The 115,875-nt window shown below is 39.8% G+C and overlaps 5 protein-coding genes across 9 annotated transcripts in view; 2 read left to right on the top strand and 3 right to left on the bottom strand.

Moving 5' to 3' along the window:
- The first annotated feature begins 4,730 nt into the window (after window positions 1–4,730).
- pyyb (peptide YYb) lies at window positions 4,731–7,952 on the top strand. Its single transcript, XM_077205791.1, has 3 exons — window positions 4,731–4,918; window positions 7,418–7,519; window positions 7,782–7,952. The coding sequence occupies exons 1-3, from the start codon at window positions 4,731–4,733 to the stop codon at window positions 7,801–7,803; spliced, it is 312 nt and encodes a 103-aa protein (XP_077061906.1). The 3' UTR covers window positions 7,804–7,952.
- A 1,251-nt stretch (window positions 7,953–9,203) lies between these two features.
- On the top strand, window positions 9,204–72,665 carry mpp2b (MAGUK p55 scaffold protein 2b). Of its 4 annotated transcripts, none has more exons than XM_077205965.1 (13): window positions 9,204–9,547; window positions 26,016–26,089; window positions 55,719–55,819; window positions 56,052–56,204; window positions 56,296–56,451; window positions 57,879–58,106; window positions 61,773–61,904; window positions 62,079–62,181; window positions 64,064–64,117; window positions 64,434–64,595; window positions 65,388–65,590; window positions 65,713–65,841; window positions 71,709–72,665. In XM_077205965.1, the coding sequence occupies exons 2-13, from the start codon at window positions 26,059–26,061 to the stop codon at window positions 71,883–71,885; spliced, it is 1,629 nt and encodes a 542-aa protein (XP_077062080.1). In that variant the 5' UTR covers window positions 9,204–9,547; window positions 26,016–26,058; the 3' UTR covers window positions 71,886–72,665. The 4 variants fall into 4 exon arrangements, with proteins under 4 accessions (XP_077062080.1, XP_077062079.1, XP_077062077.1 ...); XM_077205964.1 differs by having other exon boundaries at window positions 9,209–9,547; window positions 64,049–64,117; XM_077205962.1 differs by lacking the exons at window positions 9,204–9,547; window positions 26,016–26,089 and adding an exon at window positions 48,854–49,313.
- Window positions 72,666–87,244: 14,579 nt separating this feature from the next.
- LOC143714696 (uncharacterized) lies at window positions 87,245–90,564 on the bottom strand. The gene is made up of 4 exons (XM_077205988.1): window positions 90,472–90,564; window positions 89,170–89,216; window positions 88,847–89,090; window positions 87,245–87,500 (listed from the first exon to the last, which is right to left on the bottom strand). The coding sequence occupies exons 2-4, from the start codon at window positions 89,196–89,198 to the stop codon at window positions 87,378–87,380; spliced, it is 396 nt and encodes a 131-aa protein (XP_077062103.1). The 5' UTR covers window positions 89,199–89,216; window positions 90,472–90,564; the 3' UTR covers window positions 87,245–87,377.
- A 1,544-nt stretch (window positions 90,565–92,108) lies between these two features.
- On the bottom strand, window positions 92,109–102,919 carry psmc5 (proteasome 26S subunit, ATPase 5). Its single transcript, XM_077205947.1, has 12 exons — window positions 102,771–102,919; window positions 101,997–102,068; window positions 101,388–101,457; window positions 101,165–101,262; window positions 101,022–101,078; window positions 99,199–99,429; window positions 98,954–99,080; window positions 93,735–93,925; window positions 93,165–93,263; window positions 92,569–92,679; window positions 92,390–92,476; window positions 92,109–92,260 (listed from the first exon to the last, which is right to left on the bottom strand). Exons 1-12 carry the CDS (start codon window positions 102,801–102,803, stop codon window positions 92,207–92,209), a joined length of 1,230 nt encoding a protein of 409 aa, XP_077062062.1. The 5' UTR covers window positions 102,804–102,919; the 3' UTR covers window positions 92,109–92,206.
- Window positions 102,920–104,251: 1,332 nt separating this feature from the next.
- smarcd2 (SWI/SNF related BAF chromatin remodeling complex subunit D2) overlaps window positions 104,252–115,875 on the bottom strand; it is a 13,981-nt gene continuing 2,357 nt past the window's right edge. The window contains exons 3-14 of one of the 2 annotated variants that reach the window (XR_013195586.1): window positions 113,579–113,621; window positions 113,368–113,490; window positions 112,862–112,981; window positions 112,136–112,231; window positions 111,890–111,991; window positions 108,074–108,235; window positions 107,069–107,166; window positions 106,500–106,635; window positions 106,276–106,398; window positions 106,067–106,168; window positions 104,741–105,942; window positions 104,252–104,532 (exon numbers count right to left, since the gene is read on the bottom strand). Coding sequence is in view for 1 of the 2 variants with exons in the window: in XM_077205946.1 (XP_077062061.1) it covers window positions 105,889–105,942; window positions 106,067–106,168; window positions 106,276–106,398; window positions 106,500–106,635; window positions 107,069–107,166; window positions 108,074–108,235; window positions 111,890–111,991; window positions 112,136–112,231; window positions 112,862–112,981; window positions 113,368–113,490; window positions 113,579–113,621 (1,159 nt within the window). In the remaining variant the exon portion in view is untranslated. Of the gene's footprint in view, window positions 105,943–106,066; window positions 106,169–106,275; window positions 106,399–106,499; window positions 106,636–107,068; window positions 107,167–108,073; window positions 108,236–111,889; window positions 111,992–112,135; window positions 112,232–112,861; window positions 112,982–113,367; window positions 113,491–113,578; window positions 113,622–115,875 lie in introns of both variants that reach the window. The other variant, XM_077205946.1, reaches the window with a different exon arrangement.

Below are 115,875 nucleotides of genomic sequence, written 5' to 3'. Positions count from 1 at the left end.
CGAGCACCCTTTCATCCGCACAACAATCACTGCGTCAGAGGATATTATTTGTAGAGTTATCATAGCGTAAACACGCAGCCAATCAGTTTGTGCTTGTATTATCTGGCGTGGCTTTCTCAGTGTTTATTCATACTGATAAGCTGAAGTGTGAGCATCAATATCTACTGCGTGTTGTTTTTCCTCATTGACTTTTATGGTTGCACTTGCTGGGCGACTCCAACCACCGATACAATCCTAAATTTTTTACAACAGAAGCCATGGGAAATGTTCCTGTAAATTGTATGCGTAATATAAACAGAGGAACAAGCAATCGGTATCAATCTTATACATTGTAGGCTGATATCATATTTATATTTGCTGAAGAAAATGTCCTCAAGAAAACATGTACGGACCATGCACCACTGAGATTTACACAATTTCTATACGCCTTCATGATCGGCCATGACATGAGGATTTATACTTTAATCTATTCCTGCATTTATGGGAGCTCAGAGAGAAAGTGCCCATGTGCCTTTACACACCTGCAAAAGACGCATTCATGTGTTAGAAGAATGTGATATGTAATCTCATGGCAAGTTAGAAGATTAATTACTCAGTTGCTGAATGAAGAATACGAGTAGATTTATTAGTTGAGTAGAATTAATTAGCCCTTAGTATTCAGCAGAGGTGGAATTATATTTAACAATACTACTTAATATTTAACATTATTGATCTCTGACCATAGGCCTACTGATGCTATTTGGTAACTGAACTGAGCTGGACAATGCCATCATTTTTTTGTAGAACTGCTTTATGGAATGAACTAATTTAATAATTGATGATCTTTACAATGGAACTGAAATAACTCTGAAATGACTTTAACTGAACAACAGCCGAAATGCGTAATTTTTCTGTTTTCACTGTAAAGCTGCTTTGATACAAAAAAATCGCTATATAAATAAAGGTGACTTGACCTGAGGTGGAAGAGTAAAGACAAAATAGAAAAGCTATTCATGAGAAGAATACAGATTCATTTGTATGACTGTCAGATAATTAATGGCTTCATAATAAGCAATAGAGTGCTGCATGGATGAAGTAGCCTATTTTTGTCGGCCAAAACCCTGAAATGAATTAGCATTTTAACACTTCTGATTCCATCGTCCTGAAGTCAATGGGTTTTTTGAATGGGTTTATGAAACAATCTCAAGATATTTCTTCATTAAATATATGACATAAAATATATCAGTAATATACCTACCCCCTTGTGATTTTTTTAGCTTTTACTTGTCTTGAAAAAGGTGGTTGCTAACAAGTGGCTAAATGAAGAGAAAAATGTTTTAAAAATAAACACTGAAGTTGTCGGAAGCTTATAGTGATGGTGACGTAGAAGTCACACGACTGGTGTGGGTTTGTTTATAGAATACTTTTAGCTTTTTACTTCTGCCGACTGTATTTGCCTCATTTCTAAAAAAATCATAAAGATTGTGTTCATTTGTGAAGATTCTCATAATGAACAAAAGAACTCTGCAGAGCTTTACAATAATAAAAAAGCCAATGGAAAAATCCTATCGAGGGAACTGGCCTATAAATATGTAATTACTGCAGCACTCTATTAGCATGTAATCTGGGAATAAATTACAAAAATATAAACTTCAACTCAATCTCATGAGAAATATGTAACTATTTTAATTATGTCATTGATCTCATCATTTGAATTTGTACAAAAAAATGTAAGCATGAAGAAGGTCCATCCCTGACCTTAACCATCAGTAAGGCATAAAAGCAGATCATGAGAAAACATATGAATGATATCATACAAATTGAAATTCATATGAATTAGATATATTTACTCAGACACAAAATATAGCTTTTCAAAGAAAGTTTGTTGGATTTGTCTGTTCATTCATATTATTAGCATATTATTACACTTCCCAAATTTAATTCTGGACACTTACGCTTAAACATAATCGAGTTGTTAGTCAATATTTGTAATTTGAGCGCTCTGATAGTTGTCTCATTAAAACACTTGAAGATTAATTCCACTGGCTAGTTAAGTGATCGAGATCAAGATGACTATTGATTAAACACCCATGCCTTCTTTACAAATCAATGACGTGTATAATTAACATTTCCAGCTCTCATTTTCTTCCAGAGTCTTTATTCTAAATGAATGTCTATCATTTAGAGATTTGAGAGGAATTCTTTGTATGAAAAGCGCCATCGTCACAGTTGTGTCAGTGCGAGAGAACACGCGCACACAGCGGAACAGGAAGGCGCCGCCATTTCCACACAATTTGTTTTATCACTTCTTTTGTACCACGCGTTACAAATGTCTGGGTGAATCGTGATGCTAAGACAATAGTGTACAAAGATTTTTTTTTAAATTTTTTTTACTTTTCACTTGTAGTTGGACGCAATCTGGATTAACGAAGGTCAAAACATGAGTTCCGAGTTTCATAAAAGGCCTAAGTGTCTGCTCTGCACGCATTCAGCGCTCAACTAGTGGATTTACAGAAGCATTTTAAAGTATTATTTTAGCGGACACTTTATCAAACACAACTCATGAATATTATTCGCACTACAAAATACTAACCTTCAAAAATACCTTATTCAATGGATGCTATACTTTTCGAAGGGGTTTTAGCTTAGGCCTATAGGCTTCCTGAGTGTTAATCATTTATCTGACACAACAATGACAACACATCTTTCAGAAAAATGTCCTAGAGACAAAAAGTTACGGGAAACGTGTTTTAAATCAAATTAGATATTATATTAGGAAATTAAGACAGTAAGGTCATCAAAGCCCCCTTTTCATTCACAAAAATATTATGTAGAATGAAAAAGATCCATAAGCCACTAAAAGCTGTATGCTGATTTTACCACATCAGGGGTGTAAGTTTCAGTCAGTGTAAAGCAATTTGATAAAATTACAGTATAATAATAATAATAATAATAATAATAATAATAATAAAAACCACCAATGATTAATTTTGTATTTCTAATAATAACCTTGAACAACTAAATTCAAACACTAGCTGTTTTTGTTTCCCTATTGCAAATTTGTAGGCATACGTTATTGTAAAATTCAACTGATGTGCACTACAGTTGTGTGTATGGACTATTTTACAATAGCTTCAAACACAAACACAGTTAATCCAATCAGAATTTGGAGTCTGAACTATTCAAGGAATAGTTTAATTCGAAATGAAAATTCTGTCATCATTTACTCACCCTCAAGTTATTTCAAACCTGTATGAATTTCTTTCTTCTGCTGAACACAAAGGAAGATATTTTGAAGAATATCTGTAACCAGACAGTTGATGGACTCCATTGACATCCATAGTTGAAAAAAAAAAAAAAACATTGACGTCAACGGGGTACATCAAATGTTTGGTTATACGGACATTCTTCAAAATATTGGCCTTTATTATTTTTATTATACATTTTTATTGCATATTTTTATTTTATTATTAACTTATTATAAAGGCTTTTTAACTGTTGCATCCTACTGAGTGCCTGGACTTGGATTTTCCCCAATTCTTTTTTATGAACAATTAACCCTTCCAAGAGTACCAGAGGATACAAGGATACCAGCAGTGCTCCAGCTCCCCTTTGTCTATTCTTCAAAATATCTTCTATTCTGTTCAGCTGAAGAAAGAAATTCATACAGGTTTGAAACAACTTGAGGGTGAGTAAATGAGTAATTTTTCTTTTGAAGTGAACTATTCCTTTAAATAGGCCTACATCATTCCATTCAAGTCGAAATACAGTTGTACAGAACTGCACAGAAACTATTGACAACTGTTATCCTTAGTTTGTGGGAGAATGCCAAATGATTTTGCTTAATAAAAAAAATGTTTTAATGAAAATGTATGCCCTTAATATTTTTGTTTTGCAGCAACAATGTTATAAAGACAATAAGGCACTAGAGGCTGTGCTGTATTGTGAATATACCCCTGCTTGTTATGCTTAACGCATTATATTCACAATATACTTAATTGCTGAATTATGTAACAGCATAAAATTATGGAACCTTGCTCCGCCATGGAATAAAAAGTAAAAAAGGTAATTGCTTTTTTTCTTGCAGTTGCAAATATATATCTCGCATTTCAGACGTTATAACGCGCAATTGCAAGTTTATTTCTCACAAGTCAGCAAGTTATAAACTCGCAATTGCGAGAAAGTCAGAATTGTGAGATGAAAAGTCTCAATTACCTTTTTATTCTGTGGCGATAACAAGCTTCCATATGAAATATACAGCTAAGAAGTTGTTCAGAGTCTCATAGAAATTGAGATCACAGGGTTGGATGGCTTGAGCCAATGACTCATTAGTTCATTATTAACACTGGTTGTGTGTAAGTGCTGGGTGGGGTTTGGACCTCCCTCTGGGGTCTCTTGAGCTATAAAAGCATCATGGTCTTGTGAGAGAGGAGCAGATCATCGCCAACAATCAACATCACACAATCCTTCTAGGACTGAACATCTATTGCAGAGTAAGTATCATTTTGCTTCTTTCACTCTTAAGGTGATGATAACTTTAACATAACGGGATCAGAATCAGGACCATGGATAGCTCTGTGACAAAATACATCAGTGAGTGAAATTGACAAATCCGTTCAGCATAGAAAAAGAGTTGAAAATCTATAGGAAATGTTTAAATGTTCTGTAGAATTGCTCTATACAGTCTATCTGGATCAAAAGTGCATCCTACTTTGTATGACTCCCAAAGGTTTTCTCTCTGTGTCTATCAGATGGCAAGTGCACTGAGATCCTGGACTGTGCCGCTGGCTCTTGTGCTGTGTGTCATTGCGTGTCTCAGCAGCCTGGCCGAAGCTTACCCGCCCAAACCTGAACCTCCAGCGGGAGATGTGGGTCCAGAGGAGATGGCCAAGTACCACACGGCTCTAAGACACTACATCAACCTCATCACACGACAGAGGTACGGCTTCAATTACCTGTGCATTACCTGCGTATAATTACATGGGTAACACGTTACAATAAGGTTATTTGTTAACATGAACTAACAATGCTAAATACATGTATTGATCTCAGTTAATGGTTTTTTCTACCTTTAATAATAAATTATTCAAATCAAACGTTGCATCTGTTAATATTACTTAATGGACCTATATTAACACGAACTTTTTATTAACAAATGTTAAGAGATATTAATAAATAGCCTACTACAATTAATGTTTTGCTCATTGTTAGTTAATATTAACTACGTTAACTAATGATACCTTATTGTACAGTGTAACCATTACATGTGTCAGTGCAGATTTAAACATATAAATCAGGATTATATGTTAATAGTAGCACTGATTAGTTATTAGTAACAGTTAATAATAACTTTCCTTAATAATTGTCAGAAGATGATTTATGCAGAATTTAAAACTGTGCATTAACTAAATGGAAATGTCATGAAACATTTTATTTCATATATTTTAAACATTTGGTAACAGTATTTCATTTCATTTATCATGATTATTACATTAGTCATCATTAACAGATAATGAACAAAACTTTTACAGCATTTATAAAAGTAGAATAATTCTAAAATCTGCATATACTAATTTGTACATTTGAAATTAACATTAATCTATTATGAATGAACATCGAATGCACATTGAACAATGGGCCTATATTCATTAATTAACATTAGCCTATAGATTATTAATGTTTGTTATTAATTGGAAGTTAGGTGTTACAATTGCAAAGTCTATTGTCTTAGAGACTATCATAATTCATGAAACAGTAGAAGAAATTCTGTGTAAATAGTTTGAAATGCGTCTAAATGGTAACACTGGACTGAATGCAACAATATGTTTAAGAATTATTTTACAAACAATTTATACAGATTTTTTTTTTCTGTTCGTAATTCATGATAAAAGCCCATTGTACGGATGCAACAGAAGCTGAGTAAGATCAGAAGAGTCTTGAAATATGATTATGTGGAGAAAAAAAAAGCAGAAAACAGCTAATGGCCCAACAAAGATTTTCAGATGATAATGGAGATGATGCCGACATTAATGGAATCATTTCTAACACTCTCTCTCTTGCTCTCATCATAATGACGTAATTTACTGTGAACCAGTGTTTTTTTTTTCACATCACAGAATTTTCCAGTCAATGGGTTACTCTCAAGCCTTTATTAAATTTGTTTGAATATCCCTTACAAAAAGTATATAGCAGGTACAGTTATGGTATTAAATATTGAGAATATCGTACTTTGATATATAGGCCTAAATATCATTTTCATATTCCTGTAGAATGATATTTAGGAACTCAAGAGTGCTTAAGGTATACTGTGGTAAAAGTTTTTTGATTTTGATTCAGCTAGTTCTCCTTTTCTATAGTTTAACTTGATGAAATTATATATATATATGTGTATATATACACACACACACACACACACACACACACACACACACACACACACACACACACACACACACACACACACACACACACACACACACACACACACACACACACACACACACAATAGTATGTTAATGTTAGTCCCTAGGGTTCTCAAGCTTTCTTTTGTTTGTAAATCTCTATTGTTTGTAAAGCTCATTTGAGCAATGCGGTGTGTGAAAAGCACTAAACAAATAAATTAAATTAATTTGAATCCAGTACCACTTAGCAATGCAAGAGGGTTCATAGGAGAATAAACCAAATCTATTTTACAGTTTAAACAAAACCTCTTTTTTGTGTGTGTTCATGGTTTTACCAAATTGTGCGTTGCTATGTTTTTATCTGAACACTCACATATGTGCGAGGGATGGGCTGAGTTGCCAGATATCATTCAACCTGTACGTAACCCCTCATTATTGTGCTGTGCGCTAAGATAGATTGTTATTAAGTGGGATTAACATGTCTGGTAGCGTCTCTGATGATGCATGCTAGAGATCTACCCTGATATTTTCTGCAACACGTTTAACCTTAAAAGGCCACAATTAAATGACGTTCATGTGTTATTTTGGTTCGGTTTCTTGTTGGTTTCCTTATTTCTCTGAATTGATCTACATTTATCTTCAGTTAAATCAGGATGTTGGATTGTAATCCTTTTTGGTGCTTGTTTGTTCATCACTGCTGTTGCTCACAATAGGGTAATGGAATTTGAACAAACTTCTGACACAATTACTAAGCACATACACTGTAAACAAAAGTTGGTGCCTTACATTTTTAAGTACAATCAACTTGGATGCTTAAGTCATTTAAACTTAAATTAAAAACATGAGTTGATTCTTGTATGACATTAAAATTTTTAAATTGCTTAACTGATTTGGATGAGTTAAAGCAATGTAAAAGCATATGTTGTCAACTTATTGATCATACAATTTATTTTAGTGTAACTTGTGCTTCAGGCTTGAATGGCAGCTCAATCATGCATAATTCATTCTCTTACATCTTGCATTTTTTCATTCTTCAGATATGGGAAGCGATCCACCCCGGAGGACGGGAAGCGATCCACCCCGGAGGACGCTGTGGCTGAACTGCTGTTCGGTGCGGATGAACAGGACGTCAGGCCCCGGTGAGCAGTGAGGGAACATGCTGGAATATCTTGCTTACTCTTAGCTTTGTCCCAGACAGCAACATAGTGTCGGCCCAGATCCGGCCCACATGTGGTACATGTGGTTTCCACGCGTAACAGATGTGGGCTGGATCTGGGCCGACACTATGTCGCTGTCTGGGGTGTTCCTGCATGTTATTTAATCACAGTCACAGTCAGTCCAGGGATATCCAGACAAACCCGTGGTGGAGATGTGAAAATGAATGATTTTGTTTTTGTGCAGGATGGAAGACTTGTTATGGTGATGCGACTTCTCTCTCCTCCTCTGTGACTGGTGCAGTGGTTTTCTTCATCTATCCATCTCCATGATAATAAATGAACAGCAGAAACCAGCATGAGCCAAACTCTCATCAAAACGAGGCTCCAAAAACACCTCATGATCTGTACATGTCTATCAGCCTCTTTCTCTTTTCTCTTTCTATGATTTAATTTACGCTTTGTGAAAGACAATTGTAAATAATTTATTATTCACTGACAAAATTGACAATAATAAAAAATAACTGAATGTTGAACTCTTGATTCCTCTCTTTATTTATGCATAAATATGTATTTATTTATTTACCTTTAATTTTTTACCTTTTTACCTTTACCTCTAAAGATTGTGTCTGAACTAGGACATATGCACACCACTAGATGGAGGAACTCAACAATATTTCTACATTTTGAACATTTGCCAGTATCATTGTTTCATAATCATAGTTTAGAAGTTTTGTTTTTTATTGTTATAAGGTAAATAAAAAATACCATAAATATTCACATTGCACTGAACAAAAACTGGACATTCTTTAACGTTATATGTGACCCTGGATCACAAAACCAGTCACAAGTAGCACGGGTATATTTGTGGCAATAGCCAACATTGTATTAGTCAAAATTATCGATTTTTCTTTTATGTCAAAAATCATTAGATCATGTTCCATGAAGATATATAAATATATAAAACAATTATTTATGTGAGTGAATGCAGCACAATCGCGAACATAAATGGACAACTTTAAAGGCGATTTTCTCAATGTTTCGATTTTTTTGCACCCTAAGATTCCAGATTTTCAAATAGTTGTATCTCGGCCAAATAGTGTCCTATCATAATAAACCACATCAATTGAAAGCTTATTTATTCAGCTTTCGTGTGATGTATAAATCTCAATTTCAAAAAATTGACCCATGTGACTTGTTTTGTGGTCCAGTACACATATGATACGTATTGGGCTATAAAAAACTGGACTACAAATATTTATATTTATCTAATGATTTATATTTCTGTCTTTCAAGTGATAATAAATAAATACCATGAATAGAAATAATCTAAGGTATTACCATATTTTTGGACATGTAGCATGATAATACCACCTTTTTATTTTAAAGTGACTGATTCAGTATATTTTCAGGATACTTTGGAGAAACAACCAAGCATAATGATGGTAGCCTACAGCCTAGTGTAGTCTATTTGGTAGGCTAGTCTATAGTTTTAATTAATAGAAAATATAAATAATTTAATAGTAGGCCTATGTAAGGACAGAGAGGCTGCGGTATTAGGTGAATTGTTCTTAAAACTGTAAAGGTTTGAGTGATTTAATACGAAGTAGAGGGGGTGATGTTGTGGGGTCCGCAGAGAGGCGTGGAGTGTGTTGCCCCTTTAAGACTCACAGCATCTCAATAAAACAAAAGCGCATCGCCGCCGGTCAGATAGTCTACGTGATGTAAAGCAGTTACACAGATTGTTTAAATCTTCGTTTAGTTATCAGGTGACAAGAGGTTGATTGAGCAGATAATCTAGTTTAAAGTGTTCGTGTGATAATATTGCTGTATGTGAGACTCACTGGTTGCTGTGTTATCAGGTGTATGTGTGTGGTAAGCTAAATAAGACGCGAAATTCTTAATGATTCGAAAGCCGATGGATTATACGCGTTATACCATCATCATGACCGCCGTCTGCAAAAAGTGAAAGACGTGCACTGCTGGTTTATTTCACCCTGTCAGACATCACAGGTGAGTCAAAGGCGTTCATGACAGATAGTGAAACAGCTCATTACACTCCTTTCTGCACAGCGAGCTACTCGACGCGATAAACAAGTAGTAGTTTGATCTGAACTGAAATTGAGGCTTTTTCACTTATGTCAGTGTTTATCTAAGTTACTCGCGCAAACAATACAATGGTATTATTACATTGCATATTCTAGACATCTGGTTTAATGGTAGGCTAATATGGGATTCTTTGGGGAGGCTATCATGTAAAATAACACGGGATAAGAAAATGGTAATCAGTAGCTACCATTGAATATAGGCTATATGCGTACCATGCTTTACCATCTGATACCGTGTTCAGGCTGTATTTAAAATGAAAACTATGCATTTTTTTAATAGATCATCATCATCATCATCATCATTTTTTTTCTCCAGTTAATTAACAGTTCGGATAATTTACAATGACGTCACCCATCATGAAGATTTTGCAAGATAAATTTTATCACAATGCTTTTATGAGATATTTTAGTTGTCTCCACTTCATAAATAATATGGAAACGATAGATGCTTTAATTATGATTATAATGGATATACTTTATGATACATGATATGAGTGAAAACAACAGCTTCACTGCATGATGCTTTGGAGTTTTTCCCCCTCTGCAAATATAGTAGGTAATTATTATTAATATGATGTGTGTGTGTGTGTGTGTGTGTGTGTGTGTGTGTGTGTGTGTGTGTGTGTATTTAAATTCCTATTACCATATTTCTATTGTTATTGAATTTATTCTTCTTTCAAAGTTTTTTTTTTTGTCTGTTCTTTTAACATGTGTTTGCTGGCTTGTGTGGGAAAGTCGACACCTCTTCAACTCCTACATTCTTTTCTTAGTCTCATTCATAAACATGACATGACCTCTCTGCTTCTGTTCCACTCTGTGTGTGACAGCTTTACCCACGTGCAGCTCCAGGGACGGTTTCCATGAAAACCGGTGATGTAGTCAGTGCACTCAGTAAAAACAAGTGACATTGCAAGAAGGGGTATATGACTTCGAAGGTCTAAGATGTTTCATATTTCAGATTTGATTGATTTTGTTTTGATTTTAAAATTGTTATTGGCTATAAGGTCATTTACATGTCTTCGACTGAATAATATATACTGTGAGACACCAACATGCCATGGAAAGAGGTTTTCAGTCACTTGTTTGGCACATTATTCTACACCAGGTGGCAGAACAGCTGCCAAAGAGGGAAATGTGCTTATTAAATTATCAGTGTGTAGACACACAAAGATAGTTCTAAAAGCTGACCACTGATTGTCCTGAAACTTGAAACCAGCCAGCAGTTACTTGAATGATGTAAATCACAATCTCGTAATAAAGATCATCAATTAACAATTTCTAAATTACATGCCTAAACACAGAACAGCTCTAGATATACTCTCCAATTTTCCAGCTCTTTTGCTCCATTCAAATACCCTACTGTAGAGGCTCTTGGGATTTCATGTGTTGCCAGGCAACCGTTGCTGCAGCTGCGCAGCCGTAGAGTTAATGCTATACAGTACTGTTAGTGCTGACCTCCCACTGTCATCTGCTGCCCTGACTGCCTTTGGTTAATTGAGCTTATGTGTGTAACTGTGTGAGTGTTTAAAACGGCTGTATCTGCGTAATTCAGAAGCACTAAAATCTAGCAAAAAAATATTTTTGGTGAACAAACTTGGGCAAATTTGCTTGTGCAAATTCACAAGTGGATGACCGAGACTCATTGCTGTTTGCACCCGTTATTAACATATTTCATATGTGTCAGGTGGAAACAGGGCCCAGGGTATTCTGGTCTCTTGATATTTTTAGTCCCTTCTTCAGTAAAAGTCAATAAAGTCAGGCAAAAAAGTCTTATCAGGCTACATTCACATGGTGAAGCTTAGTGCTCAATTCCGATTTATTGCTCAGATCCAAATTTTTGGTATAGGCCTAGCTGTTTATATTGTTGTTTTAAATGTGGCCAATGTCAGATTCCAGTGTGAACAGATCATGGTCCTGGACTGACCCGTGTGCGTAAAAGCACGAGAAAGGACGTCACGCTACAATTGAAGGTTTATTATAGTGTGATCTTCCCCCGAAGCCAGCAAATTTATGCACAGGCAATATAAAAAAAACTAAGATGAGGATGCGAAAAAAGTTTTTAAACATTTATGATACGAGCCCTCGTGTTTTTCTTGTATATAGAGCTGTGACTGTAATACTTATAAGCTCTGACACATCACTGTCCTACCACTGAGTAACTTTCGCAACTGTCTTGATCACTTCAGGTATGTAAAATCTTTGAAGTGACTCCCATAAGTGCAGAATTGTGGCGAATGTTACTCTAGAGTGACATAAAAGCCGCATGAATTCCGATATGACTGTTCAGACTGAGGTTGCGTTGCAAAACATCTGACCTGTATCGGATTTCGGACCACATATGGAAGTGGCACAAATTGGAATAGAAAAGATCAGATTCCATGTGGTTTGTGCTGTTTACACTTTCATGAGAACAAATCTGACAAGTGAGAAAAAATCTGACAAGTGAGCAAAAATAAATAGTATATAGTACAAATGATGCAGGATGAGTTACTGAAATTTAAGTTCATTATGGCTTTGTTAAAATCCTGCACTACAGTCGTGATTAAATTCACAATAAAAAGCTGTTGTGCAGTGGGGTCCTTCATATAATGAGAAATTATAAATACTGCTCTGCCTTCACCAACAATAGCTGCTTCCAAATGAACTCTGGTGTAGTTTGACAGAGCAGCGGGTTTGGTTTACACTCTGGTAGACCTGAGGGTTACAGTGGGAGTGCTTCCGCTCCTATATCGTGCCATGTGCCGCCAAGCTGCTGGATGATGGCGCGGGTCCTTCTCGTGGGGGACCCAGCATGGCTTTGGGTCAACTGGGAGAAGAGCAAGTTCTCCCCTGTGCAGAGCATCTCTTTTCTCGGTATGGAGTTGGAGTTGGTCAATATGACCGCACGTCTCACCAACAAGCGTTGGCATGGCGCCGCGGCACACTCTATGTGACCACACAGATCTGTCGACGAACATTCAGCCCTTGGACCTATTGCTGCTTGTGACAGCCCTCCCTGGCGGATTCCCCTGACCGTGTTTCTATGGGCTGGAGTGTCAGGCTGTTGTTGAAAATAAGAACTTGTTCTTAAGTGACTTGCCTGGTTAAATAAAGATTAATAACAAATGTCCAGACATGTTGTTGTTACAACAGATACCTCCAGAACAGGCTGTGACGCTGTGTGCAATGGGCATGCAGCTTGGGGCTCCTGGACGCGACCTAGAATTTAGTGGCATGTCAATTGCTGACGGTTACATACATTAACCACCAAGGCGAGGTACTTGCCTGCCATCTCCTCTTCTGGAGTCAGTAGCGGCTCAGGTCGCTCTGCGCCATTCACATTCCAGACGAGCTCAAATGTGTGGCCGATGTGCTCTCACGACAGTTCTACACTCTTCCAGGAGAATGGAGACTCCATCCCCAGGTGGTCCAGCTGATCTGGAGTCGATTTGGGGATGCACAGGTCAAGCTGTTTGCTTCCCAGGAGTCCTCCCACTTCCCACTCTTTTACTTCCTGACGAGGAACCCCTCAGCACAGAAACTTTGGCACATTTGGCCCTGGGGGCCTACACAAATATACGTTTTTTCTACCAGTAAGCCTGTCTTACTGGCCCACCTTGCGACAGCCCCTTCCTGGCGGATTCACCTGTTATCTCTCTGTGGTCCTTTATGGTCTGCAGAAAGCTCCCTTTGAGCCGCCGGAGTTAGTTGAGCTTAAGGTCCTGTCTCTAAAGACAGTGCTCCTGATCACGCTCGCTTCCATTAAGAGGGTGGGTCAGCGAGTCATGCCTTGAGTTCGGGCTGGCCTCTTTAAGAAAAACAAGAAAAAATGTTGGGCCGTACTAAATTTTGTTCATCGGGAATTGATTGGATTGTTGGATCGTTGTCATTTAATATTGGTGTGATTTCATGTGAGTGAAAAGTTGTTCCACCCTCACACCAGTAAACATTTCATCACAGAGGAGATGTTGCTGCAAGGAGATGTATTATGATAAATTTACAAGTAATTTTGATTAAAGTTTAATCAGGACACATGAATAAAAAATAATAATGATGTGCACAAATAAATAATTAATAAATATTCCTTAAAAAATAAGAATTGTCAATTTTGATTTCATAGTTATTTTAATAAAACAACATTTTTTATGAAATTTTGTGTCTTTAATATTTTACTTTAGTAGTAACCATATAATAAAATGTATTTGAGGTTGTGTTAAATTGTCAATCGTTTTTTATATGCTTTTCATAGTAACTAGTAACTTATTTCTTTGTAAACATACCCACATCCTTTGCTCAAAAACCACTACTTGGTGTAGATTGTAATTGCTATTTAATGTAGTCTGTGTCATTGCCGTGGTGAACCGGCACAAAGGAGAAAAAGAATAAATAGAAGCTGCGCGTGCTAGGAGAGCTTATGGTTGTCTTGGCTACAACCATTCTTCCATGTAAAGTAATGAGAAGCCCAACTTGAGGGAGCGGAAAGGGGCTATTTTTAGTCAATTTTCACCAGGACCTGTGGATTTGTGCCTTTTTTGAACATTTGTTTGTTAGAGTTGTGTTCTTACGTTGAGCTTAAAGGGGTCATGAACTGAGAAATCAAATTTTCTTTGAGCTTTTTACATATAAGAGGTCATCATACTATAAGAATATCCTGTAAGTTTCAGAACTGAAAACTTCCTTGTTATTCCAAAAACAACTTTAATTGTCACCAATCCAGCGAACGACTCATCCTGGAATGTGCCTCTTAATGATGTAATAGAGTGGTGAAAGACCGCCTCTGCAGAAGAAAATCAACACCTACTTCACCTTTGCAACTTTGGCCCGCCCACTGGCGTGTTGAGATGACGAGAAGAGAGCTATACAGGATGAACCACAATATATTATCTTCCAAAAGATCCCAATACTAGTGTGACTATGTTCGGCTGGATTGCCCTCGAGTGTCACTAGAGGGTGCTCCACCCCTGCACTGCCTTCCCTGGGACTGATCATGCAGACACTATGAACTGATTTCACACACACCTGTTTCCACTGATCACTCTCACACCTGCATCGAGTTCCTCACGCAGCTCCGCACTCATTTATACTCCACTCTAACTATCACTCATTGCTAAGTCTTGTTTTACTGTTGTGGACATCACCAAGCTTTTCCTAGTCTAGTCCTGTCTGTGTATCTGACCCATCGCCTGTTTCCTGGATTCCGTCTTGTCTGCCGCCTGCCTCTGTCTTCCCGCCTGGTTATCGGACTCTGAGTATTGCCTTGTCTCCTATGCTGTGTTTGCTGTCTGTGACCCTTGCCTGTCTGACTACCCTCTAATAAACTCACGCTGCGTTTGGATCTACCTGTGTCTGGTTGTATCAGGACAGAAGACTTAGCCACTACTGATCCAGCGGCTGAGAGGAACACGGACCTCGTTATGGATCCCACAGCGCAGATCGTAAGCCTCCGTCAAGAAGAACGTCCTCTCAAGGTTTTTGCGACAGATTTTTTGAAGCTCTCTCGTCAGTCCTACTTAGATGATTTCTGTTTAATTATGTTCTTTCGGGGAGGACCTTCTGAACCGCTCTGCTCTGCTATACCGTTTCCGAGTTCAAACTGGACTCTAACCCAATATATTGACCTGGCCCTTTCCATTAGCGGTTCGCTTTTTACTGTGGAGTTTTTGGAACTTTTGCTTCACAGAAGACCCGACGATTCGCCATTTTACAAGGTACCAACTGAATCCACGCATCAAGTGTAGGGCTGTCACTTTTGTGAAAAAATCCTGTTCGATTTTTGAGACATATGTGTTCATTGAATCGATTGTAAAATCGATTTTTCCATGTCTAAAGACGTTTCCATTTTCAACACCAAATATTGGCAAATCCACGGACAACTATAAAAGGCATTAGGACGAACGTAAAGAGGGCGCTTGAGACGCGCACAAGTCTTATAAATATTTCTGATGATTTATTGGCGTGAAGTTTTTTGCACAATGACAAACAGGGATTGAAATTAACACCCGCCAAATTCGGATAAAAATGAACTTTGGCGGGTTACGCTGTCATATCACGAGTCAATTTGGCGTGTTTCTATGTTTACTCACTTTGCTGGGGAAGTTCGTGTGAGCCAAATCTGCGTGGATTTAGCGCAAATACGCAACTCGTGAGTCCTCATGATATATTAAATACAGCGTATTGCGCAGAATCTGCGCATTTCTGGCTTGCTTGAACACACACGTCACTAAGCAACAAATAACGGCGCGCTTGTTCACTTGCACTGAGGTAATAGCAAATATTAAAAAGCATTTGGTTAACAGAACAGACATTGTTATTTTCCAACATCCTACATGTTCTGTGTACTGTATTAATCTGTCTACCTAAAACACATTTTTGGTTAAAAAAAAAGGCAGTTAAAATCGATTCCCTATTTTCGTTTTCGAAACTTGTGTTGGTTGGTCCGATCGATTGTGCAATCGATTTTCGAACGTAAAGTGACAGCCCTAAACAAGTGTCTCCCGGTGAACCAGGGCTTCACGTCAGCCTCGACGAACCTGAGCTTCACGTCAGCCTCGACGAGCCAGAGCTTCGCGTCAGCCTCGACGAGCCAGAGCTTCGCTTCAGCCTCGACGAGCCAGAGCTTCGCGTCAGCCTCGACGAGCCAGAGCTTCGCGTCAGCCTCGACGAGCCAGAGCTTCGCGTCAGCCTCGACGAGCCAGAGCTTCGCGTCAGCCTAGACGAGCCAGAGCTTCGCGTCAGCCTAGACGAACCTGAGCTTCGCGTCAGCCTAGACGAACCTGAGCTTCGCGTCAGCCTAGACGAACCTGAGCTTCGCGTCAGCCTAGACGAACCTGAGCTTCGCGTCAGCCTCGACGAACCAGAGCTTCGCATCAGCCTTGATGAACCTGAGTTTAACGTCTGCCTTGACGAACCTGCCCTTCACGTCAGCCTAGACGAGCCAGAGCTTCACGTCAGCCTCGACGAGCCAGAGCTTCACGTCAGCCTCGATGACCCAGAGCTTCACGTCAGCCATGACAAGCTTGAGTTTCACGTCTGCCTAGCTGAACCAGAGCCTGCTACCGAACTGCCAGAGCCGCCTGCAGCCGAACCTCCGAAACCTTTAGTGAAGCCTGCAGCCGAACCCCCGAAGCCTCCAGTTCCAATCTATGTCCCCGTAGGTTCCCCCAAGTATTTTTTGGAGGGGGGCAGTAGAGGCCACGAAGGGAAAATGAGGGGCGTGCCACCGTGGTCTCCTGAGCGGTCGTCTCTGCCGTGGCTGCCCGTGAGGTCTTCACACCCAGGGAGGCCTGAGGGGGCCCCACCCTGGCCATTGGTCCATCCTGTTCCACCCTGGCCTTTGGCCCATCCTGCTCCGCCCTGGCCGCCATCACGTCCTGCTCCGCCCTGGCCGCCATCACGTCCTGCTCCGCCCTGGCCGCCATCACGTCCTGCTCCGCCCTGGCCGCCATCACGTCCTGCTCCGCCCTGGCCGCCATCACGTCCTGCTCCGCCCTGGTCGCCCACGCTCTGCGGCCCAGGCCCGCCTTGGCTACCTCCTTGTCCCATTCCCCTGCACGGGCCTGGCCCTCCGTCCCTCCCCCAGGATCGTCTTCACTCTGCCCCCCACCTGGATATTCTTTGGAGCGTCTGGAAGCCGCTCCTTAAAGGGGGGGTTATGTGACGATGTTCGGCTGGATTGCCCTCGAGTGTCACTAGAGGGTGCTCCACCCCTGCACTGCCTTCCCTGGGACTGATCATGCACACACCCTGAACTGATTTCACACACACCTGTTTCCACTGATCACTCTCACACCTGCATCGTGTTCCTCACGCAGCTCCGCACTCATTTATACTCCACTCTAACTATCACTCTTCCTAGTCTAGTCCTGTCTGTGTATCTGACCCATCGCCTGTTTCCTGGATTCCGTCTTGTCTGCCGCCTGCCTCTGTCTTCCCGCCTGGTTATCGGACTCTGAGTATTGCCTTGTCTCCTATGCTGTGTTTGCTGTCTGTGACCCTTGCCTGTCTGACTACCCTCTAATAAACTCACGCTGCGTTACGATCTACCTGTGTCTGGTTGTATCATGACAACTAGTAATATGGTTATTTTATTTATTTTCAACAATATAAATGTCTCACTTGAGCATTATTTATTTGAATGCGGTACATTTCACTGTGGATTCTTTAGTAAAACGGTTGCAATTTTGGCACAGGCTTTGCAAACAGACTTTTACGATATGGATTCTACAGTAATGCAAAAACATGTAAGTAACTTAATTCTAATGCCTGATCAGTGACCAGTGATTTCTGATTTGTAAAGATTCATGTACAGTCAGATCTTCTTTGTCTATGTGCCAGTAAATCAAACCAGTGAGTGACTTAAAGCTACAATATGTAATTTTTTCGCCTCTAGGGGTCGCTAACCTCTTACAATAACAAAGGCGAAGGTTGATGACACATAATTCCAGCAGAATTATGGAACTTGTCGTCAAGCTGATGGATCTAATAATGTTTATGGATGAGTGAATACATTGATGTTTTTAACATGACTGTGGTATGAAGCAGGGCGCGATTGCTAATAAGAGACAGATATCAGCGCCACACGCGAGTCCCCCGGATATAAAGGAATATGGACATTTCTACCGAACTACCCGCAAGTGCTGTATTAATACTCACACAGGTCAGTTTATTAGACGAATGAAACTTGTGAGGTAACGCAGTGCTGTTTCACTTGGTCTACACTATCACACTGCATTTGAGTGTGTTGAAAGTTATAATGTTATTCTATGTGTTGTATGATGTATTTTATGTGGCTGTATTGACTAGCAGTAAGCTACATTCAAAATTAGAATAACATACATATCATATTCTACCATTTCATCATGTTGAATTATATAACATTGATTAGTTGTATGTATATTTGCTCACCTTTCTAATAAAGTACATGCAAGAGCTCTGTCAAGTTGAATTTTGTAAAGGACGTGTAGCTCTCGGCATCTCGAAAACTGGCATCTGATATTGATCCTAGTTTTAGTTCTCCTTTTGTCCCAAAGTCTGCTTGCTTTTGTCCATAATGTTTGAACGAAACAACAACAATAACAGCGTGAGCGTGTCGCTAGACGTAACACTGCTGTCCAGCTCTTTCGCCATGGTTACTATGGCAGTACGAGCGGAAACCAGGGAATACGCGGATATTACGCCATTTACAGGCGACAAGTGAACAGGGAGTCCGGGACGAGCCATTTTTTAAAATTGGAATTTCTCTGAAATTAAAAAACTTTGGGAACTTTTTGGATATTGTAAGTAGGCTACACAACTGCAGGAAATATATCACTGTGCAAGTGATTTTTGAATTATGAATTATTTTTAATATAAAAATCATTTTACATAACCCTAACATTAAATGCACCACAGGAAACATTATAAAACAATAAAACAATGCAGTTCATGACCCCTTTAAACTGGTATTTTGTCCATGTTAAATTTAATGTGCAGACACTACTTTAAGTAATTTGTATGTTGTCATCCTTGTCAATTTCGAACAGAGGACCGGTTTGAGTAACCTGTTTGAGATTCTCAGTTGAAGCTCTATGTTAATCTACTTCTGGTCTTGCAGTTTCCTGAGGAGAAATTGGAACGGAAACATTTGACTGGAGGTCTTGAATCCTAGATTATCTATATCACCGCACCTTTATACTCACTAATAGGATTCAGTTTGTATTGTCAAATACACTGAAAAGCCAAAACATTATGACTGCCTGCCTAAAATGCTGTTGGTCCTTCGCGTGTTGCCAAAACAGTGGCAGCTTACCGAGGATGGCACTCTACAAGACCCAAAAGGTGTCCTGTGGTTTCTGGCACCAAGACATTAGCAGCAGATCCTTCAAGTTCTGTTTGTGAAGTGGAGCCACCGTGGATCAAACTTGTTGGTCCAGCACATCCCACAGATGCTCAATTGGATTGAGATCTGGGGAATTTGGAGGCCAGGGCAACACCTCAAACTCTTTACCATGTTCCTCAAACCATTCATAAACAATGTGTGCATTTTGGCACTGTGCATTATCTTGCTGAAAGAGGCCATTTCCACCAGGAAACACTGCTGTCATGAAGGGGTGTACCTTTTCTGCAACAATGGTTGGGCAAATTTACTTCCACATGAATGTCCGGACCTAGTGTTTCCTGGCAGGACGTTGCCCAGAGCATCACTTTCCCTCCACTGGCTTGTTATCGTCCCACAGTGCATCCTGGTGCATCACTTCCCCAGGTAAACAGCGCACACATGGCCATACATGTGATGTAAAAGGAAATGGGACTCATCGGACCAGCTGACCTTCTTCCAATCCTACTCCTACAAGGTCTAGTTCCGACGCTCGCGTGCCCATTGTAGGCACATTCGACGGAGGACATGGGTCATCATATGGCACTCTGATTAGTCTGCTGCTACGCAACCCCATATGCAGCAGATTGCGATGCACTGTGTGTTGTGACACATTCATTCATAACCATCATTAACATTTTCTGTTGGCTCTGACCAGACGGGTAGCCTTTGTTGCTCTTGTGGATCGATGAGCCTTGGGTGCCCAACACCCTTTCACCGTTTTTTGGTTTGTCCCTAAAACAGGAAAATTATTCAATGATGCAAACAGATTATTTCACTTGTACAGCAGCTCTAAAAGAATATATTGCCATTGTTCAGCTGAAGTCAATTCAGTGTTGAAACAGTTCCATTGTAAATGCCATCAATTATTAAATTAGTTAATTTAATCTATAAAGCAGTTCTGCAGAAAAACAGTAATGTCGTCATCCTGCTCAGTTCAGTTCTCATCCAACAGTGTCAGACAGTGCAGTCAAATCAATAATATTGTTGAATATGAATTCACACTGATGTCACCTAATGTTTCGGTTTAATTTGAACGAATAGTCAAATTGGTTTAGCCAATCAAGCCATTGTTTTAGCAATCTAGGTCCATTCTTGTTTTAAGTGCATAAACTGAAATACCACCACCTTTTTTACTATTTCATTTGTAACATTACACGAATGAACATTACATAAAAAGTGTTTTGAATGGCAATTCAAATTTTTAATATTGTGTGAAAAAAACATTTCAGGATTCCAGATCAACTTTATGGCTCCATACACTGAAGAATCGTTTATTCCTATATCATCCACATGAGAAGTGAAAACAAAGCATCTATCATTAATACTATTCACTATTATTATATTAATGTAGATTTGCCAGTGTATTGACTAACTGCTCTCTAAAACACCCCCCTCCAAACACGTCAGCAAATACAAACACTACATATGATTGCCAGGCTCTAAGTGCTTGCTAGTTTTCTGACTCGCTCACATGGTGGGCTGCCGTCAGATTCGTTCTTACATGTATATTTACACTTTATATATTAGAATTTATACTATCTAGAATATGTTAGATCTAGAATATAAAATTAAATTTATACATATTCTTTTGCAATGATGACATTTACAATTACAATATTTTACCAGGGTGTAACAGTGACAACAACATTAAAAGAAATTGGAAAAAAATGTAGTGCTAATAGAAATATTGGAAATTATAATTAAAAGGCAAAATATCTATTTGATTTTGGCAGGGTTTGCTCTCAAACATCACATTTTACTCATACACAGCTGAACAGACATTAAGCTTAGATGAACTACTCAGATATCAGCTTTTCATTTTTTTAAACTCACAGCTACAGATGTTCCAAATCTTTTAGCATTATGAGAAAAATATGTCTGTTTGTGAAATGCAGTTTCTTTCCTTGACCAGTAGAGATGGTCCATTTCATGTAATGCATGATAAGTGAGAAATCTGAGATTTTAGGAGGAGGAAAGTCCATTAGGTTAAAATCTATTCAAATGGTGCTATAGCTCTCTTCCAGATAAAAAGGATGCATGTGGCTCCAGCATTTGGACTTATTTTTCTTAGTTCTCTGCAAGTTATTAACCTCTATCTCACTCTTTCTCTCCAGATCTGTTTCTCATTACGTTCTCTCCCTTTATTTATTTATTTTTTTTAATTACAGAAAGACTAAACAGTACACAGGATACAAACAGACAGATCTGCAAATCGATCTGTATACATATGACAGACACTTACATTGTACATGATCGTAACATACATTATTACAGGTAGTTAGAGGTCTACAATAAAGTGGACCAGTAGTGCACAACACAATGAAATTTAAAGGGTAACTAAACACTAAAACAACTTTTTTTAGTTAATTATCTGTAAGAATGGAGCTTCATAAATGCTGTTCATTGATTCGAGTACATTTTTTGACATTTGGGTAAAAAGTGTTTTAATTTTCAAATATATGGTGTACAAACGTCTGAGTGCTGCCCTCTTCAGGATTAAACGGAAAGCTCCTGCAGTAGGGGTACTCTCTGATGGACTAGGAGGTCTCTGCGGGACAAAAGTGGGCGTTTATAAATTTGTGGGTGTTTTCACACTGGTGGGTGTTTATAAATCATGCAATGAAAATGATGCCCTTCTCCCGACCCCACCCCTAAGACCTACCCAAACTGTGACGTTGGCAAATCAGGTAACGCGGTTGAAACGCCCCTCTGTTTATGGCCTCGCCCCCTGATTTGGTAACTCCTATTACCGTCTGCAGAGACCTCTATTTGCTCTGATGTAGAATAATCTCTGACGTCACTCTGTCACGCCCTTGGTGCGAGCTCACCACGCCCTTGGCAGCCCCTGGTATAAAAGCATCTGGTGCCGTCAAAACTACTGTAGCGAGTCAGGAGTTGGAATTATGATCGTATTGAAAACGATCAGGATAGATATATATTAGCATCTAGTTAGCATAGCATTTATATAGTTATTTAGATTATTTCGTGTAGCCTAGGTAGTTAATCTCACCTATTGCTCCAGTGTGCAACCTGCATTTTACGTGGGATTGCTTCTCCAACGCAATGGAGGTGGAAATGGGCTTCTCCACACACCTCGCGCTGTCAAACGCTCCTCTTCATACCTCTTCCTGCATGAACTCCACCACCGCAGCGGCGTCATGATGTGAGTGAGCATATATTTTTAATCACAATTTATGTTCCTTCTTATTAGGCTAAAGTTAATCCTCTGGTGTCGACAAACACGCCGGCGCGATTTGCTGATTATTTTTTTCACATAGCAGCAAAATATAATGAACGTAATAGTAATAATAATCCTGGAAAAAAATTACCTCAAAATGACTGAATATAAGAATAATCGGATGCCGATCGCGATGCGGGAGTTAAGACCGCAGTTTGAGCTGGTGTCCACAGACAATTCACCCTCCTCCACTTCAGATGAAGGTGGGGGAGAAAAGTTCTCGACTTCAAATGACCGCTCTGTTGCAAGCTACTTGCGAAACTCCATTTTAGCTAGTTTGACAGCAGCTGTCACTGCGGGTCTCAGGTGACTACAGGTGACTACAGACAGGTGTCATAGAAAAGTGAAAGTTAATTTTAGTTAAGTGCAAATATACATAAAAAAAATAAAAAAAATCGCAGAGACAGGTGGGATTTCTTATGAGACTTGATATTTGACAGATTGTCAGGACATTTTCTGAGTGACATTCCTGTTTTAATTGTGGTTATTTTGGTAAGTTAAACTAAATTTAAATTGTTGCCTTGGCAACTAGCTGAAAAAAGTTTAAGTAAAATTTTACAAACCCTGCATCATCCAACCCGATCTCATGAGAAAACAACTATTTTAAAAGGCAATTACAAGAATTTGTAATGTGATACTGGTACAGAAACAAGTAAACCCTAACCCCATCCCTAAACCTAACTGTCAGTGGAGCGTAAGCAGATTATATGATGGTTTAAACAAGGGAGATTGAATAACCTGTTTTTTTGTTTTTGTGCAAAAAATATATTTAATTTTTATTGTTAACTATAGACTATCATCAAAATTCATTAAGGCTCATTAACAACAACAATAATAATAATACATTTTGTAAATAATATTTTTATATGTAAAATGTCATATTTAATTTCATTTTTAAGTTGTAAAACCATATTTTTTGTATATATTATTGGAACTTCACAACGTTAATTACGGAAAATACTTTAAACTCTGAAGGTATTTATTCCTGTTACTGAAGCAGGATTATGGATTCATAAATTGTATTATAAATGGTTTTGAATAAATAAGGTGTTTAGTTATATTCTTGCATGTTGTTAACTGTAGGTGGGGAGTGACACTGATTTTGCTGTTGAAAATTATCTTCTTTGTCTTGTGAACTAAAGGGAAACTTCTTGATTTATGTTTTGATATGTTACCATTAATATTAAACCCTGCTCAAAGTCTTTAGAAACCCTGTATAACAATGTTAGTAGTTCTCCATGCTTAAACACTGTTGTGTTTCTGTGCTGAGTGAAAGAGTTTGGTTTTGACATTAATCTAAGGAGAATGTTTAAGAGCACTGGAGCGTAATACACACACACTGACACAATCTCTCTCTCACATGCACATTCAGCTGGGTTATGCAAAGTCTTGCTGAAGTGCACAGGCAGAGTTTAACAGCTTCAGTGAGAGCTATATTTAACATGGTGCGTGTGTAGTAGATGTCACACCGAAAGATAGCGCCTTTAAACTACCCTAAACTACTGTAATAAAGTGCCGTTTAGCTGTGTGTGTATCCAGGTGGGCAGCTCAAAACTGTGTAAACCCTAACGCTCAAAATAATTAATTGGTTTGAGTAGGACAAACTTAAATTAAACTAATTAGTTCAGTCAAATTAACTGCACTTTCCTTCAAGTTCACAGAATGGATATATTTTAAGTAAACTGAACTGTTTCATTGTTTTGAGTTTTATCAAATTATTTCTTTTAATTTAGACGAACTTAAGTTTAACTGAAACGGCTGGGATGTCTATTTCTCAGCATGCTTTGCCGTCGCCAATGCCACTCGAAAGGGAGAGTAAATGCTGAAATTAAGTGTAATATATTGTTTTTTTGTGCAAGATTAATGTTAAGTGGGTGATTTAGTAAAGATTAATGTTTTGTTATGCTAATTTAGAAGAATCTCTGTTAATGTTGGTTTTAGGATAGTTACCATCATGGTGACAAGTGGTGCATGCAGTTTGATGAAACCTTTATATTGCTGCAAGTTCTACTGTATAACATACTGTTGTTAACATGTTAACAAATTAGTATGTTAGCAAACTAGCTTGTTAAAGCTAGCTAAGTTTATACTAATAAAAGTGTTCACATTGAGATAACATGAAATTTTAAATTAAATGTATGAATTAGTGTACTCAAAAATGTCCAGTTAAGAACAATTAAAATGTGTACAAAATAAAAATCTGCCAGTTCTGCTTACTTAAACTTGGAATTTCTTAACTTAAAAAATTTGTGGCAATTGATTGCCTTTAATTTCTCTGAGTTTTACCAACTTATACGGGTTTACAGTGTGTGTGAAAGAGTTGTAAAATTTTCCCATGGCTTCACACATTCACACTAGGACAGTGTAACGTGATTCCTTCTCAGGAAAGAAAAAGTGACTAAATGTTGCAATAATTTCTGTTTATGTCAAATGTAGAAAGTCTTGGAAAAGCATTTGTTTGCTTACCTGAAAATTGGATGGTTAAAAAAAAAGATTTTAAAAAGTAAAACAGTAATTTATTTAGAGTTGGGTAACTGATTATAAGTAATCCGAATTTGTAATCAGAATCCAAAAATTAAGTACTTGTAATTTGATTATATTTCATTTTAAAATGCCTATAATCAGATTAGTTACTTTTTTATGGATGGCATGATTACATATTATTAACATTATTTTGACCTAAAATATAAGATTTTAAGTTAATATTTAAATAATTTGACAACACATTCGCATACGCATGTGTTCTCTAATGTTGTTTAATGGTCACACTGGTATGCAGGTTAAAAAAAAATCTGATTTTAGAGTCCAAGTATTTTTATTTTGAATGTATCTATTTTTTCTTTAAATTCACATTTTTATGATTCAATTCATTCTGTTTTCATCATCTCTCAAACTCATTGAAGTTACTTACAACCCCCAGTTTGGGAAACCCTGTAATTTAAGGCCTCATGTTGCTGATAATAAAGAATGGAATACATTTAGTTCTCCTTGTATTTTTACATCAAGGTACAGAATAATCTTAATAAAATCTATGTGATAAACGTGTTGGGTCAAAAGGAAACCAAACAGTAATCAGAATACATTACCTAAAATGTTTAATCTAATAGATTACGTTACTAACTACAATTTTTTGTAATATAATTTGTATTCAGTAATGGACTACAATTTGTAAAAAAGTACTCTTTCCAGAACTGATTGTGTTATAGCTCTGTGCAGAGAGGGGGGATTTGGGGTAAATACTTTGACTGACCATGTGATAAAGTTGCTTTTCATACAGAAACTCTCTCTCTCCCTCTTTAGTTGGACAAATTTGATAAGCGGACAGACACAAACGAAAACGAAAATGCCAGTGGCGTCTGCCAGCTCTGACTCAGGTATGATGCTTTATTTTAACAATTATCTGAACTTAGAGTTTGTTACCATTCCAAAATCTTGTTAGTCCACAAAAGGGTTTTGTGAAATAATGAGGAGGGAAAGTGAGTGACAACCTTAACAAGCCAGTCAGCCATTTCTGGCTGGAACACCACAATAAACTGGGATTAAATGCTAGTGCTTCACTGAGCATCCACACATCCACCAAGCTTTCACTGGAGAGACACTTGAGTCAATATTATTGCATTTCTTTGGACAGCTACAGAATGAAATCAATGCATTGTTCTGTTATGATGTTCTTTTGTTGAAAGAAAGACAAAAACAGAGAGATGATCACATGGTGTTGAGAAGGGATGAAATCAGTGGTGATGAGACAAGTAACATAAGATAAGTAATTAGAATTTATAGCTGGTACAAATTTTTAAAGAATAAAGATTATGTAGAAGCAAAATGTGCATGAAAGTAGAAACTAAAACCAAATATTACAGTTTATATCTAGATCGCTTGTCCATAGGTATTCATCAATTTAATTTTTTTAAATTGTACCTCATGGCACCATGATATAATTAAAGGAGAAGTGTGCAATTTTTGTAGTTTTTTTCTAAACAATGGAAGATGGATAGTGTTTGAAACATGTTTGAAAACATTTTTGTACCTCTTTGTACCTCTAATGGTGCAGAAATTACTCATGTCACATTTATTATTTTTTCGCCATTCAATAACTCAGAGTATTTTAAAATGTCAAGTGAAAAAGTAATTAAAAGTAATTTTCATTTAATTAGCAGGACTTTACAATAAGGTTCAATTTGTTAGAATTCGGTTACTAACATAAACTCGGTTCCTGAGATAGACGGGAACGAACACTGCTTCAATAGATGATGCTATGGGGAAATCCCTTTCTCCGAAAATGCCGAAGCCTGATTGAATCGCATCTGTGCAACTGCACAGACCAATGACGTTTCAGCGTGCCCAAATGGGTGGACTCATTTACCTATATAAACTGCCTCTGTGTGCCATTTCTTCAGAATATTTCAACTGAGGAAGCAGGCAAGTGACTGCTAACAGTGCAAGCATAATAACATGGCAAGCTTATGCAATGTTTGTTACTGACTATCTAAGGGAACGTCTACGGTTACGTATGTAACCCTCGTTCCCTGAGTAGGGAACGGAGACGTTACGTCGGATGACGACGAATGGGGTTTCGCTTAGAAAGCCTATCAACTTCGAGTATTACAAAACGAGCCAATGGCAAAGAAATGCCATGGGTCTGCGGAATTTGCATGGCGTAACTCCGCCCCACCTCGTGGGTATAAAAGGAGGAAGCCGGCAGCAAGCAGATATGTTTCTTCGCTGAGGAGCCAAGACTGAGCTCAGGCGATCCCCGCGGTACAGCGGAAAGTGGCAGGCAGACGTAACGTCTCCGTTCCCTACTCAGGGAACGAGGGTTACATACGTAACCGTAGACGTTCCCTTTCGTTGTCACTCCGAGTTACGTCGGATGACGACGAATGGGGTTACCAGTCTAATCACGCCACCTTCTCAGCTGTCTTCCAGTGCCCTGCGTAAATCGAGATCCCTGTCAGCCTGGACAAAGGACTCCATATAACACAGGAATACCAAGGTACACTGGGAAGCATATCCCAACCTTAGGGGAAGTATGCAATTAATGCCAGCCCGGAGGGGGGGGACTTAGAGAATACACATATGACCCGAAGGAAGCATATGGAAAACACTGGGGTGTCCAGCCGCAGGTGGAGTATTTCAACCCCAGGGGTGGGAAGGTGGCTTGCCAAGGGAAAGACACACGCTCAGAGAGGCTTACAGTGTAAATACACATGTGGGGGTCGCTCAGAGGAGGGACCATGCACACGGGAGGCACCTAGCCGACGCACAGGCAATAGACACTGGCGCCGACGTCAGGAGTGCTGGAGGAGCTCAGGGCTTTCGGAGAAGCTCACCTGAGGAAAGTATCGCACGTATCCAGTCCGTGGAGTGGAATGGCGAGCAAGCGAAGACACCTGAGCGGGTCCGGTACTAGCTGGTTGAAGCGAGTACACGAGAGGACACAGGCTCCACTCGGAGATTATAGAATCTGGCGAATGTGTTAGGTGTCGCCCAGCCTGCAGCTCTGCAGATGTCTGTTAGCGAGGCGCCATGCGCTAGAGCCCAAGAGGACGCCACACTCCGGGTGGAGTGGGCAGTCACACCAAGGGGGCACGGTCGACCTTGCTGCTGGTAAGCCAAAGCAATGGTGTCCACTATCCAGTGAGACAACCTTTGCTTGGAGAGAGCCTTTCCCTTCAGCTTCCCACCATAACAGACAAAGAGCTGGTATGAGGTACTGAAACACTGCGTTCTGTCTACATAGGCGCGGAGAGCGCGTACTGGACAGAGCAGTGCCAAGGCTGGGTCTGCCTCCTCCGAGGGCAGCGCTTGCAGGTTCACCACCTGGTCCCGAAAGGGAGTGGTAGGAACCTTGGGCACATATCCAGGCCGGGGTCTCAGGATCACGTGAGAGGAAGCCGGCCCAAATTCCAGGCACGCTTCGTCAACGGAGAATGCGTGCAGGTCCCCAACCCTCTTGATGGAGGCCAGTGCAACCAGGAGCGCTGTCTTCATAGACAGGAACTTAAGCTCGACTGATTGCAGGGGCTCAAAGGGAGCACTCTTCAGGGCAGTTAGAACCACTGAGAGGTCCCAAGAGGGAACGAGAGGAGGACGAGGAGGATTTAGTCTCCTCGCTCCTCTCAGGAACCTGATGATCAGGTCGTGCTTCCCTACCGACTTACCTTCGATGAGGTCATGATGTGCGGCAATGGCGGCAACATAGACCTTCAGGGTGGAGGGAGACAGCCTTCGCTCCAGCCCCTGTTGAAGGAAGGAAAGCAAAACACTGATCGAGCATCTCCGGGGGTCCTCTCGGTGAGAAGAGCACCAGTTGACGAAGAGGTTCCACTTCAACGCCTAGACGTGTCTCGTGGACGACGCTCTAGCGGAAGTGATGGTAGCCACCACCGCTGGTGGTAGGGTACTCAAACCTGCCTCGTCCCATCCAGGAGCCACACGTGGAGGTTCCAAAGATCGGGACGAGGGTGCCATAGGGTGCCCCGTCCCTGAGAAAGAAGGTTCTTCCTCAGAGGGATCGGCCAGGGAGGTGCTGTCGCGAGGAGTACTAGTTCGGGGAACCAGGTCCGGTTGGGCCAGTAAGGGGCAACCAGAATGACCTGCTCCTCGTCCTCCCTGACCTTGCGCAAAGTGTGCGCAAGAAGGCTCACTGGGGGAAACGCATACTTGCGGCCCTGCGGCCAGCTGTGCGCCAGAGCATCCGTGCCGAGCTTTCTTTTTTTGTTTTGCCCTCGGTCAGGGAATAGAACTGGGCGCAATGGGTCGAGTCGTGAGAGGCAAACAGATCTATCTGCGCGTCCCCGAACTGGTCCCAAATCAGCTGAACCGACTGGGGATGGAGTCGCCATTCTCCAGGGAGGGGCTGAAGCCGTGAGAGCTCGTCGGCTGCACAGTTCAGCGCTCCAGGAATGAAGATGGCTCGAAGCGACCTCAGATGCTTCTGACTCCATAGGAGGAGGTGGCGAGCGAGTTGTGACATACGGCGGGAGCGTAGACCACCTTGATGGTTGATGTACGCTACAGTGGCGGTATTGTCTGAGCGGACTAGTACGTGTTGACCCCTGAGCAACGCCCGGAAGCGGTGCAGGGCAAGGCGTACTGCCAACAACTCGAGGCAATTGACATGCCACAGCCGCTGGGGTCCTGTCCAGGAGCCCGCAGCAGCATGTCCATTGCACATGGCGCCCCAGCCCGTGGTGGAGGCATCTGTTGAGACAACAACATGCCGGGAAGCTCGTGCCAGGGGGACACCGGCCCTGAGAAAACCGAGGTTCGACCACGGGGTGAAGAACTGACGGCAGGTCGGAGTAACTGGTACTCGGAACGTGCCGTGTTGCCATGCCCACCTCGGGACTCGGTCGCGAAGCCAAAGCTGAAGCGGTCTCATATGAAGCAATCCGAGCGGCGTGACCGCGGCTGCAGATGCCATATGCCCCAGGAGCCTCTGAAAAAGTTTCAGTGGAACCGCACTCTTGCCCTCGAATTGTCTTAGGCAAGTCAGCAGTGACTGCGCGCGCTCGCTCGTAAGCTGCGCGGACATGGCGACCGAGTCGATGTCCATACCGAGAAAAGAGATCCTCTGCACGGGGCAAAGTTTGCTCTTCTCCCAGTTGACCCGAAGGCCCAGACGGGCTAGGTGCCGGAGCACTAGGTCCCTGTGTTCGCAAACCTGATCTCGAGAGTGAGCTAGGATCAGCCAGTCGTCGATATAACTCAGGATGCGAACCCCTTGCTCTCGAAGGGGAACAAGGGCCGCCTCGACGACCTTCGTGAAGATGCGAGGAGACAGGGCTAGCCCGAAAGGGAGAACCGCGTACTGGTATGCCTGCCCCTCGAAAGCAAACCGGAGGAACGGTCTGTGTCGAGGAAAAATGGAGACATGAAAGTAGGCGTCCTTCAGGTCGATCGCTGCAAACCAATCCTGGGGCCGTATGCATTCGAAAACGCGTTTGGCGGTGAGCATCTTGAACGGCATCCGGTGAAGGGAGCGGTTCAGCACGCGCAAGTCCAGGATTGGCCGTAACCCACCGGTTTTCTTGGGGACAATGAAGTAGGGGCTGTAGAAGCCGGACCTCATCTCGGCTGGAGGGACAGTCTCGATTGCACCCTTCGCCAGCAGGGTGGCAATCTCTGCTCTCATGATAGGGGCATTGCCACCAACCAAAGTGGAGCGGACTCCCCTGAAGCGGGGAGGAGACCGTGCGAACTGAATCGCATAGCCGAGCCTGACGGTACGCACGATCCAGTGGAACAGACGGGGAAGCTCTAGCCAGGCTCCCAGGAACTGAACCAACGGGATCATGCGAGCCACAGGCGTCCCCCCGGAGGGGCAGCGAAGCGGAGTAACTGGCCCAGATGTGGACGGCATAGCGGCCCGGAGAGGGGGCACAGTTAGCAACCGCGCCCTGGCAGAGGGGGCCAGGGGAGGACCAGGCTGGTCGTCCCGCGGGGGCCTGCTCTGCCAGGGGTCTGGCGACAGAGGGGGACAGCGGCGAAGCGGTCCGTGGACGGCACGCCATGTCAACCACCTCTGGGACAGAGGGGGACCAGGAGAGCACGGCTTGTGGGCGGCGCTCTGTGACGTCCGAGAACTCTGTGCTCAGAGACGGGAGAATCAGCTCTTTGGAGAATAAGGATTCTTCCCCGGCCCTCCCCGGGGAAAGGAGTGGTCCTGCTACCAACTCCTGGAAAGAAATGAGTCCCATCTCTGAGGAGCCCAACTCAAGAGCGCCGCTTAACCCGGCGTGTAGCGGGGTGTGGGGCTGGAGAGGACTGTGGCGTCCGACCGCGGCCTCCAGAGCCGACCCGGGTGAACGGGCGGGGTGGGAGCCGCGGGGGGGCGCCCTCGGCAGTGGGCAGACCGAGGGATCTGAGCGGACGGCGGGGCCGTCGGGACAGAATCAACCTCAGTCTGCTCCATCGCCGAGGTGCCCGTCTCACGAGCGCCGCTTAACCCGGCGTGTAGCGGGGGGCGGGGCTGGAGAGGGCTGTGGCGTCCGCCCGCGGCCCCCAGAGCCGGCCCGTGAACGGGCGGGGTGGGAGCCGCGGGAGGGCGCCTTCGGCGGTGGGCAGACGAGGGATCTGAGCGGACGGCGGGGCCGTCGGGACAGAATCAACCTCACTCTGCTCATAGGCGGCTGAGAGCTGTTGGGCAAGCCCTCAACCGCACCGCCGAAGAGGCCGACCTGGGATATGGGAATGTCGGACAGACGGGTCCGCGCGACATCCAGCACATCAGACAGGTTCAGCCACAGACTGGTGAGCATCACCTGACCCAGGGAGCGTACGGCCACTTTCGTCGCTCAGAGAGCAAGGTCAGTGGCGGCGCGCAGCTCAGTGAAGAGCCCTGGGTCAGTCCCGCCCTCGTGCAGGTCCATGAGCATCTGGGTCAGGTGGACCAGCAGAATGACCATGGCATGCAGTGAGGCGGCTGCCAGTCCCGTGGCGCTATAGGATCTCGCCACCAGCGTAGACGAAAAACTACAGGCCACGGGCGGGTGCTTAGGATTGCGCCGAGAAGAAGCACTCTGAGGACACACAGCATCGCAACAGAGCGTTCAGCCGGGGGAACCCCAGTGTACCCATGGGCAGCGGCCCCATCGAGGGGAGGAAAGGCGGATGAGATCAGCGAGCGGTCCCGAGAAGACAAGGGGGTCTTCTTGGACTTCGAGATCTCATCATGCACGTCCGGGAAGAGAGGTATTGGGGTTTGCCGTGGACGAGGGTCGGCGGCCTTACCCAAAACCCATCGTCCCAGGAAAGCATGGTCGTCATCTCCGGATCAGACTCAGGCACAGCCGTATGCACACCGGAAGGTGGCAGCTGTGACGAGCCCTCACTTCCAGAAGACTCAAACCCACCTAGTGATGCTGCAACAGACATGGCATCTTCCTCTGTAGCTTCAACTGAAACACGCGGGCCACCAGAGGGTAGACTCGCGGGAATCAGCAGTTCACTAGCGGGCACCGTCATTGAAGAGGGGGGCTGGGGACACGGACACATAGTCGGCGCCTAGATCCAGACCGTAACCCTCAGGTCACCCTGGCCACCAGCCGAAGATCGGGGGGTGGATGAGGGGACTCTCACTCTTGCGAGTTCACCGAGTCTCGACCTATATATGACGCGATGATCACGTTCCCAGCGAGAACATGAGTCACCCACGAGCGCTGTTCAAGCATGATCAAAGCCCAAACACACTAGACAGCGCTCGTGCCCATCAGAGTCCGATACCAGTCCGCTGCAACCAGAAATGCACGGGCGAGCCGTCTTTAAAAAGACGTGCCACGTGTAAGCTCTTTTAGTGAGAGAAAACTCAAGTGTTGAAGCACCCGGGGAGAAACGCACCGACTGGCAGACCACTGCAACAGATCAGCAGGAAGCACGCTCTCGCCGTAGATCGCCGTCACACCAACACTCGAGGTACTCGTTTGTAAAGCTGACAATTCAGAGATGGCTTGTGGAGAGAAGAATACACTTGGCTCCGAAGCGAAAACATATCTGCTTGCTGCCGGCTTCCTCCTTTTATACCCACGAGGTGGGGCGGAGTTACGCCATGCAAATTCCGCAGACCCATGGCATTTCTTTGCCATTGGCTCGTTTTGTAATACTCGAAGTTGATAGGCTTTCTAAGCGAAACCCCATTCGTCGTCATCCGACGTAACTCGGAGTGACAACGAAAGGGAACCAAGGTTACGTCAGTAACCAAAACATTCCCTTTCGATAACAGTTCATTTACATTACATCGATAGCTGATGCTATGGGGAACGCCAAAGGGCTGTGCTTCGTCACCAGCAGCCCTCTGGTGTAGTCTCTGAAGCACACAAAAAGCTGTTCTGATAGCCAGAAGTGGCTGGAGTGCAGAATATACACTCTAATGGCTCGTTTCCACTGAGCAGTACGGTACGGTACAGTACGGTTCGGGTCGGGTCGGGTCAGTAAACCATGATCCAGCTAGCGTTTCCACCGCCAACAGTACCCTACTTGATAGGCGTGGTGTTTGCCGGAAGGAAGCGATCAACGTGATTTTCGCGCGAAGAAGAAAGCGACAAAGTAAACACCAGTGGATGGCATACAGCAGATCTTGTCCTTGCTTCTCGTCATGTTTGTCACAAGAAGACAAGCGCCGACATTAGGCATTTCTCAATACCAAGTATGTAAAGTTCTCAGCAGAGGGACTCCCGAGGACGCGAGTCCGGTAATTCACCACATGGAACAGCGCGTTCTTGAAAGCGTCACTCAGCTCGCTCTGCATGTACATTTTAGGCAACAATAAAACGAAATATGTTATAAAACACCACTCTGCCTCTTTTCGTTTTCATTTAAATAAATTTTAAACATTATAGGCACACAAATGTGGTTCAGGCAATGTATAGACCTGATTATATACATGTTTAACGTTAGCCTATTTATAACAAAACGAAATATAAAACACAACCCTGCATCTTTTCGTTTAAATTTAAAAAAATATTAAACATATTCCAGGCAATATGTGCATTTGTACAAATGTTGCAATAAACAACATTACAGTGATAATCTTGTAATAAAAAATGACAAAACTCAACCCTATTTCTTTTTGTTAAATTTCAGTTCTATCAATAATAGCCATTATAAAAGTATAAGTAAAAGGTAACGTTACAAGAAGCTATACAATAAGAAATAAAGCAAACAATTCAGTCAAATATACAAATTCAGCGCTAGTCTAACGTTAACTTTACAACGGAAAAGTTATAGCCTAAATATATGAAACTTCACTTAGCCCGCAGCCAAAACGATTGGCCAGGGAACGAATTATCGATTCACGAGACCAAAGATCACCCGTTAGATATACACAAGACGAATTACCACTAGCTGCTACAGAGTCAGCGGCAAACGTCAGAACGACTAGCCGAGGAAAGGCTGTTCCAGGTGGGGAACATGAGCGCCGAGCGCCCGGTGATCGCCTAGAATGGATCAAATTATCATAAATCATTATAAATAAACGGCAGATTTGAGCTTTAAACAACTACATTCTCGCCTCAAAAACTCTTAAAACTACATTTCGTGAAAGAATAACCGTAGTATTATATTCCAACTGTGTATTAAAAAATGGCGCTTCTTATGTTGCCATTCCCCTCGCGCAAGTGACGATCTCTGTCAACCAATCAGCGTTTTGCAGTGAGTCTAGCTCCACCCTTTAGTACCGTACCACTGTGCTAGGTACCCCAACGGAAGTGTACCCAAAAAGTGGTACGGTACGGTTCGGCTTTTTGGTACCATTCACAACTTTTGACAGTGGAAACGCAAATAATTGCGTACCGTACCGAACTGTACCGTACCGTACCGCTCAGTGGAAACGAGCCATAAGTGCCCGAACCGGGCACAGCAGGTGCAAAAACTGCTCGTCCACAGAGTCAGGGAGAGCCAACAGGGTTACGACCAGGGCAAAGTTCCGGAAAAGTACGATACAGCTTGTAAACACTGTAGCGTCTGGACCAATCACACACACACAAATTATTCATTATATTTAATGAATAGTCCGGCAAATTCACTCTCCCTACAAAGATCTGTGTAACTTCCCCCAAAGCTAACACCACTGGCAGAACTCAGACACTCACAGTGTCCTGTTACATTGATAAGAATTTTTACGATCCATAAAAGGGAATTCCTGAGAGATGTGACACTCACTTAATTCTTCTGAGAAGGAGAAATAAACCCTGTTAATCCTATGTATATATATATATATATATATATATATATATATATATATATATATATATATATATATATATATATATAACCACTTGAGAAATGTATAAACATGTATCTAATTATCCCATCTCATGGTTTTCCTGTTATGTTGTTTTGGCCTATGTTTTCTTGTAAACTCTAATGGGTTATTGTTTTAGACTTTGCATACTATGGTTAACCAAAATCATATGTGCTGCATGTTTGGTCTCTATAAACTCCAATCTTCGTTCCCCATTTGTTAATTTACATTACATTTTGATAATTTCGTGACGCATGGGTATTGTAAGAATCTTGAAGATTCTTTTTCTTGAACACCCAATGGAATTACAGATTCATACGCCTTGCTCGAACACAAAGGGTTGTAAAATCTCCCTCCAAAGGGACAACTTATTGTCTCACATACCTCCAGAGGGTGTGACATCTTCACACTTTAAATCCACTGAACACAAGATCAGCTCTCTCTTGACTCTCTTTGCTCTTCGCGCTCTTAGCTTCTCTTAGCTCTCTCTTAGCTCTCTCTTTCTCTTGGTCCTTCCTGAGAAGTCTTGATGTGAAGATGATGCTAAAATAGAAGTTTTCTAAGGACCCCAAGCTTGTGCCAGGCTGCGGCCTTGTCTTTCCATTCACCAAAGATCCTCTGACTTCAACTGGTTCTCTCTCATCAAAACAACATCAGCAAAGATCAACTGGAGCCTCAACAAATTGCATCAGGACAGTTTAATTCAAATGGGCAAGACATGCAAGTATCAAACTTAGTCTCATTATTTGATACATTAAGTATCCTTACACCTTTTAAAGGACGTGTTTGCTCAAACATGGTTTGCTCAAGGCTGTTGATCTGCTGAATTTCAAACAATGCTATAACTTCTTGCTTTCCTATATTCTTCTTCTGCTCTCTTTCCTTTGGTAAACTGTATATATGTGAATGTTAGAGTAGTTTAAATGTTTAGTCTAGTTAATAAAGTCTTGTTCATATCACACGTAAAGTTGTCCGCGCCTCAAGCTCATATCCAGAGTCACTAATCATATCGATCTTAACTACTTGCTCTTAGTAGTACTTAGTAAGAAAGACATTTCCCATTTCCCAGAAATATACATTTCTATTAATTAATTAATAACCAATAATGAGGGTTCACAGAATGAACCGAGTAATTGGTTGTAATGTTAATGTAGCTACATCAAGTTAACCTGATTAACTGACACAAATATTCATAATCAATTATAACAAGTTATGATTGGTTATTAATATTTCATAGAGCTAATTCGCGACAACACATTTGTACTACCTTTGGTCCATGGCTATTACATAATAGGTAGGTGTGCACGGAGACTCCACCTTCTTTCACATGGAAATCTTTTCCAGTTCATTTCTCCTGTTTAGTCTGTCAAGGTCAGATGTGACCTACAAGTGAAAACATGAACACACTGGAGAGCTGCTTAGAAGAAAATTAAGTTTTACTTAATTAATATGGTAAAGCTGCTTGATTTTAAGCAATCTATTGTATAAAGTGATATATATACTGTATAAATAAAGGTGACATGACTTTACTAGAGTGCCGAATTGCCAAACATCCACATCCAGATGTTTTTCTTATGCTTTATTAAAATGCTTGATGTTTTGTCAATTTTGTTGTTTTATTTTGTTATTTAGAGGAAAGCGCGCAGCACATATTTACATATTCTTCTAACCGTCGCTCTCAGCAGAGTGGCCGGTGTCTGATGTTTGCGAACAGTGTACCGCTGGTCATATATTTCAAGCTTCATTTTACCCCTAAATGAAGATCGAAAAAGAACTTCACCGTGAGTATATCGGGGCCTTTAGGCACATAACCATGCCTTGGCTTAAGGATGAACTTACAGCCATTTGGCCCAAACTCAAACAGGATGTGCCAATAGAAGGTGCCTACAGGTTACCAACTCTCTTAACCAGCACTAGCAAAAGAGCGATTTTAAGCGAGAGTGCCCATAATCTGGCCGACTGTATCAGCTCAAACAGGGACCTTGGACCTGAGGACGGCGGACAGGTCCCAAGTCAGAACCTTATGGGGGTGAGACGGGTTTAGTCTTTGGGCTCCCTTAAAAGTACAATATGCAAGAATTTTCGCCACCAGGGGTCGCTAACCTCTTACAATAACAAAGGCGTATAATGATGACGTGTATTCCGCATTAAGCGTAAGTATGGATCTTGTCGTCAAGCTGATGGATCTTTTATGGATGAGTGAATACATTGATGTTTTTAACATGACGTTGGTGTGAAGCAGGGCGCGATTGCTAGACGTATACCAGCGCCACACACAACGCGAGTCCCGCCGATATAAAGGAATAAGGACATTTCATTCTACCGAACTACACTACACGCAAGTGCTGAATTAATACTCACACAGGTCAGTTTATTAGACGAATTAAACTTGAGGTAACGCAGCGCTGTTTCACTTGCTCTAACAGTTACACGATCCCACTTAACGGCATTTGAGTGTGTTGAATGTTGTTAGTTAGGTTGTGTGTTGGCTCTATGAGACTAAGTACGTTAAGCTAGATCAACATTAGAATAACATACAGATCATATTCTAACATAAAACATACAGATCATATTCTAACATAAAACACTCGCATCTCTGTCAAGTCGAAGTTAGTCGCGGACGTGGAGCTCTCGGCATCTCGAAAGATGTTGATCTTCGTTTTAGCCCTCTTTTTGTCTCCAAGTCTGCTTGCCATGGTCCATAATGTTTAAACAAAACAACAACAGTGTGAGCGTCTTGCTAGGCATAACGGCAATAACCCGGTTGTCCACGTCTGTCGCCATGGTTACTATCACAGTGCGAGCGCAAACCTGGCAAACCGAGACTAACACCGATATGACGCCATTGACTGGCGACTCCTCACCCCTGTTCAAACGCCCCGTTTCCTTGGTTAAAATCGCAATTTTCTCACGATTTAGAAATAGTTGGAAACATTTGGGATATTGTAAGTAATCAACAAAACAAAATATATAACATTGGCCTAGTGATTTTTGGAAATTTTACTGCAAAAATCCTGCATATTGTACCTTTAAGGAATTTAATGACCAGATCGGTCCTACCCAATGACTGGCCAGCAATGGGGGCGTGGTACGGCAAAATAGACCTTAAACGTGGATGGGGTTCAACCGTCATCCAGCTGCTTGTGTAGAAAGGAAAGGATTAATACCACATCACAAGTTACAGGGTCGTGATTCTGGGCTGCGCACCAGTTGGAAAAGAGAGACCACTATAGGGCATAATGGCACCTTGTAGATGGGGCTTTCGTCTCCGCAATGTTGTTTAGCACACTCTGCGATAGGGGCTAAGGCCCCTGTCGATGGACCACACATGAAGGCTCCACGACTCCGGTTGGGAGTGCCAAATTGTGCCTGCCGCTTGAGAGAGGAGATCGCACTCTGGTTCAGCCTGACCGGCACATGAGCAGAGGTTGTGCTCTGCCCACAGGAGAAGTCGTCCAAGTAGTGGAAGTAGTGGGTTTTGGTGCTGGCAATGGAGTCCTTATAACATAAGATGTGGTTATTGTACATTTCTTTGTGAATAGTGAGACCAGTTGTTCTATGAAGACGTTTAAGTTGCCGATCTTTGGCTTTCAAGAGACGAAGATCAGGAGTGAACCAAGGGGCGGAGACGGAAAAAGAAACAAATCTGTTTTTTTAACCGAGAAAGGGAATAATTAAGATTATTATGGAGTCAAGTATTGTAATGAGAGACCAGATCATCAGGGTTGGATAGATTGTGAGTATCAAGGAGGCAGGAAGAGTGGATACTTGAAGTGAGAGTAACAGGGTTGATATTCTTTATATTGCAAAATTAAATAAAACATGGTATTTTAGAGATAGAGAGAGTGAGTTTCACGATAAATGAGACGAGAAAGTGGTCAGTTATGGAGAGTTCAATAGCTGTAAGGTCAGAAGGGGTGACACCAGAGCAACAGATTAAGTCTTACGATCGGAGATGAAGTCCTGGATAAGATGTCCCTTGCCTGTCAGTTAGCGGATGTTGAGTAGAGCGAAGTTGAGTGAGGTGTTGTCACAGCTGGTGGTGGTACTAGCCAACCAAGCTAGGTGGGTAAAGACGCTGTGGTCGACAATCCGGTTGGTAGAGCGTGGAGGGAGACAAGAGCTGGACCAGATGGACTTTATTGCTGTTGAGCTGTTGTGGCTGAAATTCCGGTGGGATCCTCAGTGGATTTATCTCCGATGGGGCTGGAAGGTGATGTCTGGATGAAGGTGGTAAGCCTCTGGCACAGGTCCAGGCAGGTAACATAGCAGCCGGAGTAGGTTAATGGCCGAGTACTGAAGCAAACCCATCACTAGCAGGTGAACAGGCAATAGAAAGAGCCAGACACAGAATAACAAGATATATGCCCTACCAGCCCACATTGTGGATGAGGATTTAGGCAACATCGATGGCCACTGAAAACGCAAGGTGAGGCTCAAACCGGAACAGGGCAGGCGAGCTAACAGTGAAGACTGTAGTGCCAGCTGATCATAGAAATATGCCAAATGAAGGCAATTACACTGTCCGATTAGGTCATAAAACCATAAAGTGAGTCTGGATAGTCTAGAGAGTTTAAAGTATAAAATGGGTACCGGCGAGCAGCGGCAGCAAGTTGCGCCAGCGTTCACTCATCGACCTTTTGCATTGGGTATAAATATTATTACCTTATATGGTGATTAGAATTCACATCGGATCACAAACAGAAGGCATTCAAACATGAAAGTGAGTTTTGAGGTAAATTATTTAATAATGCTGACTTTATAATGCTGACAGAATCATCCGACGCTGCCGTCTCCAGACTCAGTGTCATGGACCAAACAGTCCGGCAATGAGGAGAACTGAAGTTTTTTGTTGAAAAATAGATTTTTTTTATTTACTCCAAAAATACTGAACAAAAGTAACCAACAAGTTAGCAACTAGGCCTATAAAAGAGGTCAACAAAATATAACTATACTCAAAACAGCATACCACAAAACAGGATATGAACTGAAGAAACCGACCCTCCTAAATGAAGCACAAGGGAACATATATAGTGGCTTGGCCAAACCAATTTACACATAAGGGGAAAACAAAATGGACGACAAAGTAATGAACTACAAAGTAAAACAAAGTAAACCCAAAATCCCCCTCCAACATGGCAGCACATGGTATGGTATGGCTTGATTGGCAGGCCACAGGATATCACAGTCCTCCACCCTTGGGCACGCTTTTCTTCCCCCAGGACAGACCTCTCTCCAACATGGTAACAGAGAAACAATGATTAAAAGGACAGAAAATGTTTACATAACCCTACAATGTGAAAATGTGTGCACTCCATTTAAACAGTGTATGGCTAAAGCAAATAAATGTATATTATACCTGAAATAAACTATATGATCTGTGTTTTGAAATCATGACATGTTTGGGGTGTGGCTAACTGCAAAAATAAATTAACCTGTGTACTTAAAACATGGCTTGTGTGCTGGTAGGCTTGTATGCGGTATTACCATTGCTGGCTGTTACCCTGCCTTGCCGGTTGTTCATCCTGTGTGGCTTGAGCCATCACACCCCCCCCCCCCCCCCCCCTTCAGGACTCTTGCGCGTACTGCGAGAAAGGTAGTCCGCGGTAACGTTCTCTTTGCCAGGGATGTGCTGGATGATGAAGCAGAAAGGTTGTAATGCCAGATACCAACAAGAAATCCGGCCATTAGTGTCCTTCATTCGTTCCATCCACTGAAGAGCTTAGTGGTCTGTCTCAAGGGTGAATTCTCTGCCCAGGAGCTCATAACGGAAGGAGTCGAGAGCCCACTTTATAGCCAGCGCCTCCTTTTCCACCGTTGAATACCTCACCTCTCGGGGGAACATTTTCCGGCTGATGTAGGCAGCTGGATAGCGGTCATCTGGTGGTCCCTGGAGAAGCACCACCCCCAGACCCCTATCGGTAGTATTTGTTTACAGAATAAAGTCGTCATCAAAGTTTGGACTATACAGAACTGGTTCCTTACTTAGTGATTGCTGGATGTCCTGTAAAGCTGCCACTGCCTCCACTGTCCACCGGATCTGGTTGGGACACCGAGATCCTGTCATGTCTGCGAGAAGAGCTGCTCTGGTGGAGACCTGTAAGATGAAGCGGTGATAGAAGCCTGCCATGCCCAAGAAAGACCGAAGTTGCTTCCTTGTGTGTGGCAACGGACATGACTCTATGGCCTGGATCTTATTGACCTGTGGCCTTATCACCCCATTTCCAATTATGTGACCAAGGTACTCTGTCTCTGCAGCAGCGAAGACACACTTTGATGCATTTATGGTCAGCCCGGCAGAATGGAGACGATCCAAGACAGCATGCAGATGTTCCAAGTGCTCCTGCTAGGTGGTACTGTAAATGACAATGCCATCCAGATATGCAGTTGCAAAATCAGTGAAACCACACAGTACCTGGTCCATGAGCCTCTGGTAGGTGGCTGGAGCCCGATGCAAACCAAATGGCATGACGGTAAACTGGAAGAGACCCCATGGAGTCCTGGAGGTTGTCAACTCCCTGGACCGCTCAGTGAGTGGAACCTGCCAGTAACCCTTACACAGATCTATTGTGGACAAGTACTTTTCCTTCCCCAATCGTTCCAACATTTCATCAATTCTCGGTGTGGGATATGAATCAAACTGAGAATTGGAATTCAGGTACCTGAAGTTGATGCAGAACCTCATGCTTCCGTCCTTCTTTGGCACCAGGACCACTAGGTTACACCACTTACTTCTTGAAGACTCAATGATCCCCAGGGACAGCATTAGGCTTATCTCCTTCTTCAGCAGACGTTCAGGAATCCTGTAACTAAGTCATCTCACTGAAGCACCCTCTTTAATAACGTCATGTTCAACAATATCGGTCCTCCCAGGATTCTCCTGGAATACTTCATAATAACAGATTTCTCTCACCTGAAGCTGCTTTTCTTCTGAGAAGTTGTTGAGGTTGTGATCCCCTGGAACCCCAGCTGAAGGCAAGTACTGTTCGTCCACTTCCTCCTCCTCTTGCACACCTCTGATAAGCATCACTTCTTTTTGTTCAGGTCGCTGCACCCACTCCTTCAAGAGATTTATGTGAAGTGTCCTGCTTGACCGCGGCCCCACTGAGGTTGCTACCTGGTATGTGGTGGGCCCAAGTTTCTTTAAAACCGTGAACGGCCCTTGCCACTTTTCCAGGAGTTTGTTATCGTCACTTGAGAGGAGCACTAGCACCTTCTGTCCCAGGTTGAAAGATATCTGCCGGGCTGAACGGTCATACCAGGACTTCTGCTGTTGCTGGCCTCCACCATATGTGATTGGGCGAGTTCTCTCATCCTTTCCAGCCGCTCTCTCATCTGAACAACATGGGAAATTATATTAATTGATTCCCCTTTCCCTTTGCCTCCCTCCCAAATCCTTCTCAGCAGCGAGAGAGGACCTCGTACTCCATGCCCATACAAAAGTTCAAAGGGAGAAAAAACAGTGGAGGCTTGGGGCACTTCCCTGTAGGCAAAGAGGAGATAAGGCAGCCACTGATCCCAATCTGTACCACTGTCGTTGACAAATTTCCGGAGCATCTGCTTCAGGGTCTGGTGAAAGCGCTCTGTCAGTCCGTCTGTTTGGGGGTGATACGGCGTGGTTCTCAGGCTCCTTATACCAAGTAAATGGTACACTTTTTTTTAGCAGTGTAGACATAAAGTTAGTTCCTTGATCAGTTAGTATTTCAGAAGGGAGACCCACTCTGGAAAAAAACTGCACCAAACAGAAAGCCACTGATTTTGCTTTTATAGACTTAAGTGGAAAAACTTCAGGGTATTTTGTAGCATAGTCTGTTATGACCAGCATGTACCGGTTCCCTGATCTACTCCTCTCAACAGGACCCACAATATCCATTCCCAGGCACTCAAATGGGGTGCCAATGATGGGTAAGGGTCGGAGGGGAGCTTTGGAGGGAGTTTTAGCCAATTTTATTTGGCACTGAGGGCAGCTTCTACAGAATTCAGCTACCTCTCTGCTTAAGCCAGGCCAGTGAAAATGGCGTTTGATGCGTTCTGTAGTTTTGTGCTTACCCAGGTGGCCAGCCCAGGGAATAGAGTGCCCCATGGTGAGTATCGTATGTCTAGTTGCTTGGGGAGCCACTAACTGCAACACTGACCCCTGTTGACGATAGTGCATGCCATTTTGCAGAATATACTCATCTCTGTTGGAGTCTTGCCCAGCTCCTGGCTCCTTCCCCTCTACTTTCTGAAAGAGAGACACTAAAGATGGATCAGCTCTCTGCATTTCGATTAGGTTCTCTGGCATTTGAAATCCTAAGGGTAACTCTGGTTCAGGATGGGTTGGTGGTTTCACCACTGTACGTTCGAACTTCTCCTGCTGTCTCTGTCTGTGAGTTTTCCGAGACTTCCCGGGTGCTGTCTCCGACTCCTCATTGTAGAAATGCAGGGTACATAGAGTCTCAGAGTAGTCATTGTATTTTGTTGCCTGTGCTCTGGCAACAACGGCATTACATTTTCGGCGTTGGTCTGACTCCAATAAATCAAACAGCACTGGAAGGTCTCTCCCTAGCACAGCAGGAAAATGTAAGCTATCGACAACCCCAATATTCAACAGGTAAGTTTTCCCATCTACTTTTATGTACATGTCAGCTGTTGAATAGCTCTTTACATCCCCATGTACACAACAGATAGGTATGGTGTCTTCCGTGCTAATTATATTGGGAGGTACAAACTTCCCGTGCACAAGAGTCTGATCACTTCCGTAATCAAGCAGAGCCTTGAGCATAATCCCATTAAATTCAATGTTTTTCATTTTAATAGACTGGACCTTCTTGAGCTCAGGTTCCTCCTGAGTTCGCGGTACAAAGCACATCTGAGTCATGTTAACTGAGTTTTTAGGGCACATGGGTTTCGAATGGCCTTCTACTCCACAAAGATAACAGATGGCTTCCTCCCTAAGGATTTTACTGGTCTGTTAGCTGGTTGGCTTTCCCACATGGGAAACTTACCCACCCCGGTGCCTGGATGGTGTGTTGGTTTGCGATTGTCCTTCGTAGTTCTCCATGAGTTATAGCTCCATGGTTGTCCCTTCTTTCAGGCAGCCACAAAAACCTCAGCTAGTCTAGCAGCCTCCATGGCTGAATCTGGGTCGTGCTCTAGGACCCAGACCTGCAACTCAGGAGACAGCATTCTCAGATACTGTTGTAGTATTATCACTTAATCAATTTCCTGGATGGTTTTACCTTTAAGCTGGATCCACTTTCCATAAAGCTCTTTGAGCCTTGCATACAACTCCTTGGGGCTCTCGTCAGGGTCTACCTCTAGGGAGCGGAATCTTTGCCTGTAGGTCTCAGGGTTAATGTCATATTTAGCAAGAATGGCAGATTTTACCTGATCATAGTCAAGGGAGTCATCAATGTCCATATGCACATATGCACTTCTAGCTTTGCCAGTTAGTAATGGAATTAACTGTAAAATTCAATCAGCTTTCTACCACCTGCATGCTACAGCAATGCATTCAAATGTAACGATGTCATCATTATCAATGTCATCATTATCAATTAATTTTTCAAACCTGGGCTTATGTTGTGAGCAAGACTGACCTACAGAGGCCCCTTTTTGAGTGGTCATCATGGGCTCAGCTTGGTCTGGCAGAGGGTGCATAGTGGATGATTGAACCTCCCTATCTGGAGGATCAGAGTCCTCTGAAAGAGGATTTGGCGCCACAGATGTTCGGGCCTGAACTTCTAACTGCAAAAGCTGAAAGTGGTGTTGAAGAGCTTTAAAATGTTGTTCTTGTCTTCCAGTTACCTCATTCTGATTTGCCTCTCGAGCCTCCTGCTACCCCATGTGCGCCTGAAAAATGGCCATCAAGTCAGACAGAGTTGGCTCCTTACCCTCTGTGTCCTCAGCCCCTCCTGATGCTCCACCTTCTTCCTCTTCACTGGCTTGCTTCTCCTGGGCCACTGTAGACCCATCAATTATTTTTCCACCTTTTCCCTTTATAATCTTTCTTCAGTGTTGGGGGATCAGCAACCAAAGAATCCAAAAAAAAAACTGGAAAAGGGAAGAAAAATTATGTTTCTTCAACTGGATAATCCAACCGTTGCCACCAATTGTCACAGACCAAAGAGCCCGGCAATGAGGAGAACAGAAGTTTTTTGTTGAAAAATAGTTTTTTTTATTTACCCCAAAAATACTGAACAATGGAAACCAACAAGTTAACAACTAGGCCTATAAAAGAGGTCAACAAAATATAACTATACTCAAAACAGCATACAACAAAACAGGAAATGAACTGAATAAACCGACCCTCCTAAATGAGACACAAGGGAACATATATAATGGCTTGGCCAACCCAGAGACAATTTATATAGAGACATGCCACTTACTCAATCCTCAATACAACTATATAGGGAAAACCTGTAACACCAAAGATGGCGGTTGTATGCACATGTCTCTCCCCTCCCGCTGGAAAGCCAATCGTCTGCTTTTAACAGTCAAGCCGGGAAACATTTAAGCCTATCGTCTGGTTCCACTGATGCATGCGCATAGTTGAGGTTTGCGACAGGGAAAAATACGTTACTGTTTGAAAAGGCGGCAGATTTGATATGCAGTGTATGTGTGCGTTGTGTAAATATCAGACATCCCAAGTGTCTACCGCATATTGATACTGTCTAATTTATCTAATTTATTAACAATACATTACTATATAGTATACCTTAACCGTAAAAAGCAATTCATATAATGCTTGAATACACCTTATCTGTGGTTAGCTTTTTTACATTTCTGAATTAAACATTATTTAAATATTATTTGGATGTTTTAAGGGCATACAGTAAAAAATGTCAGGGTGAACTGTCCAATGAAAAAAAAATCTTAAAAAGAAAACCTTATCAAGCATTTTGCATTTTTAATTATAATTTCCTAGAATAATTTCCTCCACTGATAACTGATCATTTGATATTTTATGACATGTTTCAGGTTGTAAACTAGCATTCAGTGTGAAGTTAAGTTAAGCTTTATTTAGAAACGTTTATACTGTTGTAAATGCAATATAGTAATAGAGTCTTCTATTATAAAGTTTATTGTATTCAAATCATTTTCTGCTAATAATACCAGGTATATGAATGAATGAGGTATTTATATAGCGCATTTCATATCAGGGGGTCTCAACCTCAACCATCAGCAGTATACAGCATCAACTATGTTCATGTTTAATATTTAATACAAATAATTTATATAAAATATATTTTGTGTTATGCAGTAGACACATTATAATGATTTCTATATTTTTTCAATCCTGCCTGAAATAAAGATTAGAGATAAAATCCAAAGTAACAATTAATTTACATACATATTTCCTAAAAACTTATTCTGTGGAACTAATATGGTGTGAATTGGGTGGTTTTAAATCAAAGTTCTGGCTGTCAGTATTTATATAGTGGGCTGTACTTTATAATGCTGCTCAGGTTTTAAACATGTAGCGTTACCAGTCTCTAGTATCCAGCATGCTTTTCTGCATTGTGCTGAGGGAGCAATGCTATTTCAGCAGATTCTAAGCACCTAAACATGCTGATCCAGAAGGCCAGCACGATTACTCACTGAATGAAGTGCATGGCAAAATGGTTCTTGGACAGACTGCCTTTAGCTGATAGGTTCTAAGGTGGGTTAGGACAAGATTGTCAAAGGTCTTCATTAAAAGGGATGTCAGAACTTCTAGTTTTTGTTGCCTGTTGTTTGCACTAGCAAGGCTTTTTTTTCTTTTTCTAAGCACTGGAAAGAACCCAATCAACCTTCCACTTAGCTTATGAGCACTTGTGAGCATCACATCCTCTTCCTTCATCCGATCAACTAAAGAAACTGCTTTCATTGCCATTACTGATGTGTCAGTGTCAACCAGAGTCCTCGTTTAGCTCTAGATATATCACCTCAGTTGATACTTGTCATAGTGAGGTCCAGTTTGCCACAAACACTAGCTGCCAACATTGTGACAGCTAACTGATTATACAGCGTGACTCCTTCAGCCAGTTATTAGAAATGTTTTTTTTTTGTATTTACTCCTCATTGCAAGGTTTAGATTTACTGTTTTCAAGATTATGTTTACAGTAACAATACACTAAAACATTTGCATGAATTGGGGTATTTATTAGAAACTAGTTCTTACTTGTACAATCATTTTTTACAACAGTAACATGCACTGTAAGCTGTTGACCAATCACAACAGACTGGGCCATCTGACCAATCAGAGCTGAGTATGCTCTCAGAAAGGAGGGGTTTAGAGGGACAGGATCCTTTATCAAACCATTTCTGACACTGTGAGAAAAGATGTGATGTGCAATGTATATTTTGAGGAAATTAAAGGTTTTTTTTTTTAACCTTGTATGAATTGTTATAAAACTAGGAGACCTACAAAAGAAAAGTAGTGTTAGATTTTGCTGTATTTGGCCGAGCAGTGGTTTGGGTGGCTCGCCAATGTATTCGATTTCTCCAATACATAAAATAAGTTAGCTTGACCAGAGTTCTTGTGGGGAGAAGAATTTATTGAAGGTTTGTAGTGTAGCAGTCCTTCAGCAGTGATGTTCGCATGTCGCCCTTCAACGATCTTAACCCAAAGTTCTGTTTTTGAGACATAACTTTATACATGAAGACATAGCCTATGGGCTACAAACAATAGAAACCTGTTAGGACCTTCCACAGGAGATCGATCTAACCTGCTAATCTACTCTGAGTAATGCTGTTTTTTTGTCATTCAAACCAATCAGTTTCTGTGGGCCGTACACAGATAGAGTTGATTACATCTGAGGCACAGTAACAATGTAAATGCATCTGACTAAAGTTAACTGAAAATACACATAATCTTTCAGTAGGAACACTAAAATAGAAAAATAGCAGCGCTTCTACTTAGTTATTAGGATTTAAATTTTGTCTATAAAATTATCTTGAAACATCTGAATGAAAAACTTGTTTGAGTAATTTTACTTGTTTTTCAGTGTGGATATGAGAGCTCAGATCACATTGGAGGTACCTCACAAGAAATGTTTCATTGAAAAGTTAATATTGAGATCTCTGATTGCAGACGCATATTGGCAGTGTTTGAGATGTTGTTGAGAGCTTGTCTGAAAATCTACAGCATCTGAGATCTAAGAGACTTAAATAAAAGACTCCATTTACTCTTAATGTAATTTCATAGGAGAAACATTTAAGGAGATTAGCTTTTACAGAGATCTCTAAGTAATTCTTCTTTCCTACTGAGATTTTCCACTTCACTCTTAGTTCACAATCGCATTAGCCATTTTGTCTGCCTCTGTTCTTATATATTCTGTCTTTCCCTCTTTGTCTCCTCTTATTAGGTCTCTACGTTTAGTTTTGAGCTTTCTCAGTGGGTACATCAGGCATTGAGACAGACACAGTCTTCAGCTGTTGAGAGGGAGTGATGGGGAGGAGGCTGAAATTTTCTGCCAACCTGTATATTTGGAAACAGTGCTGTTAGAGTCAGATAGAAGCAAATTAAGAGGCAGGATTCAAAGACGCCCAGTTGTGTATGCTGCCTCAAACTACCTTTAATAGGGAGGGGCGTGACGAGAGAAGACTAAAACGGGAAAAACAAGGAAGCCTGAGGTGTTTCCAGACAGGGAGGGAACAGTCAAGAAATTAAATATCTGAAGGGACAAGCAAGAGAAAGAATGAGAGGTTGGGGGGCTTTCTGGTAACTGATGCTGACGTCAAGGAGATGAAAAAAAAGGGAAGCAACAGAAAATAGGGAAGGAGCGCATGTAAATTAAAGGCAGGAAAAGAGGTTTGAACTATGGCTGGAAGTCTCTATAGATTGTCCCTGGAGGAGATTGGATCGATCAGATCTCTTGAGGGTTCAGGAGGTAAGACACAGACAACAAAAGATCAGCTTAGCTCTTCAAAAGCATGCGGTGTCACTGGATAAATTGGGACTTTCGTTTTTGTTGTGTTTTTGCAGTTATAACTGTACATGCAACTATATGAATTGATTGAAATGCCCATGAAATGTTGGTATCGAGAGTTGTCATATTCTCATTGTAGATGATAACATGATCAAGTCATACCACTTTTGGTGTTAAATTAAAATGTTTAAAAGTTAGATGAATCATAATCATTAGGCATTATTTGTGCACTATAAACATCTTTTCATAATTGCTATCATAGTGATTCTATTTTCCTATTCATGGTATTATTCTATCATGTCAAATTAATTGTTCGTTTGATTACAGAAACCTCTCCGCAAGTTACGTACATTTAATAGGGTAAATGGTAGCGCTTTTTATTGCTGTATATATTTTGTGTTTTAAAGGCATTCCCAATGCAATGCAAAATATACCAGTATACCATACAATACATAATGCAATTTATTATATTTTTTCCATATCTTCTGATAATACATAATTATTTAATAAATGCCAATAAGGTAAAAAGACAAGATGCAAAAGCTTATTTAAGCAGTTGTTTAGTAAAGGACTAACACATTAAATTAAGTGAGGATGTCAACTTGAAATCAATTTTGATAATTGATACACAGTGGGTTGTTTTAGAATGAAATAAACCAGCTAATACTACAAAAAGCCAAAGAAATAATCAAATCATTGTTGATTTCCCTACGAAAATGAAATCATGATGTCTTTAGTCCTTATTTAGCAACATGGCTCAATGTGTCAAAGTTCACATGGGATATAATTGTGTGTAATTTATCTTGTAGAACCAGTATGTCCAATAAAAAATAACTAATATGATTTCTGATCTTTTACATTTGCATGTTTATCCAAAACATCAATACTGGATATGAACATGAAAATGTACTAAGGTTATAAAGAATGTAACATTATACATGTTTGGCATCATGTTAACCGTAATCAACAGCACATTTCATGTTTTTTATAGTGCTATAATGCATGACACTATTGAAGTGTTAAATCTAAGACCTTATGAATTAATTATTAATACCATTATTCATACAGGCTTCATATAAAATGTATACATTTTTTCATTCCAGACTGTGTGTGTGTGTGTGGAGAGGAGAGACAGGGAGGGGTGCATTGAAAGAGTGCATTCCTGTGTTTGTTATAGCTGCCTTTATTTCCAATTTATTCCCCCCCCCCCCCCCCCCCCCCCTCTCTCTCTCTCTCTCTCTCTCTGGTTCAAAATACATTCATTCATAAGTGGAATACATTCCATTGCATCTTTTCACAAAAAAATCCAGTTTTCTCATATTTATACGGACAGTTTCCTTGGTTATAAAGCAGTATTATTAGACTCAACTTTTTATTCTGAATTAAACTTCTAGTGACACTTGAGATGGTTGACAACATATTGACAACGTGTCCTTCCCGAACACAGTAAGCAGCGTCAGCCTCATGAATATTCAATCTGCCTGTTGAATTATGCATGATTACATTCAATCACGTGCTTACACTATACTATAATTACTATAATTTTTTTTTGAAAGACCAACAAGATGAGCCTTTTAATATTCTAGGTGTGATGTGTCAAGCTGTTGAGAAATCAGTGGGAATTATGGGTGTAATAATGACAGATTGCTTCTAGGTACTCAAAGATTCAAATTCACAACAGTGGGATAGCAGATGGAGCGAAGGAGATTTAATCAGTTGTTCTTGGGATGATATGTGATTTCACATTAGATGATATTCTACAGGATTTGAAGTGTGTGTTGTGTTCTTTAACGGACTTTGGAAACAAAGCCGCTGTGACGCCAAACCCACTCATAGAAGAAAAGAGACGTTGTGTTTACAACTGTGACAATATTTATCAGGATGAACTAAACTGGATTTTCAAATAAGCATGCCAGTCTGTTATCGTAGGGACAACTTTACATTTTCACGCCCCTAAACATGATGTGGAACAAAATGAACTGTGATGAATTGCTTTACATGACGGTCAGACGTCCTCTTGGCCAATGAATACCTGCCGTCAGTCCGAAGGTATGACTACGCAAGACTAGCGTGAACTGGGCATTGCTTTACATTTTTTCATTTCGCCCATGCTTTTATGCATAACAAAAACTCTTTTAAATGTCAAAAATAACAGCATTAAACACTAAAAGGTCTTTCCCTTCACTAAAAAAACACATCAATTATTTTTAACACTGACTTGAAGGTTGCCAGTTCAATTCTCAATATCAGCAGGAAACATGTAGGTGGAGGGGTGAATGAACAGTGCTCTCTTCCACCCTCATACCCACCACTGAGGTGCCCTTTAGCAACTAAGATAACCCCGAGTATGGGTTACCATACTTGGCCTTTATGTCACGTCACTTTAACAAGAAATTCACTGCCCATTTTCCCAAGTTATCAAGACAATTCCATTAAGTCACTAAAACTAAGGGTGGGTTAAAGGGTCAACTCTGTATTTATTGATGTAAATACAGAAACCAATTACAGATTTGTTATTACATGCAGGTATTTTTAAATATAAGTACAATGTAAAAACATGTATGCAATAAGTGCCTTGTATTAAATGTTAAATTTAAATGTTAGAACAGTTGGATTGATATAAAGTTGGACTGAAATATTTTCACTGTTATTGTAGATATTTAGCCAGTGATCCTTTTTGGAGGGCTGTTAAAAGTGTAAAATATACTTTTCAGTTATGTCAGGGCCCTAATTTTGTCTTTTAGTATTAGTAAATACATTTTTGGGAGACTTTTAATTGTAAGAGGTTTTTTTTTTTAAGTATAGCCACTGCTTTGAGTGAATGTGTACAGTACCAAATGCACAAACCAATATAAGATAATTAGTAAAAGATAAAACGAAAAGCATTAAAGCTAAGAAATTATCAAGATTAAAGCCCAGAAGATTTGAAGAAGATCTATTAAACCCCATGAGAGGTTTGAAAATATGTAATTAGAAATTAGGTTGAATGTGTTTTATTCAAGTAAATGAGAAGAGGAATAAACGTGAGTAATAATTTGGGCTCTAGGGAATGAACAGATTGCATTTAATAGATCACTTGCAGAAATGAGTAGGAGGTTTAAGTGACTTTTTATACACAAACATTTATTTAAAAAAAATCATTAATACAATTGTTGATAGGCTGCTATAACTATATATAACTATAACTATATATAGAACTATAAAAAAATATATTTATTTTATATATATATAAAATATCTAATTATGAAAATTATGTTTGATTACTTATGCAATATTAAATAGATGAGCTAATTTACCTTGTGTTTATGCTAGGAAATGAATTGATTGTTACTGTGCTGGTTGAATATTATTAGGAGAAACAATCAGTCTCTCAAGTTTGAGATCCACGTTAGAACATGTCCCTCTAAACGAAAGCAAAAATAGGCATAAAGTAAAAACAGTGGCAACATTTGATATTTGAAAGTCATGGGATGATTCATTTAAATGAAGAAACAGAATTTGATGGCACAGTATGGCAAATTGTAACCTGATTTGTTTTGTCAGCCAGGCTTCATGCAGTATGAGTGTAAAGGAAGGTTAATAGTTCCAGGAAATGACTGTTGTACTGGTGTGGAAACTAAATACTACAGGCTTTCTCCATTTCTGAAGGAGTGGTGGAATGGAAATGAGTCAGAAGCCAAACGCTGAGCCCTGAGTTGGGAAAATAAACAGCAGTAATGCAGCTCTTACATATAGATAAGCACTGCAGAATTTCAGAGACCTGAATGTAACCAGTGCTGCAGTGTGAGAAAGGCATAATGTAGACAGTATACAGTGACAGATTCTTGTTGAACATCTAGGCATGTCCTACAGGTAAATTTGCAAAAGTTAGTCACGTATACGTTCCATACACCTCTCCATAAGCATGTTTTAGAATTCTAATCAATCATAGCTTACAAGTCTCAGGGCTCAGACTCAATAAATGTGTGTATTTCTTTGATGTGTCCTTTCAGCTTAAATCTCAGTAAGTCTCGGCAGGATGTCGACATTAAGCTAGTAATGAGCTCGACCCTTCTCCTCAGAGACACACCAGTAGGATGTGTTTCCATAGAGATATACATTACAGATCTGTGGTATTAATTATAGCAAAGAGGGCTATAATACTTCGAGAGGGATGTCCTTTAGCATACGCATTGATCTCAGTGGTTGTTGTTTGGCTGGCGAAGGACTCTCTCAGAAGTATGCAACCTAATCCTCTTTGCTCATGGACAACATCATCATCATCATCATCAACAACAACAACAACAACAACAAAAGAATCTAAAAGAGAAATGAGTGATATAGAGTTTTAGCAAAACTTCTTTACCTGCTTTGGATTTCTATCTCATTTGAACCCAATCACAAACTCTGTTCCAAACACAAGTCATTTGCTGTGAAAAAAAAGGACATTTTAGCATACTTTTAAAAAGAGCACTTAGTAGGGAAAGGATATAATTTAACCAGAGTATACTCAATGCAAACTGAATGTAATGTTTTCAGACACTTCATTGCATGTTAACTGCAAATAAATGAAATGTATTATAGTTTAGTTTTATATGAAATGCAGTTAGATGAACTTTAGAGAGCTTTTTTTTTTACCCATTACATGTTGTATTCAAGTACATCTTTATATGTAATTTGACATTATTATTTGTTTCATTAGTATTAAAAAATCTACTTTCAAGATTTTATTTTATACCATGTAGGTATATATTATACCAAGGACCCAAATATGATAATCCCCTTGTGAGGAACGCCACCCATAAATTGTATAAAGACTCATTTATACTGTTATGACTAAAGCGTGATATTATAAAGACATTAAAAGTAGGCTTTTATACCCCAATTCCAGAAAAGATGGGACATTTTGTAAAACGCAATAAAATATAGAATCTGTGATTTGTTAATTCTCTTAAACCTCTTGACAAAAATACAAAGAATTTTCTAAAAATGTTTTCACTGACCAAATTAATTGTATTTTTGTAAATAAAAAACAAATTTTGATTTTGATGGCTCCAACACACTCCAAAAACGTTTGGACAGAGGCAAAATAAAAGTGAATATCCGAGTTAAACTGTTGAGAAACAGTCCACAATTAGCAGGTGAACAGGGAATAGGTGATCGTCGTAATTTGGTATAATAGTACCTTCCACCATTGGCTCAGTGTTTGCAAGCAGCGACAGGTACAAAAGCAAACATCTGTCTTGGTATGGGGGTGCTTCAGTCCAAACAGCATGGGTGACTTGCATATGTGTGAAGGGACCATTGATGTGGAGGGTTATATTAGGATTGTACAGAAACATATACTGACATATATCAAGATGGCATCTTTCCTGGTAAGCAAGACAATGCCAGGCCTCATTCTCCACATGCTACAACAGAGAGGTTTCTAGACACTCCACACTGTCGAAGAAATGTGCTTGACTAGCTTGCTTGCAGTCCAGCTCTGTTTCTTATTGCAAAAGGATGGTGCAGATCGATCATGAGGGTCTCGTGGATCTCTCTAGAAACTTTTTTTTTTCATTGAAATAAACTCTGTTTGAGGATGAGGAGATTCAGCTTTGATGGTTCTCCACTACATTGATCTTCTCTCATGGCTGTTCCAGTGCTTCTCAAGTATATAAAATAAACATGTCATTTTTTTTTAGTATCTTAGGTATGTACAAACAAGGACTTCAATGGACAAATAGGCTTAATTATAGCTATTCAAGCTGTCTCTCTGATCTGCCCTGGAACATGTTGTTAGATGCTTTTAATGAGGCTTGTTTAAATAATGAGTTGCGCACTGAAGAGAAAGAACTTTGTCTTTGATCAGTGGGAAATACATCTATTTCCCATTGACATTTTTCTCATTTTAACAGTGTATAGGGGAGTTATTCTGAAATAAATATAATTATCTCAATATCATGTTTTATTCATCCATTTTTTGTTTGCTACAATTTTTGTCTCCAGAAGTGCTTGTCATTTGTGTGCACAATCCTAAAGTCGGCAAGAAACGAAAGTTGCAATAGTCTTTTCTTCGCTGTGGTAACTTATATCCGAGTGAAACGGTTTCTCAAACAAGAAGAAATGTATTAGTGTACTAATTAATAATTTATAATAATAAGTACTTGAATATTCCATAAGAAATCAAGAATTGTCCATTTGTATTTTATGGTGACTTTAAACTGTAGTTTGAGTGTCATCTCATGCTGTGGTTCAAACTTAATCCAGATTTATGTACAAACAGGCAGCATTTGTAGCAGACTTTATCAGCCTGAACCTTAGACACAAATGGGGCAATGGTTCTAATAAACCAATGAAACAGTTGTGAAATGACCTGAATCATTTTGTCTTTTTTGTCCTCAGCAATGCTGAGTCTTCTGGACACCTTGAGTGACAGCACCAGTTCCACCACAGCCAATGACCTGGACCTCATCTTTCTGAAAGGAATCATGGAGAGTCCAGTGGTGAGCCACCCACTTTCTTAACTTGATGTCCATTTGTCAAAATGAGGCTTTTCTTTAAATAAGAGTTTAAGAGAGGAATTATTATTTCATGCAATTTTGAATTATTTTTTCAAAATTCTGAGATGTAAACTTGCAATTCTGAGAAACAAGTCAGTATTTTTATAACTCGTTTAAAACAGACTCGTAATTGCAAGTTTATATCTCACAAAGTTTATATCAAAAATCTTTGTAGTCTCGAGAGCACTATGAAGAGCCAAAGCTGGAGGCGGTGAGGGACAATAATTTGGAGTTAGTGCAGGACATCCTGAGAGACCTCACCACCCTCACATCTCACAGTCAGGCGGCACACGAGCTTGTCTGCATCCTCAAAGAGCCTCACTTTCAGGTACAGAGATTCAGTCTAGAGCAATATCTTCAATTGTGTTTCCTAAAGATTTTTAATGTGGTTTCTCTCAATACCTTTTTTTTGTCTACAGTCTTTGCTTGAAACACATGACTCTGTAGCTTCCAAAAGCTACGAGACTCCGCCTCCCAGCCCCTGTGCGTTCATGGACCCTGCGTTCATCAGCCAGCCTGTTCCCCCTGATGCTGTCAGGATGGTGGGCATCCGCAAAGTGTCTGGAGAACACCTGGTGAGACCTGACAATCTGCAGTAACCTCACAAACTGTGTGCTGTTATTTGTTGTTATATGCTTCTTTTGGAGCTGTAGGTAATGTGAGCACTGTGCAAATAAAACTGAAACTGAATTTAAATAAGCGCGACATGACTTTGCTTTCATAAAACTGAAATGGAGCATTGTAATGTGAGCTGTTCATTAAAGATGAAGTGTGTTATTTCTTTGCCACGAATAGAACAAAAACAAATGTCAAAAACAACGACTGTTTCTAAAAAGAGCCCTTTCACATTTCCAGATTTGGAACATGGACTGTAGCTGTGTAGCACTTTTAGTCTTCTGTAGCAGTACATGGACCAGGGTTGTTATTGTTAAAATAAAACTAAAAATAATACAAAATATTTTTGATAATTGAAATAATGCTGAAAAAAAGTAGTTAAATATTGCATTGCATTGGCAACGAATTGAAAAAAGTTAAAGGTGAAGCACTAAAACTAATAACTGGAAATAAAAAAAATTAACTGAAACTGAACTAAAACTGAAACTAAAATAAATAAAAAACTGAAAGGTAAATAGTCATATTTAAAAAGAATAAAAACTAATAAAACACAAAATCACATAGCTAACAAAACTAACAAAATCACATAACAAACTTACAAAAATTATGAAGGAACAATACATATAAAAGCAAAATATTAATAAAAAATATAATAGTGTATATTATTATTTTTTTTTTAAATATAATTATTATAATTAATAACATTTATATAATTATTGTATAAATGATTATGGATTTCCCAATTATAATTTATTATTATAATTTATAATATAATATAATATAATTACAATATAATATAATAACATTACATTACATTACACATTTTTTTGTATTACCATTTGGTCCAACAGCTCAAGAAAAAAATACACTATTGCATTTCCAGGACGTTCGAGAGATTGATTACGACATTTAGAAAAGTTTTACATTTCAAATTTATCGTCACTCCCTCATTAGCTCCATCAGAATCACCCTTGCAGTGTTGACTAGTTGTTTGTAATTGCCACGGTAAAATAACAAAGTATTATGTTATAAATGTACATTTCATTTTTTTTTTTAAATGAAAATACTGTGTATATATAAAAAACATGTGATAGATTTACAGAGTATGCATTATCACAGTCCCTGAAAAGGGTCCAATGGATAGAAGTATTTAATAAAAATTATGCATTTCATCTGGAAATTAGCCATAACTTTTTTGATGAATTATGTTTTTTCTTTCATATTTGGCTTTATTCTGCACTCTCACTTCTACCCGAGTGATCGATAAATGTAAATTAGTCGAATACAGTTGATATTGTAATTTAAGAAGCACTCAACAAAAAAAAATAATTGTTTTTTTTTAAGTAGTGTCACTTTTGTTAGAATTACATCCTGTTTTGTCTGCCAGGGTGTGACATTTCGGGTGGAGGGCGGAGAGCTGGTGATTGCTCGGATTCTGCACGGGGGCATGATAGATCAGCAGGGCCTGCTGCATGTGGGTGACATCATCAAAGAGGTGAACGGAAAAGAGGTCGGGAGTGACCCGAAGGTTCTTCAGAATATGCTGAAGGAGTCCAACGGGAGCGTGGTCCTCAAAATCCTTCCCAGTTACCAAGAACCACACACACCTCGACAGGTGGGCAACATTCAGTTATTTAGCAGAATTGTTATCCTTTTTTGAGTAATAATTGTAAATGTATGTAGACTATCCCTTCAATGAAAGGAATCACATAGTGGTCACAGAGACACATTTGAGACATGCTACTGTACTACTAGGTGTAAAGAATGTGTTTTGCCTGTTTGCTAGTAATTTATTTAATCACTCCCACCGCTTTTATGTCACAAAATTTTACTGTTCAGGGTCTCTGGAGGCCCCAAACATCCTGAGTGTACACCTTTCGCGAACAGCGAATAAGGTTTAAGGTAAAAATAAGTGGTGTTAACTCTAGCTAGCTATTTCAAATTAGTGAATCTTACTAGTATCATCTTACTACTATGCAATTAGATAAATGACGTGACAAAAGCAAATAGAATCCATTATATTCATTGAAGCTGTCTATAGTGGATGCGGCGCGGTACGACACGGCGAATTCCAGGCGATAAATAATCCCCCGTTCTATTTCTGATTTACTCCAAACACTTGCTGGGCAGGGGAATATTGATGTGTCGGTCCACAATGTAGTTGTTTTTGTGGAGATTTTCACTTTTTTTTTAATATTTTAAATTAATAGTATTCAAATAGTAGGGTACAATGGGACTAAAGACCCTAAGAAAAATGCTTTTCACTACTCCCATAGTGTGTGATGCAGATAGTTTTTTTTATGGAGCAAATTTTGTGTGAAGATAAATCATAAAAGTGGTTTGTTTGTTTAAAAATCATATAAATGTACGAGGTGGTAAGGTGGGCCATTTACTCCACACACGGGCAATAAGGCTCGTCAGCTTGGGCGCTTTTCACCCCAAATACCATACTTTTACATATTCTTCCGTTATTGAAAAACTGTTGCTTTTTATTTACCTTGAATTAAATTGAAAATCGTTAACAAGACCTTTGTCTCAAAATATAGACATTCATTTTAGCGATTCTTTTTGCTACACAAATGTGCCACATTTTAAAAACATTAAATATAAGATCAAATTAGCGCAGAATCAACTTGCTGTGCTGTCCACGATCGTGTCGAGGTATGTACAAACTAGTGATTTAGATCTAGATCTAGTCGTTTAAAAGAAAATATGTGAAAATGTCAAATGTGCCCTTTACCCCAGTGCGACTTTAGCCCTATTGTACCCTGTTAGTAAAATAAAAAAACACTCATTTGGGCGCCCCTGTGGATGAGCTGCTCCCCTAGCATTTGGCAATTCTGCCTTTGCGCCTGGCCGGCCGCTGGGCATTCCAAATAAATGAACATGAGTGGAGAAAATTCTCTCTCTTCTGCAGTGTGATCTTTCTCTAGGCACATCCTCCTAGCAGAAACTATAACAGCATTTCAAGTCCAAAATGGGTGAAGGTCTGTAAATAATGACGCAAATACCAGTAAAGCAATAGTAAACATTTATCTTAAGTAAATCTAGACAGTGATTTTTAACACCAAAAGAGGGTTTGTTTGGTGCAAGCTGTTCGTAAAGCTGTTCTAGTCCATAGTATCCAAATTACATGTGACATAACCACACCCTTTTACCATAGTCAAATTAATTTGCCAAAAAAGGATGTTTGAATGTGTCTGACAGTTCAGTAAGCTTGAAAGCTCGACAGACAATTGACTATTTGAGCAGTCAGTCATTATTATCTGTTGTAAGGTCAACTGGATCACCCCGGTGGCTGTTAATACCAGATGTAAATGACCGAAATGCTCTGGTACTCGCATTCTGACACAAAAATGCAAACACACATGTAACTAATATCTACTGTAATAACCTTGGTTCAACATTCCTCTAAATTGACATTTTTGAGTTCAAACTTTGGTTAGCCCTGCCAGGTTTGAGCACCTGTCTGCACTCCAGAGCATGCTGGGAGATTAGTGTATTATGCCAAAGCCCTCCCTGTTTTTGACACTGCGCCAACCCCACAGATTGAGATGAGACATCGACAGTCTTCAAGTCTGCCCTTATTCACTTTCAACGGTTCTTACCCGCGTTCTGCATGTCAGAGATCTTCATCTTTGCTGTTTATTAAATGAGAATTAAATGAGTAAAGTTCTGTTTGTCTGCCCATATGGCGCCATATTCACAGCGTCCCATCTGTGCCTGTCTTCATTTGATCCCAAAATAAACGAACAGCTTCCTGTGCCTGCTGCTAATATGGGACTGGACATCACAGTGTGTCATGTTACTAATGTGATTCACGCTTACATGGTGGGAATATTCATGTTTTTAGGTGTTTGTGATGGCAGATGGTATTGTTGGCATGTGTCGTGTTGTTGTGTTGTGTGTGGAGTATGCTTGTTGTTAACTGTTTGAATGATGTAATCCAGGCATATTTTCTGTGACATTGAGGTTCCAGAACCTAATAGCAACATTCCACTGGACTGCAGGTAACTACAGTTGCCATGACAACAGGGTTTTGGCTCTTACACTAACATTCGACTTAAAGGGATGGTTCGACCAAAAATTTAAATCCAGTCATCATTTACTTACCTTCATTTTATAAATGCTTTAAAAGGCACCGTGTGAATACTTTTGTGTTGTAAGGCTAGTTTTCTTAAGTGTGCTTAATTGAATTGAATGTGCACTTGTTCTCTACTTTAAATCTTAAAAGTTTTTTTTTTTTAACAAAAGTTGCATTTAAGTTAAACACAAATAATATTTCACACTTAATTTACATTTTACAGCTTGATTGCGAATGATGCCAAATATTTTGTACTATTGAAACACACACACACACACACACATTTCATAAACACACACACATTTCATATTTCATCTCAAGCTGACACTGACACGCTTGCCTATTAAGTAAAACAAAAATGTTTGGAAAAAAACTTAATTGGAACAACATTGTTGACTGTGAAGGAAATGATGGCACAACTGAGGGAGAGGTGTAATTTGAGTAAACCATCGTTCTTTTGTTCATATTTCATCATTTTTGAACAAGTAGTCATTATAAATAAATTTTGAACATGTAGTCATTATAAATTATTAACTATTAATGAGTAATAATTAGTATTAAATTGTAATCAGTATTATATTATAGAATTGTCAAATAATTAGTATCAATTCATATTTTGATCATGTTTTTTTCTTTTTTAAGATTGAAAACAAGTCTAGGGTAAAACTATAAAATCTACAAATAAATGACATTTGACAAGTAGAAAAAGTTTAAGTTTTTTTCTGTCCTTCATGTGACAAAAAGTAGTAAAATCAACCTAACATAAAAATTAAATTAATATAAAAGTGCCTGAAGTTGATCATGAGTGAGTGTATGTTTACGTATGTTAAAAGAATAAGGAATCATTAGAGATACAGATAAGGCCAGAACTCTGCAGTCAGCCAGTGATAACAGTAAAGAACAGCTAACTGTGGAAGTTCCACTAAAGTTTTCAACAGGGTGACAATATGACACTCTGATGGACGGCCATATTCAGTAATAAGAACAATGTTTTTCTGTGTTTTTACTGTATGTCTCTCTCTCTCTCATCTCTCTCTCTCTCTCTCTCTCTCTCTCTCTCTCTCTCTCTCTCTCTCTCTCTCTCTCTCTCTCTCTCTCTCTCTCTCTCTCTCTCTCTCTCTCTCTCTCTCTCTCTCTCTCTCTCTCTCTCTCTCTCTCTCTCTCTATCTCACTCTCTCTCTCTCTCTCTCTCTGCAGGCCTTTGTAAAATGTCACTTTGACTATGACCCCAGTCATGACAACCTGATCCCCTGTAAAGAAGCTGGACTTAAATTCAGCAGTGGACACATACTTCAGATCTTCAACCAGGAGGACCCTAACTGGTGGCAGGTGTGTGTGTGTGTGTGTGTGTGTGTGTGTGTGTGTGTGTGTGTGTGTGTGTGTGTGTGTGTGTGTGTGTGTGTGTGTGTGTGTGTGTGTGTGTGTGTGTGTGTGTGTGTGTGTGTGTGTGTGTGTGTGAATATATGACCCTTAAGCTTACCTTGAGTGTGGTCTCACCTGTAGGCGTGTCATCTGGAAGGAGGCAGTGCAGGCCTGATCCCCAGTCAGCTGCTTGAGGAAAAGAGAAAAGCTTTTGTCAAGAGAGACCTGGAGCTCACTAGCACAGGTAGGACACAGGCCACTACAGAGTATGGATATGTAGTGGAATATTTATTGTGTGGAAGTGTGGAAGTTTAATGATTTCTGAAGGATCATGTGACACAGAAGATTATAGTAATGATGACAAGTAAAGACTAGTAGAGAGTAATGATGCTGAAAATTGGCATCACATAAATAAATTACATTTTAAAATATATTCAAATAGAATACAGTTATTTTCATTTGTAATTATATTTCACTATGTTGCTCTTTTTTATAATATATATTATCACATTCAGCTTATGACTTATGTGTCATGATTCTGCCCTCGTGTCCTTGATTTTCAAATTGTCTTGTGGCAGGATCATGACAGAATCATGTTTTTTGTGCAAGCACATGGTCTTGTTTTGAGCCATGTGCTTGTGTTGTCTCGTTACGTTACCCCGCCCCCTTGTTATCCTCGTCTCGTCATTATTGTCTAGTCAGCTTCACCTGTCTTTGTCATTAGTGTCTCCCTATTTTATCCCCTTGTGTTTGCTGTCTTGGGTCGGTTCATTGCCAAACGTTACTTGTGAGTATCCTGTGAAAGTCTTGTCATTGAAGGTCTAGTCATTGTTAGTATCTCTCGAAGTGTTGTTTGTTTTCTAGTATTTTGTCAGTGTCGTTGTCTAGTTAGTCACCCAAGTCCTGTCTTGTTTTGCCTCCTCGTGGGCTTTGTTTTCCCCTTTTTGTCTTCAATAAATTGTGTGAAGAGCATTCAGTCTGCTTTTGGGTTCGTCAATCTGCATCCACGTAACATTATGATTGTTTGACGTGTATTTTTACATAAATGTAGCTGCCAAAAAATGTCCAATGACTCAATCATGGTTTGTTAACCCTATAAAGCCTACTGTATCATATTTAATACATGAATTTCTAAAACCGGTTGTACACAATCTTTTTCATGCCTTCTGTCATCTGACTGATATAGTTGTACCTTTTTTTGTGCGTGTGTGTGCAAATAATAGACCTTTTATTGTAATTATAAAAATCCCCACCTTTAGGTTGTGGTACACATGTGTTTTTGATGTGAAACCTTTAATGATTTTTATAAAGTAAATGCAAGATTAACTTTTATATTGTTATTATATACTTTAAGATGAACATTTACTGGACTGAAGCAACTTAAGTTCACTTGAATATCCATGCAGAATTTTTAGAAAAATAGTGTTAAAATGGAATCATCATTGTTTTGCATTGCATTATATGTTTTGCCCCCCACAATTAAAACTACAAAGCTTTGATCATAAAACTAAGCATTTAAAAATAATCTTAGAAAGGACATTTTTGCAAGATATTGAGTGACAACTAATATTTATATGCATTGTGTGTACATAGTCTGCAAAACTATTATAAAGATCTAATTAATACAAGCTAAAGCTGTAAGAATTTCATATTAGATTATATCTCCATATAAATAACATCTGCACCAACATTCTCAGTTTGGACCTAAGAATAAAAGGTGTTTTTTTCCTCGATCGTGAGCTCCATATTTTCATGATATCATACATTATGAAAAAGTAGGACAATAATATTTTTCCATAGACTGCCCCTAACATGGCTTCAAAAGTAAAGACTTTAAATCATCTGCTAACAGCCTGAGATGACACTAAACTGAGGTAAAGATCAACAGCAGAATGCTCTGGTGATGATTATATTAAGTGGCCATTATTTATCATCCACATTTCATTCCAAAACTGTATTCTTTTATTTTTCTGTTTGCACTTGGTTATCACATTGAACGAACTGAAAGGTTTGATAAGTATTGCCTGAGGTTAAATGTGTTCGACTCCTGCAGTTGACAGGAGTCATGCTGTGTGTGTCTATACTACCAGGATGTGTGCTGATGTCCGCAGGGGCTCTGTGTGCAGGGATGGGGGGTAAGAAGAAGAAGAAGATGATGTACTTGACCACCAAGAACGCTGGTAAAGACGACTGCTCCATCTGTCCAGTGCAACGGATGCACGTGTCATACTCTTGATCTCGGTTGTGCTTGTTGTTGTTGAATCAGTTCTTTAAGTTTGTTTAATGCTAAAATCATTTGATGATGCGTTTGCAGTCAGTTCCATTTCAGAAAGGTTGCTTCAGGTTCATAAATGGAAATGCATTTGTTTACTGAAAGAAAATGAGAACTACAGTACATGGAACCTCAATAAAACTGAACTGGAACTGACAAGTAATAAAAATGGATATAGCAACTAAATCAGACTAACAAAAGGTGAGATGTTTTCACTTTTCCAGAGTTCGACCGACATGAGTTGAGGATCTACGAGGAAGTGGCCAAGGTGCCTCCATTCCGCAGGAAGACGCTGGTTCTGATTGGAGCTCAGGGAGTGGGACGCCGTAGCTTGAAAAATAAGCTTTTGGTGTCGGACCCGCATCGTTATGGAACCACAACACCCTGTCAGTGCATATTTATAATTTTGATTAGATATTTATATATTAAATAAATCATAAATACATTTTAAATATTTTTGACATTTTAAAGGGATGTTACCCTAAAATGGAAATTCTGTCATCATTTACTCACCCTCATGTCATTCTAAACCCAGAAGACTTTCGTTCATCTTCTGAACACAGATGAAGATCTTTTTAATGAAATTTGAGAGATTTCTGTCCCTGCACTGAAAGTCTATTCACCCAAAATTTGTGAAGCATAAGAATTTTTGGCGAATAGACTTTCAATGGAAGGATAGAAATCTCTCAGATTTCACTAAAAGAATCTTAATTTGATTTCCGTAGATGAATGAAAGTCTTATGGGCTTGGAACGACATGAGAGTGATTGATAACAGAATTTTCATTTTTGGGTGAACTATCCCTTTAAGTTGGCTTTATGTTGGATGCAATAAAGGTTCTGTTACATTTACTGTTCTGCCAAGCTACTTGGTTTTAAAGTTAATTCTGTGTGAGCTGTGCTTCGTACAGTTCTACACTACTGACAATAGATAACCTTTAATGCGAAATTTGCTGAAATTTTGCTAATGTGACCACAATTGTATTATTATTTGTAATTATTATTAAATCAATAATTTACCAGTAACACTACCCTATCAAAAATAAACAACCAGCTCAGAACCGTCCAAAAAATACACTTAATATTAGCTTAATACTAGGAAATAAAATATACTGTTTGGCATAAATCAGATGATTTGCACTGCCAATGTTAACCTGACCCTTTTTTTCCCTGTGGACAGACACGTCTCGTAAACCCAAGGTGGATGAGAAGGAGGGGCAGATGTACCTGTTTATGTCTCGCAGCGAGATGGAAGCTGACATTAAATGTGGCCGTTTTCTGGAGCACGGGGAATACGATGCAAACCTGTACGGCACCAAGATCGACTCCATCCATGAGATCGTGGACTCCGGCAAGATTTGCATTCTGGATGTCAATCCGCAGGTGCCCTTTGAAATGTTCTATATCCTATTTACAATGACTGTTAAGTCTTTCAATATCATTACATTTATACAGTTGTCAGCTCATTTAATATACTTTTCATTGCATACATTCTTCTCCTACAGGCACTTAAAGTTCTGCGAACAGCCGAGTTTCTTCCATATGTGGTGTTTATTGAAGCTCCAAACTTTGAGGTTCTGAAAGACATGAACAGATCTGCCATCGAGGCTGGTGTTGTGACTAAACAGATGACGGTAAATCCTTTCTTTACATGTTTTTTGCATAACAGCAATCTATGTGTATTATTTATTATTGCTTTGCCACAAAATGCATGCAATGACTAGTTTTTCTTTTTTAATTTACATGAATTCTTTTCTCACTTAAACACAACCACCGCCAAAACTCTATGTACCTACAGGCCAATTTGCATGTTTACATACTCTTTTCAAAATTTTTAAACTTAAGTTAAAAACTTATCATAATACAAAACTGAACAAAACAGTCATTTGCTATAATAATACCATATAGAAATATATTCCAAATCTAAAAAATCAAATGCTATCAAAACAATTACTGTAGATGTTGCTGAATACATACACAGGTGTTAAGTCTTTCAATATCATTACCATCTATATACAAAAGGGAAAAACTTAGGAATAATTTCGAACTGTAATGTAAACATGGACATACTGCAGTGAATTATAAATTAAAGAGAACTGTCCTTCTTGTTTTTTAAAAAAATGTTACATTAGCAAACATTGTCTAGTGCAACCTGTTGTTATTGTTTTTTAGGTCAGTGTTTTACGAGTGATAAAGTGTGTTGGATGACAGTCTTTGCTAGTGTTATGGAAGAATAAGTTGATTTGGGACATGTATGAAGTGTTTTGGTAGTTTTAGTGCATTTTGAATGTGAAATTAACTGCGCTGCCAAGAAGAGAACTGTGCGAGAAGTTTTGAAAAAGTATGTGTCCTAGTGATTTAAAAAAAAGACTGTAATTCTTAGTTTCCTTATCGGTCGGTCACTCTCGACGTACATCGTGACTGACTGATAGGAATCTCGCTAGAGAGGCCAATCTACTTCGAGTGAAACTAAGCAAGCCAATGCACATTGGTGTGCAATCATTTGCATCAGCTGCGCAGCCTCGCAGCGCGGGTATATAATGAGCAGCAGGTGCGATTGCACTTCAGCTTTTTGCTTCGGAGCCAAGCACTTCGATGCCTCTACTGAGTTTTGAGACTTCAAACGAGCCTTTCTGGACCTCTCCTTCCCGTTGTGGGCGTGACAGCACAGCAGCGCGACTAGTCTTTTTTTCTCTCTCTCTCTTCTCTGTCTTTTTTGTTTTGGAAAAACTGATCAAACGAAAAAGCTGTTGTAACAGCTAGTAAGGTGCGCTTCAGAGGCTGTTTTCACAGCTGGTAAGACCTGCCAGCGAGAGAGAGACAGCGCACAGACAGGTGCACATTCCCGTCTGTGTTAGCAGTGACTGTTCCCCTGCGTGGTTCAGAACCTGCGAAAGCAGTCCCTAAAAGAGCTTACACAGATAGTTCGCTTCTTTTTCAAGATGACGTTCTATCTGTGTGATTTTGGATGTGGTCGTTACCTGGGGTCATGGGATGGTCACGATCGCTGCCTCGTGTGTCTGGGCCTCGAACGCTGAGGCAGCGTTCATGGATGAGTCATGTACCCATTGTGGGAAGATGACTATCTCTGAGCTGCGGTCAACCTGAGAATCACGGTGAGCGCGCTTCCTTCGGGGAACCAACCCCCTAGGAACCCTCGTCCCTCTCGCTCTCCACAGCCAGCTGAGTTACCAACCGAACGTGCTGGACCATCCTCGAGGTGTATACCAGTCGTTTCCTTTGGTGCTCCCCACGACGAACACATGTCGATCGCTGCATCGGAGGGTGGGTCAGACATCTCCGCGGATGACGACTCGGAGCCGCTGCCTCCTTCGGGTGTGCCAGCGGTGCCCGAGTCAGACCCAGAGATTATGGCCATGCTTTCCCAGGCCGTCAAAAGGATCGGGCTCGAGTGGAACCCTCCACCGTCCTTCAGGCCAAGGCACTGAAGGACCTGCACGAGGGTTGGTCACGATCCACAACGGTCCACCACGGACCTCGAAGAAGGTCACCGCGCAGTCAGTGGGTCATGCGATGTCCACACTAGTGGTCCAGGAATGCTATCTATGGTGGTGTCTGGCTGACATACGGGAGACCAACAAGCTCCAGTTCCTCAACTCCCCCGTGTCCCAGACCAGCCTCTTCGGCGACGCGGTCGAGAACTTCGCCCCGCAGTTCTCGGCTGTACAGAATGCCTGTTGACTGACGATGACTGCATCGCTCCCTACCCCAGAAGAGGGCCGGGTGGGAAATCCTGTGTTCGGTTTTCTTTATGTTCTGCCACTCGCCTTAAAACCAGCGGTACCAAATTTTCAATAAAATAGCAGTTTCTTTCATCTCTGGGTCCGAAGAGAGCCCGGAGAGCAGTGGGAGGAGAGAATCCTCAACACTCTCATCCGCCTCTTCTATCGCCAGCGGGCAGCAGTGTGTGGTCCGAGAACGCCACTGAGCCACCTCCTGCCCCGTGGAACCAGGTTGCACAGCACACTCAGACCCCGCTACGGGAGAGAGAGCCTCCCGTGCAGTGTCCCTGTGTTCAACCTCACTGCCCCACTCCGGGTACGCCTACGGTCCCTTTGGTCCAGCTTGTACGGTCTCTGCGAGCCTGGTTAGCGCTCCCCAGTCTGTCTCGCTGGCTCATTCGGACCATCAGGCTCGGCTATGCGATTCAGTTCGCCCGGCTTCCCCCCAAGTTTCGGGCCATCCACTCCACTACAGTGAGAGCAGCCGATGCCCATGTCTTGCGTGCGGAGATCGCAGTCCTACTGGCGAAGAACGCGATAGACCCAGTCCCTCCAGCCGATACGAGGTCAGGGCACTACAGTCCCTTCTTCATTGTACCCAAGAAAGGTGGTGGGTTACGACCGATCTTGGATCTGCGAGTTTTAAACAGGAGTCTCCACAAACTACCGTTCAAAATGCTCACGCAGAGACGCATTTTCAAATGCATCCGTCCCCGAGATTGGTTTGCAGTGATCGACCTGAAGGACGCGTACTTTCATGTCTCGATTCTTCCTCGACACAGACCATTTCTGTGCTTTGCGTTCGAGGGTCGAGCATATCAGTACAAAGTCCTACCCTTCAGGCTGTCCCTGTCCCCCTGTGTCTTCACGAAAGTCACGGAGGGGGCCCTTGTTCCCATGAGACAACCGGGCGTTCGCATACTAGCAGACTCTCGAGATCAGCTATGCGAACACAGGGACCTTGTGCTCAGGCACCTCAGCCAGTTGGGTCTTCAGGTCAACTGGGAAAAGAGCAAACACTCCCCTGTGCAGAGGATCTCTTTTCTCGGTATGGAGTTGGATTCGGTCACACAGATTGCGCCTCAGAGCAGCACGCTCAGTCGTTGCTGAACTGCTTGAACACGTTCAAAGGCAGGACAGCGGTCCCACTGAAATTCTTTCGGAGGCTCCTTGGGCATATGGCAGCGGCAGCAGCGGTAACCCCACGAGGCCTGCTTCATATGTGAAAGTGAAAGTGAAAGTGACACGTGATGGCCAAGTATAGTAACCCATACTTGGAATTTGACCTCTGCATTTAACCCATCCAAGTAAGTGCACACACATTAGGAGCAGAGTAGTGAGTAGTGAACACACACACACTGCAAACGTGGATACACACACCCGGAGCAGCGGGCAGCCTTGAGTGGCGCCCGGGGAGCGATTGGGGGTTAGATGCCTTGCTCAAGGACACCTCAGTCATATTCCTGCCGGTACTGGAATCGAACCAGCAACCTTTGAGTCACCAGTCCAACTCTGTTACCATTAGGCCATGACTGCCCCCGCTTGAGACCGCTATGCGGTCCCGCTATGAGACCGCTTCAGCACTAGCTTCACGGCTGAGTCCCGAGATGGGCGTGGCATCACGGCACTCACCGGGTGGCAACCTGGGAGCACCGGGTGTTCAAGCGCATGGCCGACGAGCTATCACGAGCTGTGCTTCCGGTAGAATGGCGACTCCACTCTCTCCAGATCAGTTCAGCTGATCTGGAGAGAGTTCGGGGAGACTCAGGTAGACCTGTTGGCCTCCTCAGAGACCTCACACTGCCAGCTGTTTTACTCCCTGACCGAGGGAACACTCGGCACGGATGCACTGGCACACAGCTGGCCCCGGGGCCTCCGCAAATATGCATTTCCCACAGTGAGCCTACTTGCGCAGACACTGTGCAAAGTCTGGGAGGACGAGGAGCAGGTCCTTCTGGTGGCTCCCTATTGGCGCACCCGGACTTGGTTCCCAGAACTCATGCTCCTTGTGACAGTCCCTCCCTGGCCCATTCCTCTGAGGACGGATCTTCTGACTCAGAGATGGGGCACCCTATGGCATCCGTGTCCGTACCTCTGGAAACTCCATGTCTGGTCCCTGGACGGGATGCAGAGGTTCTAGTTGACTTACCTCCAGAGGTACTTAACACCATCACTTCAGTACGGGCGCCGTTCACGAGACGTGTGTACGCCCTGAAGTGGAACCTGTTCATCGAGTGGTGTTCTTCTCGCTGAGAGGACCCCCGAAGATATTCGATAGGGTCTGTACTTTCCTCCTTGCAGCAAGGGTTGGAGCGAAGGCTGTCTCCCTCCACACTCAAAGTACATGCTGCAGCTATTTCAGCATATCACGACCACATAGATGGCAAAATAGTTGGAAAGCACGACCTGGTCGTCAGGTTTCTTAGGGGGGCGAGACAATTAAATCCTCCTCGACCCCCCTCCATACCCTCTTGGGACCTTTCCTGGTGCTCCAAGCACTTCAGGATGCTCCCTTTGAGCCTCTGCAATCAGTAGACTTAAAGCTTCTTACCATGAAGACTTTGCTGCTGGTTGCAATGGCCTCTGTCAAGAGGGTAGGGCACCTGCAGGTATTTTCGGTGAAAGAATCGTGCCTAGATTTTGGGCCGGGTGACAACCACGTAGTACTAAGACTTCGGCCTGGCCATGTGCCCAGAATCCTACCACTCCCTTCAGGGACCAGGTAGTGAACATGCAAGCGCTGCCCCTGGAGGAGGCAGACCCAGCCCTGACTTTGCTCTGTCCCGTTCACGTTCTGCTTTTGTAGGTGGAAAGTCTCAGGACTCAAAGTCTCAGGACCTCAGACCAGGTCTTTGTCTTTTACGGAGCCGAGCAGAAGGGAAATGCTGTCACCAAGCAGAGGATGGCCCACTGGATAGTGGATGCCATCGCCTTGGCTTACCAAGCACAAGGCATGCCCTGCCTGCTCAGGTTGCATGCTCACTCCACGAGAGGCGTTGCATCCTCCTGGGCGCTGGCACGGGACTCCTCACTAACAGATATCTGTAGAGCTGCGGGCTGGGCGACACCTAACACGTTTACTAGATATTATAGCCTACGTGTAGAGCCGGTCTCCTCCCGTGTTCTCACCCTAAACGGGTAAAAGCCCCGAGAGGTCCGGCTCTGTCGGCTTGCTGCACCCTACTGTGCACCCTTATTACTCTGAAAACCTGTCAAGTTTTCCAACACCCTCGGCCCGGACATGGCGGAGCGTTCTGTGCCAGGCCTTTATCTGCTGAATCCTTGAGAAAAGGATCTGGGCTGGGTCCCATATGTGTGACCCTACGGGGATCCCATATATGTATATTCTCCACGGCTGCTCCTTACGGAAGCCTGTGTCTTTCCCTTGGGCTAAAGTCACCCAGTAATTTGTGTGTAGTACAGCCTCCGTTCTAGTCCATGCGTACATACACAGGTGTTAAGTCTTTCAATATCTGGGCGGCCAGCTTATCAGGCTTGGCTCCTCAGCAAAAAACTGAAGTGCAATCGCACCTGCTGCTCACTATGTACCCGCGTTGCGAGGCTGTGCAGCTGATCCAAATGATAGCACTCCAATGTGCATTGGCTTGATTAGTTTCACTCAAAGTAGATTGGGCTCTCTAGCGAGATTCCTATCAGTCGGTCACGATGTACTTCTACTTTCCCTTCCCCAGGGAATGAGGATTACCATATGTAACCGAGAAGTTCCCTCAATGTTGACTATATTAGTGTCTCTCTAGGACTCAGAACTCAAACGAACAGTGGACGAGAGCGAAAGGATCCAGAGGGCGTACAGTCACTATTTTGACCTGAGCATTGTGAACGATAACCTTGACGGAGCGTACCGCAGCCTCAAGAGGGCGCTAGACAGACTCAATACAGACCACCAGTGGGTTCCAGTCAGCTGGGTCTTCTGAGACCAATTCACCAGTTGGGTTCTTCTCACAGTGGCTAGAGTCTAGGTAACTGCTGTAATCTATGTGAACTTGCCTGTTCTTTAGATTTTTGCACAGAAAATCATGACAATACAAAGCTAGTTTATTATTTTGTAAAAAATCTGAACTGATCTGTATATCTGTATTTGTTTTAAAGGAGTTCTGTACAGTGCTGTATGTTTGTTATTCCTGTTAGAGTAGGGCTGTATATTTGTATAGAAACTGTAGAATATGTTTTAGCACCCTACAGTACAATGAAGATATTCAGAATCATGTTGGATGTATCAATGCTATATGATCACATAGTGTTTTGCAGGGATTGTTTAGTTTGGATGTATATTAATAGCAGAATTGAAGAGTGTTTTGGCGTGTTTACGGTTGTGTCATATTCTCCTGCATGTTCTGATTTGTGTCCTTTCTTGTAACATTTTTTAGTATATAATCGATTTCAGTTCTGAAAACAACAGCCAAATATTTCACAAAACCTGTAATTTTGAAATGGATTAGACTGTGTGCATTATAAAAGGTTCAAAGATTCAAATTTTATTATTCCATTCAAAGACTTCAAGAATACTTCACTGTGACTAATCAATCGCAGCGTTCTGCAGTCATATATTTTTCTATAATGACTTAAAACTATTATAGCCTATATGACACTTGCCCCAGGAAATTGATTTCCTACAGATGTACTAGATTCACTGTGTCTCTTGTATCACTCCACACACTCTTTCTTCTCACATAATAAAAGAATATCAACTCAAATCAGTAGTTCATGTCCATTTATTTATTTGGCGAGTAGCAATGTAATATGTTAATATTTAGAGTTTGCGAAAATGCTGTGCATATGTATCACAATGAAGAAATTAAATACAATTAATATAACTATTCATTGAATTAATTAAATGAATCATAATTAAATGAACTAGCTTTTAAGTCACATTAAGCTGTGGTTATTTAATAAAATAAATTATTAAAAAATTAAACCAGGTTCAGAAAGTATACAAAACGTCTCGTTTACGTATGTAACCCTCGTTCCCTGAGTAGTGAACGGAGACGTTAGGTCGGATGACGACGAATGGGGGTTTCGCTTAGAATACCTATCGACTTCGAGTATTACAAAACGAGCCAATGGCGATGAAATGCCATGGGTCTGCGGAATTTGCATAGCGTATCTCCGCCCCACCGCATGGGTATAAAAGGAGGACGGCGGCAACATGCAGATATGTCTTCGCTGAGGAGCCGAGACTGAACTCAGGCGTCTACCCAGCGGTACAGCGGAAGTGGCAGGGAGACGTAACGTCTCCGTTCCCTACTCAGGGAACGAGGGTTACATACGTAACCGAAACGTTCCCTTTCGTAGTCACTCCGAGTTACGTCGGATGACGAAGAATGGGGGTCCCCGTGTAATCACGCCACTTCACAGCTGTCTTCCAGTGGCCTGCGTAAAACTGAGATCCCTGTCGTAAGACTAGCAAGGACTCATATTTAACACAGGAATACCAAGGTACACTGGGGAGCATATCCCATAGTTTAGAGGAAATATGCAAAATATTGCCAGCCCAAACGGGGGGGACTTAGAGAATACACATATGACCCGAAGGATGCATATGGAGAACACTGGGGTGTCCAGCCGCAGGTGGAATATTTCAACCCCAGGTGTGGCAAGGTGGCTTGCCAAGGGAAAGACACATGCTCAAGGAGGCTTACAGTGGAAATACACATGTGGGGGTTACTCAGGGGAGGAACCATGCACACGGAGGCACCTAGCCGACGCACAGGCAATAGACACTAGCGCCAGCGTCAACAGTGCTGGAGGAACTCAGGGCCTCAGAGAGGAAGCTCACCAGAGGAATATATCGCACACATCCAGTCCGTAGAGTGGAATGGCGAGCAAACGAGACACCTGAGCAGGTCCAATACTAACTGGTAGAAGCGAGTACATGAGAGGACACTGGCTCCACTCAGAGATTATAGAATCTGGTGAATGAGTTAGGTGTCGCCCAGCCTGCAGCTCTGCAGATGTCTGTTAGCGAGGCGCCATGCGCTAGAGCCCAAGAGGATGTCACACTCCGGGTGGAGTGGGCGGTCACACCAAGGGGGCACGGTCGACTTTGCTGCTGGTATGCCAAAGCAACGGAGTCCACCATCCAGTGAGACAACCTCTGCTTTGAGAGAGCCTTTCCTTTCAGCTTCCCACCATAACAGACAAAGAGCTGGACTGAGGTCCTGAAACACTGCGTTCTGTCTACATAGGTGCGGAGAGCACATACTGGACAGAGCAGTGCCAAGGCTGGGTCTGCCTCCTCCGAGGGCAGCGCTTGCAGGTTCACCACCTGGTCCCGGAAGGGAGTAGTAGGAACCTTGGGCACATATCCAGGCCGGGGTCTCAGGATCACGTGAGAGTAAGCCGGCCCGAACTCCAGGCACGCTTCGTCAACGGAGAATGCGTACAGGTCCCCTACCCTCTTGATAGAGGCCAGTGCAACCAGGAGCGCTGCTTAAGCTCTACTGATTGCAAAGGCTCAAAGGGGGAACGAGAGGAGGCGAGGAGGATTCAATCTCCTCGCTCCTCTCAGGAACCTGATGATCAGGTCGTGCTTCCCCACGGACTTACCTTCTACCAAGTCATGGAGTGCGGCAATAGCGGCAACATATGCTTTGAGGGTGGAGGGAGACAGCCTTCGCCCCAACCCTTCTTGAAGGAAGGAAAGCATGACACCGACCGAGCATCTCCGGGTATCTTCTCGGCGAGAAGAGCACCAGTTGACGAAGAGCTTCCACTTCAACGCGTAGACATGTCTCGTGGACGACGCTCTAGCGGAAGTGAAGGTAGCCACCACCCAGGCGACTCCATCCCCAGTCGGTTCAGCTGATTTGGGTCCAGTTCGGGGACGCACAGATAGATCTGTTTGCCTCTCACGACTCGACCCGTTGCGACCTGTATTATTCCCTGACCGAGGGCACGCTTGGCACGGATGCACTGGCGCACAGTTGGCCGCGGGGCCGCAAATATGCGTTCCCCCAGTGAGCCTTCTTGCGCAGGTTTTGCGCAAAGTCAAGGAGGTCGAGGAGCAGGTCCTTCTGATCGGACTAGTACGTGTTGACCCCAGAGCAACGCCCGGAAGCGATGCAGGGCAAGGCGTACTGCCAGCAACTCAAGGCAATAGACATGCCATACTGCTCAACACTACATGCGAGAATCACTGAGCTTAAGGAGCAACCTTGCTCAACACCTAAGTGTGAAGAAATTCACTGAAACTCATGAGCATTTCTGTTCAACACCTTGGTGATAAATCTCACTGAATTTTTCAGGAGCATTTCCGCTCAACATGAGAGTGTGACAGCATGTCCATTGCGCATGGCGCCCCAGCCCGTGGAGGCATCTGTTGAGACAACAGCATGCCGGGAAGCTCGTTCCAGGGGCACTCGGGCCCGTAGAAAACTGAGGTTCAACCACGGTGAAGGGGGTGGATTGGAATCCACTGCTGCTTCAATGTATATGTAATGATTGATTATAATTAAGGTATTAATCAATATTTTTCCTTCTAAATATCAAATGAGTTGAATGACTTCTCTGGAGATTTTACTTTATTTATATAAGTTACCATTGTGATTACTGAAATGTTCTTTTCATGTATTCTTTAATGTCTGTATTTGATATCTGAATGCAGTGCTTGCTTATTTAACCCAGCTTCCAGAAATGAAATAGGGACTTGTTTTGTGTTTGAGAAAGGTCTTCAATGTGTTTAAACATATAGGGGTCATTGAAGCCAATAGTTTAAGGGACCATTTCTTTGTTAAAGCCTTTCTTTCCAGTTAGACTAAAGTTTAGCTATCTTAGAGAGAAAGAACGCATTATCTTGATGTTTTGAGAGGACTCTCCTGTTTATAGTGAGAGCCTGGCCAAATCCAACCTTGGAAAAGCTGTGTGTCGGTGTGTGTGTTAGTCTTCTTGGTTACAGGTTAAGGAACCACTGGCATTATTGGAGATTGACTGAGTTGTTGTTCTGGACATGCTGGCGCCCAGCAACCCAAATCTGCGACCTGGAAGGTCATGACGTGCCTAACTTCAGCTGCATAATCGATGGAGATATGCTTCAGTCTATCTGTATATGTGTGGAAAATTACTGTGTTTATCTATTTCATAGCCAATGAGAATCATTCATCCTGTAAGCAATGACGTAGCTTAGACCTTGGAAATGGTATAACTGCTGTGATCTTTGTAACTGTAAGCGGGGCGGCCTACGAACTCCTGTGCGAGTATTGAAGCTGACTTCTGCTGATGAAACTGCAAACTATCTTCAGTAAATATTTTCTTTAATTTTTTATAATTCTGACTCTGGGTCTTCATTCTTCATATCTGGTTCTGGGTCTTTAACTGTACACCCCTTACAGTTTGGTGGAGGATGCGGGCAATCATTCCGTGGTGACATCTCTGGCAAATCAACACACAAGGTAGTAAGCTTTTATTAATTGTTAAATTGTTAGGGCTGTCTGACTGGAAGAGATTTTGAAGGAGAGCGGGAGAGCCTTCACTCCGATGAGGCGAGTGAAGGAGTAAGTAGCTTTCACTCCGATGAGGCGAGTGAAGGAGTAAGTTGTACTGCTGAGAGGATAAGAAGTCGCTGAGAGCGTCGTTAAGGGTAACGGCAGCAGACAGCGCAAGCGAAGCGTGCTCTGTGGGTGCCCCGCTGGGCATTAATGGTGTAGCACCACCCCAGCAGAGTACGTCCCTGGACGGGAGGTCCAGTGGCACCGTAAACCTGCTCAATCTCTTCCATCTCAGATAGGGGATCCCCGAATTTAGTGAATCAGGCAGTTAGGGATACTAACAAAAATAGGGTTGTTTGCCAGGGATGCATCAGGAACGATCCAGAGAGAAAAAAAAAAAAAAAAAAAAAAAAGTTGACCCAAATTGGCATGGACCAGTATATGTAACTGTGATTTTGGAGTATACTCTGCAGTTTCATCACGGAGAAGCCAAGCTGTGTTGTTCAAAGATCGCCGCCTCCATTTCTGCAATGACTTCAGGTGAGTTTGAACTGTTATTAAGATATGGCAGACAAACTGAGTAACTTGATCAGTAACCTGAACAGTCCTGAAACTAATAGTGAGACAGAAAAGAGCGAACGCTGTAAGCAGCTGTGCTCTGAAACCCTCACTTCAGAGAAATTTGCAGAAATTATTAAGTAAATGGTTGTCTTGATAAGTTTTGCTTCTGTTTGGAAATTTAAACAACAACTTGACTGGCTACAAACAAACAAAGAAACTGAAAAATTAAAATGTTTAGCCTTGTATTGCTTACGATGATTACAAAAAGCAAGTATATTAAATTATGGGTCAAAGATCATTTCCTTGGACAAGTGTGACTAAAGTTAAACAGACACTGTGAAAACAACTTAGAATATTTTGCAGCTTATGAAAATTAATGTTCTGCCAATAATAATGATGAAGATTATGATTGGGCTATTATGATTAAATCAGCCACTGGTGGATGGTAAAAGAATACAGAGAACTGCTTAATCAGTGGCTCGGTTTGCATTCCTGAATGGGACACACACTGATTCAAGGGTGAGCAGTAAGTTGGAGCCGAGAGTGTTTTAATGGTGGTCATCAGGACCATTTAATACGTAACTGTAAATGCCCACCGAGAAGGTGTTTAAAATGTGATAAAATGACAACACATTTTTGGTAATAATATTGGTTTGAAAGTAGATCAGTGTTTAAATGACGACAGTGACATTTTTCGTCTGAGAAATAAGAGATAAAAAGGTCAAAAGATTGAAGTCTTAAAGTTAATCCTTTTGAAGAAAATATCTATAATAGTAATTTCTATAATAGTAATTTTTATAAGTGAATTGATGAATACAGGTTGATGTAAAATTAATGACTCCAACAGATGTGAGTTGCAAAATATATCAAAGTAACTAAAAGGATGATTGTGTTGTAATTAAACATTTTAAAAAGGTTTTAGATGATATAGAGAGACTAATCTCACAGATGATTTACAATAACTGCAAAAGTATCACAAGCAGAGAGTGCTTGCCTCGTCAAACTTATAGTGTGAATCCTAATTGGAGATTGATAAACTCCAAGAGAAAACTAAAGTCAAATATTAAACTATGGTTGAGAACTTGACAATTAAAATTGAGATTGAGAAATATGAAACGTTATTGAGAAATAGAATAATTATTTTTATGTAAGAACAAATAAGCAGAAGTAGTAGGCTACTGAATTAACAGTTGCTAAATGTAAAATGTGTTGAAAGGCATTTGATTAAACAAACAGCTTGAAAAGTTGACCATGAAAGAGCTAGAAGCTGATGTTTTGCTTTCAAAAGATAAGTCTGCTATTGGCTGTAATGAAACAGTTCGCTTATCTAAATCTGATGTGTGCTGTGGCTGAAACAGCCAGTGCGACAGAGACTCAATCTGAGTGGAAATTTGTAATGTCTAGATTCCCTGACGTGGGCAAAAGACAACTGTAAAACTATGTTTATTTGAAAACACATGTAATTTCTGGCAAAGATGCCTTAAGCTGGGCTAGAGTTAAAAGATGGTAGATAAAGTCTAATGTTAAAAGTTTTATTACAATGCAGTGTACCAGTCTTGAATGCCTCAGAGTCTCTCTCATTCAATGTCAGCTAAAAGCTGTTATCTGAGCCTGTGTCATAAGTGAAAATAAGTTATTGATAGTAAAGCACAGTGTTTCAGTTGAAAACCAGAGACACAGAGATGTTAAAAGAAATCATTACCATTCAGAGGGCAATTTGTATTTAAATGTTAAAAATGTTTTAAATGTAAAACTGAATGACTTTAAAGAAGTCTTTAAAATAATAATAAAGACCTTAAACGATAGAGGTGACATTTTGATTAGCGTATTTTAGGACCAGTAACAACTTTGTCTCATTTTAGTCTCCACCATTCAGGACCGATGGCTCCGGCTACAGATGAAGTACACTGAATGTACGGTTGTGATCTAAATTCACTGAGTATAGTCTAAGTAGCTAAGTTGCTGCTTTTAAGATAGTTAATGGATTTAAGTGATTAAATACTGTTGTTATTAACCTGTCTCCCTGTGAACACTATTAGGCAATCGGAATGGCTCTGGTGACTCTTGAACGTGCCTTTCCTAAGCTCCAGAAAACAGCTGAGTTCTGTTGAAGAAAACTGATTGTATTGGGAATGAGCGGTCACCAGTGTGTACGTGTGTACGAGTGGCTACTCAATGACGGGATGATCTTCCTGGCCAGGGGACAGCCCAACGCAGGGGGTCACGAACACTGGGCACCTCAGGATGCAGGTGTTATTTGTGAGAAAGGTATGAGAGTTGAGCGCTGATTACTGGAGGCCACCGGGGTCAGCAGAGCATTGAGAGGTGAGATGGGCTGTGAGAAGTTACGGCAGTCTGACCCAGAAATGTGAGTTCCTCTATACCACTCACCAGAAACCGCATTGATTGTATGGCTTGTTTTTCATTGTGACAAGTGTCTGCAACTATGCCAGGGGACGACACCCTGAAGAGAAGAAAATTAGAGATAAAGAGATAACGGGAGAGGGCTTTCAGGAGCCAGCTGATTCCATGAGGTGATTGCCATTATTTGCTGCGGAGACAGTAACAAAACTTAATTATATGAGGGACATGATGTTGGTTGCCATATGGGCAAGTAAAATGTATAGAAGAGTTGATTTTGAACTAATATATCTATAACATAGTTTTAACTCTTGAAGGTCGTTAGACATGGTGGTGGCTAAAGATGAAGACAGCTTTTGATTTAAGAAAAGTCTGGATAACAAAGGTGAATGGTCAAAGATTATTGTAACGAATTTAATATTACATTTTATATAAGTTACAGTCTTAGAAATTTATTTATAGTGAGAGAGACTGTCTGAGTGGAGGAAGGGATGGTAACTGTGTCTGTCTTTCTGTTATCGGCCTGCTAGAGCAAGCTGAAGCAAAATAATGATAATGAAACAAAACAACCCAGCTGACCTTGTTAAATTCTAATGAATAATGAACAGGCATGCTTTGAAACTAGTTAAGAAACCATGTAAAATTAGGTAAAAGCTACAGTAAAATGTGAAGTTTAAAATCTTACTTAAAATTTAAATCTTTTTAGAGATGATATAATGAAAAGCGAACATTGAAGATGAACAGTTAAAATATGTGTCTAATATGTGTGTGTGTGATGGTGACTGCACTCTATGTCTTGTATGTGTTAGTTTGGGGTACGAATACTGCGTCTGAATAGTGTGTATATTGTGTCATTAACCTCTGGAATGAGGGTTTTATCATTACAGATGGGTTAAGGCAAATGACAAGTTTTAAGGAAGCTAATAGTTTTGAGTCAATCTGATGAAAAGACAATGCAGAACATGAGACGAGCTTTAATTGGAGTGGTTCTCCAGCTCTGTCTGCTATTGGTAATTATGAATGCTTTTGTCATTTATGATATTGAACTGAATTACTCTCTGGATTAGTATTTTATATAAATTGGAATTGTAAAGAAGATTGCCGTCCATTCTGGGGTAAAACTCTTGTCTAAATTCAACTGAGGGTCTAAATTTAAATAGACAACTAGGTGGGATCATAAGGATAAACGTAGGAAAAAAAAAAAAATATATATATATATAGACTTGACGGCAGAGAGACAAAGTGACACATTGGCTAAGTCACTATCCAAATTATCCAGAGTGAGCTCCCTCATTTTTATTGAAAGGCCGGAGGGCGAACAAAGGAGGAGTGAATATAACTTCTAAAAAGAAAAGGTTGTATTTCTCAATCCATTAAATGTATGTATGACATTAGATGTCTAAGAAAACTACAATTTAATAAAGGTAAAAAGAGAAAGCAGCTATATGGCTGTGTGCTGGGATCTGAGTAACATAATATTTTGGTTTCTGTAAAACTGTAAAGATAAGTGGAACTGAGACAAATACTGTGAAAAGTAGTTATAATGAAAAATAAAGTTGAAGTTAATGATAAGAAAACAAGAGTATTGAAGAATTAATAAAATACCATGATTTCCCTAACGAGGGAACTTTAAGTGTCACTAGGCTGACAGTGGTGAGAGACTCGGATGCAGAAGAAATATAGTAGAAAAAAAATGTATGTTATGAAAATACAATTTCTGATAGAATTTATGGAAGTCAAATTAAGTTTAAATGGTATGGAAAAGTGAGTTTCAAAATAAAAACAATAAGACGTATGATTGACAGGGATTAAAGTGATATAAGGATAAGGAATGAACAAAAGCTTTATTAAGCAGAATGGGGAACGATCCTATATTTTAGTGGTAAAATAATGACTGAAATGATGATGTGAATTTGTTTTATTTTATTTCTATTTTTGAAACAAACAAAAAAGGGTATAAGATGTTATACAATTAAAATGGTACATGCTATGCGACTGTAAACTGAAGGATGATTTCAGTAAAGACTTAAAGTGATTACATCAATTATTATGGGCCTTAATTATTAATATTTTATTTGTTTGTTGTTTATTTTTAGTTAGACAACCATTGTGTTTTGAACCTAAAGGGTCTATAAAAGGAGTAGTGAAAATAATGGATTAACCATCCAACTTTGTTTATAATAAAAGGAATTGGAAATTATAAAAACTAGTGCATATATCCTGGTATTTATGATTAAATATGTACTTGTATTGTATCAGTTAATTTGATGATGAAACCAAATTAGCCAAGATGAATAATAGCTGTGTAAGACATGGAAAGACAGCTATGTCCAAAGGTTCTGGAGATCAATATTGTAGTATGTGGGATATGTTGTTGATATTAAGTCATTGAAGGAAAAAGATATTGTTTGTTTTATAAAAATTAACCTGACAGAGGAACATGGGTCAGAAACCTAACATTTTGAAGCAGCCTCTTTATGGATAGACCAGATGTGGTGTTTAGGACTCCACATTGGTCTAAAACGGGGGACTGAAGGGGGTGGATTGGAATCCACTGCTGCTTCAATGTATATGTAATGATTGATTATAATTAAGGTATTAATCAATATTTTTCCTTCTAAATATCAAATGAGTTGAATGACTTCTCTGGAGATTTTACTTTATTTATATAAGTTACCATTGTGATTACTGAAATGTTCTTTTCATGTATTCTTTAATGTCTGTATTTGATATCTGAATGCAGTGCTTGCTTATTTAACCCAGCTTCCAGAAATGAAATAGGGACTTGTTTTGTGTTTGAGAAAGGTCTTCAATGTGTTTAAACATATAGGGGTCATTGAAGCCAATAGTTTAAGGGACCATTTCTTTGTTAAAGCCTTTCTTTCCAGTTAGACTAAAGTTTAGCTATCTTTGAGAGAAAGAACGCATTATCTTGATGTTTTGAGAGGACTCTCCTGTTTATAGTGAGAGCCTGGCCAAATCCAACCTTGGAAAAGCTGTGTGTCGGTGTGTGTGTTAGTCTTCTTGGTTACAGGTTAAGGAACCACTGGCATTATTGGAGATTGACTGAGTTGTTGTTCTGGACATGCTGGCGCCCAGCAACCCAAATCTGCGACCTGGAAGGTCATGACGTGCCTAACTTCAGCTGCATAATCGATGGAGATATGCTTCAGTCTATCTGTATATGTGTGGAAAATTACTGTGTTTATCTATTTCATAGCCAATGAGAATCATTCATCCTGTAAGCAATGACGTAGCTTAGACCTTGGAAATGGTATAACTGCTGTGATCTTTGTAACTGTAAGCGGGGCGGCCTACGAACTCCTGTGCGAGTTTTGAAGCTGACTTCTGCTGATGAAACTGCAAACTATCTTCAGTAAATATTTTCTTTAATTTTTTATAATTCTGACTCTGGGTCTTCATTCTTCATATCTGGTTCTGGGTCTTTAACTGTACACCCCTTACAACGGGGTGAGTACTGACGGCAGGTCGGAGTAACTGGTACTCGGAGGGTGCCGTGTTGTCATGCCCACCTCTGGACTCGGTCGCGAAGCCAAAGCTGAAGCGGTCTCATATGAAGCAATCTGAGCGGCGTACCGCGGCTGCAGATGCCATATGCCCCAGGAGCCTCTGAAAAAAAACTTCAGTGGAACCGCACTCTTGCGCTTGATAGTCTCAGGCAAGTCAGCAATGGCTGAGTGGAGAAGGCGACCAAGTCAATACCGAGGAAAGAGCTCCTCTGCACGGGGCAAAGTTTACTCGTTTCCCAGTTGACCCGAAGGCCCAGACGAGCTAGGTGCCGGAGCACTGGGTCTCTGTATTCGCAAACCTGGTCTCAGGAGTGAGCTTAAGACAGCCAGTCACCGAGATAGTTCAGGATGCGAACCCCGTGTTCCCATGGAGGAACAAGGGCTGCCTCAACAACCTTTTTGAAGGCGCGAGGAGACAGGGCTAGCCCGAATGGGAGAACAGCGTACTGATATGAGCGCGCCCTGACAGAAAACCGTAGGTAAGGTCTGAGTCGAAAGAGAACGGAGACATAAAAGTAGGCGTCCTTCAAGTCGATCGCTATCTTGAGCCACCAGAGGCAGGCCCGGGTGAACGGGCAGGGTTGGAACCGTGGGACGGAGTCTTCGGCTGTGGGCAGACTGAGGGATCTGAGCGGACGGCGGGGCCGTCGGGCAGAATAACTGTTGGGCAGAAGCACTCAACCGCACCACCGAAGAGGCCGACCTGGGAGATGGGGGTGTCGAGCAGACGGGTCCGCCCGACATCGTGCACATCAGACCGGTCAGCCCCAGACTGGTGAACATCACCTGACTCCGAGAGCGTACGGCCACTTTCGTCGCTCGGAGAGCAAGGTCAGTGGCTGCGCGCAGCTCACTGGAGAGCCTCGGGTCAGTCCCGCCCTCCTGCATGTCCATGAGCATCTGGAACAGGTAGACCAGTAGAACGGTCATGGGATGCAGTGAGGCAGCTGCCTGTCCTGTGGCACTATAGGATTTCGCCACAGATTAGTGTAGACGAAAAGAACTACAGGCTTTGGTCAGGTGCCTAGGATTGCGCCGGGAAGCACTCTGAGGACATAGTAGCATTGCAACAGAGCGTTCAACCCGGGGAACCCCAGTTTACCCTGGGCCGAGCCGTGCATTTCTGAGCCTTTAAAAAGACGTGCCGCGTGCGAGCTCTTTTATGGGAGGAGAAAAAACTCCGCGATGTTGAAGCGCACAGGGAGACACAAACACACTGGCAGATCACTGCACAGATCAGCAGGCACTGTGAGATCTGTCTCGTAGAGCGAAGTCAGAGATGATTGTGGAGTGAAGAAATACTCTTGGCTCCGAAGCGAAGACATATCTGCATGTTGCCAGCGTCCTCCTTTTATACCCACGCGGTGGGGCGGAGATACGCTATGCAAATTCCGCAGACCCATGGCATTTCATCGCCATTGGCTCGTTTTGTAATACTCGAAGTCGAAAGGTGTTCTAAGCGAAACCCCCATTCGTCGTCATCCGACGTGACTCGGAGTGAATACGAAAGGGAACAGTGTAATTGCCTGCATGAATGTGTGTACAGGTTTGACAATACTTGTGAGGTTCAAAATGTCCTCACTAATATAATTCTACTGAAACATGTTGAACACAGACTGAGCTGGATCTCACTAGTTAAAAAGGCGTATGAATTGGCCAAATCAGGTTTCTAATTTAGATTAAGTATTTTGCACAGGATTCGGTCAGGTTTTTAGTGGTCTCATTTATAAAATGTGTCTATGCACAGATTTGAACTTGGAGTTTGTGTACTCATCAACGTTCATACAGGCTAAAAACAGTCTTTGACGTGGAAAACTGCTTGGCACCACGTCAGGTTCTTGAGATGTAGCCTACGCACTTTTTCTTGTAACAGAGTCAGTCGGAGTATCGCAGGTATTTGAAAATCTGAGCAATTCTTGCCGCTCGCCGTTCTCAAGTTATTTTGACGTTGACTGGTAATCTTTTATATGTTAATGACATTAATTAGTCGGCGTTTAGAAGGTCGAGATTTGAACAATTCAGCTGCGCACAATTTCAAGATAATTTGCGATTTATAGATTTCACTACCTAGCTACTTTATCTTTTGTGGACAAATTTGCCGGTTTTTCTTTATTGTAAAAATTCTGAAAGTTTTAGGCCTATGTTAGGGTTAAATGGGTAAGCAATGTTTTTCATAAACCCTTTTTGTTATACTAGTTGAAACTCTTTTCACACCCTGATAGCAATCAATTAATATATGGTCTAAATATAAAAAAATGCAGATATTATCTTCTGCGTAAGTCGCAGGACCAAAAAATTTTCGTCCAATCGTTGCATTCGACCCAAAATCGGTCTGAATGCGATGATGCAATTTCCTACCTGCCTGTCAACATGTATTTATTATTCACAAACCTCCACACACCCTGCAGAGTTTTGCTTCAACCCTAATCAAACACACCTAAACAAGCTAATCAAGGTCTGAAGGGTTACTAGAAGGCTACAGGCAGGGCCAAGGGAGTTTTTATCAGGGTTGGAGCAAAACTCTGCAGGACAGTGGCTCTCCAGGACCGACGTTCACCTGCTCTGGCCTTTAATAAGAGTTTCCATGGTTCGATGAAAAATCTCGGGAGATGTCTTGATCCCCAATGGAATAATAACAATATCTTCCCCTGATCTAGAGGATGTTCGCGTATTGATGATCTTGTGGTCTTGTAGCTTCAGAGATCAGCAGTATAGCAGAAGTGAAAGGAAATGTGAGTACGGTTAAGACTCATTGCGGAGGAAACTACTAAAGATGCTGAACAGATGCTGAACAGCAGAGGGTGGTTGTCTCAAGGCAAGTGTTCACAAAATTTTTCAATAAGGGCAGAACTGAATGTGGTTGAGGGCATGCTGTTGCGAAAAAACAGAATTGTCATTCCAGTGTCAATGAACCGCACCAACAGAGCAATCGCACCAGGATTCGTTTTAATCGAACCAGACATGCCAGGTGTAATCCATCATATGTAGGCAAGGTCTAGAGAGGCGTTTTTAGGATGCCGTGTCATGTGCGAGACACTGCAAAAGACGTGACCGCAATGATTGAAGACATCCATCTAGTTTGTGTTTAGGCCTACATTGAAAAACAATGGAAAGCTATCCTCTCTGAAATTGCCTAATGCCTACCCTAAAAACAATAGAAGTCTATGCAATATATTTAGACAGGCTCAAGCTAAGCAGACCTGTGTGTTTGTGGTTGACTTTTTCAAAATAACGTTTATTTAAAACGGCAGTTAAAAATGTGTTAAAACCATATTTAATTTTTTTACAACAGAGAACACTTTTCATGTACTTGTGTACAAAGTCATTTACAATCTCCACAGAAACTTCAATGTTTTATTGAAAAGGAGTTGTACTTTCACATGGGAAAACAGGGAGCATTGAGCTGAGCCTGTCTTACCGATGACACTTCAAAACACATCTCAAAATATTCAGTGGAGCTAATATGAAGCATCCTTAACCACAATAAATCTCTTGTCATCTTATCTCACTTCATGAGGTAGTATTTATATATAGCAGATTAACACTTCAAGTGTTTTCAAGTGTAACACTTCACTTGAACAGTATGGGTATTTTATGCAGTCAGACATTCTAGGTAATGAAACAACCTTAAAACAGAACACTAATTAATTAGGAGACAGCACAGCATGTTTAGTCCTGGAATAAATAATCTATCCTTATAAGGATAAAATTAAGCTGAATTGTACCTGAATAATACCTGCTTTTGTCTTTACTGAAATCTCTCAATAATATGTATTTAATATAATGTATAATATAATTAATATAAATCTCACTTGGACCTATTTCTCAATACTTAAGTCACTTCTTCAAAACTCTTTACACAAACTATCAAAACAATTAGATGACAGGAATAATTTTGTACAGTAATGTTAACATGGAGTCATTCTTTTTTTTTTTTTTTAAGAAAACATTGTATGATGCTTTCTGTTGTTATTGCTTTGACATCATTGTTTAATGAGTGACAAAGTCTGTTTGTTGGTTGAAAACCTTTGCTAGTGTTATGGAAGAATAAGTTGGCTTGAGGCATGTACTGTATGAAGTGTTTTGGCAGTTTTAGAGCATTTTGAATGTGAAATTAACTGCTGTGCCAAGATGAAAGTCGGTTAGGGACTGTGTGAAGAAAAAGTGACCCAAGTATTGAGAAATGGGTCCTAGCAATTGTAAAAAAACAAATGGATATACATTTCTAATATGTACTCTATTTCAATTTTCAATTTATCCCAGTTATTTAAGATTTGCATAGTTACATCAGAATATGGTTAAACTTCAGCCATGCCAAGCCATGGTTCTCAAAAGCAGGTAAACGTTCTTTCTTAAGATAAGAATTATCTATGACGTATATATAAAGCTCCTCCTTTGGGATTGTTGAGTAATCATATGTCAGACTTTGTCTTCTTGGTATGAACTTTCACAAACACATTTACAGATATGTAAAGATAAAAAGTAATAGTTCTATTAGTTATTAAGTTATTCTAACACACATACACCCAGTCTATTGTTGATGGCTGGATGATTGTGATGGCATATTTAGAGGTGGGCTGTATGGTGGAGGAGGCACGTCCATCTCTGAGTCTGGAGCCACTCGAACATCAGAAATATTGACTTTAAAGCTGGCCTGTAAAACAAAACATGATATTAAGTTAAAACAGCATTTCAACATAGAGATTTACATTCTGTGGATAAAACCATCCAAAGCTGTCCTAAGCTGCTCATAGCTGGTTCAAGCTAGTGCCCATATCTAACCTGCTGAAAAGGGCTAAAACCAGTCAACAGATTGGGAGACCAGCTTTTCTTTTCTGGCGGCTGGGCAGGTGGATGGACAGACAAAGATAGATAGTTAGATATATAGATAGATAGGTAGATAGATAGATAGATAGATAGATAGATAGATAGATAGATAGATAGATAGATAGATAGATAGATAGATAGATAGATAGATAGATAGATAGATAGATAGATAGATAGATAGATAGATACAGGCAGATAGACAGACAGACAGACAGACAGACAGACAGATAGATAGATAGATAGATAGATAGATAGATAGATAGATAGATAGATAGATAGATAGATAGATAGATAGATAGATAGATAGATAGATAGATAGATAGACAGACACACAGACAATCAATGATGGTTTGATAGATAGACAATGATGGACAGACAGACAGGCAGGCAGATAGATAGATAGATAGATAGATAGATAGATAGATAGATAGATAGATAGATAGATAGATAGATAGATAGATAGATAATCAATCAATGATGGACATATAGATAGATAGATAGATAGATAGATAGATAGATAGATAGATAGATAGATAGATAGATAATCAATCAATGATGGACATATAGATAGACAATGATGGACAGACAGGCAGGCAGATAGATAGATAGATAGATAGATAGATAGATAGATAGATAGATAGATAGATAGATAGATAGATAGATAGATAGATAGATAGATAGATAGATAGATAGATAGATAGATAGATAGATAGATAGATAGATAGATAGATAGATAGATAGACAGACAATCAATCAATGATGGACATATAGATAGACAATGATGGACAGACAGGCAGGCAGATAGATAGATAGATAGATAGATAGATAGATAGATAGACAGACAGACAGACAGACAGACAATGATGGACAGATAGATAGACAATGATGGACAGACATGCAGATAGATAGATAGATGGATGGATGGATAGATAGATATGGACAGACATACAGATAGATAGACAATGATGGACAGATAGATAGATAGATAGATAGATAGATAGATAGATAGATAGATAGATAGATAGATAGATAGATAGATACATGGCAGACGAACAGAGACAGATGGATGAACGGAGGGACAGATAGATGACAGACAGACAGAGAGATGACGGATGGATAGACTGACAGATAGATAATGAATGAACAGACAGATGGGTGGATGGACAGATATACCTCTGCATATGTTGGTGGTGGACACACTAGCTCATATGGTGGTGGTGTGTACTCAGAGTCTCCATGGGAGTCTGTCTCGTCTCTCTCTTCTCTCGTGTGAATGGGATTTGGAATCACATAGACATGGTCGCTGTCTGACAGGTCGAGGTCTAAGTCTGTGTCTGAGACTTTCCTGCAGAATTTGCAGCAGTATCTCAGTATACACAGAATAACAGTCAGAGCCAGCAGTGGGGTCAGCAAAGTCCTACATCATGAGACAAACATCTTTTAATTTGATGTAGTGCCTACATTTACAATGATTTTATGAAGAGTGTTGCTCTTACTGGAGATAGTAGAATATATATTCAGCCATTGAATCGGCCTAGAACGTCTGCAGAGGAATATTAGATATTAATTACTGTGCATCTGTAAGTGATCAGAACAAGCTGTGTAAAATGCATTTGGTTCAATGATGTGATAATCACTTTCGGTGTACAGTTATTAATTTATTAAAACATTCTGCTAATAGAGGCAGTGACTTGAATGCATGTCTTCTACAAGTTTTTCCATCTCTGAATTAAAATTCATTTTGAAGGTCTTCAAGTAAAAAATAGTGGTAGCATCATCCTGAGATTGTGATTTTTTTAAGGCTGAAATTATTGGGGGGAAAATAGTGTCACATAAATCTAAAAAAAAATCTTTCAGTTAATTTGTAAAAAAAAAAAAAACTACTACTACTTTGTATTAATAGTACTAATAATATCAAATTGATTAAATGTGATTAATCGCATCTAACATAAAAGTTTATAAATAATATATATATATATGTGTGTGTGTGTGTATATATCTATATATATATGTATAAATAAAAAATGTTATTTTTATTTAAAAAAAATAAAAAAAATAAAAAGTAATATAGTGAGTAGAAAATACTATTGTAACAACTATATAGTTGTTACAATAGTATTTTCTACTCGCTATATTATTGTACTGTTAGATGTTTTATTTATTTATTCATTTTCTTAAATCATTATTTAATTCAATATCCCTTTATTTAATTTTGATGTTTTATTATTTCGTTATTTTTACATATATTGTATTTTCATCCCTGTATCGTTCAAGTTGTCATATGTAAAATATTTATCATTTGTGAAAAAAACTTAAAACTACTACTATACTAAACTATACATTCACGTATATCTGTATGCAGACTTTTATGCTAGATGTGATTAATCGATTTGACAGCACTACTTATAAAACATTTCTATCTCCAAAAATTCCTTTTAATAAGTACAGAACTGAATTTGTGTTTCATGATCTTAAAAACCTTTTGATCTAAAGAATTGATTTAAATGATGGACATTACTTTTGCAGACAAATATAAATTATGCCTATACAAACTGCTACACAAAAAACAAAAACAAAAAACAATGAAATGGATAAGTTGGAGATGATAGCGAAGGAACTCCCATCAGTTGGTTTAAAATGCATCCAAACCCTACATAACGACATACTTTACATAACCTTAAACAAGTTTCATAACCACCACTGAATTCATACTTGGTCTAAATTCTTTTTCAGGAACTTGTAAATTCTTCAAAAGTATATTTTCACATAAAAGTATTTTTTAGAAATGTCATACTCACAGTAGTTGTATGTCATCAGACCCAAACCTGAAGAAAGTGGAAGTCAAAGTCAGTCAGGGTGTACAGTACGTGCGCTCTAACAGTGAGTATAACCTCTGACGTCCCGCTGAGGACTTTGAGCTGGACACAGTCAACCGGGGCTGGGTTTGTAAACACCAGGCTTTTCGCCATTCAAAACTGAGAATGACTTTTCATTTCCAGTTCATTTCCTCAATTTGAATTGAGACATCACAGGGTGCAGACTTTTCATTCCAATTTTTATCAACAACCACAACATTAAAATGGAAAACTGTTGTTTTGAATAATACATTTCATTTTTAATTATATCAATAATCAGTGTTTCAATCAATTGAAATATGTAACAACTTTACATATATCATATTTCATGGTGGAAGGAGACTTCATTTCCCACAATGCTCCAGTTTACTCTACATATATACTGTGCAATCAATATTTCCAATTTATTTTGATACCTGAAAACAAAGTGGTGGACATTTTTGGTGCTTCATGTTAAAACTAAAGTCTGTTTTAATAGCATTGAGCTTACTTTAATGAAATATCTGTTGAGAAAAAAATATTCTACGTATCAAGAGAACAAACAGTCAATGTTTAACCACTAAACTAGCACTGGACTAATGAAACAATGAGTTTTGTGCATGTTTTCAACATCCCCGTCAGCATGTGGCATATTTCTTTAAAATTCACACTCATTAAGTGAAAAAGAACCAATTTCATAAATTGCCTCATTTAATGCTTTCATATAAAAGCCAGTAAATGCATCACTCCAAAAACAACATCCTAGACTGAACCAAATGTTGAAATAAATTGTTAAATGCATAGTCGGCTTCAGATTCATAAACATGAAACCGTTTTAAAGTCCCCCTGTGGTGAAAATCAAGCTTTTAATGTTGTTTATATGTCTACGTGGTGTTTTGAAAATGCTTTAATAATTTGCGAATTCATAAGTCAACACCATTGCTGAGCATTATCTCCTTAAAACTGCAGTGAACCAAAGACCAGTTCTAAGCTGTTTCTGATGTCACAAACAACCTTGTAACCAATCACGTCAACGAGTGGATCACTGAGCTGGTGTGAGTGAGTGGAGGCGGGGCTAATTTGAATATTCATAGAACCTCATATACTAATTGAGGCAAGGGTCAAGTTTTTTCCCCAAGAAAAATACATTTAAATATGTCATTTTGGTGATCAAAGATGAGTTTGAAGCAATACAATGTTTGACTACGGGGGGACTACAGGACTACAGTCTTAAATTGAGTTCTTCACTTACAGTGGAGGTCTATGGCAACTTGTGTCCGCCACAAAATAAAAAAGGTTTGGACAATTTGGATTTCATTTCAGTTGGGCATTTATAGCTCACAATTTCCATTCATTTCAGTTCAGTTGTGAGTTATAAACACAATTGCAAGAAATAAAATCAGAATAACAATTGTGAGTTATAACAAAAAATTTGATTTGAACTCAATTGCGAGAAAGCAAGCCAGAATTGTGAGATTAAAAAATTGAAATTAGCTTTTTTATTCGGTGGCAAAAACAAGCTGCAATTGAGGCCTATGGGACAATCAACTTCAGGAAATGTAAATGCATTTCTACAAAGTGGAAAGAAAAAAACGATCATGCTAAGTGAGAAACAATTTATTTTTTTATACATTTGGGTGATGACAATAAAGAAACTTCAAGACAAAAAAAAAAATCTGCAGATTATAGAGTCTAACGTTTACTTCCAGAGTTTCTTGATGGACATGTTTTTCTCACTGTCTTTCTGCATCACCTGTGAAAATATAGTAAATTATAAATTAAGAGATATCCATGAAAACAAATGGTTCTAACATTAGGATTGGCAGGTTAAAATATTATTTGTACTAAAAAAACAAATCGGAAAAAAACATGTTTTCAGTACCTTTGCCACTGCCATTTCAAAATCCTCTTGGGTAACGTGGACTCTCCTCTCTCTCAGGGCATACATCCCTGCCTCTGTGCAGACACCCTGTCAGACAAGCACAAATAAAAACTGATTTCAGCACTGCTTCTCCTGAATAAGTGCCGCATAGACGCCCATAAATGATCCTGTGACCTCACCTTGACCTCAGCACCAGATGCCCCTGGCATCAGCTCAGCAATCTTGCGCAGGTTAATACCACGTGTCAGGTTCATTTTACGGGAGTGGATCTTCAAAATGTCCAAACGGGCCTGCAGAGAACAAAATAACGCTATGAGGCTACTAGTATTTATGCCTTCAATACTATAGAGTCATACATTACACAACATTACAGACACGCTCCACGCATGTAAATGATAAAAGTTCATGTGGAGCAGCATTTACTGTCAACGGAGCTGCTCTGAGATGCACGTGAACTACATGCATGTAAATAATTAAAGCGCATATATTAAACCCGCAGTGCATATATTCATTTAATTGATTCGGAGTCTTTGAATTCTCAATAGCATTATCTATGCTGTAGTATGTTTTTTTAAATGGTTTTGATATTTCGTGCAGCCTTAGAAATGGTCTAATAATGCGGTTCATGGTTTCTCCTTCGTGGAATTTCTCAAACGGTAAATTGCAAACAAGGATTTTTTTTTTAAATCAAGTACTCAAATTTAATCGAGGAACCGTGACAGCCCTAATCAAGATGATAGAGAAAATTTAAAAATATGTAACAATCCCAGCTTACCGCTTCATTGGGAGGGGGAAATTCAATCTTCCGGTCAATGCGGCCTGGTCGAAGAAGCGCAGAGTCTAGAATATCAATACGGTTTGTTGCCATGATAACCTGAGGGAAACAAGAAAATATTTAGTAAATTCATACTTTTCTTACAGAAAAATGATAAAAACACAGCAGGAGCAAAGCATAACAATGGCATAGGTATAAGTTTAGTCACAGCACCCCTGGTGGTGATAATTGGAAAGGCAGTTCAATGAGTATGTGGTGCTGCAAACAAATGTATTTAGTACTCAGGCATGTGAGCAGCTAAAGACACGAGTAATGTAGTGGATGAAACCGCACCACTCATTCAAACGCAGCGTTATACTGTAAATTCCATTTTTATGACTGGATTCTGCTATTCCACCTGCATTTTCCACATTGTGGAAATCATAGATCCCTATACAAGATGTATGGTAAGTCTTGGAAAATTACTACTAATAATAATAGTATTCAAATTTGTTTGATATATCAGCTTTTAAAAACCAGAGACCTTTCCTCTAAGGATCAGCACACAGTTTACAGATGTTCGCTTCTCACCTTGATGTTCTTGGTGGCCTCAAATCCGTCCAGCTGGTTGAGGAGCTCCAGCATAGTTCTCTGCACTTCACTGTCTCCTCCTGATCCGCCCTCCAGCCGAGAAGAGCCGATGGAGTCGATCTCGTCCATGAAGATGATAGAGGGCGCATGCTCCCTGGCCATGACGAACAGCTCACGCACCATACGAGCTCCTGACAACACAGAGAATATGTTGAGTCAAATTAGGACAATCAATCCAGCTTGAGAAATCAGACTGATTTTTTTATTTTCCTATTTCAGAGCTATCAGATGGCTTCAGAAAACTTGTAATACAGCAGATTTGTCATTTAAACTGTTTTGATTGTAGGTTAATTGTGTGTGTTTTAGTTCCTTTTGGAGCTTGACAGCCCTTGGTCAATATATACTTTTATTATAAGGAAAATAGCAGCGAGAACATTCATCTAACAGAAGAAAGTCATACAGTGGTCGATATTTTGAGCACGTCACATGCATTTGCAACTAAAATTAGATGTTTTTAAAAAAAAAAATATTAAGAAATTTGATACATAAAAAGTATTAAATATCTTAAATGGTGTAATAAAAAAACTTTGAAATCGTGATACAGCCTAATGTGACTATTAACCTTAAATAAAAACTATGTTTTAAAGGGCACCAATTATGCACCTTTTCACAAGATGTAAAATAAGTCTCTGATGTTCCCAGAGTGTGTATGTGAAGTTTCAGCTCAAAATACCCAATAGATAATTTTTTACAGCATGTTTAAATTGTCACTTTTTGGGGCTTAGAAAAACGCACCGTTTTAGTGTGTATCTCTTTAAATGTAAATGAGCAGCTGCAGCCGGCCAGGAGGGCGGAGCCTCACGAGATCGCGCTCAGTGCCAGGACGACAATCTCATCTCAAGGAATGATAATATTATAACAGAAACTCTCAATAGCGGTGTTCATTTCGACCTGGAGTCTGACAACAACGCCTACAGAGTCAGAGAATATATGCTGTATGAAAATAGAACAGGCATAGTATAGCTTAATTACGGTTATAACCAGAGTTGGGTATAACGCGTTACAAAGTAACGCTTTACTGTATTCTAATTACTTTTCGTGGTAACGCAGTAATGTAACTCATTACATTTTAAATTTATGTAATTTGATTACAGTTACTGATGTCAACAAAATTAAGTTACTTGCGTTACAAATGTACTGTTAAGAAAAAAATATTTAGTAAAATGCCTTTCTAATCACGTTTGGCCGGCTGCGTCAGCATGCGCTTTAATGAATTACCGGAGAACGCGCTTCATGAGGCAGACACACACACACACACACACGCAGCGCTACACGGTTTGGAGCACAGTCTGGCCGTTTCTCAATAGTAGCCTACGCAAACTTCGGACTTGCGTCCTTGGTAGTTCAGACTTGCCAAGTTCGACTCAGGAGAACGAACTCCCGAGGACGAGAGGACGCGAGTCCGGTTATTCTGCAAACGGAACCGCGGCGTTCTTGATCGCGTCACTCAGCACGCTCTGGCTACTCCGGTTATCTCTTTATGTAGCTATATTTCAGGCAACAATTAAACGAAATATGGTATAAAGTACAACTCTGCCTCTTTTCGTCAACAATAAAACAAAATATGTTATAAAACACAACTCTGCCTCTTTTCATTAAAAAAAAATCGTAAACATATTAGGCTAATGGCCACACAAATGTGCGCATACATTGATTATCTTCACTGCATATATTTATAACAACACGATATATAAAACACAACCCTGCTTCTTTTTGTTTTCATTTTAAAAATATTAAACATTATTGATCATTAAAACTGACATTTAACAGAGACAGACTTGTCATTTTATTTTATTATACATGTACATACAGTGAAGAGAATGTATAGTAAAATAAATATAAAAAATATTCTATATATTTTAAAATATATAAAATAAAATTACACAACCCTGTCTCTTTTTGTTAAATGTCAGTTTTAATGCTCAATAATATCCAGTATAAAAGTATAAGTAGCCTAAAAGGTATAAGAAGCTGTACAATTAGAAATAAAGCATATAGTTCAGTCAAACATAAGTCAGCTCTCTAATAGGCTACAAAGTTAAAGTCACCTCTCGATGCATCCTGGGTAAAAGGGGCGGATAAGGAACACATCAGTGGTCTTGAACTGGACTTGGCTAGATGTGAACTTTAAATTGGAACAGTACTTGGGCAGCGACTGATGACGTTTCACAAGTCCACAAGAACATATTGAGAAACAGCCCTCTCTTCTGTCTCGCATGCGCGCTCTTTCTCGCTCGCTCTAGATTCCGGGAGATTTGAACTAATTTGCGGGCATCAGGGAGCCGCTATCAACATGCGGGAGACTCCCGGAACTTCCAGGAGACTTGGGATGTCTGTATTTTGCAATATTAAATTACGGAAAGAACTGAGTTTCACTTTGTAGTGTATTCTTGTAGTTTTAATAGGTTTTCAAAGTAACTTGGAAGTAAAGTAATTAGTAATCTGATTACTTTTTACATGCAGTAATCAGTAATGTAATCAAATTACAATTTTGAAGTAGTAATTAGTAATTTGTAGTGGATTACTTTTTTGATTAACCCACCCAACACTGGTTATAACTTATTTTTCATCTTGCTTTTATCCACTATTAGTACAAGCCTGTTGTAGCGGACCGTGTCCGAATGATGGCCAAAAATATAACTTGCTGATGAGTTCAATGATGTTTATTGTACATCACACAAAAGGAAGTGTTAGTTTTACTCCAGAGAATCACTGTAAGAGCTGAATAAACAGTATAAGAAGTGCGCATTAAAGTCTCATCCATAAACTCTCTCTCCCTTTCATTATCATCAACCTACACAGCGAAGTACACAAAACACTCATTACAACTAACAGTAAACAAATATATATACACCTTTTCAATGGGTACTTAATAAACTGGTAAACTTTATATCAGTAAAACGACTCGATGAGCTGTCAAAGTGCGCGCTCTCACTTTCATTTCTGCCGTGATCAGTAGGCTAACGTTAGGCCTATCGCTCCGGAGACTGTAAGCTGGATCACGAACAGTTGGTACTGATCCATCCTCGAGTAACAACGAGAGAAAATTAAGACTGCTATGTTCATTCTTACATCCAACAACAAAACACCTCAATCGCTTAGAAGACATTCTTGTCTAGCGTTACAGCTGCTCCAGTGTCGAAACAATGGCGGACTGTGTACAGCTCACTTAGGGCGGGTCTATGCTAAAACTGCAGTGTCAATCAACAGTTGTGGGCGGGGCTTGTGCAAAAGTACATCACATTGCCTCAAATCTGAGAACGGGTTGTTTCTGAGACAAATCTGAGACAGTGCTTATGATTTATGGGGATTTAAGAAAAAAAATTACTGGGTGTATTTTTTATCATTATAGGGTGGCTGTGTACACACACTGCCAACACACATTTATGTTCAAATGCCATGTAAAAATGAATTTTGCATAATAGGTGCCCTTTAATTAAATAAATGCGAGCGCTGCACGTCCAAAGTAAAAACAGTTTCAGAGCAGTTCGCAATTAATGAATACAGTGCATTTATGCCAAACAATTGATTTACAGTTTATGAATTATGACAATGTTTATTTTATGGTGTTAATAATGTAATTTGTTGTAGATGGTTGTACAAGTGAGTATATTACTGCCCTCAACTGTTTGTTGTCATATATACATATATATACACACACACACACAGATTTTAAAGATTAAAGTAGGGCTATAAATATTTACATAATTATTAAATACAGTAGGGCTGCAACTAACGATTATTTTGATAATCGATTAATCGGACGATTATTTTTTTCGATTAATCGATTAATCGGATAGAAATTAAATTAGATTTTTTTTTTATTATAACTAAATAAAACCGTAAATCAGGGTATTTATGTGTAAAAGTGTACTTTAAAAAGTGCAAAAGCCACACATTGAGTTTTACTAATATCAATATTTGCATTGTTTTTAATGATAATTGCTGATGGCAAGTTGACAAACATGATTATTGTTAAAAAAATGATATCCAACATATTATGTTTTAACACAATTTTTGTTAAAACAAATTTACACTGACATGTTGTTCAGATGTGAATATCTGAACTAAAAACAAACTAAAAACATCTAAAATATATAATTCATTTAATTTTTATTTAAAATCAATTATATATAAGGAATATAAGGATAAAGAATATAATATATATAATATATATAATATATAAAAGAATATAATATAAGGATAAATTGATTAAATAAATATAGAAAGACTGAAAACAATTGTGTGAATGTAGAGCCGCAGTAGATCGCGTTTGAAAAACAATTAAAACTTAGTAGACAAATGCTATAAAAAGAGAACGGAATGGAGGTAACGTTACCCAGCAAGCTAACATGCTTGAGTAAAGGACAGGAGAAATTATGCATTAATGCACAAGCATTCGCTGAAAACCACTGAGTACAGTGACTAAAAAACTATATTTTACTGCTGCTGTTATTAACTGCCTTTGTATTTAATGCTTCACTTTGTAAACACCGTTTTAATTTAACCTATTTCTGCGGTAGCGCTATTTTAATCCATCACTTACGTTGCGAGCGAACTGACTGCACAACCTGATGCTCGAGACAAAATACAGACATCCCGGAAGTCCCGGGAGTCTCCCGCATATTGATTGCGGCTCCCTGATGCCCGCGAATTACTTCAAACTCCCGAAATCTAGAGCGCGCAAGCAAGAGCGCGCATGCGAGACATAAGAGACTGCTCCAAACCGTGTAGCGCGCGCGCTCGGCAGAGCGCCTGAGGGAGAGAGACCTTGCGTGTGTGTGCGTACCAGTAAACGCTCCCCGTGACGTAAGCAGACCAACTAATCGATAATGACATTCGTTGACAACGATTTTCATAATCGATTATAATCGATTTTATCGATTAGTTGTTGCAGCCCTAAAATACAGCTTGAAGCATGAATATTTAAAAATCTAGTGTACTTTTTGTATACTAGTAAATTAAATCACTAGTATTGTCACCTTGTATCCCTTTAAGGAAAAACACATTATTTGATACATTTTTGTTCAGTTTGAGGAGTTTTTTTAACGAGAACCTAAATTTTCCAACTCAGGATCACATGTCCTTCTTGAAAAAAAAAAAACCAACCCCCATCAAGCCTTGTAATATTAATTTGATTTTTCTGGAAGCCAACCCACCTTCTCCTATGAATTTCTGCACCAGCTCTGATCCAGACACCCTGATGAAGGTGCAGTCGGTGTGGTGGGCCACGGCTCGGGCTAACAGGGTCTTTCCTGTGCCAGGAGGTCCATACAGCAGCACACCCTGCAGACCAACACACACACATTACACAATACGAAGCAGGTAGGGCTGCCCAAGAGACCAGTAGCATTTTTTACATGACATGTTTGACCTGATAAGAATGTGTTATGCTATCACTTGCCTTAGGCTGTGCAATTCCTAGAGCCTCAAACAATTCTGGGTGCTTGACTGGAAGCTCAATCACTTCCTTGATCTCTTTAATTTGTTTGTCCAGCCCTCCGATCATCTCGTACGTCGAATCTGGCACTTTTTCCACCATCATCAGCGAGACGAGTGGGTCCACTTTGTTTGGCAGGATTTTGTGAAGCGTGTAACTGTCATTACGAAGCGCTACACGGCAATTTGGAGTTACCTGGTGGATATAAAAAATTAGTATCCTATAAACGTTAATATAAAACAAGTTCACTAGTTAATACAAATCAGTAATCAGTCAGATTTTTTATATTTTCTTTTTTTCTGTTTAATGACCCACATGATGAATACCATATTGCGGATCAGTTAGAAAAAGTGGTAGTACACCTCAAGTTCTGAGGTATCATTCATGACTTTAAAGCCTAGGGCTGATTGACTGGCACTTCATCGTCATCACGATTTCAGCTTCTTACAATTAAGCAAGCATAATTGTCCGCTGTTTAGTTATCCTGATAACTTTTATTTCTCTATATGACATTTTCTTGCTTGGGGTTGCCAGATGCCAAGAGTTTAAACCCTCCAATTAGAGCTTTTCTCTTAATTGGATGCATTTTCTGCCCAGAGCTTAACTTAGTTTTCTCAACCGGGCAATCACACAAACACAATCTCTCTGCAGTGCAAAAAAAATAAAAATAGCACTGAGGATCTGAAAATACAACAAATATGTACACTTAAGTTAAAAAAATATTAAGCAGCAGAACTGTTTTCAACAACAATAATAAGAGATGTTTCTTGAGCACCAAATCAGCATATCAGAATGATTTCTGAAGAATCATGTGACACTGAAGGCTGGAGTAATGATGCTACAATATTTAATATATAATAAATAATTAAAATATATTCAAATAGAAAACAGTTATTTTAAAGTGCCCCAATTATGCTATTAAAAAAGGTTCCTAATTTTGTTTTTGAGGTCTCCTACAATAGATTTACATGTATCCGAGGTCAAAAAATTCTCATATTAATTTAATTCTCATAATAAACCCGGCAGCATCACCTCATTTCTCAAACAGTCTGAACAGTTTGCTCTAAGTTTCAGTCTCTCTAAACCCCTCCTTTCCAAGAGCCTACTCTGCTCTGATTGGCCCAGTCTGTTGTGATTGGTCTACTACTCACTGCGTGTGTCAGAAACGAAACGTCTATATTACTAAATCTGAATTTCAGCACCGGAGGCTCCCTCAGCACTTGATATGAATAATAACAATGCTGTCTGTATTTCCGTATCAATTCCAGCGTAAGTCTTCATCCTTTTGAAGTGCATGGAAAGTGAAATTGCAGTGCTGAAAATAGAGTCTTCTCGACGCGTTGACAACATGAACCAAAATCTTCCAGAGCTCAGCTACAACTACAATGTTTGAGGGCGGGTCAAAGTAGATGTTGTTCCAAACATAAATCTCAATTGTGGTTGCTGAATAAATGCACTTAACCTCTGTGCCACAGTGCAAAGTTTTTTTTGTTTGAATAGAAAAATATTAACATAATTCAGAATTATTGGAATTAATAACTAGCCTAACCTTCTGAGAGAAGCTTTTTGACATTTTACCAGCTTTTATAATGTAGAGGTGTGTTGATGCATATGATATAAACTAGGTAACTTTATGAGGTAAAATAAACCCTGTGCGGTTTATGTTCTCTTGAATTGCTCTTATGTGAAAGTGCAATAATTCTGATGAATTGTAAAAATACATTTCACAAATGAGAACAGTCATGATGGAAAGTTCAGCCTTTGTAAAACCCAGACAAAACACTTACATCATTTATATCAATGTTCTTATCCACATCCACCACAAACTTTCCTTCAGGATGCACCTAAAAAAAAGCATAAACATACATGAATAAACAATCTCAGCACTGATCGTGCTCATGAGAAAAGCAGAAAATAATGGTTGTCAAACCTTGACCAGCACTTTCTTCTTGTCCATGGCTCTCACCACCTCTCCAACATAAGAGCCCTGCTCCTGCAGTAACTGAAGCTCCTCACGCAGGAGGCGCACTATAGGAGACAGAGCAAAACAAATCCTGTCATGTCATACTAATGATATTTATAGCATAAGCTATTAGGCATATGCACATGAAAACCAAAAATGACATTCATAAAGTCGGTTGAAATAGCTTTACCCTTGGCATTTAACTCGTTCCTTTGAGCCTGCAGACGTCTGAGATTTTGGCTTTTATCATTCACTGTTAACTGAGTAAAGAAACAAGCACATTTAGACACAACTTACCTTTGTGAAAAAGAAGTGCACTTGATTGTATTGAATGTGCACTTGTAGTGGAGTATATTTGTAAAAAAATTAACTTGCAGATAACATAATATTAACAAAATAAAAAGCAATTAAAGTGTACTTAAGTATTATTTTGATGTGCGGACTTGCACACTAAAGCACAAGTAAAAGTACTAGATTATAATTTTAACTGTAGTATGTATCTTGATATTGCATTTAGAGTTAATATATTTTAAGTGTTGTAAATTGGAACTTCATCATTACAAATGTGTAATTACAAATATATTTAAATACATTACACACAAGTTTCAATAGAAATGACATTAAAGTGTATTTTAGTTTGGCATAAAATGTTCAATTGCATTTAAAATACATGTAAAAAAAATATTTAATATAAAAATTTCAAGTAATCAGAAAAAAAAACTTTTTTGACAATGGTTCTTAATATCTACAGAATAAATTGTGTGTCAGCCAAACTACAACATTTCATGGCTATTCTCACCTGAAGCTCCTCGATTTTAGACAGGTAATACTGTCGGAGACCAGAGCCTCCTTTACTCTCCTCAATGTCCATCTGCAACAATTATTATTAACAATAATATCAATAACACATACAGTCAGGTTATTAATGGTCAGGTAGTGGTCAAGTAAAGTCACCTTTATTTATATAGCACTTCTTACAATACAGATTGTTTCAAAGCAGCTTTTCAGAGTTAACAGGAAAATAATGTTGTAATAATAGTGTTAAATATAAAATTAAATGTCCCCAACTAAGCAAGCCAAAAGCCAATGGCGACAAAGGCGAAGAAAGGCGACTGTAAGTTAATAGTGTCAGGTGGATTAAAGTGATGATTCGTGAGGTTTTCTTGAAACTATACATTACCATGTTATGAAGAATAATAAGAAATTTCTCACGTTATGATTTCAAAATTGATCAAAGATATGATATTTCGTTAGTAGCCTAAAATCGAGATTTATTATTTTATTATTAGGCATGAAAGACCTCTGTTGTTATTATCAGTGATTTTGCAAGTAAAAACGAAACATTCATTATTTGTCATGTAATACATCATGTTATGATCAGTTCCAGTCAGTGACAATGAGACAGCAAACTGGGCTTCATTCGGAGCTGACGCGTTAAATTCAGCCATTTCAACTTATATTTTTAAACACTACAGTTACAGCAGATTCAGATACATCTATAAAATATGTGATACTCACCAACAGCTAACCATACTGTTCATATTAGAAGATTTAACACATAAATAACACTTACTTGGTCAATCCCGTCCAACGCCATCTTGAACATACAAACTTCCGTTCGTCAGCGGCGTTTTTCCGTTTTGATTTCCTCGGGCAAGATTCAGAATTAAGGAGGCGATCTCTGGCGCCACCGACAGGCTGGAGAAACCACGGTAACGGTGTGGAAAGAAAAATGTAACCCGGCCTTATTTATACCTTATACCTTTTGCATTGTTTGTAACAGCTTTGGTGAATAATATGACTGTTCGAAGTTGAACCTATAATTGCTCTTGCTTTTGTACAGTATGTTTGCTGAAATCGTCTCATCCCTAGTTTCCATCATTCTTTGTAGCTACAAAAGTAGTTTACCAGCCCCAAAACAGTAGCGAAAAAGGGAACTCTACAAGTCTGTAGGACAGGTGTGCCATTTTCGAAATGATTTTTTAAAATCATTAGGACACATTTCTCGATATTTAGGCCACTTTTTCAAAACTCTTGACACAGAGAGCACAACACCAGTCTGGGCTAAACTGTGGATAATCATGGCTTTGGGACAAAATGCATGAAATTACCACATCTTTCAAATTACATGAATAAATTACACGAACTCCACCAACATTATATACAGTCTACAGGTCAGTTTGCACATGCTTACAAACTCTTTTCAAAATGGTTAAGTTAAAAACTTAAGTTAAAAACCTAACACATAAAACCAAAATGATTAAGACAGGAATTTGCTACATTTAATACAATATTGAAATATATTCTGAATCTAAAAAAATAAATACTATCAAAAAATTAGGTGTAGCTGAACACCTACCCAAGTATTAGGCTAGTCTTTCAATTCATTACCATTTATACAAAAGGGTAAACTTACGAATAATTTTGTACAGTAATGTAATATAAACATGGACTATGTAATGTATAGGCCTACAGTGCATTATATGTAGAGTGTCATTCTTGTTTTGTTAAAAAATATTACAAGAGAATTGTATAATGCTGCTTTTTGTTAGTTTTTTTTTTAAGTTAGTTTTATGAGTGACAAAGTGTTTGTTAGGTGAAAACTTTTGCTAGTGTTATGGAAGAATGAGTAGATTTGAGACATGTATGACGTGTTTTGGTAGATTAAGTGGATTTTGGACGTGAAATTAACTGCTGTGCCAAAGTTGATTTGGAGAACTGTGAAAAGTTTTGAAAAAAGTGACCCACGTATTGAGTAATGGGTCCTAGCTATTGTAAAAAACTGTAATGAAAACCGGTATTACCAGACTAACCAGGACAACAGACACTAGGCTACATGCATCAACATGACTGGTGTTTGGCTTTGTCTAACAAACAATCTACCCTCTAGTAGACAGACCAACATATCTGATTTTCTTACTTCTGCAAATATTTAATCTAATGATAACATTTAATATTCCATCAAGGTTGATTAAACACAAAATGTCTTTTTTCCAGACATGGGTTAGTATTTTTGATTATAACACATTTATATTGTGCTCAGTCACATGTGAATTCCCCTTTATGGAAAGAACTTTATTGTTTAAAATATTCCAATTTCCCAGTAAAAAAGTACAAAAGATAAGCATTTGATTGATACAAAAATATAAAACAGAACTTGCGTTGTAAGAACTTAGTTGGCACTTGCACAAAAAGGGCTTAATCCACTCACAAGTGAATAAAAAGTACAAGAGCTTGTGGCATTTCAGATCAGCATTAATACTGTCTGAATAACTCAGCTATAAACAAAAAGAAACCACCGAAAGAAACATTCAGTTCAGCTCTATCGACAACATCTGTGGCATGCTGTCAATTATAACAAAATCGTTTCAACTCGTCTCTCAGAGAGAATTTCATTTTGTTTTTTAAAACACTTTATAAACTGAATGAGAATTTCGTTTTGCTTTTTTTAACCACTTTATAAACTTTATAACCACTTTTATAAACTGGAAAGTCAAAAAATGATTTTCTGTGGTAATCAGCAGCATGCCACAGATGTCGAACCTGTTATATTCCTAAATTGAAAATTCAACTTGCTGTCAATACTTGCCACAAATGACAACACCACCAATATGAATGATCACGTATTAAAACCCACTTAAACAGAAAATTTCCATCAGATGTTTGGAATGTAGAAGTACACGTTGAACTAATCTACTCTAAAAATATGGCTTTGAATACCTGAAAACAAAGAACATGCTGATGGTTAGCACACCATCGTTCACAAATTCAGTCACTGCAGTACGGTCTCTACCACTTCAGGAGACTTTTGAACACTAAATAAGAACATGAACTGGCAAAAAAAGAAAAAAAAGAAAAGTAAACATTAACTAGATGAAGATAGAAAGTCTATACTGAACTAAACCAGCTGGACAACCAAATGTGCTGGAGTTCTCGTTGGGGGTGGAAACACAAAAAGATGGCTCTTGAACGCAGTGCAGCACATATTTTCCTGAGAGACCAAATGGAAAAATCCACAATATTGAAAGAAGAAAAACATTGCATTTTCATTACTAGTCAACCTAATTACAAGTAACTGCATTCTGACTCAAAATTGTGCAATTAATTTGTGAAAACAGAAGTCTTTGCGGTCAGAATTCAAACATTTCAGTAACAAAATGGCGAATGTAGACCAAGTTTGGCAATTCCTAATTAATTAATTAACTATGGTCATTAATTAACTATAAACATAAAAAGGATGAACAACAAGAAGCTGTGTTGCATCTGTCACCTATAGGGGTTTTAGCCAATTAGCTACAGTACTGTATATCTTACTGTAAAATATACAAAAAGAGCCCTATTTAACAGGATATTATAAAAGTAAAGATGTATATGTCAAAAAACTGGATCATGAAAAAAATGAACTGAATGACTTATTTTCACATTACATTTTCAGAATATATAAAACAAAATCAGAGATTGAATTCAAAAAGAGAGATACACAATGAAGAGTTCCAGTTAATGTAACAGCATTTGAAATTTGATGTGACCAGATGTTTGCTATGGTACAGTCTGCAAATGCTGCAACTGAGAAGAAGTTTATGACAGTGCAATATACCAAACAATACCAGCACCCAAAACTTCTATATGAAGTGCCTCTATGGGCTTTTTTATGGATTCCATGGATGACTGGATCTGGAGTCTGAATCTTCTTAAGTGAGTCGGATTCCTAGTACCTGTTCCAATTCTTGTCTCCTCTGCTGGACCTGAAAAAAAAAAAAACACACAAAAAAAACCCCATAACAAAACCCAGATATAATTTATTTATAGTATTATAGATACTATAGTATCTGATGTGTTTTGTAATGTAAATAAATACTAAGCGCTCACCTTTGAAAATATGTAGCGTCCAACAGCTTCTGTAACCCAGTTTGAGTGATAAAACTCAGTTCTCCTCTCCTCCTCTGGATTACCCACAGTGTCCGTCATTAACTGCGTAAACCAAGACAAAACATCATAAATGAAGGATGGAAAAAAAATATCAGAATGACTAAATCCAATGAGGGAAATCCAAATCATGGTGCACTCTCTGAGTATACCTTGAGGTCTCGGCTCTGAGATTTGAGCCAGTCCTGGATGAAATCCTGCGGGTTGTTACTAAAGCTGAGCATGAAGTCCCTCTGGGTTTTCAACTGATTGATGGATTCAATAGTCTCATGGATCTTATGGAGAATGTAAATGTTTGGTTAAAAATAGCCTCTTTACCTTATAATGAGTGGAGAATAATTTACACGAGGTGTCATTTACGTCCTTGCACACACACCTTCATCTCCAGGGTAGCAATCTCCTGCTGATTAGTTGTGGATGACAGGAAGCTGGTCATCTGAGCCTTCAAAGGGTCGTCCACCTCAACATCGATATCAAAGCATGCAGTCTTTTTCTGATCATTGGGATCCACACTGCCAAAATAATACAGCAATAAAGCAGCATTTGGTCAAAATCAATAACCATACCAATACTAATAATAATAGACAACTACATTCAGACAACAACAAATACCGGTAATCTAAACTGTTAATACAATTTTCCACATTTAAGATTTTACAATAGTCATTAAATGTATTCAAATGTATTCTTTCCCTCAAACTCACCAACTTAAAATAAATATATTTCATTAGTAGGTGCAAGCTATATTCAGAAAAATTAGTGTGATCAAACTTTGGTTTGTTCGGTTATATATATATATATATATATATATATATATATATATATATATATATATATATATATATATATATATTTTGTATTAAAAAGAATTAAAAAAAAGAGAGTAAACAAAAAAATCTATATATATATATATATATATAGAAACCAGAAACCATAAGACCACACCTGATGTTATGATTGATGACGATGGGGTCAGGGTGCTGAAGGAGGCCGGCGAGCTTCATGGGAATATCCGAAAATCTCATCCTGGGGCATCCAAAAATCTGCAGGATTACAGCAGTTCAATGACACAAGACTCAGTCTAAACCAATGAGTTCATGGTCAAGCACCTATCCCATAGTTGTCTTTGCACAAAGCATGCTATACAATATATCTCAGATCAAGTACTAAACTAAATTCTAAAGACAATGAGAGTCGACCTTCCCTGTGCAAAGCTCCCTGCCACAGTGCAGGGTGTTTCTATAAAGTTGCTAAGGTCTTCTGAATGGCTGACAGGGGCATTGCAAGGTGTGCCCAAACAAGTCTCTATTACAATCAAGTCTTTACATTTGGCTTGGGTCTCTCCTTCTTTGTATACATGGGCAGTTTGAAAAGATATCTGACATTGAGAGGAAGGAAGGAAGTAACACGGGAGCTAATGCAGATTTGAGTGTCATCAGCTTAACAGGGTGAACTGCAACCAAGTAAAATAATTAAGATTTAGTAAAAGCATATAGACTTGAGAATTGGGCCAAGAACCGAACCCTGGGGACGCCTCTGTTGATAGGTCAGGAGCATTGGAAAATTTCATTCTCTGGAAAAAAGACAATTTGCTATCTCTCACTTAGATAGGATGTGAAAAAGTGCACAGCTGTGCCAGTAATAACAATGGCTCAGAGGCAATTGTATACTTGACTTAGGTTGTGGCAGACACTGTCAAATGCAATGCGTAGATACCAGGGTTTCTGTATTTTTTTCTGTTCTAATGTGTTTTAGATTCAGCTTCTGTAGGGGGCTGCATAAAACCTATTAGTTATGAAAAAAACTTTGACAATTCACTTATAATTAAAAAGGGTAAAAATTTAAAAAAGCTTTCTAAGCGTAAGTGGTTTGTTGGAACCTGGATATTAAAGAATTGTGAGAACAGGCTAGGGGTAATTTCGTGCTAGGAGTGCAAAACTTTTTGTGTACCTGTCTGAAGTATCGGTTGCAGTTAATGTACTCTTTCTCATGGCAGTCTTGCAGCTTGTTGTTTTTGATGTAGAGCCACAAGGCTTGCATTATACTGGCTCTGGTCTGAGTGTGGACTCCCAACAGTCGAGCCAGACGTGGATCCAGCTTATACTGCGGGGGCTGAGTCAAGTACAAGGAGGAGACAATCATTAACGACAACCATTTACTCTGTAACAAACAAACTTATGACATGAATAGACTGAAGTTTTATTTTCTTTTGAAAACCCCTTTAGTTTTTTGTCTTTTAGTCCATGTCTGTGAGCTTTGAGGCTATATGCTAGTGTTCTCCTAAAAGTAGACAAAACAAACTTCACAATTGAAAAAATGTAAGTTAAAAATGTATATTCATTCATTCTATCTCTTAAGGGAAAATGCAAAAAAAAAAAAAAAGATTACGCATCTTGTATTCATGGGCGTATCTAACCGTCACCTGCTTCTGACTAGCAAGTGGTAGTAGCATGATTCACAACAAAATTCTGTTTAAAGGGGTGGTAAAACACATTTTTTCGAAGGCTTGATTGTGTTTGTGGGGTGCACTTTAACATGTGTTTATGCTTCGTTTAAAAAAAAAAAAAGCATTATTTTTCATATATTTTACCTTTATTCTACACTGCTCTGTCTTGTAAAAACAGTCTGATGGTTTCCAGGTTCTATGAAGCCAGTCCCTTAAAAATACGCAATGGGCTCAGATTGGTTAGCTGGCCCAGTGTGTTGTAATTCGCTAACTGCCTAGTGCACGTTTTTCAGAAACGCCACGCCCCGTACCTTTACCGGTAGTTTGTGGTTTGGTGTATTATAAACAATGGCATCAATTAAACCATACTAATTTGAGCCTGAATCGGACCCAGAGAATGTTAGTGAAGATGACCGAGCAGAACCTGTTCAAGAACGGCTGTTAAACGACGTCTCAGAATGGTTTGTTTTTTGTAGTTGTTGTTGTCTTATACGCTGTTATGTTGTACTAATTATTATAGTTGATGTTTAATTTATAACAGTAACAAGTGTTTGTCTATTCACAAAAGTGTATTCAAGAACATTTTTTATTAAAAATATATATTATTTTATTAGGTGTATGTAGTAACTGTGCAAAAATGCCAACTGAGGTGGAAAACATCTGTTGCAAAGAAATACAGAAGGTGGTGTAATAAGCTAGTATCAAAATTATGCATAGTGTGTTTATAGTTATGTATAATCCTTTTTTCATATTTAAAAGATGAACATAGGTTAATTGTACAGTATATACTCATTGTCTTACATTACTGTTTAGGTTGTAAAACGAATGATGGAGGTTCCAGACCCTCCTACATGTATGGTTGAGATAAAATAAAGTTTGTAACGTTAGGTGTTTGTCGGATAACGTTAAGTATGAATGAGCATTTAGCAAACTGGTTTGCAGAGCCAAACAGCGTTGGCATTTGTTTACTTCCTTGCTACAACGTACAATTAACAATACGAACTATTACAGGAAAACACATCGATGAAAAATAAATCATACTTAAAGGTTGTGGCCCGTAAACAACAGCTTCTGTTCTTAAAGTTGGAACTGCTCCATCTCTCAGGACAAGCCGTTGTGCGAATCCTGCATTGAACTCGCCAAGATTGTGGAAGCTTTCCTCCGTAAAATGTGCAGCACAGAGAGCGAGATTTGGGTAATAATTATGAGGGACCGAGTTAAAAATAAATGTTAGCCAGTGATCTCTAACTCCCTCGTCCCTAGGAAGGCTGAACCAAGTGGACCTGCAATCCGGATGAAAATAACAGCGTTTCGGAGGCATTATGGCAACAACACTCCAGCCTACCATACCACAACAACTCTTCTCCAAAGCAATATAAAATGGCCTTGCCCCCCTTATTTTGTATTCTCCTCGGAGGGGTTTATGTAAATATTGGGGTTAGTGTTGTCAGCAACCCTGGAGGAATGTCGTGTAGTCCCTACCGGCCGTTTGCTGTAGTCCTTAGAAATTGATTTCTTTAAAAGCAAATATCTCCGTTTGCTTTGAACTTTGAGCATTGTAACTTTGCAGATGTTGTTTATGCTCAAACAGCAACATTTCACACTAACTAAAGTTAGAAAAGTGAAATCGTGTTTTACCACCCCTTCAATGATAATGTGATGTAAATTAATGAAAACTGACTTTAAAAAAATACATAATGTATACACAACCAATCAAAAGTTTGGATTAATTAATTAATTAAAATGTTAAAGGACAAGTTTGGTATTTTACACTTAAAGCATTTCAAAGTTTGAAATTTGGACAAATGCTGCTGTCCCGAGAATTTTCGGTTTCTGTGTTAGCACCCCCCACCTCCACAATGGTTTCATAGGGGCACTGGAAGAATCATTCATAAAACGCATTAAACTTTAGTTTACAAAGATGTGAAACTCACCGAGTGGTCTGGGGTGTTCACTGATATGCTTACACAAAAATCGCTGCAAAAGACGCTTTCCAACAGGTTTTATCGTAGTTTTTGTCCAACTCCATTGCCTTGTATTGGATGTTCTGTGAGGTACCGTATTACTCCGCCGCCAGAAACGGAAATGGGGTTGTGTGTATTCTTTCTGTAGTCTTATGCAGTCGCGGTATCGTAGGCTACGCTATCCAAACATTGGCAAAGGTGCATTATCGCCACCAACTGGGCTGGAGTGTCTATTATTCAAGCTCTCAACGGATCAATGTCCGGTTGTGAGGCGTTTGGAGAAATAGGTCCACAGTTTTACAACGAATGGTAAAACACCTGTTGGAAAGCATCTTTTGCAGCGATTTTTGTGTGAGCATATCAGTGAACATCACAGACCACTCGGTGAGTTTCACGTCTTTGTAAACTAAAGTTTAATGCATTTTATGAATGATTATTCCAGTGCCCCTATGAAACCATTGTGGAGGTGGGGGGTGCTAACACAGAATCCGAAAATTCTCGGGACAGCAGCATTTGTCCAAATTTCAATCTTAACCATTCTATTTCATCAGAAACGATCTTAAAACAGGGCTTTAAGTGTAAAATACCGAACTTGTCCTTTAACTAAGGCTGCAATTATTTGATAAGAAATACAGTGAACAGTATTCTATTTGAATATATTTCAAAATGTAACATACTCCTGTAATGCAAAGCTGAAATGTTCAGCATCATTACTCTAGTCTTCAGTCACACGATCCTTCAGAAATCATTATAATATGCTGATCTGCTCCTTAAGAATATTTTCTTATTATTATCAATGTTGAACAGTTGCTGCTTAATTTTTGTGTGAGTAGGAACTGTAATGTATTACCATTCAAAAAGGCAAGTACAATAATAAAAAAAGTGAAGTGTAAAGTAAAGTGACAGTAAAGACATATGTTACAAAAGATTTATATTTTATATAAATAAATTCCACAAAATAATTGCCACAAAAATATTAAGCAACAAAAACTTTTCAATATTGTTTTGATAATAAGAGCCATTATTAATAATTGAGGACCAATAATAACTGATAAAACTGATAAAAAATGATTTCTGAAGGATCATGTGATGCTAAAGACTCAAGTAATGGCTGCTGAAGACTCAGCTTTTCCATTACAGAATGAAATTAAATTTTTAAATATATTAAAATAGAAAACACTTCCTTTAAATTGTAAAAAATATTTCACACACAATATTATTGTTTTACTGTAGTTTTCATCAAATAAAAACAACCTTGGTGAGCGTAAGAGACTTCTTTCAAAAACATTTAAAAATCGTAATTATTCCAAACTTCTGACCGGTATTGCATGTGTTTGTGAGATGTGTATTTGATACCTGGTGGTCAAGCATGAGAAGGAGAGTACATTTCACATTCACATCTCCTGGTCTCTTCACCTGAAATCCATCAGTCTCCTGAGTTGTGGGCATTCTGTGCCACTAAGACACACATAAAAAGATATGACTACAGATGTAATGACTGGATTTACTGCAAGAGAGTACCTGTGTTTGATGAGGTCATCATTATTTAAATAGATTTATTCTTTACATTATTATTTTTATAATAACACTATAATGTCATACCTCCACCAAGTGGTTGTCTGGGCCATAAAGTTCTTTGTCCAGTTCAATGACCAGGCTTTTAAAGAAGGATGAAAACTTTCGTTTCTGTTTCCCAGGCTAAGAAGAGTTAGAAAGAGAGAAAGAAGTAGGGAAAAGGGGAGAGAGAATACAAAATGTGTTCATGCCATTGATTGATACTCCATTGTTTGGAGCTGACCGCACTGGAGGGATTTTTTTTAGAAGCAGCTCACACAGCTATTGCGCCAGCATGTGTTTGCGCAATGCCTTGCCTGTCCCTCCCTTGCAGTACCACACAACTTATAACAACTCAGGCAGAAGAAAGTAAAGAAAAATAATAATTTCCTCTTTTCATGTGGCAGCAGCACAACCAGAGGTCTTTAGCTGGCAAATACATGCTTAGACGTTTACGGACTAATTTCAAAAAATGGACTAAAGTTTCAATTCCCTTTCTTGAAAGTCTGGGAACATGGAACAGCTTAGAGCACATCTGGTTTGAAGGAGTGAGCTGAGGACATGAGCCAGTGAAGTTAAGCTGGCCAACAGACCAAGAGACTCAAGACTGCCAAATAAAAAAGAATTTAGGATGGGGCAACAAAGTCAGATTGTATCTAGAGCCGTTACTTGTCATGAAACACTGTAAATGGACTCCACTGCGTGATCGCTCAAACTTGCCTGGAGTTCACATATGTGCCAACAAGTGAACGCATAGTAAAAATCATTACATACATCCTCCAGGAGTTTGCCTTCCACTCGAAGTTCCCAGGATGAAACTTTTTCAGCCTCCTCTCCCTCTGGCTTGCCAGGTGTGTAGGTGTTAGAAATGTAGATCCTCAGTTTGCGTTTTTGCTGGACGAGTAGAACAAAGCGCATTGAGATAAAAAAATTTGGTTAATTTCTTCATATTGGCATAGAGAAAAAAAAAGTCTAGTAGCCAGTGAATTCCAAAGCTAAAGCAAAAAGGGTTAGTTCACCCAAAAAATTAAAATTCTGTCATCATTTACTCGCCTTGATGCCGTTTCAAACCTGTTCTTTCATCTGTGGAACACAAAATAAGATATTTTGAGCAATGGAAGGTCACCAAAACAGGTTGGTTACCAGCATTATTTAAAATATCTTCTTTTGTCACACAGGTTTGGATATGACATGAGGGTGAGTAAATGTGTGAGCTTTCCTTAAACTTAGCTAAACTAAGAATTCATCTCTGAATTGCTACTCCAGTCTACTACATCTACCGTGATCGGCTTTTTGATGGCCTCCTGTATCTCCATGCGTTTGCGTGCAATGGTCTGGTCCAGCTTTCTCTCAAAGGCCAGAAGGTCCATGTAAGCCTGAGACTCTGGGACCAGATCCCTGATCTGAGGAAAACCAAAATCATGAGAAACTATGCACTTCAGCATCACAAAAAAGAAAAGAAAAGATTTAGACTATTCTGGTTAAACTCACCCTCTGTGGGAGCACTTTGTCAGCCATCTTACGCCTCTTCACCCTGAAAATGTAGAGCAGATGTGTAAGGAACATGACTCAACACAAACATATGTTCAAATATTATTTCAATTACAGAGTGCAAAGTTTAAAGCACTGGATATCTAAAGTGTAAGCCATATAATTATCCTCAAACAAACATAACTTTTTCTTCATAAATTTTACAGTGAAACAATCATTATTTTGAATACACATTTGAAAATTATGAATCTGTCCTGATCGAGCTCAAATGCCGAATTACTTTAACAGCAGAAATATTTTTATAAAAATATCAGCTATAAATAAGAGAGTTTTAAGGGTGTGTTCACACATGTTTGGTTTGATTAAACGAATCCTGGTGTGATTGCTCTGTTAGTGCGGTTCATTTGATAAGTGTGAACGCTGCCACCGAACCCTGGCGCACACCAAACACGCAGACCAGAGCGGTCTTGGTCTAAAGATTGGTCTCGGTTTACTTCCAAACAAACTCTGGTGCAGTTTGACTGATATTTGAACGCACCAAATGTAAACAAACCAAAAATGGGACATGATGTCATGCCTATTTTTTCTCATCATAGTCGCGATGTTGCCCATTACAGTTCGGAACAGGCATCAGAATCGCGTCTCCTCGCAACAGATCTTTCTTTGTGTGTAACGGAGGGATTTCTGCAGCTGTTATTGCTCCTTAGCAGATTTTATAAGCTCTTCATGAGTTCTCAGCTGGTCAAAATACCATGTAGGTTACGCACATAAAACGAGTGCATTTAGTCCAGCACACAGCATTGTTTTCATAAAAGCCGACCAATCAGGTTGTGAACATATCCCTATGCCTTTAGGTTCGGTATATTTAGGTTCAGTGTTGAAAAAATGCCAATGTGAACACTAAGCGGACCGGGTCCAGGACTACTCTTTTTTTGGTACGGACCAAACTTACCAAGCGAAATGAACTACAAGTGTGAACACACCCTAAATCCATTCTGCCCCCAAAAAAAGAGAGAAAAAAAAAGGGCTTTTTTTTCTTCTAAAATTTCAACAATTCCAGTTGGGCCTGCTTATAACACAACAATAAACAAGATAAAAGAGGAATGTGATTCATAAGGAGTCTCTTATGCATAAATATGCAGCGATGCATGAAGCACCACTCACATTGAAGTCGTTTTCAAATTAAGTATTTTTCTGTTGGAATTCTTTCGCCCTTCCTCAAAACTTCTGATTGCATGGATTTCTACTGAAATGACTGGATTTTGCCTGCAAAATTTCGCAGAGCAACGGTAAATGTGACCACACCTTACATCTGTGGGATTTTTCACCTGTTTTATCATTCAAAACCAAAAAGAATCATCTGCTTGTATTAGTAATAGCATACCTCTCCTCAACTACATGCATCATTTAAAGTATTAAGGCCCGTTCACACCAAGAACGATAACTATAAAGATAACCATATTAGCATCAACAACAGCAGACGATATTCTATTTAAGCATGTGCTGCAGTTTTGTCATCTGCCAATTTAAATGCTCGAGCTCAAAGCAGAATGGATTCTGATTGGTTGTCAATCTTTTTTATCGTTCATAAGCTGGAAAGAAAAAACGTTCTGAATGATAAACGATACTAGTTAGTTGAGAAACGATATTCCAATGATATCGTTTCTCTGTGCCATTATCTTTATAGTTGCAGTGTGGACTGTCCTATTGTTTTCATTTCTCATGTTTTAAGACAAACCATGTGCAAATTCATGTCAACACCATTGCTAAGTATTTTCTCCTTAAAACTGCAGTGAACCAAAGATATTCTCAAAAACACGGTTTGAAATCACTGGTGCTTTTCTGACATCACAAACTACCTCTACCTTGTAACGAATCACGTCAATATGTTGTTAACGAGTGGATCTCTGAGCTGGTGTGAGTGAGTGGAGGTGGGGCTAATTTGCATATTCATAGAACCGCATATACTAAATGAGACAAGGGTGTAGAGTTACATTTAAGCCATTTTAAGGCATGAAGAAATATTTTTCAAGAAAAAATAAATGTAATTTTGGTGTTTAAAGTTGAGTTTTAAGGGATAATATGATTAAAATAGAGGCGAATAAAGTGTGAAAGTATACATATATTATACATGCATTTAATTTCAATGCTATGGCTTTTGTGTAGATATTTAAAGATTAAAGACTTTAAGATATTTTACAAAAAAAGTCCATTTGAAACATTAACTAAAGTTAATAAAAGAATTGTTTACTGTTCATTTCAACATTTAATAACACATTTTTTACATAAAACTAACA

Source organism: Siphateles boraxobius, unplaced genomic scaffold (assembly GCF_051911475.1).
Source record: "Siphateles boraxobius isolate OS27281-9 unplaced genomic scaffold, OSU_SipBor_1 55, whole genome shotgun sequence".
In the NCBI taxonomy this organism is placed as follows: Eukaryota; Metazoa; Chordata; class Actinopteri; order Cypriniformes; family Leuciscidae; genus Siphateles; species Siphateles boraxobius.
Note: the sequence above shows the minus strand (reverse complement) of the source record. Positions and strands in the feature narration are given on the sequence as shown.

What these genes read in the sequence shown, in the direction of transcription:
- mpp2b (XM_077205961.1), top strand. Translation starts at nt 49,244, where the DNA reads ATGGCTGGAAGTCTCTATAGATTGTCCCTGGAGGAGATTGGATCGATC. An exon ending in TCAAAGAGCCTCACTTTCAG is followed by an intron (nt 56,205 to 56,295) that starts GTACAGAGATTC and finishes TTTTGTCTACAG; the next exon opens with TCTTTGCTTGAAACACATGA. An exon ending in TTATGGAACCACAACACCCT is followed by an intron (nt 64,596 to 65,387) that starts GTCAGTGCATAT and finishes CCCTGTGGACAG; the next exon opens with ACACGTCTCGTAAACCCAAG.
- LOC143714696 (XM_077205988.1), bottom strand. Translation starts at nt 89,198, where the DNA reads ATGGCTGAATATATATTCTACTATCTCCA. An exon ending in TATATATTCTACTATCTCCA is followed by an intron (nt 89,091 to 89,169) that starts GTAAGAGCAACA and finishes CTCATGATGTAG; the next exon opens with GACTTTGCTGACCCCACTGC. An exon ending in CACCACCAACATATGCAGAG is followed by an intron (nt 87,501 to 88,846) that starts GTATATCTGTCC and finishes TTTGTTTTACAG; the next exon opens with GCCAGCTTTAAAGTCAATAT.
- pyyb (XM_077205791.1), top strand. Translation starts at nt 4,731, where the DNA reads ATGGCAAGTGCACTGAGATCCTGGACTGTGCCGCTGGCTCTTGTGCTG. An exon ending in AACCTCATCACACGACAGAG is followed by an intron (nt 4,919 to 7,417) that starts GTACGGCTTCAA and finishes TTCATTCTTCAG; the next exon opens with ATATGGGAAGCGATCCACCC. An exon ending in GAACAGGACGTCAGGCCCCG is followed by an intron (nt 7,520 to 7,781) that starts GTGAGCAGTGAG and finishes GTTTTTGTGCAG; the next exon opens with GATGGAAGACTTGTTATGGT.
- psmc5 (XM_077205947.1), bottom strand. Translation starts at nt 102,803, where the DNA reads ATGTTCAAGATGGCGTTGGACGGGATTGACCAA. An exon ending in TAGGAATTGCACAGCCTAAG is followed by an intron (nt 99,081 to 99,198) that starts GCAAGTGATAGC and finishes GTTGGTCTGCAG; the next exon opens with GGTGTGCTGCTGTATGGACC. An exon ending in TTGAAATGGCAGTGGCAAAG is followed by an intron (nt 92,261 to 92,389) that starts GTACTGAAAACA and finishes ATATTTTCACAG; the next exon opens with GTGATGCAGAAAGACAGTGA.